The sequence below is a fragment of the Pseudorca crassidens genome, chromosome 4 (genome assembly GCF_039906515.1).
Source record: "Pseudorca crassidens isolate mPseCra1 chromosome 4, mPseCra1.hap1, whole genome shotgun sequence".
Lineage (NCBI taxonomy): Eukaryota > Metazoa > Chordata > Mammalia > Artiodactyla > Delphinidae > Pseudorca > Pseudorca crassidens.
In genome coordinates, this window is record NC_090299.1 from 64,182,471 (window position 1) to 64,319,209 (window position 136,739).

The 136,739-nt window shown below is 37.7% G+C and overlaps 1 protein-coding gene across 12 annotated transcripts; it reads left to right on the top strand.

Moving 5' to 3' along the window:
- Positions 1 to 6,954: 6,954 nt before the first annotated feature.
- On the top strand, positions 6,955 to 97,113 carry N4BP2 (NEDD4 binding protein 2). Of its 12 annotated transcripts, XM_067735769.1 has the most exons (21): positions 6,972 to 7,204; positions 13,443 to 13,506; positions 22,367 to 22,465; positions 24,395 to 24,494; positions 36,186 to 36,268; positions 37,933 to 38,272; positions 42,267 to 43,404; positions 46,990 to 47,114; positions 49,724 to 49,812; positions 52,909 to 52,985; positions 58,528 to 58,680; positions 60,227 to 62,604; positions 63,230 to 63,315; positions 63,821 to 63,866; positions 65,447 to 65,643; positions 68,437 to 68,555; positions 73,211 to 73,349; positions 84,899 to 85,087; positions 85,991 to 86,159; positions 92,968 to 93,091; positions 94,280 to 97,113. In XM_067735769.1, exons 6-21 carry the CDS (start codon positions 38,047 to 38,049, stop codon positions 94,323 to 94,325), a joined length of 5,301 nt encoding a protein of 1,766 aa, XP_067591870.1. In that variant the 5' UTR covers positions 6,972 to 7,204; positions 13,443 to 13,506; positions 22,367 to 22,465; positions 24,395 to 24,494; positions 36,186 to 36,268; positions 37,933 to 38,046; the 3' UTR covers positions 94,326 to 97,113. The 12 variants fall into 12 exon arrangements, 11 of the variants coding, with proteins under 11 accessions (XP_067591874.1, XP_067591873.1, XP_067591870.1 ...); XM_067735772.1 differs by lacking the exon at positions 24,395 to 24,494 and having other exon boundaries at positions 6,970 to 7,204; positions 49,724 to 49,746; XM_067735766.1 differs by lacking the exon at positions 24,395 to 24,494.
- Positions 97,114 to 136,739: the final 39,626 nt, after the last annotated feature.

Below are 136,739 nucleotides of genomic sequence, written 5' to 3' on the forward strand. Positions count from 1 at the left end.
ATGGAATTTCTGGGTCATGTGATAACTATATGTTTAGATTTTTGAGGAACTTCCAGGCTGTTTTCCATTCATTTGCACCATTTTACATTCCTACTAGCAACATATGAGGGTTCCAGTTTCTTCACATCTTTGCCAATACATGTTGTTGTCCATCTTTTTGATAACAGCCATCCTACAGAGTGTGACAAGGCATTTCATTTTGTTTTTAATTTGCATTTTTGTCTTAAAATGTAGATTTTGGGACTTCCATGGTGGTCCAGTGGTTAAGGCTCCGTGCTTCCACTGCAGGGGGAACGAGTTTGATCCCTGGTTGGGGAGCCCGGGATCCCACACGCTGCATGCTGCGGACAAAAAAATAAAATAAAATAATAGATTTTGTTATTATTCAGGTATGACAAGGTCAACAGATCAGATTGCCATTGAAAAGACAGCTGTTATGCTCAGAGATCCCAAGAGGAGGTGGCACGCCATGCCATGGCAGAGGAAACCACCAAGTTCAGTCAGGAGGGGAGGGGAATGTGGGTAAGAATTTTATTGTGATTTCTGTGGTAACCACAAGTGAGGCTGAGTACGGTTTAGGATTGGCTAGGTTGAATAATTTCCATAAACCATGGGGCAAAGGGACTGCTCCTAGCTATCTGGTACCTGGCCGGGGGGAGTAAGATAGGGAAATAGTAGCCTGCAGTATAAGAGTTTGATAAAGAATGTGATTGAGGATTTGGGCTGTAGATTGGTTGGTTTGTCTATGAAAGGCATGCCTCCAGGCAAGTCGTTTTACTGTCTATAAAAATTGGCTAACCCCGGCAGGGGAGGGGCAGGAGCTTCAGGTCAGCAAGGTCCCAAAATATCAGAGCATCAGAAACGTACAATGCCCCTGATAGTTAATGTTGTTGAACCCTTTCATATGCTCATTGGCCATCTTTGGAGAAGTGTCTGCTCAGATCCTTTGCCCATTTTTAAATTGGGTTGTCTTTTATTATTGAGTTGCAATAGTTCTTTGTACATTCTAGCTACAAGTCCCTTATCAGATATATGATTTGCAAAAATTGTCTCCTGGGACTACCCAGGACTCCTTGCTTCCACTGCAGGGGGCACGGGTTCAATCCCTGGTCTGGGAAGTAAGATCCCGCAAGCCTTGCAATGTAGCCAAAAGAAAAAATAAATTAAAATTATAAATAAATAAATAAAGGTGAGGGGTGAGATCTAGAGCACAGGGAATAAGTAGCCTTAGTTAGGAGGAGAAGTTATGCTGCTCCCATGGAACCAGGAAGGGTGGCAGAAAGCATGAGTGGCCATGTAGGTAGGTTTACTGGCCCGCTGGCAGGAAGCTGATGGAGTTCTTCAAAGGAAGGCCATGGCTGCACCCTCAATGCCCATCACAGGGCCTGCTGTAGAGTAAGGACTCAGTAAATGTTTAATGAACTGAACAGGCTTGGGTTTCAGTCATGATTGCATCATGATTATATCACGATTTCTAGATACGATCTTAGGAAAGTTACTTACGCTCCGTGCCTCATTTCCTGTGAAAGTGGGGATAAAAATCCCAGTCATTGAGTCAGAAACTAATATATATATATATATATATATATATATATATATATATATTCACCAAAATCTGTTTCCTTTTCTTCTTGGACACACAGCTAGATAATGCTTTGCCTCCTCCAGTTATGTTAGGCACATACTGACTGGCACATCATTGGCTCTCAATAGATGTCTAATGAAAGACTATAACTACTGAGATATTCCATTATAAACTTTGTTGTGTCACCAGTTCTTCCTTACCTTGATCCAAGATGACATCTTGTCTGGCCATGGAGGTAGTTAAGTCCAAATGAAAATTTCCTGTGGATGATCTTTTGTAAAGAATATAATTTGTTTTACACAGAACTAACTAATGATAATTAATTTCCCCCTAATTATAATTCATGGAGAAAAGCAGGTGGTATTCTTAATTCCCTGAATAGAACTGGAGGGAAGCAGTAGTTGTGGAAAACTTTTGCCAGAGTATTTCTCCCCCCACAGGGCCCCCCCCATGTAATTTAAGGGTACACTGTTATTAGAAGTAGTGTGAGGGACGTTTTGATTAGAGAATGGGAAAATTGAACTGCCGCTAACAAAAACTTGCTGACTATGGAGGTGGAGCGCTCTAGGGTTTTAGTACCTTAGATGAAGCTGTCAGTGATTCAGATTTTCAACCTCAACTTTTCTGGTTTAATAACATGGTCAAGTCAGTTACATGAATGCATTAAACAAATTCATGAATTCTCATGCCAACCAATTTCTTGTGCAAATAATATGTAAATCAGGATGCTAATTTATTAATTTACAATGATAAATGTAACCAGAGAGCAGGTTGTATGGCTTATCAGCTGCTTGATACACTCTTTTTTGGTAGGAAGATATGGGAGGCCATATAGTTATAATCAGAAAGTTTTCTGGTAAACTGAAATCTGGAGCAAGAAGAGTTAGATGGGCAATCTTAAAGCCCAGGATTATCGAATTATGGTAAGTGAATGTAACCATTTCAGTAGTAAGGACAGGCTTGCTAAGAGAGGGTTGTTTTTTCTCTACTGATTTTTTTTTTTTTTTTCGGTACGCGGGCCTCTCACTATTGTGGCCTCACCCGTTGCGGAGCACGGCTCCGGACGCGCAGGCTCAGCGGCCATGGCTCATGGGCCTAGCCGCTCCGCGGCATGTGGGATCTTCCAGACCAGGGCTCGAACCAGTGTCCCCTGCATTAGCAGGCAGATTCTCAACCACTGCGCCACCAGGGAAGCCCAAGAAAATGTTTTAATATATGGTATTAATATATTTTATTTATATCAGTGCAGTCATAAAATGTGGCTTTAAATATTTTTTTATGGAAGAAGGGACCCATAAAGGCAGAAGTGCCTATGGCCCCATGCAAGACCCAGTGTGGCCCTGTGCTGCCTGTGGAATAGGGTGGGGAAGTCTACTTAACTGAGTTGTTCAGGTGACAGATCAGTTTGGTTCTCATAAGCTATAGCCTCCAGTTGGTCCTTATCAGTTCAGGAGATACTTGATCCATCATTTACCTTACACTTGCCCTTTATTCTCAATTTAGACAGAGAAGACCAATGCTATTTACTGGGCTCCCTGAAGACCCCCACATAAATCACAGGAATATATATTTACTGGGAATTCCCTGGCAGTCCAGTGGTTAGGACTCCAAGCTCTCAGTGCCAAGGGGGCAGGTTCAGTCCCTGGCTGGGAACTAAGATCCCACAAGCCCCGAGGTGCAGCCAAAAAAACCCAAACAAAACCAAACAGAAAAGGAATATATATTTACTGAATTAAATGGAAGGAGACTGGAGAATTTGTGTACTGAGCAGGGCTACTCTAATCAATGATGGTCAATCTCTGACAAATTACTGTTATTTAACTTCCCTTTTCTATGTTCCATGCAGCTGCAAATTCCTCTGTATTTTGGAATCAGCCAAAAGAAAATGAGGAAACTCCTTGACATCATCCTACAAACCATCCTGATTTGGAACAGGTATTTTTCAGCAGTCCATCAAAGCAAATAATGAGAAATTCCTATGCCCCACCATGAACAAATATCCAATGTAGTACATATTTTGAAACACTCACATCTATATGGGACCTAAAGTAAAATCTGGAACTGTTTTACATGTGACAAAGGCACTTAGGTGATATTACATTCAGAGAGCAAGTTGGAATGACAACATTTTTTCTAGGAATGATAATGTTTTTCTAGGAAAACAATATTTAATTTTTTTCCCTTATCTAGTTTACTTGATTAAAACTCTGGATATCGGGCTTCCCTGGTGGCACAGTGGTTGAGAGTCCACCTGCCGATGCAGGGGACACGGGTTTGTGCCCAGGTCCGGGAAGATCTCACATGCCGCGGAGCAGCTGGGCCCGTGAGCCATGGCCGCTGAGCCTGCGCGTCTGGAGCCTGTGCTCCGCAATGGGAGAGGCCACAACAGTGAGAGGCCCGCGTACCGCAAAAAAAAATAATAATAATAAATAAAAAAATTGTACATACTTAAAGTGTATAACATGATGATTTGATATAGGTATACATTGTGAAATGCTTATCATAATTAACACATCCCATCACTTCTCATAGTTACCTTTTGTGTGTGTGTGTGCACACGAAGAACACTTAAGATGTATTCTCTTAGCAAATTTCAATTCTTAAAAGTTATCTCCTCTCCGTAGATATTCTTAGTACCCTATTCCTTCCTTCGAGATATTTGTTTCCTCACTTTTTTTAAAAAAAGCAGCACTTTATGCCTGCCTTTTTATAGATAAATAACTGCACAGAGAAAATCACTTTTTCTTCATGATTGAATCCATAATATCTGCAATTAATAACTACCATCTATTGAGCCTTTACTTTTACATGCTTTCATTATTTTAATTAATCATAAGTAGATATAATGAATGCATTAGAGAGATGAGAAATTTGAGTTTTAGAGGGCTTAAAGTAATTTTCCCAAGGCACAAAGCTTGCAGCTCCTGTTGAGTGTGGTAAAGAAATCTTTTATAAAGATAAGCCCACTGATATTACTTACTTTAGATAACAGCAATATAACTCACTATCCAGTTTCTACCAGATTTAAAATTGAAAAACACAGGAGTTCCAGCATATGTTGGTTCTTACTTTCTTTTAGTAATGTTATTGCAAAATGTTATTCTAAGTTTAATTGGGAATGAAAACAAGTATTTATCAGCCACTATGTAAAAGAGGAAAAAAATCCTGAGACAGATTTTCTTTTGATTTGCCATATGCTGTGTCATGGAGTAATGCTCATTCTTTTACTCATCAAGTGTTCAAGGAGTGTTTTGTACAAGGGTCTGAGTTTGGTAATGAGGAATACAAGACTAAATGGGAAACAGAACCTATCTTCAAGGAATTGATGATCTACTAAGGGAGATTATAAATATGTAAATAATTAAATTAAGTGGAATGCTCCAAGTCAAATTAAAAGGATAGAAATGTAAAGGTGGCATAAATTATTTTCGACTGAGAGGAAATCATACTTATGTTCTAAACAAGCATGTTTAGAATTTAGCTGTTAAATAGACCGAAGATGCTTTAGACAAATATCAAAGATTTGTTTATAATAAATTACAAAATTTTATTTATTTACAAAAACCCAAGACATTTTTAAAAATGTAAATTTTATTATTTCCTTAAAGGCCAGTCTTTCATCTAAAGAAATGCCAGGGTTCATCTTATTTAAAGTGTTAAGTGGTAGCATTTTGCCATTCTACAGATTCATCTGGCATTTTAGAGAATTAAATATTGTAACATAACCAACTGGAAGATTATAGAGAACAATGTGAGATCAGGAGTAGCACCCTGGTATTTAAGGTACATCAAGATACTCAATAATTCAGATATTCTTAAATTTCTTCTTTAAAATTAAAAGATACCCCATCTCAAATGAGAATGAGCATGATAAACAATCAGTTTATCCAATGTTTTAACCTAATGCTTATGTCTCATCCTTTAAAAGATGTGTTGTACTTTTCCCATTGGTTTAGAATTTAAACCAATAAGGAAGGAGGAAATCTTTATAAATATTCACAAAGAAGGCTGGCATTGTGGATGTTGAGTAAAGATTGCTTTGTTCTTCATTTGAGTCTGACTTTAGAACTTTATAGTATTGATGTTTTTCTTTTATTGATATAGGAAGCAAACACTATTTTTTCTTTAAATATTCAGCCTGGGTGATGTCTTGCTGGCTTGAAATATATTTTCCAGTGTTAAGAATACTTTATTTCTTTTTGTTCAGACCTAAGATGTGATGAATCCTTAACAATGTTCAAAGGAAAAATCAAGAATTTAAATGCCAGTTTTTATTATCATGCTGATATTATCAGCATGATAATCATTTTATTATCATGTTCATATTTCATATGAATAAAATTAATATTAACTTGCTAGATTTCTTTGAAGTTTATAATTACTAGGATTCTTTCATTACTAAAAAGGCATGTATCACTGTTATTAGTCTCTTTTAATGGATGTGCAGAGGCAGAGATAATGTCAGGGTCTCAGCAAAAGTTATTTATATCTTGAGATTCTGGGTACTTCGTTAAAATCTCTGCTGCTTCAAAATTAATAAAAGCATTGATAGGGGTGTTTGTATTTTAATTTCTTAACAGGGGCTCAAGAGACTTTTAAAAATACAAAAATCATACAAAAGGGAAAAAAAAAAACAGACCTTTTTTTCCCCGTGTGGTTGGTTTCATTAGAACATGTACCAAACCCGAGGTCTCTGCTTAAATATTTCGGGTTTCTAAAAAAACCACTAGAATGTTTTCGTGAGTTACTGTTCCAACTAGACCTAAATGAAGATAAAAATTCACTTGCATTTTCCCCAAATTTCCACTCAGTTTATAGCAATTACTAAAACAACACTGACAGTCTGTCTCTTCGATGCAAAGGAATATTTTGTCAGGGAGCTACTTCTTTTCGCTACGAAAAACACTGATGGTGGAACAAAAAGTAATTGCAAAGGGAGGGGAACAGAGGGAGGAAAAAAACAAATAAGCATAATCACCACCCCCAGAAAGCAAGGGTGAAAAATTCGTGTGCCTGAAAACACAACATTTCACGTCAGAACACAGAAGAAGCAAACAAAGGAAGGCAGAGTTTAGGAGGACAAAAAAATGGAGCAGGTTTTGGGGACGATCTAATAAGACAGTGAATGCAAAAGGGCAGAAAACCTCGTTGCTTTTTCTTGGCACCTGAAAACTGAAGCTCTAAGCGGTGCAAAGGTCAGCGTCTGCGGTTCTACGTTGCAAACGTGGTCTCGTTTTTTTGTGCTTCCGCCAGCGTGTTCTGACCGCATGTCGGTGGCGCCGGTTGGGACCAGGCAGCCTCGGTCCCGGCTGCGGCCGCGGCTGCAGCCGACCCCTTTGTCTCCCGACTCCGAGGCGGCCGCGCCGTGTCAGACGCCCGAGCGCGCAGAGGGGCAGCGGGCCGCGCGCCCGGAAACCTCCCGCGGACAGCGCGGCGCGCGCGGAGGCGGGGTTCGCGCGCCCGCCGCCGCCTTGGCCTTACACGCCTCGAGTCAACGGCTCAGTTAGGCTAAGCCGAGGCCGCTTGGCTCGCCCCGCGGTCTCTACCAACTTGCCGCTGGGACCCGCGAGCTGGCGGGCCCGCCCCGGCTTCCATTTCCTTCCCAGCCTCAACCAGCGAGTACGATCTTGTGTTTCTGTTTTGCTTTTGAAGATTGCGAGAGAGTGAAGAGGCTTATACACGGCTGTGTCTAACACGGTTACCGCGCAGCTTGTTTCGGCCGAAATTACGGGCCCCTTATTGCTACGTTCACCAGCTCAAAACGGCTCCCGCCTTCCCCGAAAACCCGACGCATTGAAAAGGGCTTGCTTCTCCGTGTGACCCCACCACAGGGAGAGGGGGAAACACGTCAGGCTTTCGGGCTTTCGGGGGTGGGGGCGGCTCAGATGCAGCAGAACCGGCCAGGCCGGGGCCCGCTCTCAGTGGGGAGCGGGAGAGGCGGGAGCGCCCGCGGGCAGGGGTCGCCGGGGCTGGCCCTGCGGGGCGGGCCGACGCGCCGCAGCGGAGCTCGGGGACGAACCAGAGGTCTTGGTCGGGAGCCGGCGTGGGTGGGGGAGGCGGAGAGCAGCGATTCACCTGGGCGACGTGGCAGCCATTCCCTACTCTCCGAGACCCCTCCCCATTCGGCCGCCCACCCGCCCTCTCGCGGCTGGTTGCTGCGAGGCTGCTCTTCCCCGGCCGGACGGAGAGCGGCAGTGTCTCCCCGCCGGGCGCCCGCCGTGCGTCTCCCCCGCGCGGCCGCCGCTGCTCGCCAGCCCTGCGCCGTGCTGGAGAGCGCAGTGGCGGCGGCGGGAAAGGGCTGCGGAATCGCGGCGCTGCGTCTCACACTCGACGACGCGGCCTCGGCCTCGACGCCCTCCGCCCGTTCCCGGAGCAGGTAAAGGCGGCGGGTGGGAGGCGGGGCGGCGGGGCTGGGCTGAGGGTCCGGTTGGGAAGGAATCCCGGAGTCCCCGAATCCGAGCGGAGGGCCTGAGGTAAGCGGCGGGAGGCGCTGCCACTGAAACCCCAATCCCCGAAGGTGGGGGGCCGGCGCTGGCAGTCCGGCCCGCGGGCCCGGTCGCCCGGACGGAAGGGAAGTGAGGCGTCGGTGAGAGGCGGGCCATGGCGCGCCGCCCGAGGTCGGGCGAAGGCGGAAGCTGCGGTCGCTTTCCTGGCCCCCCAGTCCCTGGCGGCCCTCCAAGCCCTTGACACACCCCTCTCGCCCCCAGTAGCTTCCCTGTCAGTTCCCGCCCGGACTTGACCTCGAGGCCCTCGGAGCGCCTTCGGCTTTTCCCAGGCGGATCCTTCTTGGAACTTCGGGCCACCCTCCCGAGCACGTAGTCCTATTAGAGCTGTTTATTTACTCACTTCCAATCCAAACACAGCCTCTCCGCACGTTCCGAGTTTGGATACTGCGGGGAGGCATTCCCGGTTCCCGTTGTCTGTGCCGCTTGGATCGTCGTCCACACCCCCTCCCCCGCGGCAACTTTGATCCTCGCTGGGTCCCTCCTTGAGCCCTACCGTGATCCGGACCCTCTCCTAGAGGTCCGTGTGGAAATCCGTCTTGGATAGAGTGAGTCACTCGACCTGGGGCAGTTTATTTCTTAAGCTCTTGGTTAAAACGTGGTGTTTTTTGTTGTTTTCTCTCCGAAAGAGAGCTAGAGTAATTTAAAAAGAAAAAAAGTGTAAACGGCCGATTGCGCTCGCTGTTGGCTTTAAAGAATCTTCTTTTCGGCAACAGTCTTTAGAACTAGGATCTGATATTTGTGGCACGGACAGGTTTGTACACATTCTCGCCATGCAGTGGTTGTAATGTCTTCATAGCACAGTTCTGACTTGAAGGTAGGATTGGCTGGTTTTTCTACTCGACATCTTTAAGCCAATCAAGAAGCGGTGCTTGCCTGGAAACTGGATAACTCAGAAAAGGTGGGGATTGGTTGAGCTCAGAGAAAAAAATCCTGGACATGAACCTGGCTTCTCAGAAAAAACTGATTTGCAGCTGCCTCTCTTCCCCCACGTAAAAAATAATGTTACCATTTCATCTCAACAGCAGGCTTTTTATTCTTTTTTTATTATTTGTACTGTTTTTCTATCAAACGCCCAGCTCTCTTTTTAACTCATTTTAGCTTTCATCCTTCAGTTTTCAATGAAAGAATCTTTAAACGCCTTAAGAAATATAAACATCATGTGTTTGTTTTGATAATAAGCATGGTTTAATTTTCTTACGTTGTCCGTTGTTAAAGGTCAGAAATTAAATCAACAATTTTTTGTTCCTGTGCCAGAGCCTTTATTATTCAAGTGGCTGTGGTAGGATGGGGGGCTGCCGTGATGGAGATGGTGAAAAGAATAGGGAAGAAGTGGCTGCTTTTCTGCATGGATGCTACACTTTAGTTCATGAAAAAAGACTAACGTATAAAACAAACAAAACCCATGACAAATCAGCATTTAGTACTTACGAATGTCAGTTTGTGCACCTGTTGACTTTAGTTGCTTTGAAGGGGAGAGTAAAGAGGACCGATCACTGGACTTCATATAGAAAAAGTGGGCTTAAGTTATTGAATGTTTTTTTTTTATTAAAGTAGGCATAGTATCTGTACACAAGAGAGGCTAAATATATTATCAGTGTAGGTGCATGTTTTTTTAATACTATCTGAGGATTTTCCTTCTCTTAAAATCTCCCTTTTCTTCTTGATTATCTAATGGTTATGCATGTCTTTTGATATGCAAATCAGTTAGAAGAGAATTACCATCTTTGCCTTCCTTCTATTCAGCTTTTTATATGCAAACTCACATTCTAAGTCTTGGGAATAATCTTAGTTTGTCAGGTCAAACATTAAATCTTAGCAGATCACATTATTAAGTGCCTTTAGTAGTAGTTTTATTAGGAATTGAAGAAGAGATTGAATTTTTTTATTTTTATATTTATCATGCCAGTCTATGAGTAAGGCAAACGTCATTAGAATTATATCTGGGGCTTCCCTGGTGGCACAGTGGTTGAGTATCCACCTGCCAATGCAGGGGACATGGGTTTGATCCCTGGTCCGGGAAGATGCCACAGAGCAACTAAGCCAGTGCACCACAACTACTGAGCCTGTGCTCTAGAGCCCATGAGCCACAACTACTGAGCCTGTGCACCGCAACTACTGAAGCCCGCACGCCTAGAGCCCGTGCTGCACAACAAGAGAAGCCACCACAATGAGAAGCCCGCGCACTGCAACGAAGAGTAGCCCCCTCTCGCCACAACTAGAGAAAGCCCGTGTGCAGCAACAAAGACCCAACACAGCCAAAAATAAATAAATAAATAAATAAAATAAATAAATTTGAAAAAAAAGAATTCTATCTGGACTCTTGACTTTTAATAACAATCCTTCCATCTTTTATCGAATTTTTGTAGCCATACCATTTAATTGTATAATGTTACTTTCATAATATGATATAGTATTTAGTAGAATGAATTTTCCCTATGTGTCTTTAAAAATTTTTTTTAATATATCTGCTCTATTTATTAAATTTAAGAATTAGTTTTGGAGACTGACATGAATAATATTTAATTTTTCTGTTCTGAAGCAGGGTATCTTTTAAAAAATTTTTTCTTTTGTGTTTAAATTTGTTTCTTCCGCCTGTAGTGTCTTCACTGTTCTCTGTGTCCTCCTCCCCCTAAACTCTCTGCTAACCTACTTCAAGATTTAGGTGGTACATGTTGTAAAGTCTTCTTTCCTTCCTTCCCCCAGCAGAGATAATCACGTACTCATTGTATTACCTCTGAACCATTACATACTTACTGCTATATTGAGCTACCTCCTCCCTATAGTAACTGAGTTTCACTGAATTTTACTCAATTCTTTTTCTCTAACACTAGTCCCAAAGCTATAGTTGTATAGATATTAAATAAATATTGGCATGAATAAAGGAGATATTTTACTTTAAAAAATATTTTTCCCAGTTACTATCTGTATGCTGTTAATTCTTAAATCTCCAACCCAAAGCTCTTTCCTGATAACCGACTCGTATATCATCTACCTTCATGACATGTTCATTTGTATGCTCCCACAGGTAACTCAGACTGAGCATATCCCAAACTGTAGTTATTATCAACCTTCCCTCTCCCAGCCTCAAACCAAAAATATGAAACAAACTGTGTCTTCTTTTTAGGGGAAGATTAAATGAGATAATGCATGTGTGCTAAGAATTCGGTAAATAGTAGGCGCTGCTAATAATAACTTGGCAGAAACATGGGCTATTCCGTTTCCTCTCTTTTTCGCTTCATATTCTGATTGATCACTGAGCCCTGTTGAATTCTTTCTTCTTAATATCCCTTGAACCTGTGCCTTTTCCTCTATTCCCAAGGCTAACATCCAACTCCATGGTTAGCATCATCTCTTACCTGGATTGCCGCAGTAGCCTCCTAAGTGGTTATCCCTTCTTCCAGTCTTGCCTTCCAATCCACTTTTCCCACTGTAGCCAGAGTAATCTAACACATTTAAACCTGTAACTCCCCTGCTAAAAAAAAATTTTTTTTTTTTTTTGGCCACACTGTGCGGCTTGTGGGATCTTAGTTCCCTGACCAGGAATCAAACCTGTGCGCCCCTGCAGTGGAAGTGCAGAGTCCTAACCACTGGACCGCCAGGGAAGTCCCAAAACATTTTTTTTTTGTGACTTTTCATTGCCTTCAGGATAAAATCTGAACTTTTAAAAAAATTTTTATTTATTTATTTTTGGCTGCGTTGGGTCTTCGTTGCTGCGCACAGGCTTTCTCTAGTTGCAGCGAGGGGGCTACTCTTTGTTTCCGTGCATGGGCTTCTCATTGCAGTGGCTTCTCTTGTCGCGGAACATGCGCTCTAGGTGCGCGGGCTTCAGTAGTTGTGGCACGTGGGCTCAGTAGTTGTGGCTCGCGGGCTCTAGAGCACAGGCTCAGTAGTTGTGGCGCACGGGCTTAGTTGCTTCACAGCATGTGGGATCTTCCTGGACCAGGGCTCGAACCCGTGTCCCCTGCATTGGCAGGTGGATTCTTAACCACTGTGCCACCAGGGAAGTCCCTGAACTTCTTAATTTGGCTTTCAGGATCATGATCTGGCATGTTTACTTCTTCATCCTCTGTCACTTTCTCCTTTTGCCCTCAATGTGCTGCTAGTCATAAACAGTTACTTGGATTTCTCCCTCAAGATGCCACATTTGTTAAATCTAGGCCTGAGTACAGAAGCTTTCCTCTGTCTGGAATGTCTTACCTAGCTCCCTGCTTCCTTCCCCTTTGGTTTTGTTAGCTCATACTTATCTTTCAGGTCTCCGTAGAGGTGATGACCTCTCTAGGGAAGCCAGCCCTCTACTTGTTTGCCTAGCATTCTACATTCTCATTGTAATTGCTTATTGTTATCTCACCATATACTGGTTAGGGTGTAACAAAGAAAAAGGTAAATTGACTATGTTAAAAAATGATGTGAAGGACTTCCCTGGTGGTCCAGTGGTTAAAACTACATGCTTCCACGGCAGGGGGCACTGGTTCGATCCCTGGTCAGGGAACTAAGATCCTGCATGCTGCGTGGCATGGCCAAAAAAAAAAAAAAAAAAAGATGTGATTTGCATAGAGTGTATTAAAAAGGGAATTAAATAGTAATTTGGGGGTTTACCTAGTAGGGAAGAGAAAGACATTATATCGGATAGATGAAAGTTTTCTTAGTAGGAAAGGCATACTAAGTAGGTCCTTTTACAGTTTCAGTGAAGTATACCTTTACATATAATTTCCATCTTATTCAGTTTCTCTGAATATTAGTTAGAGGTTATTAGTTAGGACTTTTTGGATTGCAAATAACAGAGATACAGTTTGAAATGGCCTATGGATGGAAAAGTTACTGGTTCAGTAACCATATAACAGAAAGTGTATGGATAGAGATGGCCATAAGGAACTAAGGTGGGAACTTGCCCATAGTTAGATCCTTCCTATAAATTTTTTTTTTTTTTTTTTGGCTGCACCCCGCGGCACGTGGGATCTTAGTTCCCCGACCTGGGACCTGGCAGTGAAAGCGCCGAGTCCTAACCACTAGTCCTAACCACTGGCGCCATCTCTCCCACTGCAGATATGCTTCTTCACAAAGTGGGACCTGGTTCCTGGCGCACAGGCTTACCTACTTAGAGACTAATGTCAGAGGATCTAGATAGAGTGGCTCACATGCCTGTCCTTCGACCGGTTCCTGCAGCTGAGGGGATGAGGTACTATGCCTAGTTCAGCCTAGATCATGTGTTGTGCTTACTTATATAGCCAGGGGTCTATTAGCAGGAATCAGGCCCCTGGTGGAGTAGGGGAGGAGAAGGAGTTCTGGGCAGACACAAAGAATATCCATTCTAAATCTTAACCACCTTTCTGACTTTCAATTTATTTTCCTAGATATTTTATTCATGGGAAAGAGATGCCCTGTATTATGGACCTGAGTATTCCAGGTACCGAAATGGTAAGTCCAGTATTTTAAAGGACTAAATTGGCTTTTTGGTTTATGCTGGCATATAACAAATATTTGTTAAGCTTTTGTTTGCTAAATAGAAACACATTGTGAGATGCTTATAGACTAGTAGTGTAAACAAATAAATACAAAGGTGCTAAGGTAGAGGTGTATCTAGGATGCAGTGGCAGCTCTGTGTAAATCAAACTTTGGGATAGTGGAAAACTTTCCTGAAAGAAAGTTAATTGAGGCAAGAAATATGGGTTGTGTGGGATGGGGTAGAGGGACTTTTGGGTAGAACGTGTGTGAGGCACAGAGATGTGAGATGGGCCAGGGGCCCATCTATCTAGTTATTTGGGAAACAAATAATTAGATACAGGAGGAGTAGAGAGTACCTGGGGAGGAGTAGAGGAAGAGAATGGTAGGGGTAGGTAAGGGGCCAAATCATAGAAGTCCTTGAATGGTTTAACCAAGGAGTGGGAACTTGATCTTGAAAGCTGTGGAGTCATTGAAGCATTTTACGCTGGAACTCTCAGGCCTGAAGTGCCTGTGCAATATACACATGGATATGTCTGTCAGGCAGTTTTTGGAGAGACAGCAGTGAGCAGTCCTGAAGAGAGATCTTAGTTCTCTGCCCAGGAATTGAATCTGGGTAGCCTGGATGAAAACTAGGAATCCTAGCTGCTAGACCACCAGGGGCTAGAGGCTAGAAGCAAAGTGGCCCTGGCTCTTGCCCCCATTTGAAAGCAGGAATGTTTCAAGGAGGCAAAAACTGTAAAAACAGGTACAAATTTTATTATTAGAGACACAACACAACAAGTGGGAGAGCACACAGAGAAACAGTTTGTTTATTTAAGCCTGAAGCAAGGCAGAAATATACACTTGGAGAGAAAGGGTATGAGTCTCTTCTTTAATGAGAAGGAGCGCAGTAAAGAGGTGATTTAAATCACTTATATAGGACAGTCCTTCCGGGTCTTTGTTTACTTTAGGCCAATAATCTTGTTTCTTTTTTCACATCTGACCTGTCCTAGGACTCTCCCCAGCATGGGTGCGCAACTTTTTGCTAAGATGGATTCCACGGCAGAGGGCTGTTGGGGGTATGTCCACACTTATTATGGGGTGGCGCCCCCTCCCTTTTTTGACCCCTCAAGGAGCCTTCCTGTGCATGTGCAGACAGGGAAGTTTTTGTCGACCACAGGAGTGGTCATCTTATCTTTTTACTTCAGCAAAGCTCAGCTCTTGCCACTAACTTTGTCCTTGGAGTGTCTAGGGAAAACAAAGCTTCAATTTTACTCCACTTGACAAACACCAGCTGTCTAGCCAGGGGCCCATCTATCTGCTATCTCAAGGCAGTTAACTATATTGGAGTTTGGGAGAGAATTCTTGGCTGGAGTCATAGGTACTGAAGCCATGGATTTGGATGGGCCTAGAAAAAGGTGGTGGAGCAGAAGGTTGGGAACAGAACCCAGGGTAACAATGACACTGAAAGAGGAGCATGAGAAAAGCAATCAATGAAGGAGACTGAGAAGGGGCAGCCAGAGAAAAACCAGTAGGTGTAGGTGGCAGATTGCATTGGATCAAGAAGTCAACAGAAAGTGGGAAGTTGAAACAATAAATTGTAAACTACTTTTATTTTAAGGAACTGAAACTGCCTAGGAAATACTGGGAGTTTGGATAGTCTGAGTTAAGAATTCGCTTCATTGTTATCAATTCAGGGTGTATTGAGAAACCAAATTTCAAACAGTTTTTCCACTACAGGAATTTGAACTTTTTAGAATTAGAATTTTTAAAGATAGGGAGGAGAGGATGGAGGCTTTTTGGAGGGTGGTAGTTGGTAGGAAAGAAGTGGTTGAATAGGGCATGGATATGGTTTATGTACAATCAGTCATTTTGGGGTGTACAGAGCACCTAGTAGAGTATTCTGTGTATAGTTTCTGGAGCTATAAAGATTCAGTAAGTCTATTTTATCAGGAGACCTAGAGTTGATAAATGATGGTGTAGTTGAAATTAAATCTATACTTCTTGGGATTTCTATTTGTGATTTTCTTTCCTGTTCTATTTCTGACTTAACCTCTCTTGAGTGAACATTTTCTTTCCCTTCTCTTACATTTGTTTTTCTTTGTAGTTAAACCCCTTATAGATTTTTTAAAAATTGTAATAAACGTATAACAAAATTTATCATCTTAACTACTTTTAAGTGAACAGTATAGTAGTGTTAATAATACAGTAAGTCCCCTACATATGAACAAGTTCCATTCTGAGAACGTGTTCATAAGTCCAACAAAGTTAGCCTGGGTACCCAACTAACAATCGGCTGCATGGTACTGTAATATAATAGATTTATAATACTTTTCACACAAATAATACATAAAAAAACAAAAAAATAAACATTTTTAATCTTACAGTACAGTACCTTGAAAAGTACAGTGGTACTGTACAACAGCTGGCATACAGGAGCTGGCATCAAGTGAACAGGCAAGAAGGGTTACTGACTGGAGGAGGGAGAGGAGCTGGGAGATGGTAGAGCTGAAGGACCGTCAGCAATAGGAGACAGAGGGCAAGCTGCAGTTTCCCTCACACCTTACTTGATTGGACATGCGAGCACATGTTTGTATCTTTGGAAGTTCGCAACTTGAAGGTTTGTATGGAGGGGACTTACTGTATATACATGGTTAATACAACAGGTCTGTAGAACTTTTTCATCTTGAAGAACTGAAACTCTATACCCATTGAACAACCCCCCCCTTCCCCACCTCACCTCTAGCCCCTGGCATCTGTCATCCTACTTTGTAAGAGTTTGACTACTATATTTGTTTATTGAGGTATAGTTAATGGACAATATTATATGTTTCAGATGTACAACATAGTGATTGACCATTTTTAAAGGTTATACTCCATTTATAGTTATTATAAAATATTGGCTATAGTCCCTGTGTTGCACAGTATATCCTTGTAGCTTATATATATATATATATATATATTTTTTTTTAACATCTTTATTAGAGTATAACTGCTTTACAATGGTGTGTCAGTTTCTGCTTTATAACAAAGTGAATCAGTTATACATATACATATGTCCCCATATCTCCTCCCTCTTGCGTCTCCCTCACTCCCTCCCTTCCTCCCTTCCTATCCCACCCCTCTAGGTGGTCACAAAGCACTGAGCTGATCTCCCTGTGCCATGCAGCTCCTTCCCACTAGCTATCTATTTTACGTTTGGTAGTGTATATATGTCCATGCTACTCTCTCACTTTGTCACAGCTTACCCTTCCCCCTCCCCGTATCCTCAAGTCCATTCTCTAGTAGGTCTGCATCTTTATTCCCATCTTGCCCCTAGGTTCTTCTGACCACTTTTTTTTTTTTAGATTCCATATATATATGTTAGCATATGGCTTGTAGCTTATATTATACATAGTAGTTTGTACCTCTTAACTCCCTACACCTATCTTGCCCCTCACCCCCTTCCCTCTCCCCACTAGTAACCACAGATTTGTTTTCTATATCTGTGAATCTGTTTCTTTTTGTTATATTCATTAGTTTGTTTTATTTTTTAGATTTCACATATAAGTGGTATCATACAGTACTTGTCTTTCTCTGACTTGTTTCACTTAGCGTAATATCCTCCAAGTTTATCCATGTTGTTGCAGATGGCAAAATTTCATTCTTTTTTATGGCTGAGTAGTATTCCATTGTGTATATCTTCTTTATCTATTCATCTGTTGATGGACACTTAGGTTACTTCCATATCTTGGCAATTGTAAATAGTGCTGCTCTGACCACTGGGGTGCATCTGTCTTTTCCAATAAGTGTTTTCATTTTTTCTCACATATACCCAGGAGTAGAATTGCTGGGTCATATGGTAGTTCTAATTTTAGTTTTTTGAGAAACCTCCATAATGTTTTCCACAGTGGCTGCACCAATTTACATTCGTGAGGGTTCCCTTTTTTCCACATACTCACCATTTGTTATTTGTGTTCTTTTTTTTTAAATTAAAAAAAATTATTTATTTTTGGCTGTATTGGGTCTTTGTTGCTGCACATGGACTTTCTCTAGTTGAGGCAAGCAGGGGCTGCTCTTTGTTGCAGAGTGTGGGCTTCTGTTGTTGCAGTTGTAGAGCACGGGCTCTAGGCGTGTGGGCTTCAGTAGTTGTGGTGCACGGGCTCAGTAGTTATAGCTTGTGGGCTCTAGAGCGCAGGCTCAGTAGTTGTGGCACGTGGGCTCAGCTGTTCTGCAGCATGTGGGATCTTCCCGGACCAGGGCTCGAACCCACTTCCCCTGCATTGGAAGGCAGATTAGTGACCACTGCACCACCAGGGAAGCCCTTGTGGTTTTTTTGATGATAGCCATTCTGACAGGTGTGAGGTGACATCTCATTTTTTTTTTTTTAAGTCTTTATCAAATTTGTTACAATATTGCTTCTGTTTTATGTTTTGGTTTTTTGGGAGTGAGGCATGTGAGACCTTAGCTCCCTGACCAATCAAACCCGCACCCCCCCCTGCATTGGAAGGTGAAGTCTTAACCACTGGACCGTCAGGGAAGTCCCGCATGTGGTTTTTTTTTTTTTTTTTTTTTGCGGTACGCGGGCCTCTCACTGTTGTGGCCTCTCCTGTTGCGGAGCAAAGGCTCTGGACGCGCAGGCTCAGCGGCCATGGCTCACGGGCCTAGCTGCTCCGCGGCATGCATGTGGGATCTTCCCGGACTGGGGCACGAACCTGTGTCCCCTGCATCGGCAGGTGGACTCTCAACCACTGTGCCTCCAGGGAAGGCCCCCTCATGTGGTTTTAATTTGCATTTCTCTGATGATTAATGATGTTCTGTAGGCCATCTGTATGGAACTTGACTACTTTAGATACCTCATATAAGTAGAATCATACACTGTTTGTCTTTTTGTGACTGGCATATTTCACTTAGCATAATGTCCTCAGGTTTCATCTATGTTAGAGCATATGACAGGATTTCCTTTTTTTTAGAGGCTGCATAATATTTCACTATGTATATGTGTGTGTATCCCACATTTTCTTTTTCTTTGTCTTTATTTATTTGGCTGCATTGGGTCTTAGTTGTGGTGCGCAGGCTTCTCTCTAGTTGTGGCACACAGGCTCCAAAGTGCGAGGGCTCAGTAGTTGTGGTGCGCAGACTTAGTTGCCCTGCGACATGTGGGATCTTAGTTCCCTGACCAGGGATCGAACCCGCATTCCCTGCATTGGAAGGCAGATTCTTAACCACTGGACCACCAGGGAAGTCCTTCCCACTTGTCTTAATCCAGTTTTCTATTGATGAACATTTAGGTTGCACAAACTTTTTTTTCTTAATTACTTGTATGTTCTTCTGTATCAACTAGTCTGCTGTCAACTCCTTGTGTGTATTTCATTTCAATTATTGTATCTTTCAGCTCTTACTGGTTCTTTTTTATATTTTCTTGTTTCTTGTTAAAATTCTCACTGTGTTCATCTCAATTTTTTCCAAGTTCAGTTAGCATTCTTATTACTAATGCATTGAACTTTTTATCTGGTAAATTATTTATCTGTTTCATTGGCTGTTTTCTTTTTGCCCAGGGTTTTTTTTTCTTATTTTTTCATTTGAAAGAAATCCCTTTGTCTTCTCATTTTGTTTAACTCACTCTGTCTCTATGAAATTAGGATACCTATCCCAGTCTTGAAGGGGTGTCCTCTGCATGTGAGTATGGGTCACATCTTCCCCCAGGGTGTGCTGGAAGCTATCACCTTGGTGTGAGGTGAGACTAGAGACTGAGAGGCTAGAACCAGAGACAGGTGTGAACTGGAGCTTCTCCCATGTTCAGTGGCCATCACTACCCTATTATGGGCATCGTCAGGTCCCAAGGTGTTGGAGTTAGAAATCCTGAGGGTCGGGTCCTAGCTGGTCTGTTCTCTCTAAGTGTGCACTCTCCCCATGCCTGGTAATGGGGAGCAGCATTGAAGCAAGAGGAGCTGGATCGTGTGCCTGGTCCAGGCTGGGACACATGCTGGGACAGTTCTGGTATGCCAGTCAGAGCTCAAAACAGCTCCCTATCCAACATCTCCATGAGCACTAGCAATGGCTGCCCTTACCCCTTTCAGTACAGTGCTGGGCCCAAGTTGGCTCTGTCCCCCAAGGGTGAGATTGCATGGACTTTTAATTTGCTTCTACCTCTTGACTATTGTGAATAATGCTGCAGTGAACATGGGTGTGCAAATATCTCTTGGAGATCCTGTTTTCAATTCTTTTGGACGTATGCACAAAAGTGGGATTGCTGGATCATATTCTGTTTTTACTTTTCTGAAGAACCTCCATACCATTTTTCATAGTAGCTGCACCGTTTTACATTCCCACCAACAGTACACAATAACTTTATTTATTTATTTATTTGGCTGCGTTGGGTCTTTGTTGCTGTGTGCGGGCTTTCTCTAGTTGCGGCGAGTGGGGGCTGCTCTTGGTTGCGGCGTGCGGGCTTCTCATTGCGGTGGCTTCTGTTGTTGCAGAGCATGGGCTCTAGGCGCATGGGCTCAGTAGTTGTGGCTCATGGCTCTAGAGTGCAGGCTCAGTAGTTGTGGCGCACGGGCTTAGTTGCTCCACAGCATGTGGGATCTTCCCGGACCAGGGACTGAACCCATGTCCGCTGCATTGGCAGGCGGATTCTTAACCACTGCGCCACCAGGGAAGTCCCCACAATAACTTTAACTTTTTATTTTTTCCTCAAGCTTGCTTTGGCTATTTGGGGTTCTCTTAATTTTTTATTTTAATTTTAATTTATTTATTATTTATTTACTTTTATTTTTGGCTGTGTTGGGTCTTCGTTTTTGTGCGTGGGCTTTCTCTAGTTGTGGCGAGCGGGGGCCACTCTTTATCGCGGTGCGCGGGCCTTTCACTGTCGTGGCCTCTCTTGTTGCGGAGCACAAGCTCCAGACGCCTGCAGGCTCAGTAGTTGTGACTCACGGGCCCAGTTGCTCTGCGGCATGTGGGATCTTCCCAGACCAGGGCTCGAACCCGTATCCCCTGTATTGGCAGGCAGATTCTCAACGACTGCGCCACCAGGGAAGCCCTCTTCTCTTAATTTTTATCCTTTAAAAATTTTTCTTTCATTTTCTTCCTTCCCTTACCACATGATTAAATTTTTCTCTTTCTTAGAACACATACGTAACCAGATATAACCTTTAAAATATGGAGTGTGCCCTGCTTTTATTAAAACTTTGTATATTTGAATTCAGAGTTTCAAATTAAGGGTTGGTATTTGAATTTAAAAAGGATTTTTTACTTTGTAGAGGTAAACAAACCAGTTTACTTGAAGCATGGTACATATTAAAAACTTTTATTAGCAAAATACATAGACATATATAGAAAAGTAGAAAAGTACATTGAACTCATGTAAACCCACCTCCTAGATTTAATGATTACTAATATTTTGCTACATTTGCTTTATATATGTGTATATTTCTATGTATATATAAATTTCCTGAGCGTTTTAAAAGTAAATGGTGGCAAATGAGGGTTTTTTTCTTTTTGTGTACTATACATTTGTATTATAAATGTTATATATATTTTGAACTTTGATAATTTCATTTAAGGATTAAGCTTGAAATTTACTCTTTTAAAAAATCATAAGAGGGCTTCCCTGGTGGCGCAGTGGTTGGGAGTCCGCCTGCCAATGCAGGGGACACGGGTTCGTGCCCCGGTCCGGGAAGATCCCACATGCCGCGGAGCAGCTGGGCCCGGGAGCCATGGCCGCTGAGCCTGTGCTCCGCAACGGGAGAGGCCACACAGTGAGAGGCCCGCGTATCGCAAAAAAAAATAATAATTCATAAGACGTATTATCTTTGACATATCTTCCAGAAAAAGGATATTCTCCTATATAACCACAAAACCATTATCATTCCTAGCAAAATTATCAATAAGTCCCTAATATATAATACTTGTACCATATTCAGATTTCTCTAATTGTTCCAAAAACATCTTTTATTGCCTTTAAAAAATATGAAAATCTAGTCAAGAGCTACCCATTGTATCTGGCTGTCTCTTGAGTCTTTTTTAATTATAGAATTGTCTCTTACCTACCCACCCCCTTTACCACCCTCCCTCCTCCTCCCCATAATACAGATTTGTTGGCTCTGTTGGGAATGTCTGACATTTTGTATTGCTGATAGTTTCTTCATGGTCAGTGTAACTTTTTCCTCTATCCCCTATATTTCATATAAACTGGGAGTGAGATTTAAAGGTGTTTCAGGTTCAGGTTAGACATTTTTGGAAGAGTAGTTCATTTAGCAATGCTGTGTACTCATATTGTTTCACTTACAGGCATGTAATGTTTAGTTGTCCCACCATTTGGATGCTGTGTTTGATCACCAGGCCAAGGTGATGACCACCAGATCGTTTTATTGTAAAATTATATTTGTCTTTTTATATCTTGCGAATAATCTGTGGCATGGTACTTTGGCACCAGGTATGTCAATATCAACCTTTCACCTAATGATTTTAGCCTTCATTGATGATTGTTGATCAGCTATTTAATTATGGTTTACGATATGGTAATTAGTTTTAGATCCTATTACATAGTTGTCTTCAATAAAGAAGGTTTCCCTCATCAATTAGCGCTATTTTGTTGCCTTGAAATAATGTTTTACTTAAAAGACAGAATAAATGCTTAGGTCTTTCCCTTGTATAACCATTTCCAGAGTGTAATAGTCACCTCTAATGGCGGTGGATGAAGTTGGTCTTTTTTCTTTACTTTGTGGTTTTCTCTTTGGAATATGATATATATCTATATTATAAATATGGTATATATTTTGGACTTTGATTTCATTTGGGATTACTATTTGATATAAATTTGCTTTTGTTACGTATGTATATAATATATCATCATTTACATTTTTTTTAATAGTAAGAAGACATTACGTGGATAACAGGAAGAGCTGTAGAGTTTGCAGGTGTCAGCTGTGGCCTTAATAAGCACATTGATAGCATCAGTGATAGACAGATGGTAAGTTTATTGAAGTCTAGAGTGAGTATATTTTACACATAGGTTTTCAAGCTTTTATTTACATATTTGAGTGATTAAAGAAATCTCTCATAAGAAGGAAAATGTAATCACATATTTTGTTACTAGAATTTCTCAAAGAGCTTGTGGTTGCATAAAACATGCTGACCCAAGAAGTCTAAAGAACTGTATTGTGGTTTTCCCATTTAATGTGTGTTTTGGTGTCTTTGCTTCTAAAATACTACTTCTTACTCCTTCATATTTTACGTATTTTAGCCATCCACAAATATTTTTTGTGCACCTATTTTATGTATGGGACTATGACTAAATGCCAAATTGGAGTAGTATGTATCATAATCTGTGTTCTCAAGGAACATGGCTAATTGGGGAAATAAACACATACAGATGAAAATATGTCAGTAAAACCAACAATGTGAGAATCTAAAATATCTAAGGAAGATTAGTACTGGTAGTAAGTAATGAAGGAGTATAGAAAGTGTTGAAGAATTGTAGAGAAATACACTTTCCTGCCATTCTTTGGCCCAAAGCTGTATATGGTTCAGCAACTGGCTTTTTCCCTTAAGAATATGTCTCAGAGATCTTTCTGGTTTCTACATTATACCTTCAACTTTTCATAGCTGCATAGCATTACAAAGCATGATTTTTTTTTGCCATAATTTATTTAACCATTCTTTATCAATAGTTAGTATGTCCAGTTATTACTTATAATAGTTCTTATGACGGATGCATTTTAAGATTATTGGTTACCTTAATTTGGTTACATTTTCTATAAATACTGTCTTTTTTAGTGACACACCCTTTGGTACCTTGAGGAGATTTAGTATCTACCTTCAGCTTATCAAGCAGGAGACTTAAAATCATCTTGTAGGGTAACTTACTCCCCAGTAAATGGTTGTATTGGTTCTTGGTAGCAGTTGTTTCTGAGAGAGATGTTTTCTGATCTTGTCTGGGATTGTGCCGTATTTGAGTCTTCTAACTTCCCTATATGTTCCTTATAGAGAGATGATTTTTGTTTTTGTTCCTTTTAAAGGGATGATTTTTGTTTTCGTTCCTTTTATGGTGGTTTTAAAGAGCTAAAATACTATTGATATATTTGATTGTTAGTATCAGTTTTCTTAGGCCTGTTATTTCTAGATGGTTGATATTGAGTATTAAATAGAATATCTTTCTTGACTGTTAACAGAAATTTATTTCTGGATATTTTTCCATAAAGATAAGTTCTTTAAAATTACTAGCCCTTATATGCATGTAACAGATTTATTCATAAACTGATACAGGAAAATTTTTAAGTGTTAGCACTGTGTTGATGATGTAGTGTTTAGTAGGAAAGTTTTTTCCTGAAGTGTTGTTTATTGGTATATCCACTTTAATGGCAGTACTGACCATTACCATACCACTTCTAGAGTTCATGTTTACTTCTACTACTATTTATAGACTTCATGTTCACCCTGAATTTTTTTTAATGGTTAAAAGAACATATATCCTTATCTGTTAAAAAAAAAAAAAAGAACTAGAGTTAATAAGACCTCTGCTTATCATGCTGAAATTTTTTTTTTTTTTTTTTTTTGTGGTACGCGGGCCTCTCACTGTTGTGGCCTCTCCCGTTGTGGAGCACAGGCTCAGCGGCCATGGCTCACGGGCCCAGCCGCTCCGCGGCATGTGGGATCTTTCCGGACCAGGGCATGAACCTGTGTCCCTGCATCGGCAGGCGGACTCTCAACCACTGCGCCACCAGGGAAGCCCCATGCTGAAATATTTTAATGATAATCTGTGAGCAAGTATGTATTGGTTAGCTTCTCTCAGGTTAAAACTGAATAATAGAGGTAGAAGAGCTTGGAAAATGGGTATATGAAATTTATATATATATTTATGGTATCACTATTAATAACAATTTATATTATTTGTTTTTAGGTTCTTCATTTGAGAACCAGCCCTTTCACATTTCTCCATAATATATCAAACCTTCTTACCCATCCTAATTTCCCATATCCTTTTAGAATATTTAGGTCAGGTATGTATATGAAGAAGCTACACAAGCTTGTTTAGTGTATTAATGAGACCTTCTTTATGGAAAAATGAAGATATATAAAATCAGGTGTTAAAAGTTAAATGTGAACATTACTTAAGTGAATAAATAGGATTGAAGTAAACTGGATCTACAGAGTGATTGGGAGGTAGTGTCAGCTATGTATGTTTTTTGTTTTTTGTTTTTTTTTGTAGTACGTGGGCCTATCACTGTTGTGGCCTCTCGCGTTGCGGAGCACAGGCTCCGGACGCGCAGGCTCAGCGGCCATGGCTCACGGGCCCAGCCGCTCCGTGGCATGTGGGATCTTCCCGGACCGGGGCAGCGGACTCTCAACCACTGTGTCACCAGGGAAGCCCAACTATGTATGTTTTTATACTTAAGAGTTTCTTCCCTATACTGGTTGGATACTTAAACTGCCTATATGTTTAGATCCTTTTCCATATAGGTAGACACAATAAAAAAAGGGGTGGAAGGATAATATAGTTTGCAAGCTGGAGGAAGTGTATAGGGAAGTCCAAGATTCACCTTTAATTGATAATAGTGGTTGTTTTTTCCCGTGATGATGAAAGAATGTATATATTATAGATTATTTGGAAAATGCAAAAAGTAGTTTATAAAAAGTAGATAAAAAAAAGTAGTAGTTAAAAATAAAGTTACCATTACCCAGGATTTCCTTTCCAATCTAATATAGTCCAGTCCCATTTAGGTGTCTGTATAAATTATATTCAGTTTTGTGTCTTGCTTTCTTTTTTAACATAGTTTTTAAAAAAACTCTAGTTAATATCCAAAATATAGTCTTTAATGGCTGTATAAAATTCCATTCTTATGAATTTACAGGGATATTGTATCTAGTAGAGTCTAGCAAACCTGGGTTCAGATCCCAGTTTTGCTACTTAAGAGCCTTAAGCCTGATAACTTACTTTTTCTAGTCCTTAGTTTTCTTACTTGTGAAATAGGCATAATATTAATTACTGTTTTTAAGAATTAAGTAAAATCATGATCTTAACATTCTAGCTGGCATATGTTAAGTATTTAATACATTGTACTTACCGTCATCAGAAAGTTTTTTATCATTTCTTTCTCACCAAATATTTAGTTGTTTTCCATTTTTCTTTGTAAAAAGTTACAGTATTTTGAACATCTCTATATAAATATTTATGTAGATCTGTGATTATTATTATTATTATTTTTTGCGGTACGAGGGCCTCTCACTGTTGTGGCCTCTCCCGTTGCGGAGCACAGGCTCCAGACGCACAGGCTCAGCAGCCATGGCTCACGGGCCTAGCCGCTCTGCCGCCTGCGGGATCTTCCCGGACCGGGGCACGAACCCGTGTCCTTGCATCGGCAGGCGGACTCTCAACCACTGCGCCACCAGGGAAGCCCTGTGATTATTTTTTATGATGAGTTCCTAGAAGTAGAATCCAAAAAATGGGTCAAAAAATATAAGTAACCTAAAATTTCTTGATACATTGTCAGTGCCATTTTGCTTTTCAGAAAGGTTATACCAGTTTACACTCATCACAATGTATAAGAATTTTTATTTTACTCTAGCCTTGCTAACACTGGCTATTGTCATTTTTAAAAATTATGTTTTATTTAATAGGCAATATAAAAATGTTTTAATCCTATATTATCTCTTTTAATTTGGTTTTATTAATGGGGTTAAACTTTTTAATGTTTATTGAGTATTTCTGTTTCTTCTTAGAATTCTGTACCTATTGCTTTCTCGTTCTTAGTTCTTTTTCCCTGCCTTAATCCTTTATTCATCAGCAGAAATTTATTGAGTGCTTACTATGTGTTAGACATTGTTTTAGTATTGGTATTTAATTTTGATATTTACTATAGTTTAGCGATGGCAATGCAGGAGTGAACAGAATTGACAAAAACATTTTTTTTCAAAGAGCTTACTTTTAGTGTCAGTATACTGGCATTAAACAAAATAAACATCTAAATTACAGAGTGATAACTGCTTTGAAGCAAAAAATAATGAAAGGGAGATGGAGAGAACTCTGTGTGCGCACGATTTTACACTGGGTGGTTAGGGAAAGCCTCACTACAAAGGTGCCATGCGTAAAGTCTTGTAAAAAGCAAGTCAGATACATATCTGGGGGGTGGGGAGGAGTGCATTTCTGGCTATGAATCAAGTGTAAGGGCAGTGAAGCAGGAGAATACTGGGTGAATTTAAGAAAGAGCAAGAGGGAGACTAGCAAGAAATGATGTGAGAGAGTTATTAGGGAACCAGACTGTTTAGGATTGTAACTAGGCCATTTTAAGAACCTGAGCTTTTACTCTGCATGAGATGCAGAGCTATTGGAGGTTTTAAAGCAAAGGAGTGACCTGATTTGACTTATGATCTACTGATTCAACGCAGTCCCTGTCAGTGTACTGTCTGACTTTGCAGAAATTGACGAGCTGACTCTAAATTTCACATGGAAAATGCAAGGGGCCCGGAATTGCAAAACAGTCTTGGAAAAGGAGAACAACGTTGGAAGACTCACATTTCCTAATTTTAAAATTTACTGCAAAGCACAAGAATCAGGACAGTGCGATACTGGCATAAGAATAGACATATAGATGAATGAAATAGAACTGAGAGTCAAGCAGTAAACTCTTATTCTCATGGTCAGTTGATTTTCAGCAAGGGTACCAAGACCATTCAATGGGGAAAGAATAGTATTTTCAACCAGTGGTGATGGGACAACTGGATATCCACATGCAAAAAAATTAACTTGGACCCCTGTCTTACACCATATACAAAAATTAACTCAAAATGGATTGAAGACCTAAATGTAAGAGCTAAAGCTACAAAATCCTTAGAAGAAAGCATGGCACATATCTTTGTGGCCTTGGTTTAGGCAATGGTTTCTTAGGACACCAAAAGTGTAAATGACAAAAAAAAAAAAAAATTCATCAAGATAAAAAATATGCTTCGAAGGACACCATCAAGAAAGTGAAAAAGACAACCCACAGAATGGGAGAAAATATTTTATATTTGATAAAGGACTTGTATCCAGAAATACAAGGAATTCTTAAAGCTCAGTAATATAGACAAGTAACCCTTAACTTTAAAAATAGGCAAAGGATCTGAATAGACATTTCTTCAAAGAAGATATATGAATGCCAGTAAGCACATAAGTGATGGTCAATGTTAGTTATTAGGGAAATGCAAGTTAAAGCCACAATGAGATACCATTAGGATGGCCATAGTCAAAAAGAGAGACAATAACAGGTGTTGGTGAGATTGTAGAGAAATGGGGAATCCCCATACAATACTGGTAGAAGTTGAAAATGGTGCAGCCACTTTGGGAAACAGTCTGGCACTTCCTCAGAAGGTTAAACATAGAGTTACCACATGATCTGAATATACATTGAATTTAGAACTGGCAAGATTTGCTGAATGATTAGACATGAGGTGTGAGGGAAAGAGGAGGCAAAAATGACTCAGTTTTTTTTTGCCTCAGCAACTGGAAACTTCTATTGCTGCAGTTGAGAGGATTGTAGTTAGGGGGGGTCTGCAGTGGAGTTTCAGAAGATCACTTAGACATGCTTGGTTTGAGATGTCTATTGGATACACAAAGTGGAGATGTTCAGTGGGTAGTTTGGTGTGGGTATGGAGTCAGGGAAGAGGTGCAGATTGGAGATGTAAATTAGTTAGCATTTTGTTAGTGTTTAAAGCCATGGAAAGATCACCAAAGGAGTGGGTAAGCTCCACTGTTTCCAAATTGAGTGATGAGGAAATCCTGAGAGTGGCACTGTCCTGAGAAGAAGATAATGTTAAACGTTCTTTGGAGGAGGGATTTATCAGCTGAGTAAATGTGGCTAGTAAGTCTAGACCATTAGATTTAATTTCATTTTCTCAATGTTGGTGTTAAAGAGATATACAGTCTGGCAACCTTGCTAAATTATCTGGGTAATCCAACAGATAATCTGTAAATTCTTTTGGATTTCATATGCACTCAATTTTAGTGTCTGAATAACGATGGTTCTATTTCCTCCGTTCCAATCTTTAGAACTTTTATTTCCTTTTCAAGTCTTAATGCTCTGGCCATGAGCTCTGGTACGATGTAGTTGATTATATGACTTTTCTTCTTTATTTTGTTAATATCAGGAATTGCATTGGTTGACTTTCAAATATATTTTTTAAATTAATTAGTTTTATTTTTGGCTGTGGTGTGTCTTCGTTGCTTGCGTGGGCTTTCTCTAGTTGCGGTGAACAGGGTCTACTCTTCGTTGTGGTGCATGGGCTTCTCATTGCAGTGACTTTTCTTGTTATGGAGCACGGGCTCTAGGCATGCGGCCTTCAGGAGTTGCAGCGTGTGGGCTCAGTAGTTGTGGCTTGCGGGCTTTAGAGTACAGGCTCAGTAGTTGTGGAGCACGGGCTTAGTTGCTCCGCGGCATGTGGGATCTTCCCAGACTAGGGCTCAAACCCATGTCCCCTGCATTGTCAGGCAGATTCTTAACCACTGTACCACCAGAGAAGCCTGACTTTCAAATATTTTGACAACCTTATATTCTTAAAATAAATTCAGATTAGTGATGCATTATTCTTATCAGTCACTAATATAATTTTTGTATTTTATGTAACATCACTCATAATTTATGTATTACTACTTTAATATTTTGTTTAGGAATTTTGTATCTATTTTCATGAGTGAAATAGGCTTGTAATTTTTCTTTCTTTTAATAACTTGCAGAGTTATCAGGTTATATTGGCCTCATAAAATGAGTTGGGAAGTGTTTCTTCTTTTTCTAGTCTCTGGAAAAGTTTGTATAAGATGGGTATTAGATTATTTAGTGGAATTTATTTTATTATTTTTTTATAAATTTACTTATTTATTTATTTTTGGCTGCGTTGGGTCTTTGTTGCCGTTTGTGGGCTTTCTCTGGTTGTGGCGAGCGGGGGCTACTCTTCACGGGCTTCTCACTGTGGTGGCTTCTCTTGTTGTGGAGCATGGGCTCTAGGCGTGCGGGCTTCAGCAGTTGTGGCTTGCGGGCTCTAGAGCACAGGTTCAGTAGTTGTGGTGCACGGGCTTAGTTGATCCGCAGCATGTGGGATCTTCCCGGACCAGGAATTGAACCCGTGTCTCCTGCTTTGGCAGGCAGAATCTTCAACACTGTGCCACCAGGGAAACCCATAGTGGAATTTATTTATTTTAAAAAACTAGAAAAAAATTTTTTTTGGCCATGCACTCGGCATGTGGGATCTTAGTTCCCCAACCAGGGGTGGAACCCGAGCCCCCTGCAGTGGAAGAGTGGAGTCCTAACCACTGGACCGCCAGGGAAGTCCCTTTAGTGGAATTTATTGATGAAGCCATGTAGACTTGGAGTTTCTTTGTGGGAAGGTTTTAAATTACAGATTTCATTTCTTTAATAGATACAGAACTATCAGGTTTTTTAAATATCTGGTATGGTATGATGTTTGTTTTTTAAAAAATAATATGTGCATTTCATTTAAAGTTAAAAATTTATGGATGTTAAATTGTTTATGATATCTTCATCTCTCTCTTTTTTTATTTTTTACAACCAAGGCAAAGAATTTATTCATTAATTTCAAACTAACAGGTGAAAAGGAAGCAAATTTCTTCCATAAATTGTATATAGACATATACTGGACTCCTAAAGAGATGCATCAGAGTCTTAAGATAATGAGAGTCTTGTAAGACAAGATTCATCTCTTTTTTTAAATGTCCGTGGGCTTGACAGTGATGTCTCCGTTTTCATTTCTGATATTGGTTGTTTGTGCCTTTTCTTTCTTTTTTTGATCACTCTTGCCAGTGATTTATTCTTGTGTTTTTTTTTTCCCCCAGGGAACCATCTTTTGACTTTTTCGATCCTCTGTACTGTATAGTTGTTTTCTGTTTTCTCTTTGCTCTTTATTATTTCCTTCTTTCTAGTTTCTTTGGGTTAGATTTGCTGTTTTTTCCCCCCAACTGTTATTTGGATGCTTAGATCATTTATTTTTTTAGCCCTTCTTCTTTTCTAATATATGCATTTGTATGCTCCTCTTCTACACGTGACTTTGTTTCTCACAAGTATGGATATATAACATTTTTATTTGGTTAAAAATATTTTCTAATTGATATTAATAATTATTTTTAAAATTAACTTTAATTGTATGTAATTATAATGAATTCTTCTTTGATATATAGACATGTATTTCTTAATTTTCAAGTAATTTGGTTTTCTAATTATATTTTTGCTACTGATTTCTAACATAATTCCATGTGTACTTGAAAATAAAGTGTATTCTGTGGTTATTGGGTCCAGTGTTGTATAGATATTAAGTCGTTATACTTATAGTATGGCTCAAATCTTTTATGGCCTTACTGTTTTTTCTCTCCCTTTTTCCACCTCCTCCTTCTTCTCTGTGTGTCTGTGGTGGGGACCTCCTTGTTCTAATAGTTACCGAGAGAGGGCTTTCACTAGTTGAATGCAAATTTAGAACTGCTGCATCTTCCCTGTGGATTAGACCTTTTGTCTTTGACTTTTATCATTGACATAGGTTACTGGTGATTTAGATATGAGCAGTTGTTAGTGTAGTGGTAGAAATGGTGGGGGCAAAATCCTGTCTAAGAAAGAATGGAAGGAGAGAAATTGGAAAGAGTTGCCATTTTCCTGTATTTTTTTTTTTTTTTTTTTGGTGGTACGCGGGCCTCTCACTGCTGTGGCCTCTCCCATTGCGGAGCACAGGTTCTGGACGCACAGGCTCAGGGGCCATGGCTCACGGGCCCAGCCGCTCCGCGGCATGTGGGGTTTTCCCAGACCGGGGCATGAACCTGTGTCCCCTGCATCGGCAGGTGGACTCTCAACCACTGCGCCACCAGGGAAGCCCCCCACTTTTTTTTTTGATATACAGGTATTTTACATTTAAATGTGGCTAGATGTGTTAGTACTTCTTTTTCTTTATGACCTTCAATTTGTACTTTTCTGTATATAAAGCTTCTTAACTTCCTAAAATGGGATATTCACTTGCCCAATGGAACTTATATTCTAGTGCTGTCCAGTAGAATTATGGCAAAGTTCACTGTGCAGTATGATAGTCATTAACTACATGTAGCTATTGAGCACTTGAAATGTGCCTAGTGTGACTGAGGAACTGAATTTTTAATTTTGCATCCTCTTTTTCAAAATTAGACTTTTTGAGATTGTAGATTCACATGCAGCCGTCATAAATAATACAGAGAAATCTCCTGTGCTCTTCACCCAGTTCCCTCAATGAAAGAAGCATGTTTGCAGAACTTAGTATGGCATCACAACCAGGGTATTGACATTAATACAGTCAAGATATAGAACATTTCCATCACCACAAGAGTCCCTCAAATTACCCTTTTATAGCCACACCTACTACTACCCTCTCCTTCCTCCTCCTTAACCTTTGACAACCGCTAACCTGTTATCTATTTCTATAATTTTGTCATTTCAAGAATGTTAAATAAATGGGGACCATTCAGTATATAGCCTTTTGGGATTGACTTTTTGTACTCAGCATAATTCTTTGGAATTTCATCCAGGTCTTGTGTATCAATAGTATATTTTCTTTTTATTGGTGACTAGTACTTCATGAATGGAAGTAACATAGTTTGTTTAACCATGTTACCCATTGAAGGGCATCTGAACTGTTTACTAGTTTTTGGTTATAATGAATAAAAGCTGCTACAGACATTTGTGTGCAAGTTTTTGGGTGAACGTAATGTTTCATTTCTTAGAGATAAACACCCAGAAGTGCAATTGCTTAATTGTATGGTAGTTGCAGGTTTAGTTTAAGAAACTGCCAAACTCTTGTCCAGAGTGGCTTTACCATTTTACATTCCCATCAGCAGCATATGAGCCATCCAGTTTCTCTGCATCCTTGCCAGGATTTGGTGTTGTCATTATTCTTTATGTTAGCCAACTTAATAGATGTGTAAGTAATATTTCATTGTAGTTTTAAATTGCATTTACTTAATGGCTAATGATGTTGAAATCTTTTATGTGCCTATTTGTCATCTGGATATCCTTTCGGTGTAATTTTTTTTCTGTTTTTTTCCCCCCATTTTCTAACTGAATTATTTGTTATTTTTTCCCCCTCTGATTTAATTAATCAATTTATTTATTTATTTAAAAATGTATTTATTTTTGGCTGCGTGGGGTCTTCATTGCTGCGTGTGGACTTTCTCTAGTTGCGGCGAGTGGGGGCTACTCTTCGTTGTGGTGCACGTGCATCACGTTTTAGTGGCTTCTCTTGTTGCAGAGCATGGGCTTTAGGCACGCGGGCTTCAGTAGTTGTGGTGTGTGGGCTCAGTAATTGTGGCTTGCGGGCTCTAGAGCACAGGCTCAGTAGTTGTGGCACATGGGCTTAGTTGCTGTGCGGCATGTGGGATCTTCCTGGACCAGGGCTCAAACCCGTGTCCCCTGCATTGGCGGGTGGATTCTTAACCACTGTGCCACCAGTGAAGTCCCTGTTTTTACTTTTGAGTTTTGATAAAGTTTTTTTATATATTTTAGATACTAGTCCTATGTTAGATACATGGTATGCAAGCATTTTCTCTCAGTCTGTCACTTTTCTTTTCATCCTCTTAACAAGGTTCTTCACAGAACAAAAGTTTTAAATTTTGATGAAGTACAGTTTATCAATTTTTCCTTTTATGGATCATACTTTTGGTGTTTTTGCCTAGCCCTAGATCCTGAAGATTTTCTTCTTTTTTTTTTTTTCTCTAAAAGTTTTATAGTTTTATGGATTTAAGTCCTTGATCCATTTTTTTTTAACTTTTTATTTTATATTGGAGTATAGCTGATTAACAGTGTTGTGATAGTTTCAGGTGCACAGCAAAGGGACTCAGCCATACATATACATGTATCCATTCTCCCCCCAACTCCCCTCCCATCCAGGCTGCCACATAACGTTGAGCAGAGTTCCCTCCTTGATCCATTTTGAGTTTGTTTTTTTTTTTTTAATAAAGTGTGAGACTTAGGTCAAGGTTTATTTTTTTTTATCTGTGGATGTCTGCTTGCTTCAGTTCCATTTATTGAAAAGGCTATATTTTCTCTATTGAATTGCTTTTGCACTTTTGTCAGAAGTCAGTTGGGCATATTCATGCTGGTCTATTTCTGGGTTCTCTTGTCTGTTTCCAAATCTATAATTTGTTCTCAGATCTATATGTCTGTCCCTCCCCTGATACCATATAGTCTTGATAAGTTTAGCTTTATAACACGTCTTAATAATTGAGTTGACTGATTCCTCTTGCTCTATTCTCTTTCAAAATTGTTTTAACTATTCTAGTTCCTTTGTCTTTCCATTTAAATTTATTAATAATCTTGTCCATATCCACAAAAAATCTTTGCTGGGGTTTTGATAGGAATTGAGTTAAACTGTATATCAATTTGGGGAGAATTGACATCTTTACTATATTGAGTCTAACAGCCCATGAATCCATTCATTTACATTTTTGATATTTTTCATCATGATTTTGTATTTTTAGCATACAAGCCTTGTATATGTTTTGTTAGATTTATATCAGAATATTTCATTTTTTGGAGCATTTGTGAGTCATATTGTATTTTAAATTACAGTGCCCATGTATTCATTGGTAGAATATATAAATACAGTTGCTTTTGTGTGTTTATCTTGTATCCTGCACTTTGCTGAATTCACTTATATGTTGGAGATTTTGTCAGTTCTTTGGGATTTTCCACATAGATAGCTATGTCATCTACAAGTAGGGACAGTTTTATTTTTTCCTTTTGAATCGGTACGTCTTTTATTTCCTTATCTTCTCTTACTTCACAGGCTAGAGCTTCCAGCATTATCTTTAATAAGAGTGGTGAAGGTAGACATCCTTGCTTTGTTCTCAGTCTTAGGAGGAAGGCATATAGTATTTTACTATTAAATAAAATGTTATCTGTAGAGTTTTTGTAGATGCTCTTAATCAAGTTGAGGAAGTTCTCTTATATTCCTATTTTTTGGGTACCTTTTATCATGAATGGGTGTTGAATTTTGTCACTTTTTTTCTTCGTTCATTGATACAATTGTGGTTTTTCTTCATTAGCCTGTTAATATGGGTGGGATACTGATTTTTAAACATTGAGCCAGCCTTGTATCCCTGGAATAAACCTCGCTTAATCATGGTATTTAATTCTTTTAAAATAAATTGCTGAATTCTATTTGTAATATTTTGTTAAGAGTTTTTATGTCTGTATTCGGGAAGTATATGGGCTTGCAGGTTTTTCTTTTTTTTTTAACTGGCTTTGTCTGATTTTGGTGTCAGGATAACAATACTGGCTTCATGAAGTGAATTAAGAAGGTTCCCTCTTCCATTTTTGGAAGAGATTATATAGGGTTAGTTAATTCTTCTTAAAAATGTTTGGTAAACTTCTCCTTTGAAGGTATTTGGGCCTGGAGTTTCTTTTCTGGGAATTTGTAAATTGTGAATTAAATTTCATTAAAAATCATAGAGCTTTTATCTGTTTCCTGTTGGGTGAGTTTGATAATTTGTGGTTTTTGAGAAATAAGTCTATTTCATAGAAGATGTCAAACTTTCACATGTACATTTGTTTATAATATTCCCCTATTAGTCTTCTTTTTTTTTTTTTTGCGGTGCGCGGGCCTCTCACTGTTGTGGCCTCTCCTGTTGCGGAGCACAGGCTCCGGACGTGCAGGCTCAGCGGCCATGGCTCACGGGCCTAGCTGCTCCGCGGCATGTGGGATCTTCCCGGACCGGGGCACGAACCCGTGTCCCCTGCATTGGCAGGCGGACTCACTGCGCCACCAGGGAAGCCCCCTTATTAGTCTTTTGATGTCTGCAGGGTCTGTAGTGATTGCTTTTCTGTTTTTAGTTTTATTCATTTCTTCTCTGATCTTTATTATTCCGTTTTTCCTACTGGCTTTGGGTTTATTTTTCTCTTCTTTTTCTACGTTCTTGTGATGGGGGCTTAGATTATTGATTTGAGACTTTTCCTCTTTTCTAATGTATGCATTTAGTTATAAATTTGCTATAAATTTCTGCCATTGCTGCTTTAGCTGTGTCCTACAAATTTTGATATTGTATATTTTCATTTTTATTCATTTCCGTGTATTTTGAAATTTTCCTTGAGACTTCCTCTTTGACCCATGAATTATTTAGTATATTGGTTATGTTCCAAGTGTTTGGAGATTTTCCTGTTATCTTTTTGTTATTGATTTCTAGTTTGATTACATTGTGGTCAGAGAACATACTTTATATGATTTCAGTTCTTTTAAGTTTGTTGAGGTTTGTTTTATAGCCTAGGGTATGGTCTATTTTGGTATGTGTTCTTTGGGCACTTGAAAAGGATATGTATTCTGCTGTTGTTGAATGTAGTGTTCTATAAATGTTGATTAGATCCTTAAAGGATGGTGTTATTGAGTGCTTCGGTATCCTTGCTGATCTTCTGTCTATTTACTCTTATTGAGAGAGGGGTATTGTAGTCTCTAACTATAATTGTGAGCTTGTCTCTTTCTCCTTTCAATTTTGTCAGTTTTTGCTTCACTTACTTAGTGGCTCTGTTGTTTGGTGCATACACATTTAGAGTTGCTACGTGTTCTTGGTAGACTGATCCTTTATGATTATATAATGTCCTCTATCTCTGCTGATTTTTTTTTTGCTCTGAATTCTACTTTATCTGATATTAATATGTAAAAATGTAATTTTATTTAATTTTAATTAATTTAAATTTAAATAGGCTCATGTGGCTGGTGGCTGCCATATTGACATTGCAGTCCTGGAAGATGGAGAGAGCTATGACACAATAAATTTGATTAAAAGGTAAATTTTATAGTATGTTAGAAGGTGTTAAGGGCAATGGGTGGTTAGCAGGAAAGGGAAATTGGGGCAGAGAAAGTGGGTGATATGACTTTAAATTGGGTAATCAAGGAAGAAATCATTGAATGTGACACTTGGGCAAAGATTTGAAGGAGTGAGAGAGTTAGCAATACAAGTATCTTGGGGAAAAGTATATTAAAGGCCAAGAGGGAGGCGGGCCATAGTAAGAACTTTAGCTTTTACTCTGAGTGACATGGAGAGCCACTTGAGAATTTAAAGCAGACCCTGATTCATTCTGACTTATGTGTTGTATGAAGATCATTCTGGCTGGTGTGTTGAAAGTAGACTGTAGGGGACAAAGGGTGGAAACAGGGAGGCCATTTAGGAGACAGGAATACAGGTGAAAGATGACAGTAGCCAGACCAAATGGTTAGAGCAGGTTTTTAAGAAAATATCAGACATTTGGTTTTAGGTGTGTTACATTTGAATTGTTTATTAAATAGATCCAAGTGGAGAAAGCAAGTAGATTGTCAAAGTTCTCCAGATCTATCAGTCCCTGCCCTTGTGGAGCTTACATTTTACTAGAATGTGGGTAGTAAATACAATACATAAATAAAACAAATGGATAAAACATACACTGTGTTAGAAGGTAAATCTTAGGGAGAAAATTCAAGTAAGGAAAAAGGGATAAGTGGTGTTGGGCGACTGACTTGCTGAGAAGGTAACAACTGAGTAATGATAGGACTAATGATAGGAGGAAATACATCTTTTAGATACCTGGGATAATATTAGTTTAGGTAGAAGGGACCAAATGTAAAGGTTCTGAGATGGGAGCATGGCTGATGTTTGAAGAAGAAGGAGGTGAAGTATGGCTGGAGTGACATGAGCAAGGGAAAGAGGATTAGGGATGACAGCACAGAAGTAAAAAGTGTCTGCGTTATAGGCCCTTTTAAGGGCTCTGGCTTTTATCCTGAATGAGATGGGAAGCTAGTGGATAGTTTAGCAGAAGAGAGGCATGATCTGACCCTGTGGTTTAACTGAGTCACTCTAGTTGTTATGAATGAAGGGGCAAGGGTGGAAGCAAGATTAGTTAGGAGACTTTTATACTAATCCGCTGTGGTAGCAGTGGAAATGGTGAGGAATGATCATATTCTGGATACATTTTGAGGGTTGCATTGACAAAATTGCCTTACTGATTGGATGTGGGCTGGACAGGAGTCAAGGATTATTCCAAGGTTTTTGACCTGAGCCGTTGGAAGGATAGAGTTGCATTAATTGAGATAGGAAAGACTAGGAAGGACAGGTGTGAAGTAGGTGATCAGGAGCTCAGTTTTGGACATGTTAAGCTTATGATGCCTATTGGACATCCAAATAGGTGTTCAGTAGGCATTCTCATTATGAATACTGTTTTTGTTTTAAAAATGAAATAATTGTACTAAAACAGTGTACTCATTGTTCTGAAAATATATTGCATTTGTTAATATCTTAATTTTTAACATGTTCAATCCTGAAAAACTTGAATATTTTTGAGAGAGAAATTGTTTGACTGCTTTTTGGCTTTGCTGCCACCAGAGTTGATGGTACTTTCTTAAATAAAGATGTCATTCCGATTTTAGACATGGAAATATAACTATAGTCTGAGTGTTTCAACTTGCTTTCTATTTTAGGTCCTATTACTGCTGGATTGTGCAAGATATTTAACCCTATTTTCTTTGAGGTATGACTTAAATATCAAAAGTCTTAAATAAGAGAAGGGAAACATTTTAGTTTTGGAAGTCAGAATGCCAAGGAGAAGGAAAAATCTTGGGGGAAATCCTTTTCGGAAGACTACAAACTCTAAGGAAGTTGTATCCAGTGTTGCTAGTCATGAGGAGCCAACCACTACTCTTCCTTCCATGTGTGAGACAAAAGTTGATCAGGAAGAACTCTTCACCAGTATCTCAGAGATGTTTTCTGATCTGGATCCTGATGTAGTGTATTTGATGCTTTCTGAATGTGATTTCAAAGGTGAGAAAAAGTTTAGTTTGAACCCTTTGCATCCTATAAGAAGATTTCATGTACTATGGTATGACCAGTAGTAATATAGAAAATGACTACCTTATTTCTATTTTGTTCATCATTTTTTGAATATCTGCTGCGGGCAAGGTATAAGTTGGGTATTACAAGGGATATGAAGAAGAATAAAGCTTAGCTTCTTCTTTCAAGAAATGTACAGTTGTAAGTGTAAGATGTATGTGTAGATATCATATTCTATGTTTTATTTCTTTTTATCTTCCCTCTAGAATAGGTTGGCACTATTGACGTTTTGGACCGGATAATTCTTTGTTGTGCGTGGCTTTCCTGTGCATCGTAGGATGTTGAGCAGCATCTCTGGCCTGTACCCACTAGCTGCCAGTAGCACATTCCTCCCTGCTACCCCAGTTGTGACAACTAAAAATGCCTCTATATATCATCTTATGTCCCCTGGGGGCAATATCATCCCCCAGTTGAGAATCATTGACCTAGAATGTAAGCTCCTTAAAGACAGGGATTTAAAAATCTTTTGTTTTACTGTTGTGTCTCCGAGCCCCCAAATACCAAATGACTCAGTAGGATCTCAGTAAATATTTTTTGAGTGAAAAGGTAATTATAATTGTGGAAATGAGAGCTGATTAAGAATTGAGGCTAATAGAGTAGTGTGGTTTCAAAAATTTGGCTTTGGAGTCAAGAAAACTAGGTTGGATTTCCAGCTCTGTCACTTAACCTCTCTGGTTTCAGTTTTCTTATCTGCTAAGGAGAATAATAATAGTATGTACCTCATAGGACTTTTTCAGTGAAGGTTGAGTTTTCGTTTTTTTGGTTTGTTTTGATAAAGTCTTCAGTATAGTAAGTTATTAATGACTTGTAATAAATTGTTTAGATGTATGTTTGCAGCCATACATATCAAATTTGACTGATGAGTAAATTAAATATTGATGTTTAGCATTGCTATTGGCCATGATTAGTATAAGATAAAATTATTCTAGGTTTAGGGAGTTTTGGTAATGTGATAAACTTCCATTTTTTTTACATTCTGTGGTCTGTGATGTGAGCATATCTTATCTATCCTGTTATGATATGTATACAGAAAACCAGTTTTCAGCAGTTCACGTGATGCTCAGAAATGATAGTGTTTACAATTTTACTTGTGGCTTCAACATTTATTTCCTAATTTTGATGTGTTTAAACTTTATTTGTTGCACATACACTGACATAGCAATGAAGAATTACAAGGAAAATATATTACCCTTACATCCTAACAAAAAACATTTCTCTTTTCCAGGATCTTCTCTACACCTTGTTCATAAATACTGATGTTTTGAGTAGTTTGAATAATAACATTGATGAAATTGTATATTCTACTTTTTAAACTTAACATAAGCATTTTTTTCAGTGTTGGCTGCAGTCTTTATATTTATTTTTAATAGCTTTCTAATATTCCATTGGGTTGTTGTGCTCTAATTTATTTAATTATAACTAAGTTTTACATGGATAATTAATATTGCAAAGAACATCTTGGTACAAATAAACTTTTCTGTCTTTTGGCTTTTTTCTCAGTCCCAAAGTTTTATTTTCTTCTATCACAGGGTTAGGACAGTTTTTGGCTCTTGGAAACATACTGCTAAATTGCCTACTAAAGAGGTGTGCCATATGGTATCAGCATGGGAAAGGGTGGGGTGGGATAAATTGGGAGATTGGGATCGACATATTCACACTACTACATATAAAATAGATAACTAATAAGGATCTACTGTATAGTACGGGGAACTCTTCTCAGTACTCTGTAATGACCTGCATAGGAAAAGAATCTAAAAAAGAGTAGATATATGTGTATGTATAACTGATTCACTTTGCTGTACAGCGGGAACTAACACAACATTGTAAATTAACTACACTCCAATAAAAATTAACTTAAAAAATAAATTTATTTAAAAAAAAACGGGGGTGTGCCTATTTGTAATGACACCAGCACTGTATAAGTATAGGAGTTTCGTCACAGCCTTTTGAGCATTGAGTGGTATTATTTTAAGATTTTAGGAATAAGATTTTACCTTTTCTTAATGCTATTTTTTTAAGATAAAGAGAAATGTTGAATATATTTGTGTATGATTGTTTATTAATTCTTGTATTGTGTGAATTGTTCATGTGCTTTTCATTGTTTTATACCATTGTTTTAATTTTTTTCAACATTCTGTGAAAGAACTTTTCTTTTGTGTTATATAAATATAGTTTGATCTTTTACTTATTTTTACTTAATACTGTTTTTTCATTATATACACATTAATTTTTTTGGTTGATTTTTTTCTTTTGTGATTTTTCTATCACATAGATTTTTTTCTTAGAAATACCTCTTATATTTGCTTTTTTTTCCTTTTCTTTTTTCTTTTTTCCATGTTTAGGGCTTCTAGCTTTTGTAGCATTGCTATAGTCTTCTAACTGGTCTCTCTGTCAGCCTTGCCCCCTCCAATCCCTCTTTGTTTTTCTTCTTAAGGGAACATAATTTGGGTGCTTACTAGGTGCCAGTCCTTGTGCACAGCCCTTTTTCATGGATTATCTCATTTAATCCTCACAACAACACTATGAGGTAGGTACTTTTATTATCCACACATTGCAGATGAGGAAATCAAGGCTTAGGAAAGTTAAGTAGCTCATTCAAAGTGTTATTGCCAGCAAGTAGGGATTTAAATGTTGTTCTGACTCCTGACCAGAGCTTTTACCTACTGTGCTGTGCTGTTTCCACATTTATCTTCCATAAAACAAAACAAGATAAAACACAAAAATAATATAAAAAAGCCTCAAATTTCTGATGCTTAACAATTCTAATGGCTCTGTATTTATGTTATAAGGGAAAGAGCTCAGCAGTGGAGTCAGACATACCAGTCCTGGCTCTGTCACTTACTATCTGTGTGACTTGGGCTAAGTTAATGTACTTTCTGAACTTCATTTCCTTCATCTATTTGCTAGGAATACTGTAACTCATAGTATAATTTGAAGATTCAGTGAGATGACAAAGCATCTAGCCCAAATGCTATGACAGGTAGTTTCCCTTCAAGTTCCCTTAGAAAATAAAATTGATATTTCTTACCATGAAATACAGGACCCTTCCCAATTTCCCTTTCCAGTTTTATCTCCTCTTACCCACCATACTACTTGTACTCGCATTCCAACAAACTTCTCTTAATAACTTAAACATGCTTTGTGTTTTCAAGACTGGCTTTGCCTTTCCCTTCTGTGTCTGACAAGTTTCTTTTTGATCTTTGACTCCCAGTTCACATATTACCTTATGTGAAATCTTTCCTTACTCTCCTATAAGGCTGTTAAGGCATTTGTATATTATAAAAAGTGTGCATTATTTAACCTATATTATATTATAGTGTGATTGTCTTCTAACGTAATTATCTGTAATTGCCTGCATTAGACTGCAAAAATCCTTTGAGTGTAGTTAAAAGCCGTCTTATTCATCATTATACAAAGTATGTCTGATACGTAGTACATGCTCATACATATTTTTTTGTATTAAGTGAAATTCATAGCATGGACCATATATACAAATTACATTTACTAGGAGAGTACTTAAAATACTTCATACTTAAAAGGACATGCAGTAGGTTAGTATTTGTTGAGTAAATCAACTGATTTTAGGATCTGTATAAACAACCCTAATGTATATAATTACAGATATTTTTACTTTTAATCAATAAATTCATCAGAGAATATCTACTTGATGGCAGTTCATTAGCCTAGTTTACTACTGTTTGTTTGAAAGTAACATTGCATGTCTTCATAATTTAAACCTTTCACTGATACAGACTGATATATTAGTAAAATATTAATTTAAGGAATGACTTGAATACTTATAAATTTCTCTGTATTTCATTCAATGTGAATTCTAGTATAATTTTATGTGGATTTTAATTAAATTATATTTTACTGTTTTCAATACATACGGATATATTTTGTTGTCGTTCTTGTTGTTGTACAGTTGAAAATGCCATGGATTGCCTATTAGAATTATCAGCCACTGACGCTAAAATAGAAGAATCGCCTTCAAAAAGCTTCGTTGCTTCTGAGAACCAAGTAGATGCAGTGGGATGTGAAATAATGGAAAAGTGTCCTCCTGAAGAAGAGAATGAAGATTCAAAAATGGATTCATTTTTGGACATGCAGCTAACTGAAGACTTAGATTCCTTAATACAGAATGCTTTTGAGAAATTGAACTCTTCTCCTGATGACCATGCATACTCATTTTTGACTTTGCAAGATGTTAATAATCTTAGTAACCCGAGTGCATTTATAAATTCAGATTCAAGTAGTACGACTCCCATTCTTTCTACCCAAAATATGGATTTGAACAGTGAAAATGTAGAGAGTTCTGCCTCTACATTAAGTTCAAATTCCTTAACTTCACATTCACTTTCAAATGAGTCCAAAAGTTTTACAAAGGATAACACATTGGCATTGGAAGATTCTCTTCTCAGTAGTTCTTTAAATGTAGCAAATGACACTACGATGGATTGTAGTAACCAAATTCAGAAAGAGCTTTTAGAATCTGTGTGTGTTGAGACTCAGTTCTCTCAAGCCCCTGTAGATTTGGATGCCAACGAACTTCAGGCGCCTTTAAACCTTACTGTGCAAAATCTGGGGCTTGGTTTACTAGGTACAGGTGGAGATCAGAAATCTTCTGTCCCTGATGTTTTTGTACCTTCTGAAGAATTCAATTTCCAGTCACACAAACAGACTGAACTGCCACCAAAGGGGAAGGATGTGAACTACTGCCCAGTACTTACCCCTCTCCCTCTACTGCTGCCTCCTCCTCCCCCTCCACCAATGTGGAATCCAATGATTCCTGCTTTTGACCTCTTTCAAGGAAACCATGGCTTTGTAGCTCCTGTTGTAACCACAGCTGCACACTGGAGACCTGTCAACTATACATTTCCACCCCCGGTTATTTCTCATACTTCCCCAACAAAGGTATGGAGAAATAAAGAGGGAACAAGTGCTTATCAGGTACAAGAAACTCCAGCTTCTCAGGTTGTAAGAAAGAAGACATCATCTTATGTTGGACTAGTTCTTGTTCTTCTCAGAGGGCTTCCGGGATCAGGAAAATCTTTTTTGGCAAGGTATGAGGTTTAATTGAGTTTAAAGAAAGAGTGTAATGCATGAACTTGAATATTTATAACAGCGTAAATATGTGGAATACTTTTAGTTCATAGAGATGTTTACTAATTTTTTTTAACTTTGTAGCTAATAGCACTGTTTTCTCTAGAAGTTTTTATTGAATTCTTTCATCTCAGAATATTTTGAGAGACAGAATAGAGGAAAATATTAAAGATGATTCCAAGATTGTGAACTTGTGAAATCAACAGAAATAAGTTCATGTGGAAGAGAACTAATTTGAGTGGGAGAAAGATGAATTCAGCTTTGATTATAGAGATAAAGGGCCATAATTGATTTTGAATTCAAGGAAGTCTTATACACAAGAATTCTACTGGTAGTTGGAGATTTGGAAGTGTAGCATGTTGTTAAATAAGGTTTTAGAAATGTATGTTTGAAGAAAGAACATGGGATGAACCACTGATAGAGAACTGCAAATTCTCAGTGATTTATTTCTTGCAAAATGTGCTCTCAGTTGTTTTATCTCAAATACCCATCTATGTCCCTTTTGTAATCAAGGAATGTTGTGGATGCCTTGGTGTGAGAGACTAGAGTCAGGGTTAGAGGCAGCTTTGTTGTGTTTTCAGTAGCACTTGTTAAAGAGTGTTGTTTTCAAAGTTTTCTCCTGCCCTCCTTCTTTAAATTCCAGAATATTTACATCTAATATATTTTATTTGCCAGTTTTTCCCTTTTCCTTCCAAATTTTAACTCTTTGCTCTCTTCTATTCTTAGCTGGGTCTTTTCTATTTGATCCTGGGTGTATCTAGCATTAGTGAGTATGCATGTATACCTTGATGAGCTCATTTTCAGTTTTTTTTTTTTTTTTGCGGTACGCAGGCCTCTCACTGTTGTGGCCTCTCCCACTGCGGAGCACAGGCTGCGACGCGCAGGCCCAGTGGCCATGGCTCACGGGCCCAGGCGCTCCGTGGCATGTGGGATCCTCCCTGACCGGGGCACGAACCCCCGTCCCCTGCATCGGCAGGTGGACTCTCAACCACTGCGCCAACAGGGAAGCCCTTCAGTTGTTTTTTTTAATGTCCTTTCTTAGTGTGGATTTATTTCCCAATAAATTTCCACATATTCTACTCATACACTTATAAGTATATTCTTCTGTAGACATAGGCTTTCTCATTGATTTAATGACCACAAGAATAAAAAACACTTTAATTTAATATTATAGACATTACAGTCAGTTATGATATTGCATTTTGTGAAAGATTGGAACAAAAGGTTGTACCTTAAAAAGTAATAGTGCTGTGACATTTGTTTGAAGAACTAGGTTTCAGAAGCCTTAGAGCCAGAGGCAGCTACAGTTAGCAATTGGGAAGAGAAAGAAGTGCGTGTTACAAAGTCAGAGCTTACTAATAATTTTTGAATGAGTAGAGAGAAATAACTGGGAAGTACAGAGACATAGAAGCTGAGTTTTCTCAGAGAGAACAGTCCACAGTATTAAGCTAGCATGCAAGCCCAAGGAAAATGAAAGATGAAAAACAGCTTTTGGATTTATTGGAAAGAAGGTCATGAATGGATATCTTGAAAAACAATTTTGTTGCGCTGGGAAGGTGGAAGACCTTAAGACCTTAAAAAAGCATTTATACTAAAGCAGTTAAGGGAAGGAGAGAAGTTGGGTAATAGTTGAAAAAGGGGTCCTTAAAGTGTGGTTAAAATTTTAAAAGATAGCTGAGATGTATACACGTTTAAAGGGAAAAGAGGAATTAAAGTGTCAGAGGGGAAGACTTAGAGATAAAGGAGAAGAGGGTAAATGTAGGAGTCTTAAAAAGTGGGATCAAGTGAGCATTCACCAGAATGTGAGCTCCATGAGTGCAAGAATGTTTGTTGTTTTTATTCACTGATGTATGCTCAGTGCTTAAAACAGTGCCTGGCACTTAGTAGATGCTAATAAAAATTAAATTCAAAAGGTATATTTTAATATGGGAAAAGAATCTAAAAAAGAGTGGATATATGTATAACTGATTCACTTTGCTGTACACCTGAAACTAACACAACATTTTAAATCAACTATACTACAATAAAAATTAATTTAAAAGTATATTTTAACTTCAGGAATATTTATACGTTTTAGGAGAGGATAAATGGTGATATTTTACAAATGGTTAAGAGGGTAGCATTGTTATGTCTCTGTGGATTCTGTTTGCTTAGTTTTTGCACATATCTCAATTACATAGAAGATAAATTCCAGAGTCAAGAAAGAGAGATGGGAGACTTCCCTGGTGGTCCAGTAGTTGAGACTTTGCGCTTCCACTGCAGGGGACACAGCTTTGATCCCTGGTTGGGGAACTAAGATCCCCTGCAACCTGCGCAGCATGGCCAAAAGAAAGAGATGTCAGAAAAGCCCAGCAAAACTATCTTAACTTTGTATAATTTAACAGATTAAATTAATAGTCTATTAACATTATATTTTTGGATGTTTTTGGCATACTCACTAAATTTATGGCAATATACAAAGAGCTTCATCTACTTTTGAAGATCGGTTGAATATCAAGGTACTCACCTAATGGGAAGTGACCTTCCACTTAGAGTGGGTAAGGTAGATCAGTGTGTATCAAGTGACCAGATGAGGGGATTGCCTGTGACTGATAAGAGTTCTGAAGCATTTGCAGTTGTCTGGTTTTCATGATAATTAAAATGTGTTAATTTTCAAACCTTTATAGTATATAAAGCAAAGTAGCCTTGCCTCAGGTCAGTATACCTGGGAGTCAAACTTCTGCTTAGAGGATTTCTAGTGTGATTTTATTTTTTTAATATTTTATTTATTTATTTATTTATTTTATTTTTGGCTGCGTTGTGTCTTAGTTGTGGCACACGGGATCTTTCGTTGTGGCACGCGGGCTCTTTGTTGCGGTGCACGGGCTTCTCCCTAGTTGTGGCACATGGGCTCCAGAGCACGCGGGCTCAGTAGTTGCAGCGCGCAGGCTTAGTTGCCCCTCGGCATGTGGGATCTTAAGTTCTCTGACCTGGGATCAAACCTGCATCCTCTGCACTGGAAGGCATATTCTCAATCACTGGACCACCAGGGAAGTCCCTCTAGTGTGATTTGTTTGAATAATAAAATATTTTCATTCTTTTAAATAATAATATTTGAATTTTTAAGTCGGTTTTTTAAAAAATTAATTTATTTGTTTATTTTTGGCTGTGTTGCGTCTTCTTTACCTTGCGCGGGCTTTCTCTGGTTGGGGCGAGTGAGGGCTACTCTTTGTTGCGGTGCACGGGCTTCTCATTGCGGTGGCTTCTCTTTGTTGCGGAGCATGGGCTCTAGGCGCGCAGGATTCAGTAGTCATGGTGCGCAGGCTCTAGAGCACAGGCTCAGTAGTTGCAACACACGGGCTTAGTTGCTCTGCGGCATGTGGGATATTCCTGGACCAGGGATCAGACCCGTGTGCCCTGCATTGGCAGGCGGATTCTTAACTGCTAAGCCACCAGGGAAGTCCAATACTTGAATTTTTAATTCGGATTATGACCTTGCAAAAATTAGGAGAGAGAATTTAAATAGAAGAAAAATGAATGAAAATAATTACATTTATCATTCACAGGACCTTGCAAGAGGATAATCCAAGTGGAGTCATTCTTAGTACTGATGATTATTTTTACATAAATGGACAATACCAGTTTGATGTAAAATACTTAGGAGAAGCACATGAATGGAACCAGAATCGTGGTAAGAATAGACATCAGATGATGCGTAATATTAAGAGGAATATAAAGAAAAAAATCCACTTAGTGTTTGTATTTTGAGAGACGTATAACTTTTAAAAGTTATAATTATCTTTAATTCTAAATTGTAACTATATATAATATAGGTAAAATTATAACAATTCTAATGTTACATAGTAAGTGAAAGAGGTAGTCTCATAGAGTTGTTATGAGAATTAAATGAGCTAAGTTTTATAGAATAGCTTAGAACATTGCATAACATGTTTAAGTTTTATTTAGTCAGTGGGTTATCTTGTCAGAAGTATAGTAAGTCAGATTTTCTGTGCTTGTCTCTGAATAGCTCAAGATGGTTACAGTTTTCTGGCTCTGGTTCCTGTTTCCTAAAATAGAATTTGCATTGTTAATCACTAGTCTTGCCTAGATTGGCTTAATTTTTATAGAGGATAGTGTGAATGTAAAAATGACTCTCCTCAAACTGAATCTGCAGGGAGATCATAGGTAAAACCTTAATTTCTTTATTAGTGCAACTGTCTATTCACTGAACATGGTTTTATTATGAAATGTTTAGTTATGGATAGAGTTTTATGTGTGAAGTTCTTATTAAGACATATAGACAATATTTTACTTAGTGTTTCTTTTACGATAAATGAAGGCTATGAAGGCTATTCTTGAGTTTGTCATCTTTAGACATTGTTAAATTTTTCTAAATTCATTCTTGAACTAAATACTGAAGTGAAAACTCAGGAATACCAACACAAAAATAAACAGTGTGATGTGATGAAGAGCAATCTTGGATTTGCCAGTTACTAGCTGTGTGATCTTGTGCAAGTTATTTATATTCTCCAGGACCCAGTGTCTTCATCTGTAAAAGGACTTAATAATACTAAACCCCCAGGATTCTTGTAAAGGTTAAATGAGAATGAAAAGTGCTTAGCCATAGTTCAGTGTGCCCTTTCTGTAACAACAACCGCAACAATGATGATATGAAATTAATTGGCAGAACTCTTTTTTTAAAAAGCTTTATTGAATGAGATAAGAATCAAATCGTTTTTAGCATATTCAGTGTTGTACAACCATCACCACAATCAATTTTAGAACGTTTTTATCACTCCAGAAAGACCTCATACCCATTAGCAGTCACTCCTCATTTCTCCCCAACTCTCTCCCAGCCCCAGGCAACTACTACTTTACTTTCTCTTTCTATAGGTTTGTCTCTTCTGAACATTTCATACAAGTAGAATCATATAATATGTGGTCTTTGTGAATGGCTTTCTTTCATTTAGCATAACGTTTTTCAAGGTTCATCCATGTTGTAGAAAGTATCAGTACTTTATTCTTTTTTATGGCTGAATAATATTCCATTATATGGATCTGCCACATTTTGTTTATCCATTCATTAGTTGATGGACATTTGGGTTGTTTCCACTTTTTGGCTATTATGAATAATGTTGCTATGAACATGCCTGTCTATGTCTAACCTTTTTAGTAACTGCCAAGCTATTTTCCAAAGCAGCTGCACTATTTTACATTCCCAGTAGCAGTTTATGAGGGTTCCAACTTCTCTATATCTTTACCAACACATGTTATTATCTGTCTTTTTGATGATAGCTATCCTGGTGGGTGTGAAGTGGTATCATGTGTGGTTTTGATTTGCATTTTCCTGATGGCTGATGATGTTGAGCATCTTTTTGTGTGCTTGTTGGCTACTTGTTTATCTCCTTTGGAGAGCTTTCTATTCAAACCTTTTGCCATTTTTAAATTGAATTATTTGTCTTTTTATTATTGAGTTATAAGAGAGTATACAGAACTTTTAAAACTTCCAAATATTTTCCTCATAAGGCTTATTTATTGTGGCTCATCATTAATTCCCTGAATGGTCTAATTCCTTGGGAAAAAAGGCAGTTTTATAAGAAAATCTCTTGCACAAGGCATATAATAATTGTTTATTTCAAATCAAGACATCTTGTTTTTTGTCATGTGTATGCGTGTTTGCCTATATTTTTTTGTTTTTAAACTTTATTTTGGAATAATTTTAGATTTATGGAAAGGTTTGCAAAGGCAGTATTGAGTTTCTCTATACCCCTCACCCATTTGGCCCTAATGTTAACATTTTATATAACTATGGTACATTTGTCAAGACTAAGAAATTAAAATTAACATTGGTACATTACTATTAATTAAACTCCAGATTTTACTTGGATTTTAGTTTTTCTACAAAAGTCCTTTTCTGTTCCAGAATCCAGATTCTGGATTCATGGTATCCAGAATCTTATCCAGGATACCATGTTGCTTTTAGCATGGTATGATATTGTTTTTAATGATAGCTTTTTCCCCCATTTATGCTATTTATACATGTAACATGCACGTCAAACTAAAATCAGACAGTTTTTATTTAATTTCTCTCATTATAATTTTAGTATTTAGTATTCAACATTTCCCTATGTTTTAATTTTTTATATATTCAAAAGTAGTATTTAGAAATAGAGTTGTGAATAAAATTAGCACATATCTATGATTTTCAAATTATGAAAACAAGATCAGATTTTTAAAATATCAAGCTAATCCTTAATATTGTTACTAAAAGTGATTTCTCATTTTCTGTTTGTATTTCAGCAAAAGAAGCATTTGAGAAGAAGGTATCTCCTATAATAATAGATAATACAAATCTACAGGCATGGGAAATGAAGCCATATGTTGCTTTGGTTTGTACCATGAATTGTCATAAGTCTAATAGTGGGTTTGAAATTATTGGGGGATGTTAATTACACAAGTGAATCTCAAGCAAACAGTCCTTGGACTGTATGTAACTGAGCTTTCTCTGGTCTTTAGCAAAATGAGAAAAATAGGAATAGTTTTTCCATAAAACTAAATTTATTCAATTTTCAAATTTTGAGATTCAGTTTTTAAATTCTGAGATTGTTTTTGTTTTTTGATGTCTTTTATGAAAAGATAGTGGTATTAAATTATAATTTTATGTTTGTGTGTATTTATGTGTATGTATGTGTGTGTCTACACACACACACAACCATTTTCTTATTGCTTTTACTTGGCAGAATCAAAATTTGCTGGTTCTTTCTTAGTCCCCAAATTTCTTTTGAAATTTTGCTATTCTGAGAAATTCAAAATTCTGTACATTCAGCTATTTTCAGTTCTCCAAATTTGCTGGATTCCTTTTTTGTCCAGCTTTGATGTCAGCTTTTTCAGGAAGGTAGCTTTCATTCACTTACTAAAAAGCTGAATTGGGCACTCTTTCTGCTTTCCTGGCACCCTGGCTTACTTCTGTCATAGTATTAAGCACACGGTTTTTATCAGTAGGCCATGGGTTGACTAACTTTTTTCTAGAAAGCACCAGATAGTAAATATTTTAGGTTTTGCAGGCCACAGTTTCTGTTGCATATTCTCTTTTAACAACCTTTTAAAGGTAAAAACACACACACACACAAAAACTATTCTTAACTCCTAGGCTGTACAAATACTGGCTGATGGGCTGAATTTAGCTCTAAGCTATCCATTTTTCTTGAGGGTAAGCCTATCATTTTTTTCATCATTGAATCTCCAGAATATAGCACTATGCTTGGCATATAATTAATATATATTCATTGAGTAAATTGATGAGTGAAGCTTTTGTGAGTATGGGTATTGTTTGTTTTATTACCCCAAGATTAGCACATCTGGCACATTGAAGCTCAGTTTGTTTCTTTAGTTAGTAAATATTGTACTTGCTGATTTATGTTCTTAACACATCCAACTTATACCCCCATTGCTGTGCGCAGTGCACTTGTACTGTTTTGAAGTACAAGGTATGATTCTTTACTTTTCTGAAGAAAATTGTGTCCTTTGAACAAGTGAGATTTTACTTCTGTGCAGGGCAGTAGAGGGAACAAAGACTTGATTTTAGTGCATTGGGAGCACTAAAATCACACACAGTTTGCTTTCTGGCCTTAGGAGTTTCTAGTTTCTAGACTAATATATTCACCACTGGGACCTGCTTCCCCCTTAACCTTACTTAACTCCTCTGTAGGTTTTTCTTAGCTTCCTGCTCTCATCTTAGAAAGTTCTTTATTTTCCTATGAAAATAGGAAAAAAACCACTTTACTTTCCTATGTAGAAAACAAAGAAGTCCTTGAATTATGTGTTTCTGATTTTCATTTAGGCTTCAGCCTTCTATAATGTTTTCTTTCCCCTTTTTTATTATATAATGATTGAAAATATGAAGCTATTTTTCCAGTATTGATTCCTTGACTCTTTGCAACTCTACTTAGAAGTATAAAGGACTCCTGCTTATCATAAATGGCAAATGCTTTTGTCTTCATAAAGAAGTAGATGAAGGAATTACTGTAGAGAAGAGGATCACTTTTTGCTTCTTTTGGTAGTAAGATAATGAAAGCTGTAGGGGAGTGGAATAGAGTAAACAGTCTATTACCATCTTGACTGTCATTTACAAAAGTAGCTAAAGTAGTAAGAGATAAATAGGGAGCAGTCAAATATGCTTAGTGGCAATTGGCAAAACGTGTGTGTGTGTGTGTATGTGTGTGTGTATGTATGTATGTATATATATGGCAAAGAAATATTGTCCCTTGTGGGCTATCATAGAGGTTGACCTAAGTCAGAATCCTCTTAAGTAATGTAACATATTTTTAAGGTTTGCCTATTGATATGGGAGTTGAAAAAGTCTTTAAATTGATAGTCTCTCTTTTTCTCTTTGTGTATGCATGAATTTAAAATTAATTTGATCCTAACAGCTGTATGATACCCCTTTAGGTAATTAGAGACCTGGGCTATTGCCAGGCCTTGAATCATTTGTATGAAATTTGGTGCTGAGGTGAGGAGATGGAAGTGAGTAAGCTCATTACAGGGTGTTATGTCACTACCTACCTTGGTGTCTGGGTTGAATTTTGGACTTTTCTGTCACAATGACAGAAAATAGCAGTGACCACTCTTGGCATCTTGTCATAAAGCTGAGAGGATCAATAGTGGGAGGTGAGGTCAGAGATGTAATGGTGGTTAGGGAGATGGTAGGGCAGATTATGTAAGGGCTCATACATAGATCACTGTGAGGACTTTGGATTTTACCTTGGGTGACGTGGAAGATACATTAGTCTGCTCAGGATGCCATAAAAATAATACCATAGACTGGGTAGCTTCAACAAGAGGAAATTAATTTTCTCATAGTTCTGGAGGCTAGACGTCCCAGATCAAGGTCCAGCAGGGTCAGTTTCTGGTGAGAGTTCTCTTCCTCCCTTGCAGGTGGCCATTTTCTTGCTGTGTTCTCACATGGTGGAGAGAGCAAGTTCTCCGGTGTCTCTTCTTTTTTTTCTTTTTCTTTTTTTTTTTTTTTTGCGGTACGCAGGCCTCTCACTGTTGTGGCCTCTCCCGTTGCGGAGCACAGGCTTACTTTCTTAATTTATATTAAGTACATTTTCTCATTAACACATATAGTATTTTTAAAACCATTGTATATATTTTCACTGTATGGCTGTATCTTCATTTCTTTAGCCAGTTCCATGTTAATAGACACTAAGTTGTTTGTATTCTTTTGCTGTTACAAATAATGGCGAACTGGATATCCTGCTGTATATATATTTCTGCACTCTGACATAAGTTTTTATCAATAGCATAAATTTCTGAAAGTTCATTGCTGGATCAAAGAGACTGTGCATTTTACCAGGTAACACACTCATCAAGATTAGATAATCTTTTAGGTTCTTTCAGTTTTAACATGCTGTGAATTTGGAAACAATGAATTAAATTTCATGGAAGTAATTATTTTAAAATGCATTTGTCTTTTTTGTACGTAGTCTCAAAAACATAAATATAAAGTCCTTTTCCGGGAACCGGATACCTGGTGGAAATTCAAACCAAAGGAACTTGCAAGGTAAAACTTGGAGTTTATCTAACATGTTTTTAATTTCATGAGAGTGATAGAAAGTCCATCTAGATTTTTTTCCCCTTGTAAATAATGAACGAAACAAAATGTATTAGATTGCGGCTTTGCCACTTAAAAATTGATAACAAATTTTGTATTGCCTATAGGCTTTCTTTTTTCAGTTTGTGAAGAATTTGTCTTTCTGTTCCTAAATTGTTAATTAACAGAAAAATTCCAATTGTCTTATATAGTCAGCACTTTATTACTTATTAATAATATAATGTCAATATCTGAAACTAGAAGAGATTCTAGGATTTGGCAAACCTGAACTGTGTGCTACTGGCAGGAACAAATTGTTGTAGCTGCCTAGTGACTCACAATGCTGGACGGAAGTGAGGAGGTATAAATGGAAAAGGTAGCAAATGTTCAGCTGTCCAGGTTTTTCACTACCCACTCTGCTTTCCCCCCAAGGTTATACTTTTTTCTTTGATTGTTTGACTTGGATAAAAATGTTAACTCAGGACATGGACATACAGTGTATTTTGTTTTGTGCTATGTATTCCCTTAGAGATAGCCCTAAATTAATTTTGGTCAGGGTATTTTCTCCATGGTAATTTAAACTAATGTCAGTACTAAATAAAGGACAACCTGACTTTAGGATATCCACAATGTTGTGCAAGCATCACCACTGTTTAATTGACGAACGTTTTCATTACCTCAACAAAGAAACCCTGTATTTGCTATTAGTCACTCCCAATTCCCCTTTCCCTTGGCAACTACTAATCCGCTTTTCTGTCTCTATCAATTTGCCTATTCCAGCCATTTCATATAAATGGGATCATACAATATGTGACCTTTTGTGTCTGACATCTTCACTTAGCATAATGTTTTCAAGGTTCACCCATGTTGGAGCATATATCAGTACTTCATTCCTTTTTATTATCCTTTTGTTACATTACTAGATACATTACTAGATTTGGTTTTCTAGTATTTCACTTAGGATTTTTGCATCTGTATGAATGAGTGAGATTGACTTAAGTTTTTTCTTCTTTGCCCTGTCTTGCCTGGTTTTGGCATCATGGTTTTAGGTTCATAAAATTAGTTGGGAAGTATTTCTTCTCTTTTCTGAGTTTATGTAAGTTTGAATGTTTGATAGAATTTACTTATGAAACTGTCTGGATCCTCTGTTTTCTTTGTGAGAAGTTTCCATTGGAATTTGTCCATTACACCAAAGTTTACAAATTTATTAAGACCGTTTATGGGACTTCCCTGGTGGCGCAATGGTTAAGAATCTGCCTGCCGATGCAGGGGACACGGGTTCAAGCCCTGGTCCGGGAAGATCCCACATGCCACAGAGCAACTAAGCCCGTGCGCCACAACAACTGAGCCTGTGCTCTAGAGCCTGCGAGCCACAAATACTGAGCCCTCGTGCCACAACTACTGAAGCTCACGTGCCTAGAGCCCATGCTCCACAACAAGAGAAGCCACCGCAATGAGAAGCCTGTGTACCGCAACGAAGAGTAGCCCCCACTCCCTGTAGCTAGAGAAAGCCCATGCGCAGCAACGAAGACCCAACGCAGCCAAAATATAAATTAAATAAATAAATACATAAAACAAAAAACTTTTTATTAAAACTCTTATAGTATTCTCTTACCATTTACATCTCTGCTGCATCTATACTTTTAAATACTAATGTGTTTATGTGTATCTTCTTTTTTTTCTTGATTATTCTTAGCAGAGATCAGATTTTTTTGTTTTTATAAATTTATTTATTTACTTTTTAAATTTTTTTTTTTTGCGGTACGCGGGCCTCTCACTGCTGTGGTCTCTGCTGTTGCGGAGCACAGGCTCCGGACGTGCAGGCTCAGTGGCCATGGCTCACGGGCCTAGCCGCTCTGCGGCATGTGGGATCTTCCCAGACCGGGGCACGAACCCGTGTCCCTGCATCAGCAGGCAGACTCTCAACCACTGCGCCACCAGGGAAGCCCTATTTATTTGTTTTTATTTTTGGCTGTGTTGGGTCTTCGTTGCTGTGCACGGGCTTTATCTAGTTGCAGCAAGTGGGGGCTACTCTTCGTTGTGGTGTGCAGACTTCTCATTGTTGTGGTTTCTCTTGTTGCAGAGCATGGGCTCTAGGCATGCGGGCTTCAGTAGTTGTGGCACGAGGGCTCAGTAATTGTGGCTCGCGGGCTCTAGAGTGTGGGCTCTAGAGTGCAGGCTCAGTAGTTGTGGCGCACGGGCTTAGCTGCTCTGCGGCATGTGAGATCTTCCCGGACCAGGGATCAAACCTGTGTCCCCTGCATTGGCAGGCGGATTCTTAACCACTGTGCCACCAGGGAAGCCCAAGATCAGATGTTTTATTAGCCTTTTCAAATAGACATCTTTCTGCTTTGTTGATCTTTCTATTATAAGTTTGTTTTATGTTTCATTCATTTCTGCTTCTTTTATTCTACTTTCTTGGCTTTAAAAAAATCTATTTTGCTTTGTTTATTCTTTTTTTTTTTTTTTTGGCTGCATTGAGTCTTCGTTGCGGTGCGCGGGCTTCTCACTGCAGTGGCTTCTCTTGTTGGGGAGCATGAGCTCTAGGCGCATGGGCTTCAGTAGTTGTGGCATGTGGGCTCATTAGTTGTGGCTCTCGGGCTCTAGAGCACAGGCTCAGTAGTTGTAATGCACGGTCTTAGTTGCTCCACAGCATGTGGGATCTTCCTGGATCAGGGCTTGAACCTGTGTCCCTTGCATTGGCAGGCAGATTCTTAACCACTGAGCCACCAGCAAAGCCCTAGGTCATTTTCTAATATGAGCATTTAATGCTATAAATTTCCCTAAGTATCATGTTAGATGCCCCTAGAATTTTAATATATAATATCTTCTTTTTATTATTTATTTTCTATTTTGCATTACTGTTACTTTAATTCTTTAACCCTTGGGTTGTTTAGAGCTATGTTTTAAATTTTGGAACAGATGGTTTTAAAATTCATCTTTTCAAAAAAAATGGTTTTCAACTTTACTGCAGTAGGTAAGATTGTGCGGTTTGTATGATACTAATTCTCTGATATTTTTAAAGATGTGTTTTACTAGTTCATTGTCAATTTTTTATAAATGTTCATATTTGCTTGATAATGTATAACAGTTATAGTATATTAATATATCATTAAATCATGGTTATTCTTTTGCTCGCATCTGTAGCTTTACTTTCCAGAAAATTTTGCTTGATGGATTAATGTTTAAGAGAGGGATGAGAAAATGTACTATGGGAGAGGTGTTGATATCTCCCTCTATTATGTTGATTATGTCAGTTTTTCCTTATAATTCTGCCCATTTTTGCTTTAAATATACTGAGGATATTTTTTGAAGTACATATAAGCTTAAGATTTTTATATCACTCTAATTGAACCTTTTATCCTTGTCTAGTAATTTTCTTTTATTAATATTAATTTTTGTTATAAAATCTAATTTGTCTAATATAAATAGAACTATACCAGTTCTTTTAGTTAGTATTTGAGTGTTACTTCTTTTTCTATACTTTTCCTTTCAACCTTTCAGTATCTTTGTGTTTAGGTATATCTCTTATAACCAGTATGGCTGGGTTTTAAAAAATTCACTCTATCTTTGGCTTTTAATTGATAAGCTTAGTTCTTTTACAGTTATTTTGGGTATTCATATAATTGGTCTTGTTTCTTGCTGTCTCTCTCTGTACTTTTTATTAATCTCACCTTTTCTGTGATTGTTTTTTCTCCTATCACAGAAAATTATATATTTGACTTTTTTTCCTCCTGTCTTGCCTTTTTTGGATTTTTTTAATTGAATGCAAATTTTCTTACTCGTTTTTTCCTTCTCTACTAATTTGGAGATTATATACACTTTTTAAACTCTTTTAGTGGTTACATTAAAAGTTTTATCATGCAGACTTTAAAATTAAACCATTTTCCTAGCTTTCCTCTTCACAAATGCAAGGACTTTCAAACATGTTAACTCTGATACTTACTTCCTTTCCAGCTCACGTGCTGTGATTGTCTGGAATGTACAGATGGTGTTTTCACTCGTGTAGTTATTTGTGCTGTGTGTAGTGCTTTGTGCTTAATTTTCCTTTCATTATAGGTCTTTCATCTGAGAATTTCCTTCTGCCTGACAGTTCATCTTTTAGGATTTTCTTTACATTGTAGACCAGTTTCATGTCAATCTCTTTCTTTTTTTTTTTTTTTTTAATCTGAAAATCCTTTTATTGTCCTCATGCTTATAAGATACTTTTGCTGAGTGTATATATTCTAGATTGATAGTTTCTGTTATTGATGATGACATTTGTCCATTATTATTGTTGTCAGGTGTAATTCTAATAGTTGGTTTCTTTGTAGATGATTCGTTTTTTTAAATTTCTAGTTGCTTTTAATATCATCTCTATCTTTGGTGAATGACAATATCAGTACTGTGTTTCTAGTTGTAGATTTCTTAGTTATCTTGCTTAAGATTTGTCGGATTTGTGAGATTAGGAGATTGATGTCTTTCATCAGTTCTGGAACATTCTCAGCCATTTTTCTTTAAATTGCTTCTGTCCCACATACTCTCTCTTCTCTTTCTGGGACTTGGATTAGATGTATACTAGACCTCTTTGCTCTGTCCTCTATGTCTATGTCTCAGCCTCTCTTTCATATTTTCTATCTCTTTGCTTCTCTGTCATCTGAAACCAGATAAGACTGAGGTATTTAAATATGAAAGCCAGATTTCCCCAGGGGGCAAATGCTAATATTAGCCCCAGGATCCAGACACTAAAGTTGGAACCATCCTGAGATAGGAGAGTTTCAACTGGGATGTTTTCATTAAGACAAGACCCTTGAAGAACTAAAGCATACCATCTTGCCTCCTGGCAGATGCAAATTCAGATGCTGTATGAATGAAAGCAGCCCCAGTTTAAGGCCTAAGGATTCCCATATATTAGATTCAACTAAGTGTGAGCTCATAAACAAAAACAAAGGAATAAGCTACCATGAATGAAAGCACAAATATAACGAACTTCATATTTGGACATCCAGAGACTTCAAATACTAAGAATGTTTTTTCTTTACTTGAACTTAAAATGTTTTAAAGTGTGTGTCTGCTTTAATTCGTATGGGATCCAGTTTTACTGTAATAGAAGTGTCCTTTGGCACATCTAGTCTGCTGTACTGGCATAAGTGGAAGCCTCTGTAGTGGAATTTTTTCAGTCACTAGTTAATAATTAATCAATTGAAATGATGGTCATGTTCATATGAGATTTTTTTGGCAGAGCTTGAGAATAACTTCTTTTAAAGTTATTAAGATCTGCTGTTTTTTTCCAAGTTGATGAAGGATGTTTGGAAAAGATTGTATGGCATGATTAAGAAAATGGTAATTTAGGACATTCTGAATAAAATGAAACTTAGAATCAGATAGTTTATATTGTATCATAATAAACCAGTTTTGATATTTTTATGTATTAGAAATGTATCGTTGTTTCTCTTAACATTATATGAGCCGATTTTTTAAGAACTTAATTACCAATGTTCCTTCTACTCTTTTTTTCCCCTGGAATTTTTAGGCGTAATATTCATGGGATAAGCAAAGAAAAAATAACAAGAATGTTGGAACACTATCAACGTTTTGTTTCAGTGCCCATAATCATGAGTTCTTCAGTTCCAGAGAAAATGGAACGTATCGAGTTGTGTGCATATTCTTGTGACAGAAGTACTAGGTAGGTTAAAGTCTCTATGTACAGAAATTCAATTTAAAAACTTAATTTTAAAAAATCTGATAATTTAGGAACTTCTAAAATCACTGCCAAATAACTTTAAAAATAAGGTAGGCATTTGTTGTTTGTAGGGTTTAGGTATAGTCTTACCTGGAGCAGGATATATATGGTTAGCAAGAGAAGTAAAAGTTTATGTGGGTGATGACATACATGGGGGTTTCATTGTCTTTTGGTTTATGTAGGTCCATGTTTACACTATGAATACTCCTGCCTTCTTTATTTAACTTGCTGCTATTCCAATATTTATCTGTTACCTTATCTACCCTCTATTGTTATTTGGTATATAGTCACATTACTTCTTAATTTTCTTAGGTATTAATAAAAATACTCTTTCAAGCTAGTATCGTAAAAATGTATTATGCATGGTATACTTTTACTAAGTAATAACAAGTCACAGCCTTTTGAAAGTTTGCAATTCAGGATAGTACTGATTATGTTAAAAACATTTAGGATACATAAACAATTGAATAAATAAGTGAGTAAAGAAGAGTCTTAAATATAAATAAAGTTCTGAATTGCTCACATTTTTTGATGATTAGGGATGAGAGACCCTTTTAAAAAGGAGTTGGGAAAAGAAAATTCACAAATGCTCTTTTATTGAGGAGCAGTATTGCAAAGTGGTTAAGAATATGGGCTCCTTAGCTGTATTTCCTGGCTTCAAATCCCAAAGCTTTGTAATCTTTGACAAATTATAAAATCTCTCTATATTTCGGCTCCTCATTTGCAAAATGGCAATAATAACACTTTGCTTATAAGGATCTCATAAGGATTATGAATTAATACTTGTGAAGGACTTATAAACAGCATTTGGTATATAGAAAACTGAATGTTAGGTGTGATTTCACTTAGGAAGGCTTCATGGGATAGTTGGGACTTTGAGAACTCCTGCAATAAAGAAAGAAAGGAAGATGAGTTGTTAAATAAGGAAAATGCACGGAAGTTGAAAGTATAATGATTTGGCAAAAGTGCTCTGAGTCTGAAATTAACATTGAGGATGGCTTTAAAAAATTTAGCAAGTGACATCTCAAATGAGAGCTGTCCTCCCTTTCTCTCATTTCACTTAATTGTGCAGATCATGTTGGTTGACTCTTTGAGACTTTGTAAATCAATCTTAAGCATTTTCCTCTGCAGCAAATGACAGGTGGTATAGAGGCAGACCTAGTTTCACATATGTTAAGCTTAAATAGGTTGGAAAGGAGCTAGGGAGTGTCCTATTCTGGGAACAAATTTAGAACCTTAACTTTAATATTTAATGCATAATAAACACCTTAACTGAAAATCTCATGTTAATTATTCAATTTGAAAGAATCTGAGTGCTTCTTGTATGCCAAGCGTTGTGCTAGGTGTTGGGATTACAATAAAGCGATGTGTTCATAGTGTATTAGGGAAGGATCAAGTGTCTCTCTTTCAGTTGAATGATTCTTTAAATCATAATATTAATGGCAACATTAAGAGATTTCCTTATAATACTTAAAAACAAATCTTACAGCCCAAGAGACAATGAAGATATTGCCTCTGAAAAAGAAGAAAATGTTTTATCCTCGTCTCTGAAGCATCCAGAGTTAATTGAAGAGAAGAAACATGATGTGACCAAAGAAAATTTGTTACCTGAGAATGTTACATGTCTCCCTAATGCAGATTTAAACAACGGAAAAAAAGAAATAAGTGGTATGAATCCTAACATTCAGAGTGCTTTCATTCACGAAGCTCCAGACATTTATTTTTCTGATTCTGAAAGCAAAGAACGAGCAATAGACAAACATGAAAAAGAAGAGCCAGTAGAAATGGCTCCTGAAAAAGAGTGTAGTAAAACCAGTGCAGATAGTTTTGTAGAGAGAATATCACCAAGTATTTGCTGTGGTGGAAATAATCAAGAAGACTGTGGTCTTTCAAATACTGTACCACTTCAAAATGAAAAATCTTCATCTAGTGAAACGCTGGAAGAAAGAGCAGGAGTAAAGAAAAAAGCCTTTGGAAAACAAAAAAGCAAATCAACTTCGGAAAAGTTCCCAAGACAAGAGCTGTCTTTTGTTGGTGACTGGCCAGTTGATAAGTCTATTGGTCAGAGGACAAAAAGGAGCCGAAAAACTGAGAAAGCTTTATCTATACACAGTGACAAAAAGTATAATTGCCCTCAGTCACATAAAGTATTAGACAGTAGTTTATCTGTGAGTGTAGATTGTATCCAGCCACGAGGATCTCCACATGAAAACGTAGAGGATGACAGCAAGTCACAGTGTGATGATGCCTCAGAATCTTTCAATAGCTGTAAATATGGTACTTATAAAAATACTGAAAAAGACTCATTTAACATTGTGGGTGACTGGCCTTCATCTGATTCTTTAGCTCAGAGAGAGCACAGATCAAGAATGCCAAAGGCTGGCTTAAATGAACCCAACCTAGAATTTGGAACTAACAACACTATGAATGAAATGTCCTTATATACAGCACGTGAGGCCTGTTGGGGCACAAGTCCTGAAGAACTAAAAACGTTGGGTAGTTCTACTCGAGCAAGTTCTGAAATGCTGCCCAATGAAATGACCTGTGAGAATAAAACTTGTCCAAGTAAAAAGATTCATAGGCAACACACATTGTCTCTTACTTTTACCAATAGTGTGCCAACTGCTCCTGGAGGAGTGGGACCACAAACTTTAGCTGAATTTCAAGAAGAAAAGACTAAAGAAGTCCCTGGAATAGAAGTAGGCAAGTGTACTCAGACTGAACCACAGGATTTTGCTCTCTTATGGAAAATAGAAAAGAATAAAATTAGTGTTTCAGATTCTCTGAGAGTATTAACAGGAAGATTAGATGGATTTAAACCAAAAGCTCTCAATATTAACACAAAATTAGATGTTCAAGAAACAATTCCATATAGGGTAATGTATGACAAAAGCACATATGTTGAAGAAAGTGAGCTTACCAGTGCTGATGAATCTGAAAATCTTAACATTCTTTGTAAACTATTTGGATCGTTTTCATTAGAAGCCCTAAAAGACCTATATGAGAGGTGTAACAAAGATATTATTTGGGCCACGAGCCTTTTATTGGATTCTGAAACTAAATTATGTGAGGATACTGAATTTGAGAATATAGAAAAGTCATATGATGAAACACAAATTGGGCCATTTTCTCTGGGACTGAATTTGAAGGAAATTATTAGCCAAAGAGGAAGCTTAGAGGAGTCTAATTCTTCTGTGCCAGAATTTAGCCATGGAATTGGTATCAGTAACACTAATGTACAGTCCACCTGTAATTCAGAAAAGGAAAGCTTAGAGCAGGCAGAAATAAGAGCTGTAACTACTGAAAAACCTGGATTAATAACAGGTATACTTCCTAATGTAGATCTCAAGAATAATAATGAAGTACTTCCTAATAGTCAGGCAGAACTTTCAGGTTTATATAATGTTAAGCAGCTTTTTCCAGGCACTCTAAAAGCTACTACCACTAAAAATGTGAGTGAAATGGAGAAGAATCCAGAAGTCACTGAGATTGGAGACAGTATAAATTCTTCTTTGAATTTGTCTGATATTTTAAATTCTGTATCGAGCACTTCAGATCTTGAATTACATGAAGAAATTTATTTTACTGACTCTTTTGACATAAATAAAAGTGAAAATCTTCCAAAGGATTATGTGAAATTTCCAAACACAGAAGAATTTATGAATGAAGATGAACAGGAAGTGGAAAAAATTCTAATGGCAGGGAGTGCTTTGTCAGCTGAAGTTACTGAAGAAGATAAAACTGAGACGTTGAATCCCACGCCAGTGATGGCCAAATCGCTGACCATAGACTGTCTGGAATTGGCATTGCCCCCTGAACTGGCTTTTCAGCTCAATGAATTATTTGGCCCTGTTGGTATTGATTCAGGTAAGGAAAAAGTAAATTACTTATATGTGTATCTTTGTGTAAGTAGAATATAGATAGAGGGTCTAGTTCAATTTTAAAATTATTTTATGTTACTAGAAGTGTAAAAGTAATTTGTGTTGCCTACCTTATTATTTTTGACACAGTGTGTTTGTAGAAGATTTTTAAGTATATAATTTGAAGAAATAGAGAGTATTTAGATGGACTTTGTATTCATCTTGTGCATATACTGGAAGTTTTCTCTGGTATTTACCTCATACTTATTTGCACAGATACATCTTTTTGAATCCTTTGGTGCTACTCCAGATACACTTAAGGCAAGATAATTCCTTAGAATACGCCTACTGGAAAGTCTTGACTAATGGAAATGAATATATTAAATATATTTAGTGTAATGGACATGAATAACTTAAATATATGAAACATAATATAATTGTACCTGCCAAGAAGTGTGAAAACAATGACATATTACATAAAAATATTCCAAGAGATTTAGAACTAGAGACATAGGTTAGTAATTAAAAATACAAATTAGTTTTATGATGCATAAGGTAGTTGAGTATGTTTTCTGCAAATGTATAATGAGTAATGATCATATTTTCTTTTCTTTTCTTCCCCCCGTCACAAGGGTCCCTAACAGTTGAGGACTGTGTGGTTCATATAGATCTGAATCTGGCTAAAGTGATTCATGAAAAATGGAAAGAATCTGTAATGGTTGGTAGGCTTCTTTTTATAGAAAGCTCCTTTTGTGTACATTTTGTCACCTTTGCTCTTCAATAAAATCTGTTATATGAAAGATTCTATTGAATTTTGACTTTGAGAGAGAATTAATTTTACCAGTTAACAGGTTACTGATTTTTTTTTCTCCTTCCAGTATTTTAGATTATTTCCAGACTGGCCAAATTATATAATTAATGATGGAGCTCAATATGACTGTTGATTTTTGTTTTTAATGGAAAAAAATTATAGTTTTTTACTCCTTAAAGACTTGCAGTGCTAATTTTCATAAACAGTTTTTTAAAAATCACAGCATAAGAGCTCTATAAGTAGAAAAAATATATAGATGGAATCAATTTATAATTATATTTATCTGCTTTTATTAGATTTAACAAGAATGATTGATAGTTTTACAGGGAGAAATGATTACTAGAGAAAAATAATATAAGCTTGTTTTCTAATGCACCCTGCTTTGCCAATCCTGTTCTGCCTCTGTGTTTAGGAGCGACAAAGACAAGAAGAGGTATCCTGTGGCAAATTAATGCAAGGTAAAGCACATATTTTCACTTCTAATATTCTTGTCTTGATGTTGAAACTTGGTGTGTGTGTGTGAATTTTAACTTTTTTTTTTTTTTAAGCGTTTATTTATTTGGCTGCGCCAGGTCTTAGTTGTGGCATGCGGGATCTTCATTGCCGCGTATGGGATCTTTGTTGAGGTGTGCAGGATCTTTAGTTGTGGCGTGAGGGGTCTTTTAGTTGTGGCATGCAGGCTCTTAGTTGTAGCATGCGGGATCTAGGTCCCTGACCAGGGATCGAACCCCGGCCCTCTGCACTGGGAGCAGGCCAGGGAAGTCCCTGAATCTTAATTCATTTTAAATATACTTCCACAAAATATGTTACCCAAGAATTTTGATTTGCAAATAAAAGTTTTAACATTTAATATTGATACAAAAGAAAATAAAGCTTAAAGAAGAAAAAAGCCCCTATAATGTCATTTAACTTTCAGTTAACACCTGAAAACTAACACAACATTATAAATCAACTATATTTCAATTTAAAAAAAACAAACAGGAGTGCTGTGGAACACCCAAGGTGTGCTCTAATGCACATAGTCAGGGTGTTTCCTGTTTATGATTTTGCTCTGAATGAAGGGAAACTGTTCTGGTTTGAGAGCAATAAAGTATTCCTGTGTTTGAGAGTATCATTGAAATATTACTTGATTTTTCAAATTTTTTATTGATGTTAATATAATTAGAGCACAAAAGTCAACCTGCTTTTTGATTACATCTGCCAAATTGAAAATAATTGATTCCAGAAGATTTCTTAGATAGCATTGTCGTAAGTGGTTAGTGCAGGGTGGCAGACCTGTTATAGGGTCCTCCTTTTGTGCCTGAGTTCCTTCAGATGCCTCTTTTGTCCACTCCGTACTAGGACTCCAGGTTGAAGATTCTTAACTTTAGTTCAGACCTGTGTTGTAGCTTCAAGAGCTAAAGCTGTTTGAGAGCTGGAGGTTCCCAAAGAGTATCAGAGTTATTCAGATGACAGTATTTGCTATTTCTTCACTCTCCAGGAAATCAAAGGAGTATATCAGAATGTGGTACTTAGAAAAGCTGAAATATTATACATTAAGTCTTGTTATTATGAACTTCTTAGAATGTTTAGTTTCTTCCTTATGTTGAATATCATTTGTTCAGTATTTATTGTAGACCTCCAATGGGTTACAGATTTGCAGAAATATTCATCCTTTCAGTTCTTGGAGTGGCCAAGCAGAGCTGACCAAAGCTGCTCACTTCTGGCTGGCTGCAGCTTCCTCTGTTTACCAGTGTATATGTGTGTCACTGTTTTCTCTGTGTTGATGTGATATGAAAAAGAGTGGGGAAGCATTGAGTTGATTTACAGTAATACCCAGATCATTGTTCATTTGAATATTTCTACATTTATACTTGCTTGCGATTATGTGAAGATGTATTTTGAAACTTTGAAATACAACTTGGAATATTGTATTTATAAGCAAAGAGTAAAAAATCATGTTTTCTGGGTCTCTCTGAGGTAGATGTAACAGAATGAATAATGCCTAATTTGTACATTTATTTTTGATGGTCTGACACTATTGATACTGCTTTTGTAGATCCTTCCCTGGTTGGGCGTGTTGGTCTTGATAATCCAGAACAAAAATCATCTCAGAGAACGGGCAAAAAATTACTGAAGACTTTAGCAGCACCTGAAATGCAACCCTTATTGGATCATTGGAACACTCATACTAAAAAAGTATCACTCAGAGAAATAATGTCAGAAGAAATTGCCTTACAGGAAAAGCATGATTTGGTATGAGTTAGTATAAATATTAAGCCTTTGTCTCTGACTCTAATTTAATCATATGTTTACTTTTTGATTTTCATTTGATTCTACTTTTCCTACTCTGAAATCATATTTTAACCTGATTGAAGTTAATGTTAAAATTGAAAAATGTTTTAAATGTAGTTTGAAGTTGGAGGTCTTTGCTTCTGGAAAATTAGTTGATATTCTATAACAGTAAGCCAATTTATGTTAAATCTGTTGTTTTAGATTTAATTTTGCAGGTGTATATATCTTATCTTTAACATTTACTTCTGCAATTTTTTAATTCTAGAAAAACATGAAAGAATATTTCCTTTGAAGATAATTTTATTTATAAGTTAGTAATAAGAAATGACACTTGCTATTAAAGAATTGTCCATCTTTGAAACAAAATTTTTTTAGAGAAAAATTTTAGAAACTTATGAATCTGAAATTAAGTACTCTTCTTTTTTATCTAACTTTGTAATTAAACAAGTTCAAACAGATATTTCACTTTGCTTTGAACTTAATTTTTGTCCTTTATTCAACATATCTAATTATATGATATGAAGCCGTAAGAGAATTTTGTTTATTTTGCATTTCTTTTTCTTAACGTTTTTTGGAATTCTGAAAATTAGTATTAGAGAATTTCAGAACCAAAACGGAAAAGACTTTAGAGGTTATTTAGTCCAATTCTCAAGGAAAAAAAATTTCTTAGTTGGTGATCTTAAAGCATTTTACCCTCTTTTTTCACTCATTTGACTGCTCAAAGGAACACCTTTATATTGGCTGAAATACGTAGAATTGGGGCATAGAAAGAATGATGGGATTCTTCTACCTTCATATTTATTTCCCCCAGTTATCTTGTTAATTAAGTTGGAAATAAGCTACCATTACCATCTTTGCATGTTTACATAATCCAAAGAACAATCTCTTCAGTAGGATCTTATAATTTAGTGTTGTTTCAGATATCTTCTTCAATTTACGTGTGTAATAAATTGGAGAAATAGATTTTCTTAAAAAATAAGGAAAGCCTAGAACTTATGCTCAAATGGTGTGACACTTTTTGTTGAAATGCCATTTTCCTCTACTGAAACTTATCTTTATGGTTCTAACCTGCCTTTTAATCTCTTAGTATAATAATGAACAAAAAAGTTTCTTTGACTTTCCAACTTAATTTTTTTTTTTTTTCTCCTATCAGTGATTTTTGCTTTTTTTTCCATGGGTTTGGTAATAGAAGCTATACTCTTCATCCCGAGGGTATTCCCCCTTAGAGCCTCAGTTAAGAGAATTTCTGGAGAAATTTCTCAGTAAGAGAATTTCCCAAAGGAGAAATATCTTTAAATTCTTATAAAGCAAAGCATATAAAATAAACATTAGGCATAATGTATGAATAGGATAATTAATTGTAACATGATTACGGTTATGAGTTTTCAGTTTATTGATGGGACCCTAGAATTTGTAGTTTAGAAACTCTATGATCTGGCAGATTGCTAGTAAATCTGATCACTGAATTTTTTAGTAAGGTCGGATTATAATGTATATCTTAAATAAGACGTGAATGTTTAAAATTCTTGAGGTGGCTTGTTTTCATCACTCTTGTGATGTCTGATCAGTTCTTTTTACTGGTCAGATTGTCACCTATTGTGGTTCTTTTTTTATTGTTGTTTGGTGCTATAAATGGCCTAAATATGGTTAGGCTTCAAAACCATTAACTATTCCAGGATTTTCCTAAATTATTGTAATTTTTATATTTTCAGAGACACCTTTGAAATTTTATAGGAAGTTATTTTTCAGACATTAGGATTTTTGGAATAAACAAAAATATTACATAGTTAAATCACAATGTCAGTAAATTGTCTTAGAGTTAGAAATCACTTTAAGAATGATTACCATATTCCTCAATTAGAATTCACATGGCACATTTTAGGAAAACTCTTTCGGTTTGGCTATTTAAACAATCCAAATATGACTTTGAAAAAATAACAGTAACAAATCTCATGCAATTACTTTGGAGTAAATATGTTTGTGAAAAAAATTTTTTTATGTGAATTTTAAGATTTTCTGTCAACCTGAATTTGCAACTTATTTGTACATTGTAGTTTCTGCCCATTGAGGAGAATATGTTTTTGAGGACGTTGTTCACAGCATCACACAGTGTCCCTTTAATGAGGACCCATGGGAGAAATTTCTCTCAGGTCTCAGTACCAGGAAAAGCTGTACTTCTCCTGAGCAACTGGTTTGTTTTTATTTTATGGACACTGAGAATCTTTGTTTCCCCCTTTGCTTTGGCCACTAAGAAGCTAAGAACTGAATTTGTGGCCCACCTTTAGCAATTGTACAGGATTTTGTGGCATGCATTTATATACTAATTTTACTTGCTAGCTTTATCCTATATTCTTACCTTTATTTTCTCTACTCTCTGACTTCATTTATTTATATCCTGTTTATATATATATATATATATATATCCTTTTTTGTATAATATGATTGAATGTGTTGGGTGTGTATATGTGAGAGTATATATACACATGCACACGCATATATGTGTATGTGTGATTGTGTGTATGTGTGTGTGTGTTAATGAACAGCTTCAAATACTTAGCAAAAAATGGGATATAAATAAATTGTGCAAAAATACTTATATTACTAATTTCAGCCTTTAATCAGTGAAGAAAGTCTGTGACTGCTTTTAAATTATTAGTCTTTTTGCAATAAAATAACCATGCTTTTGGGTCAGCATAACTAGTATTGTAAATTCCATCATAAAGATGGTTTTTGTCTTTTTTTTGTTTGTTTTAGAGAAGGGAGCCGCTTATATTTGAAAAAGATTGTGCCACTAAACTAAAGGAGAAGCAGCTCTTTAAGATATTTCCAGCCATTAACCAAAATTTTCTGGTGGACATTTTCAAGGACCACAAGTGAGTACTAGAAGGATTGTGTGTAGTTTCTGTTGTGATGTCATTGAAAGCATATGTCATGCATTTTAATCTCTTATTTTTATTTTTCTGTTAACAAAAATAATATAGGTATATTATAAACCATTTAAATGCAATAATGTAGAAAGTGAGGAGTTTCTGTCAATTGGTTCATATTCCTCCTTAGTTTTTTCTCATATACATACACTAATGTATGTGCGTACATGTGTACCTATTTGCTTTTGTGTCTATATAAACACAAAAATAGGTTGTGTTTTATGTACTATTTTGTAGTTTTACTGTTATTTATTTTTTCTGTCCATACTTTGTGATCTACTCTTTTCTTTTTAAAGTCTACAGAGTATTCCATAGTATTCTTAAGTGATTTCTTAAAGTACCGTAGTTTATTTAAACATGCTCTGTTTATGGGCTTTTTGCCTGTAAGAAAAGTTGGAAACCATGTTGCACTGAGTATCCTTGAACATACATTTTTGTGTGCATGGATGAATGTTATTGTAGGCTAGTTCCTAAAAGTGAAATTGCTGGTCCAGAGTGTGTATATTAAATTTGTTTACAGCTAATGCCAAATTTCCTTTTAAAAGGACTTTCCATATTAGTTATATGCGCTGATAGCATAACCTGCCCTGGATATTAAGAATCTTTAAATTTTTTGCCAGTCTGGTGCAAAAAATATTTCATTGCTGTTTAAATTTTTATTTTCCTTATTACTACTGAGGTTGAGCTTTTTTCCATTAATTTCTTTTTCTATTAATTGCTTACCCTTTGCCTGTCTTCCTTTTGACTGTTTGTATTTCTTTCTAGATCTGTGAGAGCTCTTTATATATCATGTGTAGTTATCTTTGTTAATATAGATTATAGTAATTTTTTCTGATATAGCCATATACATATTTGAATTCATGTTTTGTCAGAAAGTCTTTTCCCTTATTGGTTCTGCGTTTTATCACTTTTTAAGAAAATCTGTCCTACCCCAATATTATGAAAATATTTTCTGCAGTAAATTTTTTTTTTTTTTTTTTTTTTTTGCGTTACGTGGGCCTCTCACTGTTGTGGCCTCTCCCGTTGCGGAGCACAGGCTCCAGACGCACAGGCTCAGCAGCCATGGCTCACGGGCCCAGCCGCTCCGCGGCATGTGGGTTCTTCCCGGACTGGGGCACGAACCCGTATCCCCTGCATTGGCAGGCAGACTCTCAACCACTGCTCCACCAGGGAAGCCCTCTGCAGTATTTTTAATAGTTAAATTTAAAAAGTTTATCTAGCATTTTTATGTGTATGGTATGAAGTAGAGTTTAACTTAATTGTTTTCTCCAAATGATTAACTGGATGAATAGGTCACCTTTACCCACTGATATAAAATATAATTACTAATATTTACTACATTCTCAAATATACATTTTCTTTTATAGACTCTTTGATTCCATTGAGCTATTTGGTCCTAAGTTTCCACCATCTTGTTTTAGTTATTGCGGTGTTGTAGTGTGTTTTGATGCTTAGTATGTTAGGAATGCTTCTGGTTTGAGTAATACATACTTTCGATCTTAATGTATTCCTTAAATTCCTATTTTAGCAAGAGTTGTTTTAAATAGATGCCTTTTTAGAATCTTTGGCGAATCCAATATAGATTTTTTTTCTTTAGTTTATTAGTATATTTCATGTTAGTCACAGTAATTTCTGGAATAAAAAAATCTTTCAGGTTTTGTTTTTTTCCTTTAATGTAGTGTCAGAATTGATTTCAGGATTTTTGCAACAGTAGTTAAATGAGATAAGTCTGTGATATTCTGTTCCTGTGTTATCTTTGTCAGATTTTGGTTTTAGGGTTTAATTTGGTGTTTGGCTTAATAAAAGAACCTGGCAAGACTGCCATTTTTCTCTGTGCCCTGGAAAGTTTAAATAAATTAGTACCTTGAAGGTTCTGGGGTTGTGCCTTTTTAGGGGGAAGGTCTCTTCGCTTTTCTTTAGGGAGAAGGTCTTTTCACTATCTTTTTAGGGGTATTGCTTTATTCAGATTTTTTTTTTTTTTTTTTTTTTTTTTGCGGTACGCGGGCCTCTCACTGTTGTGACCTCTCCCGTTGCGGAGCACAGGCTCCGGACACGCAGGCTCAGCGGCCATGGCTCACGGGCCCAGCTGCTCTGCGGCACGTGGGATCTTCCCAGACTGGGGCACGAACCCGTGTCCCCTGCATCAGCAGGCGGACTCTCAACCACTGCGCCACCAGAGAAGCCCAGATGTTTGCTTTTTTTCCATGAGTCTTTTCTGGTAGTTTGTCTTCTAGAAAATCATCAGGTTTATTATTGTTAAGTTGTATATAATATTCTGTGATAATTAAAAACATTATTTTGTATTTATCATGTCCTTTTTTCCTTTCCTAATTTTTTTTTCTATTTTCTTTGTTATTGCTGTTTATCAGATTGACCCTTTTAAAAAACAGGCTCTTGGTTTATTGATCAAAGTCTGTTTTATTTCTCTAATCATTTATTTTTGGTGATTCTTTTCTATTTTTGATGGTTCCTTTCTCTTTAAATTTGTTATGTTTTCAATTCTTTGGTTAGTTTGTTTCCTTTCAATCTTTAATAACAAATATACTTAAGGGTGTGAATTTTTTTCTGTATAATGTTTTTGATATGTATGTAATGTTTTGATTTTGATATGTAGTATTTTCATTTTTTTTCTAAATAATCTCTAATTCACTTTGACTTTCTAATTTATCCAAGAGTTTTATATTTTCTAAATGGTTTGATAGTTTGGTGGAGGGGGGGGATTACTGTTTGTTTTGTTGTGTTGGGGTATAAGAATGCAGCCTGAAAGAGTCCTGCTTTTTGGAAGTTGAGATTTCCTTTGTGGTTTAATACATGATCAGTTATTATAAATATTGCACAAAGTGCCTTTTTAAAAAAATATTTATTTATTTACTTATTTATTTGGCTTCTTCGTGTCTTAGTTGTGGCATGCGGTATCTTTCATTGCAGCATGCTGACTTCTCTCTAGTTCTGGCCCGCGGGCTGCAGAGCGCGCAGGCTCAGTAGTTGTGGCACATGGGCTTAGTTGCCCTGTGGCCTGTGGCATCTTAGTTCCCAACCAGAGATTGAACCCATGTCCCCTGCATTGGAAGGTGGATTCGCAACCACTGGACCACCAGGAAAGTCCCTGAAAGTGTTTTTGAAAAAGAATATTCTCTGCTGAGTATGCAGAGTTCTAAATATGTCACTTGAATCAAGTTTTTCATGGTATTATTTCAATCCACAATTTTTCTATTTATTTTTGCTACCTAAACAGCTGTTTTCTTAGAGTTGTGTGTTAAAATATCCCAAGGCACTGGGGGTTAGGAGGGTGGTGCTGGCATATGGCAACTCTCTTCTATGGGGACCTAGGGCAAGAAGCCCTGATGTGAAATTACCCAGAGTTGTGGTTCCCCAGGCAAGGTAAGGGGACTGAGTTGAGTCCTTCCTCTCGATGCTCAGAGTGATTGGTCAGTCAGGCCCCTTGGGGCAGGTATTATGGTATTAAATGATTACCTCCATTTGTCTGCCAACAAGTGGATAATTGTCTCAGTTACCAGTAGCTTCAGTTTCACCCCGGGTAAGAAGGGTAGGTTCGTTCAGTTACTGCAGCGTACGCCTGCAGTGTCATCTTCCAGGGCCACGCACTGCTAACAGCGCCTGTGGTGGAGACTGGCTTCCGGCCCTAGGAGTGGGCAAGCCAGGTGATTTTAAGAACTAGTTAGGATGTGGTTAATTTCTGGTAGTTTCTAGCCCCTAGAAACCCCAATTTGTTGAGCATATGTGTGGCGGCAAGATGAGAGTGCTCAAGGAGAATTGGTAGTCCCAAATGGTTCCCCTTCAAGGGTTGTCTTTAATAAATTGATGAATAGCAAAATATCACAGTATTTTAGATAGCTGTCACATTTCAAAAACAGTCCTTTGTGGTTAGCTCTTCATTATCTGGCCATTGGAAAAGATCAGAGGCATAAATAGTCTGAAATAATGAGCAGTATAAAATCATTTATAATTTTCTTTGGAATGAGTTTCTTTGGATACAGGGACATTAGCGTTTCAGATGTTTGTCAATTTTTGTAGAATTTCGTATTCCACATAATATAGTATCACCATGAAAATATGCCTAAATAATGTAGGGGTGAGAGGTAGGGTAGTGTTTTAGTTTTTCCTTTCTATATCCCTGCTTAGAATTTCTTTGACTAGAACGCCATGGTATAAGTAAAATGTAAAATTTGACAGGATAAAAATGTCAGTTTAAGGATTTATTGTCTGTTTTTGATGTTTGAAGGAAACTGAAACCATGTGTGAATCCAACAAGGGACTTAAGTATAGGTGATAAGATGAAAGAAAGATTTGTGGAAAATTTACCTGGAATAAAAGATAAGAAAATGAATTAATTATCAATATGTTACTTTTCGGTATTCATTTAAAAAATTAGTTTTTGAGAGCCTCTAACTTGACACTTTCCCTCTGTTCATTCTTGAGTCTTGAGATACACAATGAGCATTTAATTTTCATGTTAAAACTCAGAAGTGAGCCAATTTTTCATATTCTTCTAAGATTTTGTAAGATTGCTTATGTTAATGTTTCCACATAACTTTTATTTTCATTTATTGACCTCATATTTGTACTTCAACTCTCTACAGCTATTCGTTAGAACACACAGTGCAATTTCTAAATTGTGTTCTTGAAGGAGACCCTGTAAAAACAGTGGTAGCACAAGAGTTTGTTCACCAAAATGAGAATGTCACTTCTCATACTGCACAGAAGTCTAAGGAGAAAAAGGTATAGAGCTACTTAACTTTTTACAGTAATGGTAAATAATTGTGTTTGAAAATATAATTGGTTTGTTAGATAGTTTAATGATTATTTCTCACCCTTTTTCATAGACTGGAAATTTAACCACCAATAGCATATTTGGTTTAGAATATCTGTTTGCTCAAAATAGTGAATTTATAGCTGATTATATTTTTTTCTTTAAACCCTTTGTGCACAACAAGCATTGGAATTTCTGTAACTTTTTATGTGTAGACTACACAGTAGAGTATGAGGCTTAATTGAATAGCAGTGGGTGTAATATGATGGGTCTTAGGGCATAAATAATGTGGGTGGAAATGTTTAGCCGTTTGAGAAGCTACCAAGTATTTTCCCCAAATGGCTGCGTTCTTTTACATTTCCATCAGCAGTGTATGAGGGTTACAATTTCTCCACATCCTCTCTGACACTTGTTATCATCTGTCTTTTTGATTATAGCCATCCTAGTGGGTGTGAAGTTGTTTTATGGGTACCTGGGATTTGTTTTAATCAGGTATGGTAAGACACCCAGACATGGAAACGTTGTGAAGGATCCCTAGAAACAGGAGGCATGGCCCAAAGCCACATGAGGAAGCACCAGGGTCAAGGAGGCAAAGGAAGTAGGGGGGAAGTGTGGGCAAGAGCCTTTTTTGTGGTGTCTGCAGGAAGGACTGGGCCACACAGAGTAATAAGCAGGTTTAGGATGGACTAGCTTGAATAATTTCAGCAGGCTCTGGGGCATAGGAACTGTCCCCAGTTTTCTGGTACCTGGCTTCGGTGATCAGGGTATATAGATGGTAGTCAGAGAGTGAGAGCCCCATAAAGAAGGTGGTTGGGGGTATGGGCTCTAGATTGGATGGTTTGCATATATAAAGCGTTCTAGCAAGTGAGTTGTTTCCTATCTCTAGGAATTAGCTAACCCCAAGGTGGTGGGTGCTGTGTCTCTGGGGGTCAGCAAGGCCCCAGATGTCAAAGCATCAGAATACAGGAAATAAAAGACGTGGCTAATACAGAAGTGGTATCTCGTTGTGATTTTGATTTGCATTTCCCTGATTACTGGTGATGTTGAGCATCTTATCATGTGCTTATTGGCCATTTGTATAACTTCTTTGAAGAAATGTCTATTAATATCCATTACCCATTACAATTAAAAAATTCTCTAGTTGTATGAATTTTTATATAGTCTATGTACAAGACCCTTATCAGACATATGACTTGCAGAATTTTTCCTGTTCCAAGGGTTGTCTTTTCACTTTTTTGATGATGTCCTTTGAAGCACAAAAGTTTTAAAAATTGATCACAATTTTTTCTTTTGTTGGATGTACTTTTGTTTTCTTTTCATTTTTTCTTTTTTCTCGCTGTGTGACAGCTTACCCTTCCCCCTCCCCATATCCTCAAGTCCATTCTCTAGTAGGTCTGTGTCTTTATTCCTGTCTTACCCCTAGGTTGTTCATGACATTTTTTTTTCTTAAATTCCATATATATGTGTTAGCATACAGTATTTGTCTTTCTCTTTCTGACTTACTTCACTCTGTATGACAGACTCTAGGTCTATCCACCTCATTACAAATAGCTCAATTTCGTATCTTTTTATGGCTGAGTAATATTCCATTGTATATATGTGCCACATCTTCTTTATCCATTCATCCGACGATGGACACTTAGGTTGTTTCCATCTCCGGGCTATTGTACATAGAGCTGCAATGAACATTTTGGTACATGACTCTTTTTGAATTATGGTTTTCTCAGGGTGTATGCCCAGTAGTGGGATTGCTGGGTCATATGGTAGTTCTATTTTTAGTTTTTTAAGGAACCTCCATACTGTTCTCCACAGTGGCTGTATCAATTTACATTCCCACCAACAGTGCAAGAGGGTTCCCTTTTCTCCACACCCTCTCCAGCATTTATTGTTTCTAGATTTTTTGATGATGGCCATTCTGACTGGTGTGAGATGATATCTCATTGTAGTTTTGATTTGCATTTCTCTAATGATTAATGATGTTGAGCATTCTTTCATGTGTTTGTTGGCAGTCTGTATATCTTCATTGGAGAAATGTCTACTTAGGTCTTCTGCCCATTTTGGATTGGGTTGTTGGTTTTTTTGTTATTGAGCTGCTTATAAATTTTGGAGATTAATCCTTTGTCAGTTGCTTCATTTGCAAATATTTTCTCCCATTCTGAGGGTTGTCTTTTGGTCTTGTTTATGGTTTCCTTTGCTGTGCAAAAGCTTTGAAGTTTCATTAGGTCCCATTTGTTTATTTTTGTTTTCATTTCCATTTCTCTAGGAGGTGGGTCAAAAAGGATCTTGCTGTGATTTATGTCATAGAGTGTTCTGCCTATGTTTTCCTCTAAGAGTTTGATAGTTTCTGGCCTTACATTTAAGTCTTTAATCCATTTGAGCTTATTTTTGTGTATGGTGTTAGGGAGTGGTCTAATCTCATACTTTTACATGTACCTGTCCAGTTTTCCCAGCACCACTTACTGAAGAGGCTGTCCTTTCTCCACTGTACATTCCTGCCTCCTTTATCAAAGATAAGGTGACCGTTTGTGCGTGGGTTTATCTCTGGGCTTTCTATCCTGTTCCATTGATCTATCTTTCTGTTTTTGTGCCAGTACCATACTGTCTTGATTACTGTAGCTTTGTAGTATAGTCTGAAGTCAGGGAGCCTGATTCCTCCAGCTCCGTTTTTCGTTCTCAAGATTGCTTTGGCTATTCGGGGTCTTTTGTGTTTCCATACAAATTGTGAAATTTTTTGTTCTAGTTCTGTGAAAAATGCCAGTGGTAGTTTGATAGGGATTGCATTGAATCTGTAGATTGCTTTGGGTAGTAGAGTCATTTGCACAATGTTGATTCTTCCAATCCAAGAACATGGTATATCTCTCCATCTATTTGTATCATCTTTAATTTCTTTCATCAGTGTCTTATAATTTTCTGCATACAGGTCTTTTGTCTCCTTAGGTAGGTTTATTCCTAGATATTTTATTCTTTCTGTTGCAGTGGTAAATGGGAGTGTTTTCTTGATTTCACTTTCAGATTTTTCATCATTAGTGTATAGGAATGCCAGCAATTTCTGTGCATTAATTTTGTATCCTGCTACTTTACCAAATTCATTGATTAGCTCTAGTAGTTTTCTGGTAGCATCTTTAGGATTCTCTATGTATCTGCAAACAGTGACAGCTTTACTTCTTTTCCAATTTGGATTCCTTTTATTTCCTTTTCTTCTCTGATTGCTGTGGCTAAAACTTCCAAAACTATGTTGAATAAGAGTGGTGAGAGTGGGCAACCTTGTCTTGTTCCTGATCTTAGTGGAAATGCTTTCAGTTTTTCACCGTTGAGGACAATGTTGGCTGTGGGTTTGTCATATATGGCCTTTATTATGTTGAGGTAAGTTCCCTCTATGTCTACTTTCTGGAGGGTTTTTATCATAAATGGGTGTTGAATTTTGTCGAAAGCTTTCTCTGCATCTATTGAGATGATCATATGGTTTTTCTCCTTCAATTTGTTAATATGGTGTATCACATTGATTGATTTGCGTATATTGAAGAATCCTTGCATTCCTGGAATAAACCCCACTTGATCATGATGTATGATGCGTTTAATGTGCTGTTGAATTCTGTTTGCTAGTATTTTGTTGAGGATTTTTGCATCTATGTTCATCAGTGATATTGGCCTGTAGTTTTCTTTCTTTGTGACATCCTTGTCTGGTTTTGGTATCAGGGTGATGGTGGCCTTGTAGAATGAGTTTGGGAGTGTTCCTCCCTCTGCTATATTTTGTAAGAGCTTGAGAAGGATAGGTGTTAGCTCTTCTCTAAATGTTTGATAGAATTCTCCTGTGAAGCCATCTGGTCCTGGGCTTTTGTTTGTTGGAAGATTTTTAATCACAGTTTCAATTTCAGTGCTTGTGATTGGCCTGTTCATATTTTCTATTTCTTCCTAATTCAGTCTTGGCAGGTTGTACATTTCTAAGAATTTGTCCATTTCTTCCAGGTTGTCCATTTTATTGGCATAGAGTTGCTTGTAGTAATCTCTCATGATCTTTTGTATTTCTGCAGTGTCAGTTGTTACTTCTCCTTTTTCATTTCTAATTCTATTGATTTGAGTCTTCTCCCATTTTTTCTTGATGAGTCTGGCTAATGGTTTATCAATTTTGTTTATCTTCTCAAAGAACCAGCTTTTAGTTTTATTGATCTTTGCTATCGTTTCCTTCATTTCTTTTTCGTTTATTTCTGACCTGATTTTTATGATTTCTTTTCTTCTGCTGACTTTGGGGTTTTTTTGTTCTTCTTTCTCTAATTGATTTAGATGCAAGGTTAGGTTGTTTATTCGAGATGTTTCCTGTTTCTTAAGGTAGGATTGTATTGCTATAAACTTCCCTCTTAGAACTGCTTTTGCTGCATCCCATAGATTTTGGGTTGTCGTGTCTCCATTGTCATTTGTTTCTAGGTATTTTTTGATTTCCTCTTTGATTTCTTCAGTGATCACTTCGTTATTAAGTAGTGTATTGTTTAGCCTCCATGTGTTTGTATTTTTTACAGATCTTTTCCTGTAATTGATATCTAGTCTCATAGCATTGTGGTCAGAAAAGATACTTGATACAATTTCAGTTTTCTTAAATTTACCAAGGCTTGATTTGTGACCCAAGATATGATCTATCCTGGAGAATGTTCCATGAGCACTTGAGAAAAATGTGTATTCTGTTGTTTTTGGATAGAATGTCCTATAAATATCGATTAAGTTCATCTTGTTTAATGTATCATTTAAAGCTTGTGTTTCCTTATTTATTTTCATTTGGGATGATCTGTCCATTGGTGAAAGTGGGGTGTTAAAGTCCCCTACTATGAATGTGTTACTGTCGATTTCCCCTTTTATGGCTGTTAGTATTTGCCTTATGTATTGAGGTGCTCCTATGTTGGGTGCATAAATATTTACAATTGTTATATCTTCTTCTTGGATCGATCCCTTGATCATTATGTAGTGTCCTTCTTTGTCTCTTCTAATAGTCTTTATTTTAAAGTCTATTTTGTCTGATATGAGAATAGCTACTCCAGGTTTCTTTTGGTTTCCATTTGCATGAAATATCTGTTTCCATCCCCTTACTTTCAGTCTGTATGTGTCTCTAGGTCTGAAGTGGGTCTCTTGTAGACAGCAAATATATGGGTCTTGTTTTTGTATCCATTCAGCCAATCTGTGTCTTTTGGTGGGGGCATTTAATCCATTTACATTTAAGGTAATTATCGATATGTATGTTCCTATTCCCATTTTCTAAATTGTTTTGGGTTCGTTATTGTAGGTCTTTTCCTTTTCTTGTGTTTCTTGCCTAGAGAAGTTCCTTTAGCAGTTTTTGTAAAGCTGGTTTGGTTTTGCTGAACTCTCTCAGCTTTTGCTTGTCTGTAAAGGTTTTAATTTCTCCATCAAATCTGAATGAGATCATTGCTGGGTAGAGTAATCTTGGTTGCAGGTTTTTCTCCTTCACCACTTTAAATATGTCCTGCCAGTCCCTTCTGGCTTGCAGAGTTTCTGCTGAAAGATCAGCTGTTAACCTTATGGGGATTCCCTTGTGTGTTATTTGTTGTTTTTCCCTTGCTGCTTTTAATATGTTTTCTTTGTATTTAATTTTTGACAGTTTGATTAATATGTGTCTTGGCGTGTTTCTCCTTGGATTTATCCTGTATGAGAGTCTCTGTGCTTCCTGGACTTGATTAACTGTTTCCTTTCCCATATTAGGGAAGTTTCCAACTATAATCTCTTCAAATATTTTCTCAGTCCTTTTCTTTTTCTCTTCTTCTTCTGGAACCCCTATAATTCAAATGTTGGTGCGTTTAATGTTGTGCCAGAGGTCTCTGAGACTGTCCTCAGTTCTTTTCATTCTTTTTTCTTTATTCTGCTCTGCAGTAGTTATTTCCACCATTTTATCTTCCAGGTCACTTATCCGTTCTTCTGCCTCAGTTATTCTGCTATTGATCCCATCTAGAGTATTTTTAATTTCATTTATTGTGTTGTTCATTGTTGTTTGTTTCATCTTTAGTTCTTCTAGGTGCTTGTTAAATGTTTCTTGCATTTTGTCTGTTTCCAAGATTTTGGATTATCTTTACTATCATTATTCTGAATTCTTTTTCAGGTAGACTGCCTATTTCCTCTTCATTTGTTAGGTCTGGTGGGTTTTTATCTTGCTCCTTCATCTGCTGTGTGTTTTTTTGTCTTCTCATTTTGCTTATCTTACTGTGTTTGGGGTCTCCCTTTTTCAGGCTGCAGGTTCGTAGTTCCCGTTGTTTTTGGTGTCTGTCCCCAGTGGCTAAGGTTGGTTCAGTGGGTTGTGAAGGCTTCCTGGTGGAGGGGACTAGTGCCTGTGTTCTGGTGGATTAGGCTGGATCTTGTCTTTCTGGTGGGGAGGTCCACGTCTGGTGGTGTGTTTTGGGGTGTCTGTGGACTTATTATGATTTTAGGCAGCCTCTCTGCTAATGGGTGGGGTTGTGTTCCTGTCTTGCTAGTTGTTTGGCATAAGATGTCCAGCACTGTAGCTTGCTGGTCGTTGAGTGAAGCTGGGTGCTGGTGTTGAAATGGAGATCTCTGGGAGGTTTTCACCATTTGATATTATGTGTAGCTGGGAGGTCTCTTGTGGACCAGTGTCCTGAAGTTGGCTCTCCCACCTCAGAGGCACAGCACTGACTCCTGGCTGCAGCACCAAGAGCCTTTCATCCACACGGCTCAGAATAAAAGGGAGAAAAAGTAGGAAGAAAGAATTAATAGAAGAAAGAGAGAGAGAGAGAGAGAGAGAGAGAGAGAGAGGGAGGGAGGGAGGGAGAGAGAGAGAGAAAGAAAGAAGGAAAGAAGGAAAGAAAGAAAGAAAGGAGGGAGGGAGGGATGAGTGAAGGAAGGAAAAAAGAGAAGATAAAATAAAGTAATAAGATAAAATATAATAAAGTTATTAAAATAAAAAAATAATTATTAAGAGAAAAAAAATTAAAACAATAACAACAACAACAAAAAAATGGACGTATAGAACCCTAGGACAAATGGTGGAAGCAAAGCTATACAGACAAAATCTCACACAGAAGCATACACATACTCACAAAAAGAGGAAAAGGGGAAAAAATCATAAATCTTGTTCTCAAAGTCCATCTCCTCAATTTGGGATGATTCGTTGTCTATTCAGGTATTCCTCAGATGCAGGGTACATCAAGTTGATTGTGGAGATTTAATCCACTGCTTCTGAGGCTGCTGGGAGAGATTTCCCTTTCTCTTCTTTGTTCTCACAGCTCACAGGGGCTCAGCTTTGGATTTGGCCCCACCTCTGCGTGTAGGTCGCTGGAGGGCGTCTGTTCTTCGCTCAGACAGGATGGGGTTAAAGGAGCAGCTGATCGGGGGCTCTGGCTCACTCAGGCCGGGGGGAGGGAGGGGTACAGAGTGCGGGGCGGGTCTGCGGCAGCAGAGGCCAGCATGACGTTGCACGAGCCTGAGGCGTGCCGTGTGTTTTCCTGGGGGAGTTGTCCCTGGATCCTGGGGCCCTGGCAGTAGCGAGCTGCACAGGCTCCCCGGAAGCGGGTGTGTGGATAGTGACCTGTGCTCACACACAGGCTTCTTGGTGGCGGGAGCAGCAGCCTTAGCGTCTCCTGCCCGTCTCTGGGGTCCGCGCTGTTAGCCGCGGCTCGCGCCCGTCTCTGGAGCTCCTTTAAGCAACGCTCTTAATCCCCTCTCCTCGCACACCAGGAAACAAAGAGGGAAGAAAAAGTCTCTTGCCTCTTCGGCAGGTCCAAACTTTTCCCCCGGATTCCCTCCCGGTTAGCCGTGGCGCACTAATCCCCTGCAGGCTGTGTTCACGCTGCCAACCGCAGTCCTCTCCCGGTGCTCTGACCAAATCCCGGGCCTAAGCTCCCAGCCCCGCCCATTCCGGCGGGTGAGCAGACAAGCCTCTCGGGCTGGTGAGTGCTGCTCGGCACTGATCCTCTGTGCGGGAATCTCCCTGCTTTGCCCTCCGTACCCCTGTTGCTGTGCTCTCCTCTGCGGCCCCGAAGCTTTTTCCCTCCACCACCCGCAGTCTCCGCCCGCGAATGGGCTTCCTAGTGTGTGGAAACCTTTCCTCCTTCACAGCTCCCTCCCACTGGTGCAGGTCCCGTCCCTATTCTCCCGTCCCGTCTCTGTTTATTCTTTTTTCCTTTGCCCTACCCAGGTACGTGGGGGGTTTCTTGCCTTTTGGGAGGTCTGAGGTCTTCTGCCAGCATTCAGTAGGTATTCTGTAGGAGTTGTTCCATGTGTAGATGTATTTCTGGTGTATCTGTGGGGAGGAAGGTGGTCTCTGTGTCTTACTCTTCTGCCATCTTGAAACAGGAACCTGTTGGATGTACTTTTGGTGTCATATCTAAGAAACTATTGCCTAATTCACGGTCATGGGGATTTACACCTGAGTTTTCTTCTAAGAGTTTTATAGTTTTAGTGTTTACATTTAGAGCTTTGATCTATTTGGGTTAATTTTTGTATATGGTGTGAGATAGGGGTCCAGGTTCATTCTTTTGCATGTGGATATCCAGTTGTCACAGCACCACTTGTTGCAAAGACTGCTTTTCCCCATTGAATTTTCTTAGCACCCTAGTTGAAAATGAATTGACTATAAATTTATCACTAGACTCTCAGTTTCATTCCGTTGATCTGTATGTTTCTCATTATGCCAGTACCACAGTCTTGATTACTGTAGCTTTGTAGTAAGTTTTGAAATTAGGAAGTGTGTGTTTTCAACTATTTTCAAGATTATTTTGTCTATTCTGGTCCTCATGCATTTCCATGTGAATTTTAGGATCAGCTTGTCAATTTCTGCAAAGAAGCCAGTTGGAGTTTTCATGGGGATTTTGTTGAGCCTGTGGATCAATTTGAGGTGTATTGCGATCTGAACAATATTGTCTTCCAATTCATGAATATAGAGTACCTTTCGATTTATTTAGGTCCTCTTAATTTCATTCAACAGTGTGTTGTAGTTTTTTGGGGTTTTTTTGCGCCACGCAGGCCTCTCACTGTTGTGCCCTCACAGGCTCCGGACGCGCAGGCTTAGCGGCCATGGCCCACGGGCCCAGCCGCTCCGCGGCATGTGGGATCTTCCCGGCCTGGGGCACGAACCCATGTCCCCTGCATCGGCAGGTGGACTCTCAACAACTGTGCCACCAGGGAAGCCCCTGTTGTTGTTTTGAGTATAAGTTTTGCATGCCTTTTAAAAAATTTATTTCTAAGCATTTTATTTTTTTGATGCTATTATAAATGAAATTGATTTCTTAATTTTATTTTTGGATTGTACATTGCAAATACATAGAAATACAATTGATTTTGTATATTAATCTTGTATTCGTTTTAGGCTTTTTTTTTCTTTTTTAAACAGTCCTCAATCATCCTGCTATACTTGCTCATTAATAAGACCACTCAGGGATAGTGGAGCACCACTTGTATGTTGCCTTTTTTCTTTGAATATTTCACCATCACTTAGCTGATACGTAGAACTTAGGTAATTTTGGTTTTCATGTGATCTGTTAGCGTGTACACGGAACAGGAACCAAGTGTACTGCTGATGCCTGTGTTCATCATGGATAGGTGCAGTATATTATAAGATTCAGGGAGTGTACAAGATGATGATGAGACCTTCAGTGCCAAACTGGGAATGAAGATTACTTTTTCACCTGATAATAGAGCAAGGCACTCTTGGTCATTCTGGCGATAGAGGAAGTGATGGGGACAAAGTGTGCTTGCTCAAAGTGGGAGATGGTTAGAAAATGTAGGAATCAGAAAAGGGTTTGTGAGTTGTGTAAATGTTGGCCAGAACGTAAATTTGGGTAAGTTATACTGGAGATTATTCTTAGCCTTTCTCAAAAAAACGTAGGTAGGTGTCACAACACTGATAAAAATCTTTTAAGATTTTGAACAGAATAGAATAGTCTGTCTTTGATATCCCAGGATCCCAAGGGATCAGAGATACTAAAGGGGAGTATCATGATACCAGTAACATTTTGGTTTATCTGCTTTGTTCAAGAAAGTAACATTTATTTAAAACTGTGTTTATTAATACTACTACTTTTTCCCTTTAGCCTTTGATAAAATTTGCAAGTTTGTTACCATTGGAAATGGTTTTGGTATAATAGTACATCACACTTTCAAGTGACACTAATTACATAAATTCTTAGGCAGCACATATTTCATTTGGCCCTTGTTAATGAAGTAAACCACATCACTATGAAAGGGATGTAAAAATAAATTTTGGTTTTATTTAAAAAGAGAGTAGCTATTTGATAAAGTGTCTCTCATTATGTACTGTCTGTTTTGGGCCACGCCATGTGGCTTGCGGGATCTTGGTTTCCCCACTAGGGATTGAACCCCGGCCTCTGGCAGTGAAAGTGCCAAGTCCTAACCACTGGACTGCCAGGGAATTCCCTGTTTTTTCTTTTTTTTAAAAATAAGCAATGAAGGGTCCCTTCCCAGAGAACCAAATGTATTTGCATTTTTTAGTATGAACACCAACACAGAGAGATTTTAAAGCTATGAAATATTTATGTCCATATTGTTAGGCACTATGGGCTTTTCAAAGGTCATAGAAAGTGTTTTTATTATCCTCTCCCTGGAAAATCTTTGATTTTATCAGGGATGCAAGCCATATACTCACAGAATATTTAAACGTTAATATGAAAGAAGCTTGTGAAGCTTGACTACTGAGCGTGACATAAGGATGTAGTTCCTATGAATATTCTTAGGTAAGAGAGAGCCTTGGGTTTGTTGCAGAAAATAAACTGACTGTATATTTACAGATTTTTGACTGTGGTAATGAGTTAGGAATATGGTGATGCATTAATTTTATTCTTTTCTATTTGGTGGAGAGTATTGAGGCATATTTGCATAATAATTATTATTCTCATTAACCTTGTGTTTTAACTTAGAGTTAGTTTAGTTTCTTTAATTCAGGGTCTCATATGGGTAACAAGTACTTGATGATATTTCAGAAAACTCAAGAAGTCAACACTACCATAGCGGCTAGTTGGTAGTTAGCTGGTTGAAAACTGCCCATAAACCTCCTTATGATTTTTTACCTACTATAAGGCATGGTTACTCCACATGCCTTTCTGTTTTAACAAGAATATTATTCAATTACTTTATCAATTGGTTTATAAAAAATATTGAAATACGCCATTACTTCCTTCAGTGGTTGGACTGATCCTTTGAATGGGTTTACAAACTAAAATTTGGAAAATATTGCATTTAGATAAATGAGCATCATTCCTTGAATATCTTATATTCTCTCTTTTGGCTTGATTTTTTTTATTTTCATAATTTTAGAGAACTTTTTAACATCTTCTAAGATAAGAATGGTTGAAGAAGGAGTACCCTTATGGCATGAAAAGGTTAACAGTAGTTGCTAAGTGCATGACTTACTAGATAGACAGTAGGGAGAGTCTGTTTTTTAAGAAGAAAGATAAAAATTAGTAGAGCCCAGTTTTCATGTACATTTTTTTGAAGGTAAAATGTGTGCTTTCTACTTTCTTTCGTATTTTACTTATTGTGTAACACCGTACAGGCAAAGAAATTGAAAGAGACTGAAGATATACCAAGCGAACCATCTTTCCAGGATTTTGAGTACCCAGAGTATGATGACTACAGGGCAGAGGCTTTCCTGCACCAGCAGAAGAGGATGGAATGCTATAGCAAGGCAAAGGAAGCTTATCGGATGGGGAAGAAAAATGTTGCCACGTTTTATGCCCAACAAGTAAAGAGGAAAATTATTTTTTCTTTGTCACTTACAACATCTGAATAATCTTGAAGCAGATAATACTCTTACTGTGACTGGACTAAGTTATTCTGGGGAATGTACATTGTATAAGTGACAGAAAGTGTCCTAATATGTAAGAAATGTATGGTTCTGAGAATTCTTCCGACAGTCCATATTTTCTTTTAGGTTGGATTCTCTCATTCAGTACTGCTTCTAAACAGATATGAATTTTCTGGAGGAAAGGAAGCAGAATGTTAATATTGGCCATCCCAGGGTGGGATTACAGAGGTCTTGTGCTTTCTATCATGCTTGAATTTTAAGTTGTGTATCACTGTCATAGTCAGAAAAAGAAAGTTACATTAATATCTCTCAGGGAAGTAAAATTTCTACCTGGTCTCATACAGCATGGTATTACAAGAAACCTGATTGATTTACTTTTTGTTTTCTGTGGTTCCATATCACTTACTTTTTTATGATGGAGCAGAAAAAGGTATCAAACCGGTATAACCTTGTGAGCAATAATAGCAAACCTTGAGGAATGACTTCAGGGATAACTGCAAGGTTTTAAAGGGTTGAGACTCAGGATTATCAAAAGATAAACCAGTGGATTCCTTCTTGAGATGTGTGTTGTTTATTTAAGTGTCCTTTTCCTATGATTTTTGGATCAGAGAATGTGTTAGAAATGATGATTTAGTAGTTTAAGAACTATGTTATTTGTCCACTGAAATTCACCTAAATTTTGGTGCATTCTTGCATATTAGCCCATTGCATTATTTAAAATTTTACATTTGTTGTTGCCTTTTTTGTTCTTCCTTTTATTTGGGGCACTATTTGTTTCCTCATTGCTTACTAAGTAGCAGATATCAAAAGTGATTACTGATGATATGTTTATAATTAAAGGGTAGTCTTCATGAGCAGAAGATGAAAGAAGCCAATCACCTTGCTGCTGTGGAGATCTTTGAGAAAGTCAATGCCTCCCTGCTGCCACAGAATGTTTTAGACCTCCATGGGCTGCATGTGGATGAGGCTATAGAACATTTGATGACAGTTTTACAGGAGAAAACTGAAGGTAGGACTATAGTCATGACAGATTTTCACAAATTCAAGGAAGTCTGAATGTGCAGGCTGAGGATATCTGTGCCACATTTATAGATGTTTGTATTAGATTCATTCTTCAAGAAAACCTTGGGAAAGAATTCTAACTGCCATGTCCATTAACATTTTTATTTTCCTGTTTCAGTTACGTTTGTATTCCTTTGTTATAATTGTCAAAGGGAGGGCATGATGTAATCTGAGAATCCTCTGGACCATTCAGGAATATAATACATCTTTGTTCAGTAGACATTTATTAAAGCTAATAGATACTTATTAGATGTCAGTTGCTCAACAGATGTTTAATAAAATGCAGAAGTAGGGCTTCCCTGGTGGCGCAGTGGTTGGGAGTCCACCTGCCGATGCAGGGGACACGGGTTCGTGCCCCGGTCCGGGAAGATCCCACATGCCGCGGAGTGGCTGGGCCAGTGAGCCATGGCCGCTGAACCTGTGCGTCCAGAGCCTGTGCTCTGCAACGGGAGAGGCCACAACAGCGAGAGGCCTGCGTACCGCAAAAAAAAAAATAAAAAATGCAGAAGTAAATTAGGTGATAGGATTTTTATAGAATTATCATAAAGGCAGGATTTATGAGTGTTTGCATTTTGGTAGTATGCCCTTCTCCCTTTCTGCTTGTATTTTGTCTTTGCGGGTCAGTAGGAATGCTACTGCCTGCCTCTTACAATCAATATCATGTACTTTATATACGTTAAAGTATCTTGTTGGTTTATCATCTTGTTTCCTTTTCATCACCAGATGGTAGCACTTGGGAAAATTCAATCTGTTGTAGTACCCCAGACTCTAATACTAGGGAGTCATCTCCTCTTAGCACTACTAGGATATTTTTGAATTCTCAACTTGGCTTTCTCTTTGTCTTACATTTTATTGTGGAGACATGGAATCCATGCCTCAGTTATTACCCTGTGGTTCAATAATACTGCTGTGTCATTGATAGCTGTATTGTTCTGGTTAATTAATTTGTATATATTTTAGAAAGTTTTATACTATATGTTATATAGGTTTATCAGTTCAGCACATATAGGTTTTACAATTCAGTTGTAATTAAATACTTGATTAAATATAATTGATATAAAAACTTTATCATGAAAACCACATTGAAAAAGTTGCGAGTAAAATAACGAACACCTGTGTACCCATGAATGTAAGTAACAAGTGATAACATTTTACTGTATGTGCTTCATATATATATTTTTTGTTGTTGTTGTTCCTCCCTTTGCATTATCCCCAATCCTTTTCTCTTTCTTCTCTCCCCTTCTGATGGAAATCAACATCCTACAGTTTGGTCTGTATCATCCTGGACAGTTTTGAAAATACCTTTACTACGTGTATTGTACATTCATCCATAATTGGTCTATAGTATCCTTTTTGTGAATTTTAAAAAATGAACATACATGGTGTCACACTATATCATCAGCCAAGCCACTTATTTTATTTTTACCCAATACAGTTTTCAAGATCTACTCATCTCGACGGATTGAGTTTTTTTTAAATTATAACTGCTGTGTAGTATTGTGTGACCTTATCATAATGTATCCATCCCTATATTGATGGACGTTTAATTATAATGTTGCAGTGAGCTTTATTTTACATATCAACATGTGTCCTCTTATCATTATCCTTTTTCCTAGCTTTTTATATTGAAAAATTAAAAACCTGCAGAGAAGTTGAAAGAATTGTACAATATACATATTGTACAAATTTTGTACAGTATATGAATTGTACATATATCCTTTACCTAGATTGATCAGTCGTCAACATTTGGCCACATTTGTTTATATTATCTCTCTAGAATTTTTTTCTGCTGAACCATTTGATAATAAGTCTCATTACACATTGTGGTGCTTTACTTTTGCATACCTCTGCATGTTTATCTCTTGAGGACAAATTCATTCTCCTACATAATCACAATACATTATCACTTTTAAGACATTTAACATTGTTATAATGATGTTGTCTAATATACAGGCCATATTCAGATTTTTCCAGTTATATGGAAATGTCCTATGTAGCTGTGCCATGTTCCACCCCCAATCCAGGATCTAGTCATGCATCATATGTTCCAGTTGATTGTCCCAAACCTGTAGCCTCCTATAATATAGAAGTGTTCCTCAGTCTGTTTTTTGTTTTCCATGTTATTGACACTTTTAAAGACTCCACGCCAGTTGTTTGGTAGATTGCCCTACAATTTTAATTTGTCTAATTGTTTCTTCATGATTAGATTCAGTTTAAAATTTTCTTGGTGAAAATACTGCATAGGAGATGTTAGGTCATCCTTGGGGAACTAATCAAGAGACATATATGGTCAGTTTGCCCCAGTATTGGTGGTGTTAAGTTTGATTTCTTAGCTTAATGTGGGACTCTATCATATCAGATTTCAATTTGTAAATGTACCTTTTCTTTCTTTGTAATCAATTAGTAAATTTTGGTGATTGATACTTTGTGGCTGTGTGAATAACTGTTCTCATTTTGCCTAATGATTTTAGCATCCACAGATGATCCTTGTCTGAATCAATTATTATATTGGTGGTTGCATAATGGTGTTTTAAAAAAATTTTATTTTTTAAAATTTATTTATTTTTGTCTGTGTTGGGTCTTTGTTGTTGCACGTGGGCTTTCTCTAGTTGCGGTGGCTTCTCTTGTTGCAGAGCACTGGCTGTAGGCATGCGGGCTTCAGTAGTTGTGGCTCACGGGCTCTAGAGCGCAGGCTCAGTGCTTGTGGCGCACGGGCTTTGTTGCTCCGCGGCATGTGGGATCTTCCAGGACCAGGGATCAAACCCACGTCCCCTGCATTGGCAGGAGGATTCTTAACCACTGCGCTACCAGGGAAGTTCTCATAATGGTGTTTTATAATTTTGTGTTCCTTTCTCTGTTCATTAGCAGACATTCTTTGATAAAGTAGAGGATCCCCCTCCCCCAGTTGTTTTTTAAATAGAATTTTGAAAATCTTGGAGAAAGAACTAGAAAACAACAACAATAAAGATTAGAAAAGAGAAAATTTAAGAGTGGTTTAAATACATTATTTAATCTGGAGAAAAGAAAAGTAGAAGTATTATATGGAAGTATTATAAGGGAATATTTTGTCTATAGAGGACGAGTAAATCATTTACTCAGTAAAATTTGATTATCTTCTATATTCTAGACATCAGGGATAAAGCAGTGAAAAAGACACACAATCCCTGTCTTTATGGAGTTTGCTGTCTAGTAGGATAGATGACAGTGAATAAATAGTTACATAAATGGTTAGCATTGTGATAAAAAGTACAGGTTGCTATGTTTCATTTAGCATAAATTCCCAGATCCCTACATAATTGTTCCTTGGCCTGTCTCTACATTCTCATCTTGTGTTTTGCTTCTTCTCCTTTTCTTTATGTTTATCTACATTATCATTTGTTAACCTCCAGATTAAGTTAGGCTCCCTATTAAAAGCCTCTCATAGTACTCCTCTGTATCACAGTACTTATAAAAAGCTTTTTGTATAATTGATTATTAAATATCCATCTTTTTGGCCAAGAATTGAGTCAATGATGATTATTGAATCATTATTGTATATTGAGCCTTTCATTCACCACTTTAAAAAACTTTTGAATAAATGACTGAATAAAGGGTAGGTATTCCTCTCATTTTATAGTAAGGAAACTGATGATATAAACAGTTTAATAAAGTGGAAAATAATAAGTGTCAGTAAGGATATAGAGAATTGGAACCCTCATATATTGCTGGTGGGAATGTTAAATGGTACAACCACTGTGGAAAAGATTGACATTCCTTGAAAGGTTAAACACAGAGCTACCATATAACCCAGCAGTTCTGCTCCTAGGTTTGTACACAAGATAATTGAAAACACAATTCATCCACACAAAAGCTGGTACATGAATGTTCATAATAGCCAAAAGGTGGAAACAACGCAAATCTATCAACTGGTGAATGGAAAAAATGTGGTATATCCATACAATGGAATATAATTCAGCCATAAAAAGGAATGAAATGCTGATACGTGCTACAACATGGATGAACCTTGTAAACATTATGCAGTGTGAAAGAAGCCAGATACAAAGGGCCACATATTACACGATTTCCATTTATTGTACATGAAATGTCTAGAATGGGCAGATCAGTAGAAACGGAAAGTACATTAATGTTTGCTGGGACTGGAAAGGGGGGATGGAGATTGACTGCTAACAGGAACAGAATTTCTTTTTGAGATGATGGAATGTTCTGGAATTAGATCATGTTGATGGTTACACAACATTGTAATAATGTACTAAAAACTACTGAATTGTACATTTTAAAATTATGAATTTTATGTTAGGTGAATTTTATCTCAATAGAAAAAATTATGAGAATAAAAGTGTTAAATAATTTGTGTAAGGTGATACTGGATCAGACTCAAGATACAAACCCTTTTTGGAAGCCAAAGCCCATCTTGTGCGTGCTACCTGTGGTAGCCTGTAGTTACTGACATCACCAGCAGGTGGTAGTATTGTTGAATAGAAATGTGTCCAGGTGAAAAATCTGTGGCTCTGCCCCACATTGCTATTAGTCATGAAAGATGATTGTCAAAATTGGGGATGAATTAAAAAACAAAAAAGATATCTGAACCTTTTGTGTCTTCTTATTGAAATATACACCACTACTACTCATGAAGCTTCTTTTGCCCCCAAATAACCAGAAGCAGGTAGAGCCTTTAGATCTGACTACTACTTTATACAGATTTATAGGGAACAGAGGAACATGTTAGATGGCACCATGGGGATACAGTCAGCAAAATCCAGACTGTAAATATCTAGGATAAATGATCTAATTTTTTCAACAAATTGTAAAAAAAAAAAGATAAAAGAAAGCACACACACACACACACACACACACACACACACACACACGGGAAGGAGAACCTTTAGATTAAAAATTAAGAAATATATCAACCAAATACAATGTGTGGAGACTTGTTTCAACCCTGATTCAAACAAGTCACAGTAAAAACATTTTTTTTGAGACTACTGGGGGACATTTTTAGCCATTTTTAGAAACATATTAAGGAACTATTTTTACTTTGTACCATATGATGGTGACATTGTGGTTATGTTTTTTTTAAAGGGTCCTTATCTTTTTGAATACATACTGAAATATTTACAGTTGAAATGATAAGAAATCTGAGATATGCTTAAAAATCAGTTAAAAAAGGTGGTAAGCAGGATTAACCTGAAATTTGGGAACCCAAGCATATTATATTAATTCATTCAATAAACATCCTCTGACACCCTACTTTGAGGCATGTGAGAACATTTTCAGAGCAGTAAGTAAACTATTGAAAGGTGAAATGCTGTAAATGACTGACTTAACTGATGAGAGGAGCGGTAGTGAAGGAGTGATGAGAGCTGAATTATGGTTAGTTGAGATATATTTTTTTTAAGTAAGCATTTATTTGTAATATCACATACATAAAGAACAATGCACAAATAATTATTGTATAGCATAAAAACTTTTTACAAAGTGAATACCCATGTATAGCCATCACCCAGAGAGAGTTGAATTTTGAACAAAATGTTGCTTGAAGTTATGGAGGTGGATCTTAAGCAAAGAAGGAATTATAAATGCAGGACCAACATATCCACTAAAATTCTAGTCTAAATATTGCCCTGGAGATATGAGACTCGAAAAACAATCTGTTTGTGGATCTGATGGAGTCTTAGGGCAACTTACTGAGCAGAATATGGAATGTTTATGTGTATATGTATTTTATGCTAAAGGTCAAAACTTGTGCTTTTTTTTTTTTTTTTTTTTTTTTTTTGCGGTACGCGGGCCTCTCACTGTTGTGGCCTCTCCCGTTGCGGAGCGCAGGCTCAGCGGCCATGGCTCACGGGCCCAGCCACTCCACGGCATGTGGGATCTTCCCGGACCGGGGCACGAACCCGTGTCCCCTGCATCGGGGAAGCCCAAAACTTGTGCTATTTATAACTGAGGAACAAGTATCTATTGAATTATTAAATCAACTCCTATTATTAACAAGTTTTTTTTGTTATTTTATTGTAGCTGTTACTGACTTTCAGGATTTATATACTTGATTTTCACAAGGTCATTTCCAAAGCAGAAGCTGTGGTCTAAGAGTCTCAGGTTCATTCGATATTTTAAAATCATCTGTTTGGAAGAGTTTCTTAAGTTAATAATTGATTATCTTTAGCGGTAAGACTGCAGTCCATGCTATAATTAGTGGATTTGCTAATGGCTCTTCCTGAGGATGATATTCTATAAAGCAGTTGCCTTATACCCCATTTTATTGTTAAGGAAATAGGCACAGATAGGCTAAGTAATTGTCCATGGTCCTATCACACAGTCATTTAGTGGCAGAGCTGCTAATCAGACCAAAGCTGGGTGGCTTCAGAGTAATAGAGTTTTTGTAAAGATTCTTAGTTAATAAATATAAGTCACTTAAAGCAATGCCTGACTCCATGTGTGTAATAATTGTTAAGTATCATTAATATTATTGTTGTTATCATTATTTCAGAGAGAAATTCTGATGACACATGGAAATCTCTCTCCCCACAGGAGAAGTCCCACTTAAGTCTTTAGGTGGATGAGTTGCTAGGAAGCTTCCATACTTAAAGTGTAGGTGAAACAGTACATTTAAAAACATTAATTTGGGGATTTTTGAAGTGATAAATCTCTAAATCCTCATGAAAATTATTTCATACGTGTTTGAGTAAAGGTTTGTTTTCTGTTGAGAATGTAAGATAGATCAATTTTAACGGTTCCAATTCCTGTTGTAACAGAATTTAAGCAGAATGGTGGTAAGCCCTATCTTTCTGTGATTACGGGGAGAGGAAACCACAGCCAGGGAGGAGTTGCTCGCATCAAACCAGCTGTCATTAAATACCTCACAAGCCATAGCTTCAGGTGAGTATAGATTTCTGTTATCGATAATGGCAGTTGCCCATATGCAGATGGTAAACACTAATAGTTTGCTCAGAACAATTTGTTAAAATAGTTAACTAAATTTAACCATCTGATTCTAGCCATAAATTCATGACTAGATTATGATATATAACATTCCTTTCTAGATTTATCATGTCCACTAAACCAGAAATGAAAGAAAAATGTTTGTTATTGAAGTAATCATTTGACAAAACTATTTCTATCATAAATTAAAAATCTAAAAGAAACTAAGTATATTTGTGTTTTTTTGATAATGTATCATTCAGGGTAGTTAGATTATACATATCATAGTTTAATGTTGCTGTTTAATTAATTCCTTTGAAAAGAAATAACATGTCTGTGGATTTTGGAAGGAGTTGGAGCTTCTGCTAAAATGTGGTTATAATTTGGATGTATTTAAACATTAGTGGAAATGTCCAGTCAGTTACGAATTTACACATCTTCATAAATTAAGTGCCATTATTGATCTTAGCTGACAAACATGAAATGTCCTTTTTCATTAAGTGGTTATGAGGAATCTAAGTACCCTCCTTCCCTTACTTCCAGTTTCAATGAATGTAGCATATTTTGTTTATGTCACGTGATAAAATGTTGGCTATATTATAGAAAATGGTAGTGTTAATTCTGAGCATGAAAATAGATGACATTTTAGAGTTACTTTTACAAAAGGAGTAGTTAGACCACAGCATTATCATGTTGGGATTGATGATCTGTTTTAGAGACTTGTGTTTCTTTAAATTTCACAGTGAGGGAGTTGAAAGCATTTCATGGCCTGATGAATCAGACTTACCTATTAGAGATTTCTTGGTACTGTTATAATGCATAGAAATAATGTAATGCAGACATCGTCTTCTCCTTCATGCAGCGTGCTGTTGTTCATGAGGGTCAAATTCAGGCTTGAGAATTTTAAAAAATCTTAAATTGTAATACTTAATTAGGAATAACCCCCAGCCTTAGTCATGTATTTATTTTGACAATAGATTAAAAGGAACATAAGCATAGATATTAGTGCTGGATTTAACTTAAAGGAGAGTGTTTTGATAGTTAATATTATGTTTACCATAGGCACTTGAATTGATTACAAGATTATGTTTCTTAATCAGTTTGAAATTCTTATCTTTAAAATAACTCTTTTTTTCATTTCTGCAGGTTCTCTGAAATTAAACCAGGGTGCTTGAAAGTCATGCTAAAGTAAAATAAATGTCCTTGACTTAAAAGTGTGAAGGTTTGTAGGTTAAAATTAGTTTTATTTACAGTAATTTAGTCAACTGTACTGTAAATGTGTGTTTTATTAGAAGTAATGTCCAGTTATAAAACAGAAAAACACTATGTTTTTCAAAATTCAAGAGAAGTTTAATTTTTTACTGAATCACATGCCAAATATGTAGTCTATTAAAAGTATTAAAGAGAATTTTTACTGATTACAAAATATCTAAGAAAATTATCAGCTGCAGTTTTAAAGATTGAAATGCTCTGATTCTTTCTCAGACAGAAAATGTAACCTTTATATTAATTGTTGTTTGACGTTTAGTAAAGTCTTAAAGGTTTCTATGAGAAGTATTTAAAGTGCTTTGAGACCTGGTTCATAATACAAGCCCTTCAAAAGCTTGTATTTAAAAAAGAAGTACTGGGCTTCCTTGGTGGCGCAGTGGTTGAGAATCTGCCTGCCAGTGTGGGGGACACAGGTTTGAGCCCTGGTCTGGGAGGGTCCCACATGCCGCGGAGCGTCCGGGCCCGTGGGCCACAACTACTGAGCCTGCGTGTCTGGAGCCTGTGCTCCACAACAGGAGAGACCGTGATGGTGAGAGGCCCGCGCACCACGATGAAGAGTGGCACCCGCTTGCCGCAATTGGAGGAAGCCCTCGCACAGAAACGAAGACCCAACGCAGCCAAAGGTAAATAAATTAATTAAAAAAAAAAAAAAAGTACTAGTACCAGTAGTAATGAAAGAAAGGAGATCTAACAAAAACACTTGAGTGCTTTTTGATTTCAAAACAATACAAAAAAACATTTTGGTGTATCCTACAGGAAGGAAGACATGCTGTTGCACTTTCTTCTGCTTTGTATATGATCGTGATCTCTTACCTTTTGTTCCTTTGTTCTGTGTGTGTACATTTTCTAGGAGTAAAGTTGGAGTCTGAGATTATATTGCAATTTTATACCTTCCATAGGCAGGCAAGTTTTCAGAGAAGGAAAAATGGTTAGGTATCTACCAAGTGCTGCTGTCTTATAAAACTGCTTCTAGTCTTACAGAACTGTCTGTGTAAGTGGTATTGAAGACAGTACTAAAGAGCTATATTTTATATTTGAGACATGTAATTTCTAAACTACAGTAGGTCAAAATCCTATTAACTTAAATAGATATAGAAAACTTTTTTGATATAATCATAAAAGAAATTTTTACAATTTAAAAGTTTTTTACCTTTATTTTTAAAAAGAACCAACTTTCTGAAAGGAAACTTTCATTGACTTCTGTTTTTTGGTGAGCTAAAAAGTCCTGTTAGTATGTCAGTTATAATTTCCTTTACACACAAGTTTAGTGTGGCGAAGTATAATTTTCCAATGTGAGACACTGGCTTAAATAAATTTGACTTTGGATATGAAGGATATTTTCAACATACGTAATTTTAGCAAACAATTGTATTGTTTTTTGATAAGCTTAAAAAATTAATTGGATCAGGAATGATACGATTGAGCTATTACTGAAAGAATCCTGAATTTCGGAATGGTTTCCCAAAAGAACAGACATTTTAATGAAAATAAAATTCAAAAAATGTTTTTATATATCATGAAAGCATGCTTGTAAAAGAAGAGCCATATCATTGAATTTATTTCCACAAAAATAAAAATATATGTTTATTACTTAGAAATAGTGACTAGTATTGAAGTATTATTCACATTTGTTATGTTTGTGGTAATTTGTTAAGAAAAAGAAAAGAATGCCAACAGTTTGGCATTATGTTTTTTGTGATGTCTAGAAGAATTGTGTACATTAAAAATAAAGCAATTCCTTTCAGCAACTTATTATAAAACTACAACTGTTAATGAAATAAAATCTTTCTATATATAAATTGATATGATTTAAGAAATGTGAATAACAATACTAAAACCTAGAATTATTCTAGTGTGTGCAGCTGCATACTCATTTTCTGTGTTTTTATATTTCCTTACCCAGTTTTAAAAAAACATCACTTTTGAGCACTTCAGCTAGACTTATTTCAGTATTATTTATTATAATTATGATTGATGTGGGAGCAGTCAAAAAGAACAAGAGGTGGGGTATTTTGTGGGCAGAAACCAAATGAAAGAACCTATGTTTTGTACTGTATCAACTCTAATTTTATGCTTTATTTGGTAAATCTAGGGTATTTCTTCTTAATCATCCATAAATATATAGGCAAATTTTGAGCATCATAAATGTTTTTATGAAGTTGTTTAGTACCAAACTGCCTCCTACCCCACTATGTAGCATAGTTTAACCAACACATAATTATGAAAGAAAATTTTATAATTGCCCCTTTCTTGTTTTGCCTATTTCTAAATCCTGTATGCCAAAGGTAAACAGAGTTTGAGGATTATCAAATTTTTCTCTTTTACCCATTTCTAAATCCTGTGTGTCAAAACTAATGATAATGTGGGGATTATCAAAGTTTTGATGTATGTATTGGTATATTTGTGCTAATATATGGCTTACTAGAATGGCTCTTTGCAAAGTTATTAGTATTTTAAAAGTATAGGGCTTCCCTGGTGGTGCAGTGGTTGAGCGTTCGCCTGCCGATTCAGGGGACACGGGTTCGTGCCCCGGTCCGGGAAGATCCCACATGCCGTGGAGCGGCTGGGCCCGTGAGCCATGGCCGCTGAGCCTGCACGTCCGGACCTGTGCTCCGCAACGGGAGAGGCCACAACAGTGAGAGGCCCGCGTACCGCAAAAAAAAAAAAAAAAAAAAAAAAATTATAACACTTCTATAATTTGCAAGAGTTTAGTAACAGTTATATTCTTTCAATAGTCTCTTACCAGTATCTACCAGGGGAAAAAGAGAACTAATGTGGAAACCACAGGGAAAGTGGGGTTGGAATGAGGGGACTCTTAACAGTATTTCCAACTATTCATTTCCTTCCTTCAACAGGAGAAATGGAAGCATGTTGTCTTACATTTATTGGCTGTTCATATATCTCTATATTGTTTTCAAGTTGAGGTTTCTTCAATTTATTAGTGTTTCAATACTACTTGCAATTCTAAGGCCTTTAAATATAGGACATATTGTATAGTAGAAATCCTGACTTTAAAGTGTCTTGTGTATTATAACACATTTTGAAAAGAAAAGCTAAATAATTCTGTTGGATTGTTTCCAATCCTTTATTTTGGTCTTTTTCTTTTTAAATTCAAGTGTTTTGTATGCTTAGAAAAAGGACATGTATAAAAGTAAGATTGGTTTTTTCTGAGCTGGAAATTGGAAACTTTGAAACTCAGGAAATTGCTCTGACAATGTTTTAACTGCTCTCAATTTAAGAAAATGACAAAATGTATAAAAAAGACAGAAATAATGTGTGCTGTTTTTTTCCAAGTGCTTTTTCTGAGTGCTTTTCCATTGTGCAATTGAGGTGAAGTTTGATAATTTTTCTGTGTAGTGGTTAAATATTGCTTATTTTTATTTACATGGTAAAGAAAACAGATTTAAATGTTTGCGTGGCCAAAAAAAATTGTCATTTAAAAGGTGAAGTAAGTTTGTGTAGAATGTATGTTAATGGTGCTTATTTTTAAATTGTAATTCAAGTTTACAGTGTTACTTAATGTCTCTTTGCAGAGTTTATTAGAGAAATAAGGCTAGAATACATCTACATCCCGAAGAGCTTTTTATAACTCCACATTACATGATGATGAATTTTATTATTTTCCTTAAAGTTGAGCAATTGAATTTTATGGTCCAAATGATGAACCCTGATTAACAAATGATTGAATTAACCATGAGACTTCTCATTAAAATATATTGCAGCTGTCAGTTGGAGAATATATTATAAAATTTTCAGATAGTATATAAGAAACAAAATACTTTTATTTGTACTATAAAGAAAACGTAATTTTGCTGTTAACGCTGTACTTTTTTATTGAAAATGTTTGTAACTTTGCTTTTAAAATTTCTTATGAAACGATTTGCAAATTATGTACTTAATTTAATAAAATACTTTAACCACTGTCTAGTGTGAGGATATCCTTCATTTGATGTGGTAGGGTTAGTGGTTTAAATATTAAAATATATGTGTATGTGTAACTTTGTAATTTCAAGGGAAAAGGGTCAAAAAATTTTCATTTTTGTACCACACCTTTTATTCTAGTTTAAATTATCTTGCTATAGCAAATAGGGGTCTACTTTTGAACCAGGTAAATGCATTAGCTAGGTTTATCTTTTCATAACCTTATATCTTTTGACTGATGTCAAAATTAAGAATTGCATCTCTAAAGGATTCAAGTAATACTTTAATTAATATTAAAGACCTTTGAACTTTATTCACCTCCAAAGCAGAATAATTTACTCATTTAGCAAGGACTTAAAAATATTTATACAACAAATATTTATTGAGCATTTGTTACTAGGGATACAAAGTGAGACAGACAGAGCTTCTGTCCACAGGTATCTTACAGTCTCATCAACTATTTTGTGTATAGTGATTTATATGGTGGAACACTTTTCATATACATTATATTTTAAGACTCAAGAGAATTTTATTACATAGGTGTGTTACAAAAGCTTAGACTGATTTGCCTAGTTAGTGATGGAGGTAAGACTTCAACTTAGATTCTCTGACTCCTAGTATAGAGCAACAGCATTTGTCATAACAGTAAAAATAATTACTGAAAAAGAGATAATATCCTATTATCCCCAACTGAGAGAGATGTGGCTCCACAGTATATGTCTATGAAAGCCTGTCGTTTATAAATCTGCCTTACTCCTTTATCCAGGGGAAGCTGGTATTATGGATTTTCCCAATGGCAAAGATAAAAGTTCATTTTTCTCTTAATTTAAAATTCAGAGATATAGAGAGTCCAGGACTGATGGTCATGCTCTTTTCCACAGTTTTTGGGGATCTAGGATCCTTTTAGCTCACCACTCTACCATATCCAAGGTGTGGCTCTCATTTTCCTAAAGCAGTGTGGGTGGCTACAGCTCTGATCATCACATCTACATTCTGTTGGAGGGAAAACAAAGAAGGGAGCAACAGGCAAGTGCCATGATCTTTTATAGAAGAATTACAGAAGCTGCCACAGGACACTTCCACTTACATCTCATTGGCCAGAACTCAGTCATGTGGTCACATCTAGCTGCAAGAGAGGCTGGGAAATTGCCTTTATTTCAGACTGCCAAATATTCAGCTAAAATTTGGGCATTCTCTTGGAGGAAAGAGAATGTATATTAGGGGAATGAAGAGCAGTCTCTGCCACATCATTTCTGATTACTGAATGCAAGTAATGTGAAAATTAGTTCTTATATGTTTATTCAACAGATCTTTGTTGATGACTACTATGTGCTAGGAATAATAAAAAAGATATCATAGTTGTATGTATTTAAACTTAAATATTCAAATAGTAACCAACATGGCTGATGGAATGGGTTTTCAGTTGACAATTTAACTGCTAGTGGGATCACTTTTAATTCAATAACTCAGTTGTGGCAACTAGATAAGTACATAAGTTATTTCTAGTGATACTGCTAAATATATTTGCATAGTGACTTCTGTGTTTTCTTAAACATTCATTAATCACATCCATGTGTACAAGCAGTACTTGGTACAAGTGATGTAAAGCTAAATAAACTGGGGTAGGGAGATGTAAACATGTAAATGTCCTAAGAACTAGAAGCTGTGTATAAAGAATTGTGGAAGCACTGTGGGGAATAAGTAATTCTTTTTGGAGGTGGTAAACTTGAACTTTGCTCTCTTGATTGAATTTTTAAGTGACTTTTTGTAGGGAAAAGATTAAACACTGCAAATTTATGGCTTTTGTACATGTATAACCATACAATTGTACCTTTCATAGGTTCTGGAGCGCTTCTCTGGGTAATCTCAATTTAAATTTAATTTTGTGACTGGTGTAAGACAGTGGTCCAATTTCATTCTTTTGCATGTGACTATCCAGGTTTCCTAACACCATTTATTGAAGAGAGTATCTGTTTCCCCTTGAGTATTCTTGGCTCCCTTGTCAGATGTTAGTGGGTTTATTTCTGGGCTCTCTGTTGTGTTCCATTGGTCTGTGTCTGTTTTGATGATTGCTATAGCTTTGTACTGTAGTTTTAAATCAGGAAGTGTGATGCCTCCAGTTTTGTTCTTTCTCAAGATTGCTTTGGCTATTCAGGATCTTTTGTGGTTCCATACAAATTTTAGGATTGTTCTGTTTCTGTGAAAAATGCCACTGGAATTTTGATAGGGATTGCAATGAATCTATAGATGGTTTTGGGTAGTATGGACATTTTAATGTTAACTCTTCTGATCAATGAGCGTGAGATAATTTTTCCACTTATTTGTGTCTTGTTTTCTGTCATCAACCTCTTATAGTTTTCAGTGTACATATCTTTCACTTCCTTGGTTACATTTATTCCTAAGTATTTTATCGTTTTTGATACTATTGTAAATGGGGTTGTTTTCTTTATTTCTTTATCAGATAGTTCATTGTTAGTGTATAGAAACACAGCTGCTTTTTGTATGTTGATTTTGTATCTTGCAGCTTTACTGAATTCGTTTATTAGTTCCAACAGTTTTTGTTGGCGTGTTTAGGCTTTTCTATATTAAGATTATATCATCTGCAAACAGACAGTTTAACTTCTTCCCTTCAGACTTGGTTGCCTTTTATTTCTTTTTCTTGAATAATTGCTCTAGCTAAGATTTCAGTACCGTGTTGAGTAGGAGTGGTAAGAGCAGGCACCGTTGTCTTGTTCTTGATTGTAGAGGGAAGGCTTTCAGCCTTCCCGAGTCACCTTGGCTTCAGTTTTCAAAGTCTCACTGGGGAGCAGTGAGAAAAGACAATGGCCAGCAAACCTGGAGGCTAAGAGACACCCCATAAATATAGCACCTGAAGGGGCTCCACCCTTAGTGGGGATGAATCAGAAGTAATTTTTCCCTTCTCCTCCTTCCCACTGCCAAAAGACTGCAAGGACTCAGTCTTTTGGACTGCAAAAGACTCAGTTGCCTTGGCACTGAGCAGAACAAGAGACCAAAAAAAAAAAAAAAAAATCATAAAAACTTAAAACCACTACTGACCCTCACAGATTAGCAGCCCAAAGTCACATGATGTAGGTAGTCCAAAAAACTTCAATGAAGTGAGTTTGAAGAGGTTCCATCCCGATAATGCCACCATTAGCTGCCTGGCAGAGGCAAATGCACGTCTTCTCAGGGAGAGTACACCGTCATCTTGGTGGATTAAAAAAAAAAAACCCACAAATTATTTCCAAGGAAAACAAGCAGTTTATAATAAAATAACCAAGCATACAAGGAACTAATTCACCAAGAGTGCCAACTAGTAGAAATAAGAGAGCAGAAACAGACATGTAAAAACTGTCTTCATTGGTAACAATAGATTAAAACATAATAAAAGATATATCCTATGTTCTTTTTTTTTTTTTTTTTTTTTGCGGTACACGGGCCTCTAACTGTTGTGGCCTCTCCCATTGCGGAGCACAGCCTCTGGACGCGCAGGCTCAGCGGCCACGGCTCACGGGCCCAGCCCCTCCACGGCATGTGGGATCTTCCCAGACCGGGGCACGAACCCGTGTCCCCTGCATCGGCAGGCGGACTCTCAATCACTGCGCCACCAGGGAAGCCCTATCCTATGTTCTTAATGACCATATATGCAGAAATCCTAACAAAATACTACAAAAACAAATCCAGTGATATATAAAAAGGATAATATATCGCAACTAAGTGGGTTTTACAAGGATATAATTTACTACAGTAACAGAAGGGGAGAAAAAAAGGAAAAAAATCATATGGTTAACTTGCTAGATATGGAAAACGTATTTGATAAAATTCAACACCTATCATGGTAAAATACTTCAGATACTTAAGAATAGAATGGAATTACTTTAGTCTGATAAAGAGTATTTAAAAATCACAAATATATTTAAAGGTAAAATATGGAAATCTTGCCTCCTGAGATCAGGAAGCTAGATCTATATGAATTAAAATCAAAATGGATTCCTACCTAAACATATACATAGGTGGGCTCCAGAAGGATTAATGATTCAGTTGTGACCCGTGAAGCTATAAAATTGTGTCATCAATTTTAAGAATCACGATTTATCATTTCTGAAAATGGGATGAGCCTTACCATAGATTTTTTACAAATTGCCATTGGCCATTTTTTCCCACAATTAAACATCTCTGATATCAGTATGCGTCTTCATATACTGCATCTGAGATTTCATTAAATATGAAAAATAGTTTTGGAAAACATCTTTGTCACGTAGGGACGGGGAGGAATTTAAAACACCCAGAAACAAAAGCCATAAGGCAAAACTGTGATGCATTTGATAACAAAATTAAGGTTTTCTGCCTAACGAAGAACATGAGTGACAATAGAAAATATTTGCAATGTCTGAGGGACAAGGAACTAGTTTCTAAATATAGAGGAACTCTGGTAAAAATAAATCTAACAGGAAAATGGTCAAAGAATATGGTAAGGCCGTTTACAGAAGGAGAGACTAAAAGCCAGCAAGCCAATAAACAGATGCTCAAGTTTATTCCTAATAGGAGAAATACAATTAAAATAAAAATGAGGTATTCTCTCACACTTATTAGTCTGGCAAAATGGAACCCTGGACAATGCTACATGTTACTCTCATGCACTACTGGTGAGAGACCTGGAGAGCATTCTGGTAGTGCTTAGTTGAGTTAAAATGTTTATATATCCTATGGCACAGCAGTTGTACTGCTGGGGGGTGTATCCCTAAGGAATTTCTACACAAGTTCACAAGGACGCAGGAAATTGGAGGTAATTTAGGTGTTCATTACTGGGAGAATGTGAAGGTGGTAGATAATACACTATTGAGTACTGTGAAGGAGTTAGAATGGGCAATGATGTACACACAGCAATGTGGATAAATCTTAAAAACAGTGCTATGTGGGAAAAAAAGATATATATAACAATACTATTTATGTAAATTAAAAATACACACACAAAAACAATGCATGTTTTACAACAGATAACGATGATACACATGCAAATACAAAGTTTGCCTGGGGGTGAGGAAAGGATATGGAAATGAGGAAGGCAGCAAAAAAGGAATAAATCAATAAAATGTAGGGGCCTTACACAGAACAAAGGTGATAGTTGCCATGAACTAGGGAGAATGACTAACTCAACCCTCTGCTATGAAATCCACTAAATAACTTGGTGGGCCGGGTGTTGGGGGGAGGCCAAAGTCTGCTTGTTTCTAGAAACTGATGCTTAGACATGCTTTAGTTTGGTTTGGGTCATCTTTGCCCAACTTCTGCTAATGCTAAAACTGCATGGTAGAGCCAATGGTCACAGTAACTGAGATCTTTTTCTGAAAAAATACCTGGAATTGTTCTTGTTCTGTTAACCGAACCCTGACTAATAACACAATGAGGTTGCTAAAATTGCTTAGCCAGGTTAGTAAAATGAAGTAAAGAAGAGGTTATCCAGGATCTTAAGCTATTTAAATCTTATTGGAAATGGCAAGCTTCCCAGAAACAATGTAGACAGTAAATAGTGTATCTCTTGGGAGACCTGTGCTTGGCTGTAGCAGTCAGAAATGAAAACAGATTTTTTTGGTAGTTAGACACATGTTGTAATTTTGAGCAAACAGTTCCAGAAGCCATTATCCAAATGCCCTTTGGGAGGTTTCCCACTATCAGCTTTATATAAGCTAAAATCAACAGTCTAGGAAGCTCAGACTTACAGTTTATCAAGAGAAAAGGAAGGCACGTTTTACCTGGGCTGTCATAACAAGCTAATGAATTGGCTTCTCTTTAGGTGGATCTTGGTAATACTACCTCTTTGGAGTACAGTGAATTAAAAGATCAATTGGATAATACTGTTAGGAAAGATTTCCTGCCTTTAATGGGTCAGGTTGTTTATCCCCATTAACTGTATAGTTGTGGTCCCATCTGATTGAATGCAGAATATTATGTTTTTGTTTTGGGTTTTTTTTGTGGCTTCTACTATCCCAGAAAGGTATCTAATACATAGAATGAACCAGTTGCTCAAAAATCAGTGGAAATCACCTTATATTGTCAAAAACAAAACCAAATTCAACTTAAATCTGACCAAGCCTATAGATCCAACACGCAATTTATAGGAATTACAGAAGACAGAGGAATATGTTAACACCATGGGAGGCAATCATCAAAAATACAGACTGGGAAACTCTTAACAACACAGTTTCTTCAAAAATTACAAAGAGAAGAAAAAAAAAAACAAAGGGAAAGGGAACCTATAAACTGAGATTTAAGAGGCATATTAGCCATTGCAATTTGTAGTCCTTATTTGGGTGCTGGTTCAGAAAAAAAAAACTATGAAAATTTTTATGACAATACAAGACAATTGGCAATGTGAAGATTGATTGGTTACTTAATTATATTAAAGAACTTTTTTGTCTTCTTTTAGGGATGATGATACTGTGGTTGCATTAGGAAAACCCAGTCGTGCTTCCTGTGTGTTTCTTTTCTGTGTGTCTCCTTTACTATTCACACAGAACACTTCACTTCTGGTCACCAAGTGTGTAGTTTTTGCCCACACCAAGCAATTGTCTGTGACACCAGTGGGTGTTCTACAATTCAACTCAATTTGACACTATCTACCCAGAGATAGCATCAGATTCCACAGGTTAAGGGCTCAGACTCACAAGACTTACCCGCCCCCCCCTCCACTTCAGATGACAATCACACGTAGTAGGTCCCCAGGTTACCCACAACTTTTTTTGTTAAATAAATTTATTTATTTATTTATATTTGGCTGTGTTGTGTCCTCGTTGCTGTGTGCGGGCTTTCTCTAGTTGCGGCAAGCGGGGGCTACTCTTTGTTGCAGTGCATAGGCTTCTCATTGCGGTGGCTTCTCTTGTTGCGGAGCACGGGCTCTAGGTGTGTGGGCTCAGTAGTTGTGGCTCGTGGGCTCTAGAGCGCAGGCTCAGTAGTTGTGGTGCACGGACTTAGCTGCTCCGTGGCATGTGGGATCTTCTCAGACCAGGACTCAAACCCGTGTCCCCTGCATTGGCAGGTGGATTCTTAACCAGTGTGCCACCAGGGAAGTCCCTACACACACTTCTGTCTGACCTGGCTACATATTGGAGATTCTCATGACCCTCTCCTCAATTTCAATTAATTTGCTGGAGTGGCTCACTGAAACAGTTCCTTATGTTTACTAGGTTATTAAAGAACATGATAAAGGATACAGATGAACAACCATATGAAGAAATACATAGGGCAAGGTCTGGGAGGGTCCTGAGCTCAGGAACTTCTGTCCCTGTGGAGTTGGGGTGTATCACCCTTCTGGTGTGGAGGTGTTCACCCACCTGGAAGCTCTCTGAGCCCCATTGTATTGGGGTTTTATGGAGGCTTCCTCACATGGGCATGATGAATTTTTTTATTTTTATTTTTTTCTTTATTTTTGGCTGTGTTGGGCCTTCATTGCCGCACACGGGCTTTCTCTGGTTGCAGCGAGCGGGGTCTACTCTGTTGTGGTGCGCAGGCTTCTCACTCAGTGGCTTCTCTTGTTGCGGAGCACGGGCTCTAGGTGCATGGGCTTCAGTAGTTGCAGCACGCGGGCTCAGTAGATGTGGCACACAGCCCTAGAGCAGCCTTAGAGTGTGCAGGCTTCAGTAGTTGCAGCACACAGGCTCAGTAGTTGTGGCACATGGGCTCTAGAGCACAGGCTCAGTAGTTGTGGCGCACGGGCTCAGTTCCTTTGTGGCATGTGGGATCTTTCCAGACCAGGGATCGAACCCATGTCCCCTGCATTGGCAGGCAGATTCCCAGCTACTGCGCCACCAGGGAAGTCCCTGGGCATGATAAATTTAAAACTCTGTTTCCATCCCCTCTCTCCTCTCTGGAGGATAAGGGATGGGACCGAAAATTCCAAGCTTCTAATCATGACTTGGTCTTTCTGAGGACCAGCCCCCATCCAGGAGGCCACCCAGAGTCACCTCAGTAGAATAAAAGATTCTCCTAGTGCTCTTATCACTTAGGAATTTATAGAGGTTTTAGGAGCCCTGTGTCAGGGACAGGGTCAAAGACAAATATTAGAATAAGAGATGCCCCTTATGTTCTTATCACTTAGGAAATTACAAGGGTTTCAAGAGCTCTGTGCCAGGAACCAGGGGCAAAGACCAATATATATTTTCTAATCTCACAGTGGTTGTATTTTTTTAAAGAGTCTTTGCTTTTTGAAAAAATGATACATATTTACATAAAATGATAATGATGTCTGGGATTTTCTTGAAAATAAGATGAATTGGGTGGGGGTACTTATGAAATAAGATTGGCCTAAGTTGGTAAATGTTCAAGCTGGGGATTCATTATTGTATAATGCCTATTTTTGAAAGTATTTAAAACTCTATAATAAAAAATATATTTTAAAAAGTTGGTAGAAGAGCTGAAAAAGTGGATTCTAGACTTGGCTATGCAAATGACTTCCAGAATACAGCAGAATTAACCTGCCATAGTAGCTGCCACCTCTGTCATTATTAAAAGATGGGCAATCAGGAGGCCACTACGACTTACTCTCAACATACCCAGAGCTTGTGACTAGACACTAGAAAAATATTGCCAAAAACCCTGGCATCTCCATAACCTGACTTTTTAGCAGAATGAGCAATAGCAGTAGATAGATGGCCTCCAACTTATTTCCGCCTCCCAAATCTCATAAGAGTATATCTAACTGGTGGAAATTATTTTATACCCAGATTTTTACCTGCAAGAGGAGTCTAGGAAATGTAGTTTTAAACTTTCCAGCCTCTACAATACAAAAAGTCTCATTAGAAGAAAGTGGAGCTGGAGGATGAATTATCAAATGTCCATATTTACAACACTTATGGTACTTGTCAAATCAGCCACTAGAAATAAACTAGGTTGATGAATTTATCACAAAAGCCTTGCATGTCAACTAAGGTATGTAGAGGTATGCCAGGGGTTACCACAAGCCCAGGATAAACTTAGCATATCTTTCAGAAGCATTAATTTTATTCAATGGCAAATAATGCACATTATTATTTAATGTACCTTATTTGTATATTAAAACAAAAATGGATAAATTGTGGAGAAGAATGGAAAACTGCCTTAATTTTTAAAATACAACAGTAGGGTTCAGACGCAAGAGGGAGGAGATATGGGGATATATGTATATGTATAGCTGATTCACATTGTTATAAAGCAGAAACTAACACACCATTGTAGAGCAATTATACTCCAATAAAGATGCTAAAAAAAAAAAAGTAGGGTTCAAAGAGATTAATCTTTAGGCTATTTACCTGGACTCTCCCCAGAGTAGTCTCTCAAACTTTAGCATACACAATAATCATCCACAAAATGCTCAGTTAAAATACAGATTTTTGCATTCCTTCAGATTTCCTGAAACAATTTCAGGAGGTTGGGCTCTGAATTTTAAATAAATACCCCAGATGATTCTAATGCAGGTGGGCCACACCTTAAGAAATGCTACCCTAGTATGATAGGCCCCCATGAACACTTTATCCTTTCCTTACTCAAGGTAGTGTTTCTTGGCTTCTACCCCAATCCTGGTTTGCAGGTTCTCAACCATAATTAACTCTGCAATGGGACACAGAAAGAAATATGTACTCTTTTAAGTTTACATGCAGTAACTTATTTAATTCTCATAACAATCCAGTGAGGGAAGTTGAAGAACAAAGAGGTTAAGTGACTTGAAGTTTACACAGACAAGAGGTGATGGGACCAAGGTTCAAACTAAGGCAGTCAGGTTCCAAAGCCTGTGCATTTAACTATGATGTCTATTACCTCCAAGCAATGGTCTAAGAAGCTCAGACTTCAAATTTATCGAGGAAAACCAAGATACATTTTACTTGCACTGTCATAGTGAGCTAATGAACCTCCCTGCCCTCCCTGGCAGTCTCCTCAGAGCCCACCAGGCTTCACTAACAGTCTCGTCAAGGCCCTTTAAGTTTTCACTAATTTTCTCCTCAAGGTTCTTCCAGCTTCTTCCAAATGCCAAATTCCAAAGCTACTCTCACATTTTAGGTTTTTGTTATAGCAGAACCCCCTTTTGGTACCAAAATCTCCATTAGTTATCTATTGCTGTCTAAGAAATTATTCCAAGACTTAGGGGCTTAAAACAACAATAAACATTTATTATCCTTAGAGTTTCCCAGGATTCTGGGAGTGGTCTACCTGGGGAATTCTAAGTTGGAGTCTTTCAGGAGGTTGTAGCCAACATGTCTATTGGGGTATCAGTCATTTGAAGGCTTGACTGGGGCTTGGAAATCCACTTCCAAGGTGGTGGCTCATTCATATGTATTGTAAGTTGGTGCTGGTTGTTGGTGAGAATCCCCAATTTCTCCCTATGCGAGCTTCTCCACAGGCTGCTTGAGTGTCCTTCGAACATGGCAGCTCTCCCCAGAGTGAGCAATCCATGTGAGCAAAACAGAAGCTGCAATATCTTTTATGACCTAGTATTGGAAGTCTCACACCATTATTTTTTTCTTTTCCATTATGGTTTATTACAGGATATTGAATATATTTCCCTGTGCTATACAATAGGACCTTGTTTTTTATCCATTCTATATATAATAGTTTGCATCTGCTTGTCCCAAAATCCGAATCCAACCCTCCCCCAGCCCCCCTTGGCAACCACAGGTCTGATCTCTATGTGAGTTTCACACCATTATTTTTGCCAAATTCTATTTGTTAGAAACAAGTCACTAAGAACAGTCTACATTCATAGGTAGGGGAATAAGCTCTACTTTTTGAAGGAAAGAATGTCAAAGAATTGGTGGACATTTTTTTAAAAATTAATTTATTTTTGGCTTTGTTGGGTCTTCGTTTCTGCGCGAGCGCTTTCTCTAGTTGCGGCATGTGGGGGCCACTCTTCATCGCGATGTGTGGGCCTCTCACTATCACGGCCTCTCTTGTTGCGGAGCGCAGACTCCAGACGCGCAGGCTCAGTAGTTGTGGCTCACAGGCCTAGCTGCTCCGCGGCATGTGGGATCTTCCCAGACCAGGGCTCGAACCCGTGTCCCCTGCATTGGCAGGCAGATTCTCAACCACTGCGCCACCAGGGAAGCCTGTGGACATCTTTAAAGCACATCATGTCTACCATGTGCCAGGCACTGCTAGGTACTTTGCAAATGTATCCAACATAATCTTTATAACCACCCTCAGGGTAGGTATCATTACGCACATGGCAGAGGTTGTCAGCCTACCCAACAGCTATTCTTCTTTCTCATTATCCCAACTCTTTTTGTTCAGGTATCTGGTGGCAATGTGCTCAGGAAAGATTGACCCCTCTCTAGCCCCAGAGGGTGAATTATGATTGGTTGAAAAGGCAATCATAGCACTCCCATTTCCCTTTGTCAGTGACCGGTTAGAGGGTGGATATATGACCAAGCCAAAGGGACTAGAGGATTCTACTAGGAGGGTTCTAGGAAAGGTTTTCCTCACTAATACAGAAAGGCACATGGGAAGTGCGCTGTTCTTCAGCAAGACTTTATGTCTATTTGTGATGCCTGGAATTGCAGTCTCCAATGTCGTAACCATGAAGAGACACATCCAAGGCCCAACTCCATGAAATAAGGATTGTAGAGCATAAAGAGGAAAGAAGCTTTTTTCTTGATGACATCAATGAGCCACTGAATCAACCCTGGAACCAATTTTAACCACCTTGTTATGGGAGACAACGTAGGTTGGCTGGGTTTTCTGTTACAGCTGAAAGCATCCTAATGGACATACACCATTTCACAGATTAGAAAAAGATGTTCAGAGAGGTTATGTCACTTGCCCCAACTTTCCCAGCTAATAAGTAGCAAAATCATGTTTCAGATTGAGATTTGTATATTTTAAAAACTTGGTATTTGTGTATTGTATCAAGTGATTTTTCTCCAGCAGTTATTAGGAGTCAGAGAGGAGAAACAGAGACATCAGTTGGGTTAAGTAGAATCAGTGGTTGGCAAACAGGTATGGTAGGTGGTCAATGTGGGAAGGAAGGGAGAAGGATGTTATATATGTAAAGGGTGTTATATATGTAAAGTTGAAATGGCTGACTGGGAGATACATACTAGGTAAGGAGTCAAGTGGCACCCAGAGGGGGCTGGTAGACTGGGGAAATGGAGATGAATAGTGAAGATAAAGAACAGACTCAGAGCATGTGAGGGAAAGTGGAAGGAGGTTGTAGATAGGGAGAGAATTTCAGAGTACAAGATGTTAGGGATGTGAATATTTGTTCCCAGCAGAGTTTGATTTGTGGCTGAGAATGGAGATGATGGTTGTCAGAGTGGAGAAGGTCACAGAGCTGATATCAAATTTCTGGATCATCCATTTAATGTACATATTGCCCAGGAAGGTGACAGGCAATGGAGTCTCGAGGAAGATAGATTGAAAGCCAGTCTGCTGAAAATATGGATGGATTAAAAAATGTTTTCTTTATTTGCATGGTCTCCATCCTTCACACTGATAGGATGTGACTCAACACAGCCCATGTTGAGGAAAGATTTATAAGGATTATTCTGCTTTTATCTGCTGTTTTGCACCAAGTAGAGAGATGAGATGGATGGGGTCATTGGGAGGAGCTGAGAGGATTGTGGGAAATGAACAGTTTCTCAGTTCTTTCTGAAATAATTCTTTGCAGTGGGATTTCACTGTTATGTTAGAAGTGACTCTTTCCTGTTCATTTATCCATCTGAATATATGAAAACCAATGAAATATACTTTAAAAATCACCTACTATTTTGAATTATCTCAGTTTCCCTGTGGGTATAAACAATGGGGAATATTTTTTTAAACATACTTGTCTGAGTACATTTATTTTTATTTTATTTATTTATTTATTGGCTGCATTGGGTCTTCTTTGCTGCGTGCGGGATTTCTCTAGTTGTGGCGAGTGGGGGCTACTTGTTGCAGTTCACGGGCTTCTCTTGTTTTGGAGCATGGGCTCTAGGTGCGTGGGCTTCAGTAGTTGTGGCACACGGGCTCAGTAGTTGTGGCTTGCGGGCTCTAGAGCGCAGCCTCAGTAGTTGTGGTGCACGGGCTTAGTTCCGCAGCATGTGGGATCTTCCTGGACCAGGGATCGAACCCATGTCCCCTGCATTGGCAAGTGGATTCTTAACCACTGCACCACTATGGAAGTCCGCAATGGAAAATTAATGGCACTCTCTTGAATCTCTTTGTTAAGACTCAGAAGCAGGGGGAGCTGTATAGTACGAAGTTCTCACTGTCTTTTTAAGGTCTGGGCTAAGTTTTTCTTTTCATTGTTCTGTCTTAGGTAAAATTAATTTCTTCCTTTTAAAAATAATGTCTGGCATGTGGTTACTTAGGAATCTGTTTTTAAAGGACCTTATTAATTTTTTATTACACTCGTGAAATGAAATCATTCTAGAATTTCTGAATATACTTTCTTCCTTGGCCCTCATATTTCTTGGTTCCTGTCCTTGGAGTCATGTTAACAGTTTTAGGTCATATGCCTGTGATTTCACCATAAACTAACTCAGATCTTTTTAGAAAGCAGGGAGGATATAAATAAATGCATTTATGTGTTTAAGGGAAAAAGAAGCAAGGTGCAAAAGAGAAAAGCAAGGTGCAAAAGGGTACTTACAGTATGATCCCATTTGTGTTTTTTGAAAAAGATTTATATAGATAAATCCACTTATATACTATACATCTCTTTCTGTGTACACACACACGAATGCAAACCCACAAATAGAGTGAACAGAATAGATCCTGGGTCTTTAATGACTCAGCCTCAGAGCATATCGTGTTCAGAAGACAGTAAAAGTAATTCTAATCTTTATTTGTATTTCTCAAAGAACTTACAAGAAGCACTAGTATTTTATATAACTTGTGTTATGTAACTGGTATGAACACCTCTTTAAGTCTGCATTCCCACATAGTCTTTCTGTCGCCCACTCTCTCATATCCTGTAGATAACCGGAAGCCTCTGCCCCATAGTTCTTATTCTCCCTTTCACCAAAACCCTCCCTGATATCTTTGCCAGTGCTAGGCCTCATCTATTACCCCTCCTTTCTTTCCTTTTCCTTTTTTTTCTCCACATGGTGAATAGGCCTGGACCTTTATTTATTTATTTATTTATTTGGTTGCACCAGGCCTTAGTTGTGGCAGACAGGCTCCTTAGTTGCAGCTTGCAGGCTCCTTAGTTGCGGCTCACCGGCTCCTTAGTTGTGGCATGCGAACTCTTAGCTGCAGCATGCACATGGGATCTAGTTCACTGACCAGGGATCAAACCCGGGACCCTGCATTGGGAGCGCAGAGTCTTAATCACTGGACCACCAGGGAAGTCCCAATGCATATTTTAAAATACAATGAAAATATCATACGATAGAGTGAATTATCTAGTGCGTAACTTATATGTATATTATTATATTTCACTTTAGGCTGCTTTACCAAATGTTATACTTAGATAATTTAGCTGATATCTGTGATGATCCAATGTTATAAGGAAAAGCATTAATATACCTTTTTAAGCTCTCAAATGGATACTTTCACAGCTAGGAGAAGACGGGGAGGGCAGATCCTGGAGATCTAATATGTAAGTGAATTACAAGGGAAAAGCCAAATTTAATAGATGCACATTTTCCTGAGCTGAATGAAGACTTGAATTTGCAGGTACACCAAGTTCTAGACAGGATTGATGAGAAAAGGCACATACTTAAACACATTCTGACAGAATTCCTGAATCTCAAGGTTGAAGAGAAAAACCTTATAAATTTCTAGACAGAAATAAGGAATTATTTACAAATAGAAAAGAATCAGACTGGCATCAGACAGTGGAATAATGTCTACACCTTTTGAGAGAAAAAAGATGTAACCCTAGAGGTCTCTTTCCAACCTAGAATTATTCACCTGCCAGGGTGAAAGGGATGCAGAAATGTAAGGATACCAAGAATATATCACTCATATGCCCCATCCAAGGAAACTATAAAAAAAGGACTCTAACTAAACAAGTTAATGCGAATAGAGATGTCAAGAAAGGAGAAGGTGAAATAGAAAGGAAAAAATGGTGAGTGAACAGTGAGCTTTGTAGTAAACATGGATAATGATGGATTGGATGGGAATGTGTACTGCATATGTTCAATAAATAGCCTTCAGATAAATGAGACTCACCTAATGAGAGCCTGGAAGTAAAAGTTGTAAAATTTCTCAGCAGAACCCAAGAGGTGGGGTTGGGGGAAGGGAAGTGGAAATTAAAAGCATTCTAAAAGTATTATTTTATTGAGATGGAGAGAAAGTATCAAGAAATAGACTAACATGGTGGAGAAATAGTATCTTTTCAAAGACTAGTAATAAAATATGCATTTGGTGATGCACATTAAAAAAAGAAGATAACCACTAGTGGAATGGGAAAGAATAATATCATTTTGAAATTAGTAAGGGGAAAAGGGGATAAATTATAACTTGATTATACTAGTAAACATAAATTAAAGGAAAAAGGGAAATTAATGAAGTAAATTCAATAGAAGCGTAAGCAAGAGAGAAGAAATAAATCAAGAATATTAGTGATTATATTAAATGCAAATGAGCTCAATGTTCCTATCAAAAGACAGAGAATGTCACATTAGATTAAAAACAAACCCAGTGGGCTTCCCTGGTGGCACAGTGGTTGAGAGTCCACCTGCCAAGGCAGGGGACATGGGTTCATGCCCCATGTCCGGGAAGATCCCACATGCTGCGGAGCGGCTGGGCCCGTGAGCCATGGCCACTGAGCCTGCGCGTCCGGAGCCTGTGCTCCGCAACGGGAGAGGCCACAACAGTGAGAGGCCCGCGTACTGCAAAAAAAAAAAAATACAAACCCAGCTATATGTTGTGTACAAGAAGCACACTTTATGTAATAAAGAATTATTTTAAAATAGATTGGAAAAGCACATAATGCAAATAAATTAAAACTAGGAGAGGAAATATTAATATCAGACAAAGTGATAGTGAACAGGAAGAAGAACATTGCCTATAAAAGATGTAACCTATGAAGATATGCATCAAACAATACAATAGCTAAATATTGTAAGGACATATTTGTATGGACAACTAAGTATATGTAAGGACAACTGCATTAAAATAAAATTAGAGTAGTTTTTTATTATACCTTTTTCAGAACTAGACAGATCTAGTAGATCAAAATATTAAGAAAGACCATACAAAGACTAATATAATCAACATATATACATTATTAAATATGCACAGTATCTTACATTCTTCAGAGAATAATATATATTTCGAAATGGCCATTGACTATATATGAAAAGTGGCCATAAACTTTGCCACACACACACACACAAAAAGAAAACCAATAAGAAAATTTTAAAGTAGAGATTTTCACAGGTCACATTATCTGATTAAATTATAAGTAAATTAATTAAATTTTTAAAAAATAATTTAATCAATTATTTGAAATTTAATACTGCCATCCTGTGATCATTTCACAATATACAGGTCAAATCGTTGTGTTGTACCCCTGAAACTAATGTAATGTTGTATGCCAATTATACCTCAATAAAAAACATTAAAACAGAAAAAATTCCATCCAGAAAAAAAAAAGACTACCCTCCTAAATAATCTTTGCATCAAATTAGAAACTAAAATTGAAATTGTAAACTCTCTAAAGTGAGAAAGGAAAATCCAACAAAACCAAATCTACACGACCCAACGAAAGCTGTATGCAAAGATTAGAAATACATGAATTCAATATTCATCTTTTAAAAATTAGAAAAAGAACCAAGAAGACAGTAGAAGAGGGAACTAATAAAAAGAAAGACTTAATTTGATGAAATGTGGAAAATAGTAGAAAAGAAAAATAAATTAAAAGCACTCCTCCCTCACCTGCCACCCAAAGATAAACTCCTTATGAACCAGAGGGTAAAAACAAACAAACAAAAACCTAGTAAACCTAAAATACACATTTAACTTAGCAATTCTACTCAATAATTCTCATGGAAATAAGAACATAAATCTCAAGATATATTACATATTCAAGGATATTTATTTAGTAATGTTCATAGTGACCAAAACTGAAAACAAAGTGCCCTTGCAAAGGTAATGCTTGAATAAGCTGTGTTATAGCCATGCTGTAGAAACATATACAGCCATAGAAAAGATGACTAAATCCTCTTCCAGTTATCCATTGCTATGTAACAAAGTTCCCCAAAACTCTTACTGATGTAAAACAACAATTTTATTATGCTCATGGATTCGGTGGGATTTGGACAAGGCACAGCAGAGATTACAAGCACAATTGAGATGGTTTGTTCTCTGTGGTGTCTGAGGCCTCATACAGAAGACAAGAAAGCTGAGGGTGACTTGATGGAAGGGATCTGGAATTTTGTGAAGGCTCATTCACTCACACGTTTGGCAGTTTGGCTGTTGTATGAGACTTCAGCTAGAACTGTCTGTGAGAATTTCTACACATGGGCTCCCTGTGTAGCCTGGCTCCTTCACAACATGGTGCTGATTAAGAGAGAGACAGGGAAACAGGGAGAAAGGGAGAGAAAGAAAAAGAAGAAGAAAGAGAAATGGGTGGAAGATGTGTCATGTTTTCTAACCTAGTCTTAGAAGTCACACAGCATCACTTTTGCCACATTCTATTTGTTCAGACAGTCACAGGCACAGCTGGTTCAAGGGGAGGGGAAATAGACTCCACATTTTTATTGGACAGTGGCAAGGTCCTGGAAGAGCATGTGGAACCAGACATATTGTTGTGGCTATTTTTGGAAAATACAGTCTTCCATAGATCCTTACCAGTTAGGGCATCCCATGATGTATTGTTAAGTAAACAAGCAATAAAATCAGAAAAGGGTACATAATATAACTTTTTGTAAAACAGTTAATGGCAACTCCAATATGTATATATTTATGATTATATGAACAGGCAGAAGGCTACGTAAAGATAAACAGTAGGTAGTTAACTTCGGTTGAGGAGCTAGAAAGAAGGCAGAGGTAAACAAGAAAAAAAGTACACTTATATCTACCTACATACATACAAATATAAAAAAGTGCCAGTAGTAGCGATAAAAATTTGGAGAGTGGGGACTTCCCTGGTGGCGCAGTGGTTAAGAGTCCGCCTGCCAATGTGGGGCACACGGGGTTCGATCCCAGGTCGGGGAAGATCCCACATGCCGCGGAGCAACTAAGCCTGTGCGCCACAACTACTGAGCCTGCGCTCTAGAGCCCGTGCTCCGCAACAAGAGAAGCCACCGCAATGAGAAGCCCGTGCATCACAACGAAGAGTAGCCCCCACTCGCCGCAACTAGAGAAAGCCCGCACGCAGCAAGGAAGACCCAACACAGCCAAAAATAAATTAAAAAAAAAAAAAAATTGGAGAGTGGTCTTGGCAATGTTGAATGTGCATGTGGGTTCTGAAGAAAAAATTTAGAACAGTGGAAAGGGCTGTGATATGGACCAGATGTCGTAAGTTTCACAGACAGCATTGTTTTGATGGAGCTCTTATAATTAAGTAAGATTGGGGAATTTCCAATTTTATTGCCTATGTTAACAGAAATAGACAATAACAAACTTGAGTCAAAGTGATCACCCTGTTGTCATCAGGGAAGATAGTTTTGATTTTCTTGAAAAGGAAGTTTCTTCTCAGATTTTATATTTGCTCTATTATTTTAATAAGAATATTGTATTAGTGTAATCTTTGACCTATGAGGTCAATGTCTGAATAGTTACATCCACTTTATGGTTTCAAAACTTTTAAGTCTAACTAGTTATAAATGATAGTGGAAGGATTACTTTCTGATGTCTAAATGTTGCATTCTCCTTGGAGTATCAGTATTGTTTTTTGTTTTTGTATACACTTCACTATGTGTGATTAAGTGATGTATCTGCACTTGTTAGCACTTACATGGTCATCGATTGTCCATACATTTCTTTCCTTCCTTTGCTTGCTTTTTTTTGGGTTTTCCCCTAATCACTAGTACTCTGAAGAGGCTGGGGCAAGGAAAAGAGTCTGAACATAAACCGAAGGACTGTTGCTTTGCACGGACTTCTTGTCTAAGGCTTGTTTGCATGAGGCTGAAATCAGCGTTGAAGTGTAAGTCAGCCAAGGAGTTCACTAACATTCCAGAACCACCTAGAATCAAAGAGACCAGTGACCTCCGAGATTGTGGGTGACTGTCTTCCCCTTAATCCTTTTAGCAATGGATTCTCTCCCCAATGGTAGCAATAATTCAGGATCGAGTATGATATGTTTGAGGACCTTATTACAAGTTTACCACTAGGGGTCAGAAATTAGCCCATGAATCCTGCACACTTTCACCAAGAGTATGCTAGCTGATAATGCTTTATGTATTTTTCCTTTGTTTCCTACTTATGACGAGTTTCAGAACACTAATCAGATAGCTTTGAGGTTTAAAGGGAACCCCTGTAACTTTTTTACACCAAACTTTAGTAACTGGATTACTTGGAGTCTTTACTGTAATCCACCCTCAATCATTAAATTTTTTTTTGGCCTACTCACTATACACACTTACAGTCCCAACATAAGAGTTCATTGTGGTAATATAAAGATTACAGATAAAATAAAAAATGAACTAGGTAGACGTCTAATAAGGATCTCAGCAGACCTCATCAATTTTTGTGCTCTAATTAGAAATTGTCAATTACATATATGTTTTCAGCTGTATCCTTTTGGCCAGATGCTACCAAATGAGATAATTTCCTGTTCAATAGCTATGCTGAGTTATGCATTAACTTAAATGATTGAGTTAATGTGTCATGGGTCATTTAAGACAGTGTAACTGTCTTTCAAATATCCTCTTGTTCAATGATGTCTCTCCTACTTTGGTTCCTCTTTGGTGTTTGGAAAAGGATTGAAACTAGGAAACAAATGATATGAAATATATATTTTACATGTTTACACTTGAGAGATTTAATTGTTTTTTGGAACTTGTTTGAGAATTCAGTTTTCATATTTCGGTGAACTCAGATTGGCATATTTTATTTAGTGGTGTCCAGTTTAATGATTTTATCAGTTATGCTGGGGTTTGGTAGAGGCATTTTGATGTATTTGGCCAATCTTGCTGGGTTGCGTTTTTAAAGGACTGAGCTTCCACTTTTCTCCGTCTGTCTTCTGCCCTTGGCTAAGCCCTCCAGAATGAAGTGCTAGAACATGTTATCATCGTCCTTGTTTGCTGTGGGCCTCTCCCTACTGCTAGGAACTAGGTAGGAAAATAGGATTCAAGCTGCAGGAGAAGGCTGCCAACCCCCTTGGTGCGATGAGAGTGCCGTCTTGTACCTCACCTATTGCTGCCATGATTGGTGTCCCTGCTACTTTTGCTCCCAGGGATAATGCTGGGTGCTAGTCTCCATGCAACATGGCCAGAGAAGCAGTTCAAGGCTGTCTGATGACGTTTGGGTTTAGCTTTGGATTATCGCCTAAGATGTGGCAGGGTATTATGGGTTGAACTGTATTCTCCCAAAATTCATACTTCGAAGTTCTAACCCCTAGTATCTCACAATGTGATCATTGAGTTAAAATGGTGTCCTTTGGGTGGTCCCTAATCTAGTACACTGTGTCCTTATAAAAAGGTAAAGTTGGACACAGCGATATGCAAAGAGGGAATATAATACAAAGAAACACAGGGAGTAGCGGGCCATCTACAACTAAGAAGAGCGGGGCCTGGAACAGACCCTTCCCTCACAGCCTCAGAAGAAATAGACCCTGCTGACCTTGATCTTGGACTTCTAGCCTCCAGACCAGTGAGACAATAAATTTCTGCTGTTTAAGCCACCCAGTCTGTGGTCCTTTGTTATGGCAGCCCTAGCAAACTAATATAGTGGGTTTAGATCAGTTCATCTCAGCTGTGTTTGTTTAAGTCTCTGAGAGTGACCATTTCACTACAACCTTCCCAACAATATATATTGTAGTCTCCCAATATCCAGCACATGGCCTGTATTAATGTTTGAAGACTAAATGAACAAAAGATTATATTGAATCTATGATGTTTCAAAGCTAAGAACTTTTTTGTCTTTTTGCAAAAGCACCACCCAGTTTTCCCTGTAGGTATCTCTGGGAGTAGGTCCAGGTGACACTTCCCTGATGCTGTTTGCTCCCCCAACTCCCCATCCCATCAGCAGAGAACATCCCTTGCAATCAGGCCAACTTTCCCTTGAGCCCCTCATGTCCTCAGAGGGGCTGGTCTAGGAAACCTGTCTGTTATACCACCTCAGTAGATTGCTCAGATCCTGGATGTGAGCAAATCCACAACCCAAAGTTGCAAAAGGAAGTTGACTGTCCTAACTCCTGGACCTCTCTGGAAGGTACCCTATGATGACAAAGAGTCCTTGCTTAGAATACAGCTAGATGAGGATTCGATGTGATCTCTGCCATGTTAGGTACTGTGGGGATATGGAATAAGAGGAAACACAATAGGACACATAATTGCTATACTACAAGGTAGCATTATGATAAATACTATGGGGAAGAGGCTATAGGGAAACATAAAGAAGTTTACTTTGACTGGGACAGCCTGGAAGGGGTTCATGGAAGATGGAGCACCTAAGCAGGGTTTTGTGGATGGAGATGGAGGTAAATGTGCTCTGTGCAAGGAGAAAATGTATACAAGGGCTCAAAGTGATGGTCAGGATATTCCCAACAACACCTTCCCTTGAAAAGTGAGCCTGAAAACAGGATGACATTCAGTGGGAAGACATCAGTGTGAGTGGACCAGTTAGTTATAATTAAATTGTGTTCTCACTGCATGGTGCCTGGGCTGGACTCCTGTTAAATGTTTTGAATATCATTCCTACTAGTAAACCAACAATATTTCTTTTTCTCTGTGTTGTAACTTCTTCCTCTCCTCTCCTTTCCTCCCTTCCCCTATCCTTTTCTTCTTTCTTTTTTTTTTTCCAGAACTGATTTCAAGAAATAGAAGGTACAGATTTGAACTTTTTACCCATAAACGTTCCTTGATTTACTTATGATTATAAAAGCAATAAAGCTTGTGAGAAAAACACTAAAAAAAAAAAGAAAAAAGAATTTTAAAACTCTCTATTAATCCTATTCAACACAAAAAAACTGCTAGCATTTTGATGATTTTCCTCTGCCAACTTTCTGCTTTGTATATAAATTAAATATTTAAATAGCTGAGATCATACCTTGCATATATTTTTGTATCCTGTGTTTTACAATGAAAGTTAAACCATGCATCTTTTCTTATGCTATTAAAGGTCATGATAATAGTTATGAACATACTCCGTAGTATGGATTACTGTAACATAATTTATTTTCCTGTTTTTGGACATTCATGCTGATCAAAGTTTTCATCATTAATAATATATGTGATGAACATCTGTCTCCACTTCTGATTATTTCCAAAACTAGATTCCTTTGAATCTTTTGTTATCTCCTCTCTTCTTTGATTATATCATTGTTTATCATTCCAGGAGTGGAGAGTGTATAATTTCAACCAAAAAAACTCTCTCAAGGTGATTCTGATAGGCATACCTTACCTCTCCCCCAACTCCAGTTAAGAACTGCAGGATTACGGCAATGAAATCACTCCATGGTGTCTGAAGAAAATAGGATAATAGGAACATAATAAAGACCCCAATAACCGTGACATGTCTTTTTTCTTTTCCTTTTTTTTTTTTTTTTTTTTTTTTTTTTTGCGGTACGCGGGCCTCATCACTGTTGTGGCCTCTCCCGTTGCGGAGCACAGGCTCCAGACGCGCAGGCTCAGCGGCCATGGCTCACGGGCCCAGCTGCTCCGCGGCATGTGGGATCTTCTTGGACCGGGGCACGAACCCGTGTTCCCTGCATCGGCAGGCGGACTCTCAACCACTGCGCCACCAGGGAAGCCCTGACATGTCTTTTTTCACGGAGTTAACTTTAATTATTCAAGCTCCCTGTGTTTGCCTCTAGACTTCGAAGTCAAAGCAGATGTCACCAACAGCCAGCTCTATTCTGCCTTCTAGAATTTTCCTCCAGCAGGGGAGGAGGAGACCTGGGGCAGTGCCCCGAGGAAGCTCAACTTTGAAAACAGAATTTGCACAGTATTTTGAATTTGAGGTGTTTATGAAAGGAAACGGTTAACTAGGTTCTTTGTGGGATTTTAGGTGATCTGGTATCACGCAGAGAGAAGGAAGGGAGGAAAGAGGTAGTTCTTCCTTGCTTTGCTTTTTAAGACTTCTTGCTCAACTAGAGCACAGACTTAATGTGAGGATATCTGACCTTTTAATATCAGACAAATTATTATCTGTCACCTGAGCCCTCATTTGTATTGTGTAGGGTTCTGGGTCTCCTTAAGGCTGCTTCCAGTTCTATCATTTTGTTCCTCAGTCATCTTGCACCCAGGCCTTTTTTGGTAAGAGCCGGTCTTACTTTTGTAAATCATATGTAGCCTAGATGTCTGTTGGGGTCACCCTGTCTTTTGAAATTCAAATAAAATTGCCACAACTAAATGTTTTTATTATGAAATGAGAGTAACTGAAAAGAGGCTGAGCATTTAACTTAAGCAACTTAAGAAAACAAAGAACAAAATAAATCAAAGAAAGTAACAGGAGGGTGAACTGTTTACTCAGAAATGAGTGCAGTGGAAAAGCAGTCTACCTTTCTGTCGCCTGTCAGTGTCAATACAAGTGAACTAGGTAAAATCAGAAATGAATGAATTAGAAAATAAAAATATAGCAGGAGTTGGTAAGTAAAACCAAAAGCTGTTCCTCAAGATATATAAATGCTATAGAGAGAAGTCTGGCAAGACTCACCAAGAAAAAGAAAAGAAAAAACAATTCAGATTTAGGCATGATACTCACAAATATGGAAGAGATAAAGGAATTACAAGAAAAATTAATGGTACCTGGTACTCGGGCAGCATGTGCATTTTTGGTAGATTTCAGTGATTATTAACAAAACACGGGCACACTTTATCATTGTAAAATCAATGAACAAACTTAATCTTTAACTACAATTTGTAACAAGGACAATGATCTAGCTCTCCAGATAACATAAAGTTGCCCAAGGCTGAAGAAAGTTTTTGAAAGGTTTGCACACAGGGTCACCCCTGATACTTGCTCAACATATAAGCTAAATATATAGGAAACAACCTTCCTTTGAATGTTAACGGCACATTTGCCTCAGATGGGATGACAGGTTTGTGCAGCTGCTGTTTGAGAGCCCTGCCTGTCAGGGCAAGACTCATAGTTGAAACATCTAATTCCTACCTTAGGCTCTTCTATTTGCTTCTTCTAACTTGTTGAGCTTTTGCAGCTGGTACTTCTATTTGATTTGTGTGTGGCACTCTGACTTTCTCATTTGCAGTCTTCAGTTTTCTGTCTGTCTTCATTTGCAGAGTTCCGTTTTACTGATCCAGGCAGGTGGCAAAAAGGTTAAGACCATTTATAAGGATTAGATGCATTCTGGAGCAGTTATTTATGGGACATATCAGATATTAAAACATTTTGGAAAACTCCTGTCATTAAGATGCAGCAAAATAATGGTAGCTAATGTTTATTGAAACTTCCTATGTTGCAAGGGATGTTTAAACACCTGGTATGTACTAACTCATTTAATCCTCACAAAGCCCTATGAAGTACAGATGCTCTTATTATCCCCATTTAATAGCCGAGGTAACCAAGGCACATAGAAGTTAAATAACTTTCCTGAGTTTACACAGCATAATCAGGATTTGAAATCAGGCAGGTTGGTACAAAGGATTGTACTCTTAACTATTACATTATTGCCATGTAATTTTGAAAGAATGATAAATCATAATTATAGGAAAATATTGTTTACATTTTGGAGTGGTAAATAGTCTAATCAATCTCAGAAATTAAAAACTTGAGCACAGCAAAAGTCACCATAAACAAAATTAAAAGACAAATAACAGACATAGAGATATTTTTGTAAAATATATATAAATTATTGATATCTTTAATATATAAATAATTTTCCTAAATCAATATGAAAACAATAAATAATTCAATAGAGAAAAATGGGCAGAGGATATAAATATACATTTCAGAGAAGAAATAGAAGTGACCAGTAAATATGTGAAAAGATGTTGAATCTCACTAATTAATTAGCACGATATCACTTTTCAGCTGACAAAAACTAAAGAGATTTATAATACCTAGTGTGGTGAGAGTATAAGCAAATAGGTGCTGTCATTCATCACTGGCAGACTTCTCTGGAATGTAATTTGATAATACCTGCTACAATAAAAAATACATCTCTTCAGAAACCTTGCAAAGTCTCTTCCTGTCATTTATTCCACAGGAATACTTAACTGCTCATGCACAATTGCATTAAAGTGTTACATTGTTTTGTACAAGTACAGCACTTGCAATAGCAAAAAAGTCAATTTACATCAACATGGACTAAAATTAATTGTGATACTTCCATATGATGGAATACTATGCTGTTATTAAAGGATGAGGTTAACCTATCTGAAAATATGCCATGGCACATTGATTGGTTAAAATAAAACAGAACAAAAACATGTTGCAAAACAGTATGTCAAGCATGACTATTTCTGGTGTAAAGAAAAATGATATGCAAAATATATGTAAACATGTCATTAAAACATGCTAATATATGCAAAATATTGGTTCTAAAAATCATTCCATATTGAATGGGAAACATAGCATTTATACCTATTTTTCTGGGAATTTGGGGAAGCTTATGCTTAATATAAGCTCTAATTTCTAGCTTCCACTGAATGAACAGCCTTTTAGTGTTTTGTTCTCTCTTGACCCCTTTCCCTTGATTTTCCAAAAAACCTGCTCACACCAGGCTATTGTGTATACAGGATTTTTACTGAGAATTTGGTGGTAACATTAGGGAATTACATTGTAGCAGAGTACACTAGGTGACTTAATATTAGTCATCTTTATTCTTAAAACTTCTTTAGCCAAATCTGTACCCCCATCCTCTCCCCCAAATAGTCATTGGTGGCCCTAACTTGTCACCATATTGCTAGCCCTGCCACGCCACGCCCCCCCCCCCCGCCCTTCTTCAGCTTTCTGTTTTCTTTTGTGCCAGCCCCAAACCTCCGACTTTCTGTTCATGTCTTCTGGATAGTAATTTGATGATATTGTTGTCACCCCTCTTCTAAAAGCATTTTTGTCAGTAGCTTATCTCATAAATTAATATATCAGGGACTTCCCTGGTGGCGCAGTGGTTAAGAATCCTCCTGCTAATGCAGGGGACACGGGTTCGATCCCTGGTCTGGAAAGATCCCACATGCCACAGAGCAACTCAGCTCGTGTGCCACAACTACTGAGCCTGCATGCCATAACTACTGAAGCCCACGTGCCTAGAGCCCATGCTCTGCAACAAGAGAAGCCACCACAATGAGAAGCTGGAGCACTGCAACGAAGAGTAGCCCCTGCTCGCCACAACTAGAGAAAGCCCGCATGCAGCAACGAAGACCCAACACAGCCAAAAATAAATTAATTAATTAAAAAAGAAATTAATGTATCAATTAGGATTAGGTTAGGTTGTGTGTGACAGAAAACTCAAAAACAATAGTGGGATGTGCAAGATAGGAGTCTATTTCTCTCTTTTGTGAAGATGGAACCCAGAGGTAGGCACTCCAGGGCTGGTGTGGCAGTAACAGGCTCATCAGGGACCCAGCCTTCTCGTTCTTCCAAACTCAGCTCACGGCTTTCATTGATTTCGTGGTCCAGGTGGGCTGCTCAAACTTAAGCATCTAAGAAGGAAAGGACAAAAAGAGCACCCCTCTTCCTATATGTCCTAGCCTTCGTTTCAGCTGGAGGTTGCCCACACCTCAGTAATCAGAACAAAGCCACATAACTACGTGCAGCTGAAAGGAAGGCTAGGACAGGTTGCCTTTATCTTGGGCTGTAGTGTGCTCAATTGAAAATTATTTTCTATTATTGAAGAGGGGGATTGAGGGGAATAACCAGCAGTCTCTGCCACATCTGCTAGTGTTTCCCTTGCACAAAAGGAAAGGCTTTTCAGGTACGAAAGAGTGTTCACTGTGGCTGGAACAGAACATGTAGTAAGGCATGGGACTAGAAAAGTAGGCAGGGGACATGTGAGGAAGGGCTTTGAAAGTCAAGTTGGGAAGTTTGAGTTTGGCAATAGGACGCCAAACATATTCTTATACTTAATATAAATTCTTCCAGGGATTTATACTGCCATACCTCATTTTATTACACTTCATTTTATTGTGCTTCCCAGATACTGCATTTTTTTTACAAATTGAAGGTTTGTGGCAACCCCGCATCAAGCTAGCCTATCGGCGTCTTCATTGCTTCCTTCGTGTGTCTGTGTCACATTTTGGTAATTCTAGCAATATTTCAAACTTTTCATTATTATTATATTTGTTACGGTGATCTGTGATCTTTGATGTTACTACTGTGACTTGATGAAGGCTTGGATGATGGTTAGTATTTTTTTAGCGAAAAAGTATTTTTAAATTAAGCTATGTACATTGGTTTTTTAGACATAGGCTGCTGCACACTTAATAGACTACAGTATAGTGTAACTGCACTGGGAAACCAACAAATGTGTGTGACTAGCTTTATTGCGACATTCACTTTATTTTGGGGGTCTGGAACCAAACCTGCAATATCTCCAAGGTATTCCTGTTTGTATGAGTTACTTCACTAAATATATATATATATATATATTTTTTTTTTTTTTTTTTTTTTTTTTTTCCTGTACGCGGGCCTCTCACTGTTGTGGCCTCTCCCGTTGTGGAGCAGAGGCTCCGGACGCGCAGGCCCAGCGGCCATGGCTCACGGGCCTAGTCGCTCACGCGGCATATGGGATCTTCCCGGACCGGGGCATGAACCCGCGTCCCCTGCATCTGCAGGCGGACTCTCAACCACTGCGCCACCAGGGAAGCCCCATTTTATATTTTTTAATGTAAAGGTTATAACATATGAGTCCCAGTATTTAGAAAACAGGGGAATGGATAAAAACAATCTATGGGCAATTGTATCCCCCTAAGACAATTCCTGTTAGTGGTTTGGGTTTGTTTCTTCACAGTCTTTGAAAACATTGTTGTAATCATAGTGCATGTACAATCCCAAGTCCTGTTTTTCTTTTTTCTTTTTCTTACCCACATAATCTTACATCATGTGGCCACATGATCTTCCTACATATTATTTTTAAATAACTGTATAATATCACAGTAAAATAATCTACCTAACCATTTCTTTTTATTTTCAGCTTTATTGAGACATATATGACAAATAATATTGTGTATACTTAACCATTTCTTTATGACATTCTACACTGTTAGCCATTTAGGTTGGGTATTGGCTAATTTTTTTTTTTTGGCTAAATTTTTTCAATTTCAATTTTTAAAAATTTTTTTTGGCTGTGTTGGATCTTCATTGCTGTGCACAGGCTTTCTCTAGTTGCAGCGAGCGGGGGCTACTCTTCGTTGCAGTGCGTGGGCTTCTCATTGCGGTGGCTTCTCTTGTTGAGGAGCATGGGCTCTAGGCGTGCAGGCTTCAGTAGTTGTGGCACGTGGACTCAGTAGTTGTGGCTCATGGGCTCTAAAGCACAGACTTAGTAGTTGTGGTGCACAGGCTTAGTTGCTCCGTGGCATGTGGGATCTTCCTGGACCAGGGCTCGAACCCGTGTCCCCTGTATTGGCAAGTGGATTCTTAACCACTGTGCCACCAGGGAAGCCCCAATTTCAAATTTTTTTGTTTCAATTTTTTTCAATTTCAAATTTTTGTTATATGTTACTACATCGTTAGAAGACATTCAGTTGCAAGTATTAGAATAACGAACTGTGGCTTAGATAATACCTGCATTTTATTATCTCACATAGTAAAAATTAAGAGGTGGAGAGTGGGTCAACAGTGTTCTGGCTCTGTGCCTCTGCAGGTTTCTGGGCTTTCCCGTGTGTCCTGAGATGACCGCTTTAGTCATCAGAACATCACATTCTCATATGACAACAGTCAAAGCATGAAAGGAAGGCAGGTGTTTTTTGACGTCTCTCACTGATCTACCCGTGAAGAATACCTTTCCCAGGAACACCCAAGAAGACTTTCCTGAATATTTCATTGAGTGGAACTGGGTCACATGGCTACCCATAGCTGCAAGGGAAGCTGGGGAGCCGGGAACCAGAAGAGTCTCTTTCACTACCTTAGACTGGACATCATGATTCATTCCCTGATTTGGGACACTTTGCCCATCATCAGACAGAGATTCTTTTTAGCAAGGAAGAAGAAATGACTTTGGGGAAGGTAGACATTCAAGTTAACAGTTAAACATTGGGACTTACTGCAGACACAAAGAAAACCACATAAATGGTTTTTCAGGTTAAGTTCTCAAAAACCTGCCCTATATTGCTACATGGGCTAGAAGAGAGAACCAGATCTTCAGAATATGGCACTGTGATTTCACATTACTTTTTAAAAAATTGAAACCACACATACCTTTTTTTAAAATAAAAAGTTCCCAGCAAACCAAAAAACTGAAGCGAAACCACATGCATTAGAGAATCACTGACGAGAATAAACTGTATGTTTAGAGCACTTTATTAAGAATAGCTGGTAATGTTTGTTTGACTGATTATAGAGTTAATCCTTACTGATAGCTAAACATTTGCAGAATACAAAAACTCAGAGAAAAATAAATGAAAAATCATCTCCAATTTCACCATTCAGAGATAATCACCATTACTGTTTGATATAATTACTTTTAGTCTTTCAGACATGAATAATTTTTTTCATATAAAATTAGGATTTTATTGTACAGATCCTTTATTTTTGTACCTTATTCTTTATACTAATAAATCTATGACCATTTAAAAATAACGGATTTTCTGCATTTTTTGCATGTCTCTCTTCAGTGTGTATCTCTTATCATGTTTTAATGAATCAGTTGGGAAAAGTAATTTGTTTTCTGCAGGGAAAATGCTATAGAGGTAAATTGATCTAGAGAGTTCTCTTACTAACTGGCTGTGTGGCCTTATATAAGTTGCTTAACCTTTTTAAGTTTCAGTTTTCTCATTTATAAAATGAGGTTGCTGAGAATAATAATAATACTTGTTTTGCTATTTCACAGTGATCTTGTGAGGACCAAATACACGAATATACATAAAAGTACTTTGTAAGTTGTAAATTGAATCTGAAACATAAAAATTCAAAGTTAGAAGAAAACTTAGTATTTTAATATGTTTCTTCCAAAGCATTAAAAAAAACTCATTATTTTATATTTAGAAGATTAAAAGGCAGGAATTATAGAGAGCAAAACAATCTTACTTTATGTTTTGAATAATAAATATACCATAGAGATAGCTTTGTTCAAAATTATTTTAAAAAAACCATTTTGTTTCTGATAAATATTTAAGAACTTAAATTTCTTTTTTGGAAAAAATGTTTTAATAGAAATTTTGCCTTTTAAAAGGTTTATATGGTTTAAAAAAAGTAAAGGGTAACCAATATTTTATCATTGGACATTGAAATTGTTTTCATTTGTCTCTACATTAAATAAAACTGCACTGAACAGCCTTGGAAATAAATCTATGTATGGGTGTCTTATTAGTTTGTGAAGATAAATTACTTGAAGGAGATTGGCTGACCAAAGAATTCACCACAATTAAGGGATGTTTTTGTGAGACAATTTATAATTTACATTTATACTCATATATGTGTATCTATGTACTACTATACACTACTCATGTGAATTTAAATGGTATGAAGGTATATAGGTTTATGTATATGTGTATGTATTTTAGACACATATACACATAGCTATTTTTATACATATACATATTATATGTATATTGTATCTATAAACATGGTGGAATTTAAATTCACATGAGTAGTGTATAACAATCCTCATTTCTTCATACTATCCCCATCCTGATTATTAACTTTTTACTTACCTTTAATAACTGATGATATTATAAAAAAAAAGTAAAGGTAATAGACATTTGTTTATGACTAACCTTGAAGTTTTATGTATCATTTTAAATGTCATTTAAACAGAAAGATTAAATGTCATTTAAACAGAAAGATTAAAAGAAAATTAAGGAAAATTTACAAAAATACTCCCTTTTCTCCTAAATGATTAAAAAATGCGCAACTATAATAATTTAGGTAATAGGAATCATAAGAAAACAGCAGATTTAATTTGAAACCAAATCTTGCAATCGTTGACTGCCCTTGGCACAAACATGTTTACCTCTAATGAGCACCAAGCATTTCCCACTACCTCTTTTTTTTGAGCTCAGACACTGAATAAATTTCCCAGAAACCTCACTTTTATTTCTGAGTACTCCTTTCTTTATCTTTCCCAGAAGATAAAGCTACTAGATAGACTAGGATCTTTCCCAGCTATGATTTCCATTTTAAGGGAAATTTAAGATTGGACTTCTAAGAGGTTTAATGCAAAAGCCGCTGGAATCTCTTGTTTTTGAAGTCTGTGTGGAAGTGGAATTTGCATCTGGTTGGAATCATCTAAATGTGACCCAGTATAGGCTGAGCGATGAGGAAGATGACTTTGCAAGGTTCAGCTATGGTTCAGTGATTCTATTCTGAGAATCAACTGCTATAAAATCACTGGTTATTACGCAAAACATATTGAGACTGAAGCAGTAACAAGGGTTTATGGAGGAAACAGGTAGACTTACTCAATGCCGTTTAAAAAAACCCTATAATTTTCTATCTGGCTTACATAGGTGTTAATATAAAAAATTTGGGAAATACAGAAAAGGAAAATGTAAAAATTACTGGTGTCCTGTCCCCTAGAGATTACCTCTATTAACATTTGCATATGTGTACATAATAACAAGTTGAATTCAAATTCAAGTTTTGTCTTGCTTTTTTTTACTTAGCGGTATATTGTGTGCACATTTCCATGTCATTAAGTATTTTTTGATTTATAGTGAGTTGAAATTGCCTGCCTCTTAGGAATGAGTCACCATCAGCAGAGATGAAATCAGTGCCTTCTAGAAGGAAGTAGTTGCCTCTACTGCCTACACCTGCCTCTCTTTCATTGCACCCATAACTATTTTTCTAATAAGCAATGCCAACTGGTGTCAAGTCTCAGCTGGATGACGTGATGTTTTGTTTTGTTTTGATCTATGGGCTGAAGTGCAATTTATAAATACCCTAAGTACAAAATTTCGCACAAATGTTTCAAGCTAGTTCTCTCCATGAAGGTTGCATCAGTAATAAAGTGAATGGAATTCATGATTTTACTTAGCAGACTCAACATTTATCATTTAAGCAAGTGGGTATTTCCAACATAGGAAGTTAACTGGTAAGGAAGAAGGGCTATGCTCCTCTGAGTCTGGCTTCCCAAAGCTCAGGCCACATTATTCCAGGTTTGTCAACAGGTGAAATATAAATTTTCTATTGAAGTAAACACCGGCTTAAGAAGTATGCTACTTTCTGGTAAGCTTAAAGAGATACTGAACTGATTTTCTTAACCATTTTTAATATTGTAAACAGAACCTTAAAAAACAAATGAACAAAAAACAACTACAGGGGCTTCCCTGGTGGCGCAGTGGTTGAGAGTCTGCCTGCCGATGCAGGGGACACCGGTTCGTGCCCCGGATCCAGGAAGATCCCACATGCCGCGGAGCGGCTGGGCCTGCGTGTCCGGAGCCTGTGCTCCGCAATGGGAGAGGCCACAGCAGTGAGAGGCCCACGTACTGCAAAAAAAAAACAACTACATTCATCCAAGGACAAAAATGTACACACATTCCTGGCATTTGTGCAAAAAATTTTAAAAACTGCTATGTGAAAGTAAAACACCACTGGTCATCTTATTTTCGACTCAGAACATACCCTGACTTCCTTGTGTTGGTTATATATTCCTATAAGATGTATTTTATTCATTTAAGAGAGCTACCTGTTCAGATTACGAACTGACAAGTAATATAAATTCTAGTTTCATGTGATTTTCAGAAGATAGTGCCTCGTCTCTTCCATAAATCAGTATATATCTGTAATAGCTTCCAGAACTTTATTCAGGAAAGCATATGAAAGCCATTTTTACACATGTCCTTCACATTGTCAGCACAGCTATTCAGTAGTGGGTGAAATTCCTTTTCTTTTCTTTTTTTTGTTGTTGTTGTTTGTTTTTTTATTTATTTTTGGCTGTGTTGGGTCATCGTTGCTGTGCGCAGGCTTTCTCTAGTTGCGGTGAGCAGGGGCTACTCTTTATTGCAGTGTACGGGCTTCTCATTGCAGTGGCTTCTCTTGTTGTGGAGCACAGGCTCTAGGTGCACGGGCTTCAGTAGTTGTGGCACATGGGCTCAGTAGTTGTGGCTCACGGGCTCTAGAGTGCAGGCTCAGTAGTTGTGGTGCACGGGCTTAGTTGCTCCGTGGCATGTGGGATCTTCCCAGACCAGGACTCGAACCCATGTCCCCTGCATTGGCAGGCAGATTCTTAACCACTGCGCCACCAGGGAAGTCCTGAAATTCCTCTTGCTTATTGGTATAGTGGCAAAACAAAAAGTGCATCTAAAAACAAAATGTCTGAATTCCCTGGTGGTCCAGTGGTTAGGATTCCACACTTCCACTGCAGGGGGCACAGGTTCAATCCCTGGTCAGGGAACTAAGATCCCGCATGCCACACAGTGTGGCAAAAACAAAAACAAACAAACAAAAAAACCCATAAAAAACAAAACCCAAAAATGTCTAAAATTCATGCCTATACACTGAGTCATCTTAGGAAAAAAAGACAAAAAAGGGGTAAAGAACTATTCTTAAAAAGTGCAAAGAAAAAAACAAGGTATTTTTTGGATGAAAATACTGACAACTTTTGAAGTTTAAAATCAACCTTCAGGGCTACCCTGGTGGCGCAGTGGGTAAGAATCTGCCTGCCAATGCAGGGGACACAGGTTTGATCCCTGGTCCAGGAAGATCCCACATGCTGCAGAGCAGCTAAGCCTGTGTGCCACAACTACTGAGCCTGTGCTCTAGAGCCCGTGAGCCACAACTACTGAAGCCCGCGCACCTAGAGCCCATACTCTGCAACGAGAAAAGCCACCATAATGAGAAGCCCGCGCACTGCAACGAAGAGTAGCCCCTGCTTGCCGCAACTAGAGGAAGCCCACACACAGCAGTGAAGACCCAATGCAGCCAAAAAATAAAACAAAAAACAAAACAAAAATAAACCTGTTGAGACAATCAACATATGACTTAGAATCCTATGCATGATCTGTAAGCTTGTATGACTTTATTCAACCAGAATTTGGCACTGGCAAAGCTTCTCAAGTCCTGAAATATAACAGTTGTTATTTAAAGTGGGGGTAGGAATGGAGAGAAAAAACTCCAGAAGGCAAAAGTCCAAAATAGGAGTAGCTATTAATAGACACCATGTATTGAGTGTCTACTATATTCCAAGGACTATGCAGCCATTTTACAAAACCCTTCCCAGGTAGATGTCATTATACCTATTTCCCGGATGGGAAGATCAAGGCCTCATCCTTGCTAGTAAGTGGAGCTGGGGTTTGAATCTTGCTTTGTCCAAATCCAAATTTATAATTCTCCAAAATTTCAGATTGCCTTTGGGTACAAGCTTCAACCCGTTCCCTCCAGAACTGTGCTGGAGATCTGTTATTTTGTAAAGATGGCAAGTTAGCACTCACTGGGCCCTGCCTTTTAACTGAACCGTCTGCAACTCCCACTCTGAGCAGGTGTGCTGAGCTGCAGTTACCCTGTGATGTTTGTGCCCAAAGCGGAGATCCTTATCAAGGCAACGAGTAAAATATGAATGCAAGAAGAAGCAGTGATGGTTTTCTTCTTTTTTAAACAAATCAGAATTTCTACATCAGAGAGGATCTTGTACGCAGTGTAGGAGTCCCCTGGAAGTTCATGCACTTGACCCAAAGATGCTACTCTTATTCACATTACATTTCAAACTCCTCACCTGGATTTGCTCTCAGAGCCTGAGGCACAGTCTTTCAAGTTTCTTCAGCGATAGCCAGTCTTTGTCCTTTTGGGGTGGATTTGATTTTGGGAGACAGCCCTTTGGAGCTACCTGCAGTGAATGAGGTAGGTGACCAAGCCAGATTATATTTTGAGTCAAAAACAAGTTGTGAATAGAATGCAGCACTACTAGTTTTCCTTTTGTAGTGTATTAAGCTGTCTCGGAAGGTTCTAAAAAGGTTCTGAAAGTGCTTTGCCTGATGTCTGCAGGGTTGGAAAAGTACATTAATTAACCAGGGACTGCTTTGAAGGGTAATGGGCGTTTGACAACATTAGTTCTGCTCTGACACTTAAAAAAGTTACACCACAGCTTGAATGATTATGTTGGGTGCTATCATCTTTTGCAACAAGACCCTGCATTATTATGAATTATGGCTCTGCAATAAAAAGAACAAGGATATAAATGTTTGCTCGATAAACACAGTTATACAGGGCAAACAAACCAGGATTAAAAAGGCAGATGAGAATCCTGAGAACCTGGCATTCACTGAAACAAAAAGCAATACATTATGTTACATTAAAACAGTTAAAGAGAAAATAGATGATGAGAATCACAGCCAGGGAAGTGATGTTTTTATAGGTATGGCTATAAGAGGGAAGCTAGAAGATGTTTGAAATGATACTCTGAACTGGTTAGGGAGGCTGTTGTTTCTAATGAATTAAAATGCATAAGGAGGAAATCATTCATGTGATTTCTAGGCTGTGGCATTTCTAGGATATTTTAACATTTAGAATTTTAAAGTGTTTTATATCAGTGTATTTTTACACTGAAAGTGATACTTCAGAGTTAAGCTCTTTCTCTTATGAAGAGCTAATATTTTACACTCCCCATCATAAAATCTCTCAATCAGAAGGAATGCGTGTTTCGGTTTAATACAGTTATCACTTAGTGGGGAGCTGAGTAAAAATAATTACAGTCTGACTAATGCCCTAGGTTTGAAACTCAAAACATTCACACAGAGTTTTAGTACATAATTCCCATCTTCAGAACCCACTGACATATTTTATTTTATTAGATGGCATATTGTGAATGAGGGTCTGTGCAAACGTGAAAAGCTACTTACGAAATCGAAATCATTTCACTTAATACTCTAACAGTAAGAAGAAGGGGGAGGCATCTTACTAACCCAGGGTAAAAATAATTTAGTAAATGATTGATATCACAGGTTTTCCAAGGTTTACTATCCATTACAATTACCCTTGTCATTAAGAGTTCTCTGTGGTATAGATGGCAGAGACCTTTGCAATGGGCAAGAATACCACTTACGTGTGAGTTCAGAGTACACAGACAGTCGTTATATTATTTCAAAACCCTCGCTAGAAGAGGCCCTCGTTCTTAGGAGACTGTTAAAGAGGAAATAAGCTGTTGGTCTGCTGTATCAGAGGACATCCCAAATGAAGGTGTTTTTGAGAAAGCAAGTCTTGACCTTTAGTGGGTTGTGGTGCTGGAGAACCTCCGAGGAGGGGTGCTCAGGAGAGACAAAATGGACCTGTGGCTAAGGCTAGGCTGCCTCTCTGTTCCCAAAGCAGCCCAGCTCTCCCCCTTGGGAACCAGCAGAGTGAATAGCCACAACGGATGGACGGGGTGAATCTTTGTTCTTTGGGGGCCATGTGGTTTCATGCAAATTGTTTAGCCAGCTGAGGTGTCCTTGGCTGTAAAATATATAGTTAAGAATGATTACCACATAAGGCTGTTGTGAGGGTCAGATGAGAGAATCAATCTATGGATCAGCAAATGGTTCTTTCGTAGCTGACTAGTTAGTGCCTGAGATGCACGAGTGAGCAAGGCCAGGCCCTGGGCCTCAAGGGCCTCTGAGCGGGACATGACAGGGCTGTTTGGTGAGTGCCTGGCAGGGTTAAGAGGAGGTGCTGTGGGAGCTCATGGGAGGGCACTAGCCCGGCTCACAGTGGGTTGTGAGACTGTTACGGAAGACTTCCTCAATATGGCTTATAACAAGGGGCCGGATTCTACAGGGACCTCCACACCCATCGTTTCCTTCCTTCCCACCACTGAATCCCCAGGATTTCCCCTCACTTCTGTCCCAAGGCTGGACTATATAGCATCAGAACTGAAACACCCAGAGGTTTGCATGTGTGTGTGTGTGTGTGTGAGCGTGTAGTGTGTACATGTATTTTAGGTTATTTTCTACATCTCCGTCCCCACTACCCTTGTCTGTTAAAAGGCAGCACAAAGCCTGACTCCACCTACATCTAAAACTACAGTTACATACACAGACAGAGCGGGTCCATCACAAGAGGCAAGGGTGTTAGCTGGGAGCCAAGAGGGAAAGGGGCATCTTGCAGCCGGACGGCCATGCCCTTCCCAGCACCTTGCAGGGCATGGTGGGAGTGCTTGGGCCTGCGGACACACCCCATCTACCCTGCCCTGGAGTATGTGTGCCGTTTGTGGAGAAAATGCACAAGGCCCGAGGCCCTGAACTTACAAACTGTGCTTGTAGTGCTTTTTCTTTGTTTCCCAAAGGGCAGAGTCTCGCCTTCTCCTGGAGGTGGAGGGGGGCTGCCCCCGTGGGCAGCTGTCTGTCCTTGCCCGGTGCCTCTGCTTTCTCAAGGGACACCGGGGCACTGACAAAACCACTGAATCTCTTGCTGGAGCTACATCCATTTTCACCTCTTTGCTGCCTCAAAGCTTTTGGAAGCTTGGATGAGAAAACGATTTTATCCTGAACTTTCAGAAGCATTTCTGAAGTCTATTTTCATCTCTCCACTAAACTGGCATATCAAAGCAGGATATGGGGCAGCACACACTGTACTAATCCCTCCACACACCCTCCCCTACGTGCACCCTGGGATTACTTTCAGTCAACTCTTTCATGAGATGAAATCAACCTACATTGAGGAAAAATGTAAGGAACCATCTCACAAGACGTGCCGCTGGCAGTGTTTAGTCTCAGGATGGTGTTTCACTTCGGTTGTGATGTCCTCCTATTAGAATCCAGGAGCCAAGTTTCTCTTTAGTCTCAGCACCGGGGAGCCAGGAAGCCCTCACCATCCTGAGCAGTGTGCTCATGGTTATTCAGTGGGTGCTCAGTTTTCTATGTGGTAGTGTTTGCTGCTTCACACCAGTTGCTTAAACGCTTAGAACATGGCATTTTCATTTCCTCTATCAACCTCACCCCTGGTTTTAGCTTAATTTTTGTCTTCATTTCTTTTGGTCTCATCTTTCCATTTCTTGTTTTTAATTTGCTTTATTTTGCTAAGGTGTATGTGTTTTTATAAGCTGCCCTAAATCTTTCTTGACGACCCAACCTAGAGGTAAATAAATAAAGTATCCACGAGCCATATGTTCTGCTTACCTAATAACATTATGATGGTGATCTGACTTTCCCGGGAGAAGAGATATGTGCATATCAGAGGGCTCAATGTTCTCACCTGCCAGATTGAGTTCTTCCAGCACATTAACAAATTGATGCCTGAGCTCATGTAAGAGTCTCTTATGGCCTTAGTAGTTGGGTGGCCATCTCTGAGAATACTCATTTTCCACCACTTATTCCTGCCATCATCACACACCAGACAC

What these genes read in the sequence shown, in the direction of transcription:
- N4BP2 (XM_067735769.1), top strand. Translation starts at nt 38,047, where the DNA reads ATGCCAAGGAGAAGGAAAAATCTTGGGGGAAATCCTTTTCGGAAGACT. An exon ending in TGAATGGAACCAGAATCGTG is followed by an intron (nt 47,115 to 49,723) that starts GTAAGAATAGAC and finishes TTTGTATTTCAG; the next exon opens with CAAAAGAAGCATTTGAGAAG. An exon ending in CCCTGTTGGTATTGATTCAG is followed by an intron (nt 62,605 to 63,229) that starts GTAAGGAAAAAG and finishes CCCCGTCACAAG; the next exon opens with GGTCCCTAACAGTTGAGGAC.